The sequence below is a fragment of the Labrus mixtus genome, chromosome 2 (assembly GCF_963584025.1).
Source record: "Labrus mixtus chromosome 2, fLabMix1.1, whole genome shotgun sequence".
NCBI classification, from domain to species: Eukaryota; Metazoa; Chordata; class Actinopteri; order Labriformes; family Labridae; genus Labrus; species Labrus mixtus.
Genome location: NC_083613.1, coordinates 25,713,130 through 25,817,734, shown reverse-complemented (window position 1 = coordinate 25,817,734; position 104,605 = coordinate 25,713,130). Strand labels below are relative to the sequence as shown.

At 40.0% G+C, this 104,605-nt stretch overlaps 2 protein-coding genes across 2 annotated transcripts; one reads left to right on the top strand and one right to left on the bottom strand.

Annotated features, from left to right (window-relative positions):
- The first annotated feature begins 17,771 nt into the window (after positions 1-17,771).
- On the top strand, positions 17,772-35,241 carry smox (spermine oxidase). The gene is made up of 7 exons (XM_061058698.1): positions 17,772-17,917; positions 25,067-25,301; positions 26,908-27,134; positions 28,657-28,830; positions 31,250-31,994; positions 33,562-33,722; positions 34,694-35,241. Exons 2-7 carry the CDS (start codon positions 25,094-25,096, stop codon positions 34,844-34,846), a joined length of 1,668 nt encoding a protein of 555 aa, XP_060914681.1. The 5' UTR covers positions 17,772-17,917; positions 25,067-25,093; the 3' UTR covers positions 34,847-35,241.
- A 3,245-nt stretch (positions 35,242-38,486) lies between these two features.
- fbxo41 (F-box protein 41) lies at positions 38,487-74,536 on the bottom strand. Its single transcript, XM_061058684.1, has 13 exons — positions 73,746-74,536; positions 72,312-72,541; positions 57,105-57,312; positions 52,692-52,765; positions 48,931-49,319; positions 46,336-46,571; positions 46,127-46,242; positions 45,372-45,524; positions 45,140-45,235; positions 44,901-45,019; positions 44,471-44,629; positions 44,052-44,167; positions 38,487-42,488 (listed from the first exon to the last, which is right to left on the bottom strand). The coding sequence occupies exons 1-13, from the start codon at positions 74,292-74,294 to the stop codon at positions 42,426-42,428; spliced, it is 2,508 nt and encodes an 835-aa protein (XP_060914667.1). The 5' UTR covers positions 74,295-74,536; the 3' UTR covers positions 38,487-42,425.
- Positions 74,537-104,605: the final 30,069 nt, after the last annotated feature.

Below are 104,605 nucleotides of genomic sequence, written 5' to 3'. Positions count from 1 at the left end.
CAGCAGCGAGGAGGGCTAATCATTAATAAATGCTAAGAATTCTTGTGCTTTACTTTTTAGGATCTAGAAAGACTAACAACATTTAAGTAAGATTAAACATTGCTGCTGTTTATTTTTGCAGCTGCTTCTACTGTAAGAAGCCGTCAAACAGAAATAATTACCACAATTTCTGGCATCATCAGGACTGCATTGATTAGTAACAGTTCTACTTACTTTTCAAAGAGCATTTTCAGAGAGTTTCCCAACACTGCATAATCAATATGTGGACAAAAATATTCCAGACACGGTGTCTGTCATGTGTACAGGGACGTTAATGTTATCAGTTGCAGAGGTCAGAAGTTAAACAAATTTGAACTTTTGATACAGGCCATCATACTCAGCATGTGTCCAACTCAAGCCAATCAAGAAAGATGTGTTCAACCAATTCATACATATTACATCCACAATCTTTAGACCCAGGGCTAAAAGGGCAGTCGTTAAATAATGTAATTGAGAGTATTCTGCAAATAGTTGCTTATTATCATTATGACTGATGTGAGAAAGACATTGTATGTGACCTTGCCTTTCATAATAAGGATTGTTGGAAGAAAAACAACATTGGGAAAAAAACAGTTCTGCATGGTTTAGACCAGTGGTTCCCAAAGTGGGGGTCGGGATCCCAAGGTGGGTCGCCAGCCACCAAGAGGGGGGGGTCGCGAGATGCCTTCCATAAAAAAATTAAAAGTGCATAAATATATCTTTTTACCATTTTTGTAAATATACAAAAAGTAGTCCAATGTCATATAAGACAGTATCATTAAGTGAAATTAATTTTTTTATTATTTTAGGTTGTTGTATTATTTTGTGTTACTAGTTTTTGGATAGGTTTATTAGTGTGTGCGTGGCTGTCGCTATGTTATACACCTAACTAACCACCTTAAAGACCAGTGGGGGGGTCCCCAGTTTCTGTCACCCTTATTTTGGGGGTCACGACCTGAAAAGTTTGGGAACCCCTGGTTTAGACAACGCTACTTTCTTACCGTGAAGCATTTAATCAAATTGGCATCCACAAGCTCTAATTTACTCGAAATGACTACTTATTATTCTGCATAAATATCTGCACTGCTGCCAGCCAAAACCCTCTCTGAGGATTAGTGTTTTTTTTTGTTTTTTTTTAGCTCATGCGTGTTACAGACAACACAATGCTGCCAGTGTTGACGGAAACACAAGAGGAAAGCCCTACTGTTTACCCACCACGCTGTTTTCACAATAGGCACCACTGTGAATAGTGAAGTGGGTTTTTTAGGTTTAACGTGGTGCTCAGTTGATTTCACTGTGAAGCTCCGACCGACATGAAAACAATAACAAGCGAAATAAAAATTAAAAAAAAGGACACAGCTGAGCCAGACACCTTATGCACAATTTTACTGACTGCTGTGCTTTTTTTTTTTTTTTTTTTTTTACAAATTGTTATCTACTTTAAAAAAGGACACCTTGCAGCTAAAGTTGATATAAATTCCCGAGTGGGTGTAAGCACCGTGCCGTGTGGGTTATGACTGGGCGTGGGCTCGCTAGCTAGCAGCGTAAATGGCTAACCCTAGAAATAAAAAGTCACTCAACGTTACCCGAGAGCATCCACATAGGTAATTCAAGGTAGTGTTAAGTCAATTAATACACATGCGTATGAATGCATTCATCTAAAAAAAAAAAAAAAAATGCCAGCACACACGCTGAACAATGAACTGGCATGCTGGTGTTTTAACATGAATTGCGACGGCATCGATCCATGTTGCCAAGCACGTACGAAATAACATTTAACCACAAGCAGCTGCAGTGAAGGGGTTAAAAACCATCACAATTCACTTACCAGCGACACCCCCCGTAGTATGTCCTTCTGTTTGTGTGTTTCTTCTCTAACTCGGGATGCTTGGGAAAAAAATTGATCTAAACTTGCAGCGAAGACTGTCCTGGCTACAAAAAAAAAAAAAAAGAAAATCGTCTTTTGTCTTTAACCTAAGTTGACCAACCCGCTGCTGCTGCTGCTGCTGCTGCTGCAGGGCGCCCTCATCACTCAGCACCCCGCCTCAGATTTACCACGGGTCGCTGCTGTGGTTTGACGGGGGACTTCGCTGGGTCTGACTGGGAAACGGACTACAACAAAAAAAAATATTGGTGGCTATATGAGTGTTGTTTGGCAGGGAGGGTTGTTCTCGTCGTGGCGTCGTGGCGTCGTGACTTTCCCCCCCCCAACAAACAAAAAAATCCGTCGCTGTGCTGGCGGAGGGAATCGTGGTTGGCAGTCTGCTGCACGGTCCGCACGTAAATGTTTCCTAACCCACTACCACCAGTAGCTAGGTCCCACCTCCTCCTCCTCTTCCTCCTCCTCCTCCTCCCTGTCGGCTCAGCACACACAGACCGATGCGGGTAATGCCGCGGGAGGTTTTGAGGACAGCGTGTACGAACGGGATGATGCTGGCGTGTGTGTGTGTGTGAGAGAGAGAGAGGGAGGGAGGGGATGCTGCACATGTTCACCTTTAAAATATGTGTAGGCTACATGTTTGGACCAATAGGCTACTGGTTATTTAATGGTGGCGATGCTAAAGGTTAAACTTAAAGGAAACCTTTATACCTCTATGACAGGGATGGGCCACATTCATTTAACTCTCACTGCCAGGGGGGGGGCAAATTGTAGTTTCCAAAAACGATTGAAATCAATTATGTCTCAAATTTAACTCAACATATACCAGTGATCAAATATTATTATGGACATACTTCTGGTTTTCATGATTTCATGGCAGATTTTGTCATGTTTTCTTCATGATTCCAATTATTTGATATGTCAAAATTTAACTTTTGAGGGCCACATTGAGGGTTGACGGGGGCCGCATGTGGCCAGTTGCCCACCCCTGCTCTATGAAATAACCCAGATTAAAATGGATGAAAATCAACCGAGATTTAACCTCAAAAGTAACTACAGCTTTCAAATACATTACTGAAAAGTATAGTAAAATTACAATGTCTCCCTTTGAATTACAGTGGAAGTATTGAATAGCCTATGAATTATTTATATATATTTTTTTATATTTATATTATTTATAATTTAGGCCAAGGTAAAGTTGACTACAAGAAACTCAGAAATAACTTCAGTAGCCCAGGTACAAATGTAGGCTAGGTATAATTACAGGTGGATACTTTTTGAGAAAAGTAGGACTAAGCCATGCAGTTCTTATTAGTTGTTTAAAATGAAACGTGAAAAGCAAGTGGTCATCATAGCCATTCACTAATCCATGAGTTAGCTTCAACGCCCTAACTGAATGTAAATCATACTAGGTTTGGTATGATTAAAACAGTTTGTGTGAAGTATCATTAAGATTTAAAAAAAACTATCCTGATAAGTGCTATTTTTTACACATGAAGTACAAAAAGTCTGCATTCTAATTTTGTTTCAAATGTGTTCATTTTCTCTCTATAGGAACCATGACTGGGTCTAAACAGAACCTTTATTTTTAAATAGTTGTTGCAATAGCAACAAGCAGTGTTTGTTCATGTCTGCCTGCTGTAGTGAACTGTAAGCTGTTTGTCTCTCTCAATGAAGACGATGGTGATTCCTGCCTCTTCAAGTAAAGGGATCAGGCTGATAAAGAGTCACTCATGGCACTACTGAGTCAGAACCTCCTCATCATGCGTTTTTGGAAGTCAGTGCAATTTTTTTCTTCACATTAATTTATAATTTACTGTATGAGAAAAGGCAGGGTTGGTTTGTTCCAAAACATGTCATGCTTCTGTGTCTTTATGAAGATGGATCTATACATATTACAAAAAATATAGCCTGTATATGTCTCCAGTTTGAAAATGATCTGTGAAGTATATTGTTGACAATCAGCTCTTAATACTCCTATATTTCTAAGGTGTAGACAAGGTTTTTTGAATAGCCATTATTAGGGTGTAATTTGATCCTTTACCAGCTAGGTGTTAGCTATGAAAAAAATCTATTTGGCCCCAAGTTTTGATAAGAACCTGATCATGTTGAATTATGTAGGCTACATCACTGCAACCCACGTAGACTGACAAATGTGCACACTGTCATTCTTCAGTTCACAGATGACAAGATCCTCACAACAGGGAAGTTAGCAACTTCCCCTCCAAGAGCAGCACCCACCTGGATCAACGCATCGATCGACGCGTCAATCTCCAGAAGTAGGTTCAACAAGATATTTTAGAGCCAAACTATGATTGCTCCGAAGTGCTTTATTGCATTGACCCTCCCTTGATAGCTTTAGTGGCTATTAGTCTTTGTGATCTCGAACACCTTAAACTATTTAGGAATCTCTATAAAAGACATTCACGCATGCAGCATTGCACTGCTCTTAGATGTTTCTCAACTTGAACTCCATTCTCGCTGCCGGTATTACGAGAGCCGAATGCATGGAAATGGAAGTCTTTGCTGAAAGTCTTTAACTCTAACCGCAAGGACGCCAAACGCCCCAAAAAAGTTGGCCATTGCTTGCATAGACCATGTTGTTATGAGACGCTGGGTGATGGGCTCAACATTTGAAGATATAAAATAAATACAGAACCAAGCCAGATTTTTTCCCCCTTGTCCTTTACACTATTATTGTTCCATCTCTTTTTGTTAAAGGCAATTGTTTTCACATGAAGGCCTAGAATCAACGATTAGTATGACTTTTCCATGGTAACATAGTCAGTCGTCCTTTACATTTCCCGTGGTAACTGACAGTTAAAGGTGTAGGAGGTTGGTGTTACACATTTGCTGAACAACTCTGCCCCCCCCCCCCCCCCACACACACACACACACACACACACACACACACACACACACACACACACACACACACTTAAACACACTTTCAGAACTTCCTCTTAAGAAATATGAATACCAGTATCCAGGAAGCTACCCTTTGGCCACCCAACTTCATTTCCTTTGAAAGTAGAGGAGGAACACGACCATTCCCCAATGCACATCACTATGAGAGCATGTCAATGAGGTGCCAATGACAGGGCTGCATTGTGAGATGGGTCGAGAGTGGGAGTGCCATGTGACACTCCTGAATGGGCTGCCGGGGGTTGGCCGGAGGGGAAGGATGGCAGCGTCCACAAAGGCCCATTGAAGGCCTGCAGACGAGGTACAAGTCTGGCAACGGTACTCCTTCCCTTCCATGGAAGGGCAGGAGGAGGCTGCTGCTTGGTACTGACTGAATGGAGGGATTATTTCACAAGAGTTGGAGAGAGGAGGTTTATTATCATCGTGTTACACTTTCTTCAGTTTGTTGATGGCCATTATCTCCACTTCTACTCATTCACTACTGTCTCCTATGATTTACACTGGGCTGAGAATAGACTGTTGTGTTATCAGCTGCACAGAAACACTGTACAATGGTACAAAATGTGAGTGTGGGAAACTTGATTACTGTAATTGTATTCAATTATTACAATTAATAGCCGGAAGAAGTAAAACCCCTGACAACCTTTTCTAATATATTTCACCTCTCAAGAGATGATTGCTGATTCAGAACAATTAATGATGGACAAATAAAGCAGGCTATTAGTGGGATCAAACATAATGTAAAAGTTAATAACAGTGGTCTCGTTTTTCTTAGTTATTTAAGAGACAATATCAGATTTTCAAAAATGTGTGCTGACATTATGCACAAGTCCAAAACCTAGAAGAGTATGACTCGATAAAGGCTGTGAAATGTATTAGACTGGCTATTGGAATAAATGCAGTTCCCCCAATTTCAGCCAAAATGACACTTAACACAGTTTTGGTACAGGATGACTTTGTTAAATTGGATTTAATCTCAAAAGCATCAGGACGGTGTACAGTGGTAGCACTTACTCTAACAACATTATAACTCCATCAGTGTGGGTTGTTACTGCACTCAAGCTGATTATACACCGTACATTAACTAATGTACATTCCGTTTGGTAGCCTCCCTTTTGAGTTTACTGTATGTTAATTTGTATTTCGATGTAAGATTCTTGCTGCTCAGTTGACTTTATTTTAAGCCTTTACCTACTCTATTGCATGTCAATAGGACACGTGCTCTGATGGAGGACATTTACAACACTCGTTTGTATTTGCTACCCTCTACTGGCATTAATTGTGCATTACATGTTTTGATTTTTTCTTCAAATTCTAATTGATTTGTCCAACTTAACATTTAAATTTAAATTGGACAATGTGAAGGTGCACAGCCTTAAACTTGCACACCACATTAAAATGTGTTATACAGATAAAACAAACCTGAGGCAGAAATGCTATTTATGGCCATATAAGATGACTTAATCTCTATTTTATTTGTGTGCTGGGGGGTGTTCTGCATGATATTGAAAGCACAAGAGGAGAAAAATATTGACAAAACTTACAAAACAGTTGTAATAAAGTTCAATATTAAAGTTGTACTTTTATATTTGCATGCAAAGTAATTATATCAATAAGGTATTTCTTATCTTCAAATCAGCTCATGAACATATTTTTCAAGTCTTTTATTTTTTATACGTATCCTCTTCTGTTTTTTGTTTGCCATATATTTATATGGATGAGACCATGTGGGCAAAGACACACTTCATATGAATTTATTTCAAATCTAGTCTGCAGCCTGATTTCCATGGACTTACAGAGGAGCTCAGCTGGCCAATAGAGGGCAGAATGGAGCTTTTTTTTTAGTGTACCACGGAGTCTTTGCATGTAACTGAGACCTCATCAAATACAGTTACTGTGGAACAGCTATCATGATTATGTTGTTAAAACGTTTTTTAAAGGTTTATTTTTGGGATTTTTACCACTTTATTGTCGGGACAGGAGAGTAGATAGAGTCGGAAATCAGGGAGAGAGAGGGTGCAGGAAAGGAGCCACAGGTCAGACTCGAACACGTGTCGAGTTCTTCAGCCTTTGTACATTGGGTGCATCATGCTCTAACCACTAGGCCATTGACGCCCCAACTTGATCAGTTTTGAGTGGCATTCGAACAGTGCTTATAGAAATTAAAAAATCGGAAAAAGAAAGCAGAGCACATTACTCCAGTTCACTGAACTGCTAAGTGTTAAAGGATGATTTTGTCATGATTATTTCCACACACACAAAAAAACACAAAATCCATCTTGAAATTATCCAAATTAAAACGCTTTATAAGATGCAGCTTTCATGTATGGGACCTTCTGTGTATGAAGTGTTAAGAACATGAAAATCACAGTACTTCATTTGTTGCAAATGTGTCGCGCTAATTTGGCAAAGCAGATAGAGTCTTATTGCAGTTTATGTAAATAATCTAAGGGGATCCAATCAGTTATCAACTTAATCATTTGTGGCCTTGAATTAAACAAAAGCAAGTTCAGGACAGTGTTACCCACCCCTTCTAAAGTGTATGATATGATATTTTCATAATCCAACATGTCATTGTTTTACACCACAGTAAAACAACCTCACAGTGATCACTAACTAACTTCAACAAACAGGCCTGTAGGAGCCTGCATTCCTTCCACTACAAGTGGTGCTGCTGTAGTTACAGATCAGTCACAGACAAGTTGATTTTGTTCAATGTTTACAAGTCTGTCAACATGGATTGAAAATTAGACAAACGTCCTCCATGTATGTGATAGACTCAGTATCTTCTTGCGGTCTGTGTGACATTTAGAATCAGCAAGGTTGTGTGTCTGCAGTGTATGTTTTGTAACAGGAGAGGTCCACGGTCACATAACTCCCCCAGCTTTCCCACTGAGAAACACATAGCAGGGTGGCCTGTAACGAGGCAGCGAGTCCAGTGACAAACACAGGCAAGATGGAATCAAGTGGGGGTTCTCTGACCTCACGTGGAGCAAAGCTAGGAGGAGTGTTGCTAGCAGGCAGTGCAAAACTAGCAATCATCAGCAACAAGGAGAATTATTTGCAGAACAGTTGCAAATGTATCTCAAAGGCAGCACTGCTGTAGCTCCTGCATTGAGTCAGGGAATTGCTATTGGCAATTGTGAAGGAAACTTAAATTCCAGCACAATGTCATAACCTGAATCCTGTAAAAACATTTATCATTAGTAATACTAAACAAACAACAAAACATATTTTCAGACCCCATTTCTGACATTTAATGTATATGTACATCTTATATTTATCCATATTTTACACTAAGAATGGATCAGATCATGTGCAATAAAAGCAATTGCCAACTGAAAATTGTCACTCCACTGTGCACATCAGTTTTATATGTGAAATGTATAGTTTTTTAGCTTATTGTTTTGGTTTTACTGTACTGTTTGGGGGCTGCACAGTGGTGGAGTGTTGCCTTACAGTAAGAATGTTCCTGGTTGTAATCCCTGTCGGACAGGGGCCATCTTCCTCCCACGGTCCAAAGACATGCATCAAGATATTTCAGTCAGGAGATACTTAATTAATAATGACCAATTATTTATTTGAACAATTTTGGAAATAAATTTGCAAAATCTTTGGGGATTAGACTCCTTCATGATGATCGGAGGGATAATGAGGACGACAGCAGGATAGGATACCCCCTTATGGAGTCTAGACACTGGTGGTGGTGGTGGTGATAGAAGAATGCAGGATGTGATGAGGAGTGGGTTTCTAAGGCTGTATTTGAACTCTACTGAGCAGGAATGGAGGTGACTTGGGCGGAGGAGGGTCGCAGCGATCGCACTGAAATGACAAGCTGACTGCGGAAGAGAGGGAACAGGTTTAAAAGTTTGACCGCAGCAGGATGATTGGTTGAGAGAGTTTGTGGCAGAATCGGGTTGGATTATGACTTAAAGAGTAAACACCCCAAAGAAGAAATCGAATAAATGATGACTCTAAGGTTTGTAGGTATTCATTTGAGAATAAGTGGTTGGTTGTCTCTTTATGTCAGCCATGTGATGGACTGGGATCAGCTCTATGGTATAATGGATGAATGGATGGTTGGATATTTGGATGGATGGATGGATGGATGTTTGGTTCGGACTCATCAGTAGTGATTTTGGTTGCAGCAGTTGGCTTTTTTCAACAAATCAGTTTTTGGTAACCCGAGTTTGTGAACATGGCCCATAGATACCTCATGGGGGTCTTGTACATGAAATCAGCTTTAAGAACACTTCTGCTCGGTAAAACACTTGCTAGCACACAAGACGTCATGCCTGAAATGAAAAGACATGGTAGCGGAGAGAATTAATTAGGTATGTGGAATTTCTTCTTTTTCTTCACGCATGTTAGAAATGACAGAGAAAGAACTCTTCTACAATTATTATATACTGTATCAACCCCTAAAATTGAACATCTATAGCCTCTGCCATTTTGGAAAATGACTAAATGCATCTCACAATTCATGTTTGTGATAAGGAATGCTTCTTAAGATAAGTTCTTCAGTTCTTATACTGACCTTTGATCTGAAGCATCTTGTTTTTTACAAACCTTTCTCTCTGGTGTCTGGTTCCTTGTGATTTAAAGAGGTATTCATAGCTGAAGGACATAGAAATCAGGGCGCTGGTCTCTCATCCCTTTCCTGGACTTCTAAAATAAACTCCACATGTGTACAGGTCAGGTCAGAGGGTTATCACTCACTTCCCATTCATGTCCTCACTGAAGGACCACCGGATGAGACACAGTAAAGAACCCAGACAATAATTCAATTATCATACATCCTTTTTCTTTTCTTCAGGCCAAAGATAAGGAAGGAAGCTATATTTATAACCTGCCCCTCCCTCTTTATGTCTCGCGCTGTCTGCTTCTTCTTCCTTTGCAGAATGTATTTGAAGTCCCAAATCGTCATACCCAGTCAGTCAAGGTTATCAAGAATGGAGATTGTGGACCATCAACACTTTTTGCAGATAGCTTTTTGTCATAAATAAATAGAACTAGCTGTTTTCCAATTTTGTTGAGGACTTGTCATCACTATGACATTAACATGCATCCATTGGAGACCCCTGGACTACTGTTTAGTTTTTATGAACAAATACAATAATATTCAAGTTGTGTTGGGAGGGGCTTTGTGTTCCTCTGAACAGTTGCCAAGCTGTATTCCCCTGTTCCCATTGTTTGTGCTAAGCTAAGCTTGCAGATTGTTAGTTGTTGTATTTTTCACACTGACAGGGTATCAGTCTTCTAATCTTTTCAGCAGTTCTGTTATATTTCCTAAAAAACATCAGAAGAGGGTTCCAATTTGTTGACTGGAATAAAAAACCAAAAAGACTTGAAGTGTCTCCTCTTTCTAAAAGCTTATTACTTATATCTGTCCTGTTTGTGAATGTGTTTCCTTCATTGAACCGGAGAGCATAATCGTAAGAAAAGGTCAAAGTTGATAGTCGCATGTTCAGATGATTCAGAAAGAGAAATGGAAACGATACGAGGAATTGAATATGCTGAGTATGGCAAACATTCAGACAAACAAAATAAGATTTGACCCGGACAAAATCAAGCCAGAGTTTATAACAATATACAACAGAAAGAAAACACACGAAACAGCAATGAAGTGGGAACCAAAAATTAAGTTAAACGCCTTTTCAATTAAACTAGCAAAGACACACATCAGAGAAGAAAATCAGATTATCAGCATCAAACAATGGCAACTGAGCTGTGAAGTTTACAGCTCCTGGTACCACGTTATCCAGACATCAATGTATTTTTGACATACCAGTTTTTTCATCAACTACATTGGAAAAGAGTTAAAGGAGCTCGAGAAATATGTTTCTCATTTAAATTGATTTTTTCAAAATGAAAGCTTGACGAGACTATTATATACCTCTGGACGGGATGAACAGTTGGCTAAATGAGGAGTCCATTTGCCAGCTCATCGTGGGAAAGGTGAAGGGCTTTGCAAGAAGGCTTTGAATATCTTCTTGGTCGTCCTGTATGCCATGAGTCCTGACTGTCCAGTTACTAATCCACCACAGAGCTGAAGAGGTATGCTTGGGTGGCTATGGGCCTGATGGGACCCAGTTAGTGGTCAACGTATTCCAAGATATCGTATGATACATTAGTGCAGTCTGATACTATGGGTCTTTGAGGAATAAGTAGAATTGTCAGGGGTGTGGGTTGTCTGGTGTGAAAAGGTATTTTTTCTGCTTGACTGTTTGGGACACGTCTAAGGGAAGATGAGTAAAATTTCACTACCTGGATGTTTTGAAATTGTCTGGATTTTATGGGTTAAAGGGGCTTCTGAAGAATTTCTCATAATGAATTCATGAAAGCGATTAACGTTGGCGCTGTATAATCCTCCAATTATAATGCCTTGTTAAATCATTTTGTGCATTTATAACTCCATGACTGTAGTACAATTGCAGAAGTTGAGAACTTAATTTTGTTGATTACAAAGTATGAGAAGCCGGTTCAGCCTAATGTCAAAATGGAGGTCGATAACACACCTTGCTTTTACCTTGAACATAATAACATCGGGTCACTAAGCAGTCTGAATGTCAAGGAAGTGTGGCAAAAGATTGATTCACATATCATCTTGTCACTGCCGATATTTATTCTAACTTAACAAGAGGACAAATCTTACTTTTGGATCATGCAGAAATTCCATATGGTAACAGGCATTGTCAACGTAAATAAATCGTACAAGGGAGCTGAACTAAAACAGACTTGTGTTGTTTGTATTGTCATCATGCCAAAAACAAAAGCCTTCATTCTGGACCGTTTTACAGATAGCAGAATATTTCAGAGTGAGGAGGATATGTTATAATACTACTGTGTATACACATTGTTTACACGACTCAGCTTGACTGAAGCAGCTTAGTTAACATGTGGGGGAGGGGGAGGCCAGCATTAGTTTCAGTGAGGGGGGGATGGATTTTGCCAAAACACTTGTGACAGGGCTCCTTGTTACACTATAACAACAGAAAACTAAGACCTCCGGCCAAGACCTGTTGCGCAACCGGTGGTGTAACAGTGTTCACAAAAGGGAGGGAAATAGAGTAAGGGGCAACAGAGATGGTTCCTGGAAGTAAATGTGAATCCCCCCCCCAACATTTGAATTTGAGCCATTTTCATTCAACAGCAGAAAAGGCAGAGTTTATTTCCTCTCTGTTTTTTTGGACTTTTAGCAACATGGTATAAGGGGCTAAATTTAACAAAAAAAAGTACATATATATAGTAGGTATATACTGATTGCTTACAACAACCCAAACATTTTGAAGTAAAAGTGAAAAAAAAACACAAAAAGATTTCCATATTTCCCAAATCGATGTTACTCCTGATAATAAAGAGGTTTTTATTTTCTAATAGTATATAGATTTTAGAAATAAAGAAAAGGTACTAAAACTATTTGAAAAGCTGGCTGAGCAGATTAAGAACATATAAATCTAAATTAAGATAATTTCTTATCACTTTTTTGACTGAATATTGATGAAAGCCCATCTGAGTAACTGGACCTTTGATGAGCATGCTTGAAATTGATTGGATATCTTGCGAACAAGAGGACTACAAACAATAGTGACATCAGTGTTATCTCCAAATTCAAACTAAAAAAAAAAGATTCATCAAACCAATTCAGATTCAATATAATCAAAATCTTTATTGAAAAAGGAAATCAAATGACCATGTGGACGATGTGATTAGTAAAAATGTGGTCAATCTCAGTGATGAATGTGCAAATAAATTCTTGTAAGCTGTTTTCAAAGATACAGAAAATCCAGGCTCTGAAATCTTCTTATTCACACATGTCCCTCACATAGCGTGAATTTTCCCTGTCTGTCTCAGGAGGCAAATGTAGAAATCTAAGACGGTAGATGAAGCGACCGACCAACACTATCATAACAGCTTTTTGCCTTCATATCAATGCTATGTGAAATTGAACATAGTCACAGTATCAACATGGATAACTTGGACTTGCATGAAGAACACTCCTGTCGTATGATATAAACATGATCAACCCCTCCCACTTGCTTAGTGAATTGTGCTTATAATTTCCTGCTGAATTTACACGTATGCTAACCCTGGCTTAACATGGACATTTGACGAGAAAATATGTCAGGACATTTTCAGGACTGTATAGTGCAGGTGTGAAAACACCAATATAAATCTGCAGCATTCCCTTTCATTTGACTTTTGACTTTTCCAGCCAACCTTGTGAACAGGTCGTTGAGTTAGCTAGTTAGCTTGCTTCAACTGACAACCGTAATGGGGGGATAGAGGCTTAGCAAGTGATCAATAGGACTTGATTACCTTGACTAACTGGGTATGACGATTTGGGATTTCAAATAAAATCTGCAAAGGAAGAAGAAGCAGACAGAGATGAAGAGGGAGGGGCAGGTTATAAATATATTTTCCTTATTTCTCATTCTTAAATCATGGATACAGCATTGTTGATGAACTGTTCTCAGGCTGTTAAATGAAAAAAAAAAGTTTACCAACTTGAAATTCAACTTGAAAAGGTTTCATTTGCTTCAAATGGCGTATATATCTCTGTAACAGCCTGCTTACTGTCCAACATGTCCTTTATTGAACTCTGGGACTTATAGAGGATCTTGAAGTCTAACCAAGGTGAGTTACATCCCAACAATAACTTTCCGTTAAGGATTGCACTTTGATTGGTCCTCCTGCTTAGTCGGAGGTAATGAGTCACTTTGTAGCATTCATGCAGGTTGCTGGTTGCTGGGTAAAGGCTCAGGATCATGAAAGGCAGTTGTAGCCAGCTGACAGACTCCCCTCTTCACTGAGTTCCTGTGCATGCTCCAACTGACCCAATCAATGAAAAGAGACTTTCTTCCCCCTCGCTGGTGCATGGCTGTGCAGGAGAGTGAGAGGGAGTTGAGAAAACGATGGACAATACAGTAACCCAACGCTGGCCAGACTCACAATGTGAGGTCTCTGTGCCCCTTGTGGACCCACAAACAGAGAGGTCTTTCTCATGGTCCAACCGCTCGACCAATCCCACGCCAGCATTCCTCTGCACATTAATTATGCAGCAAACACATGCATATTCAAGTGTTAATCATGTTAACTTGGACAGGGCACCCTGAAAAGTAATTAAGATGTCACATGATCCCAGTGAGTGAACTAATGCATGGAAAGGACATCAGTGTCTTTGTTGTTTTATCAAGTAGGTGGACATTCATCGGGTTAATTTTTATTCAAACTCATCAAGTCAAATTTAAAAATTACATGATTTAATTCATCTCCTTCTTTAGAGTTAAAAACCAGTATACTGGTTTTAACCGGTATACTGGTTTTAATTGTTGTTTGGAAGTTGACGTTACAATGACATTTGCAACAGACAAGAGTTTAGTAAGTCTTTGTTCTTCCTTGGAACTGTAACCTGTCAAACTGGAATTAATTACACATCCTCACGCACTTATTAATCATCAATCCTTGACACTTTTAACTCTGTACTTGTACAAGTCTGTAAAAAAGTTTTAAATTTATTTAAATTTTCATTTATATTATCTATAAATTGTATTTCTCTGATTGATAAAATTGAGATTGATCTTTGAAATTCTCCAGCAAGCTTAGGACGCCATTTTGTTACAAAATGCTTAATCACAGTATTTTATATTAATTGAAAAAAAAAGTCTATTTAACGCAAGTTATTTTTATTCATCTGTTTTTATTGTGAACGGTAACAGTATGCTGATGTTATACTCCAAAATTTCGCCGTTTCTGTGATTTTTGGTTTGCAATAACACACTGTGGACATGATGTCTTTGTGAACAACTCTGGAGACTCTTTATCTGCATTTTATTTAACGCCGATAGAATTATTAAATTAAAACTATGCTACTTTGGCTGTGCAGTAGGTGTGTCTTTCCCTCTGGGTTTTTTTTTCACAAACAACTCTGCCTCAACTTATATTCCACCCACAAATAAAACCATCTGTTTGGCAAGACGTTACAAGTTTAATAGCCAATCAACACTGAAGCCTGGTTACCACTGACTGCCAGTAGTCTCCGGTTGAGTATTTAAACAAAGTCCTGATGTGGATTTTGTAATATTCCAAATTCTTAATTTTGTTGGAAAGATTTCCATTTTCTACTGTTATTGCAAATCAGTTCCAAATATCGGTTATCGGTCTCATGAACTACTAGTAATCTGTATCTGTATCGGCCCTAAAAAAACAATATCGGTTGACCCTGTCACTATATGCTACCAATAACCTCACTTCTCAATCGATGCTCAAATGTACACTTAGAAATGGAGTCTGCTTTGGACAAACATCATAACAAAAAGTTTGATATAAAAAAAAGGTTTTATAGTGAAGCCTGGCTTGCCAAACAAAATTATGAACTAAGTTGGAAGGAGACTATCTAACAAAATCAGGGCTTATTTGGTCATAACATTGGTTAACTAGGTAAACTGTGGTCATTTTCTGCTGATTATTCAATGATTCTGAGACAAACTTCCTCCTTTTAACAAAACGCAGACAAAGCACAGAACAGAGCAGGAAGGGAGGCAACATGCAAGATGAAGCTGAGAGATTATTGGCACATACAAAGACAAATGCTGATGACATCCGAGAGGTGCGCCTCACCATTGAGACATCCACATGACTTCCTGTTGAAATGTGTTTAGACCTGTAGACAAAACAGCTCAAGATGGCCGAGAAGGTAAAGGGTCAATCCCTCCAAGCAAACAGCGCCTGTGGGATTTCCTGCTCAACAACGTGAAAAAAATCTTCCACGGTTACATCAACATTTAAAATAATGTGTCTTGATTTTTTTATTGAGTGGACAACCACCAAATTCCATTTATTGACGGATGACACTTTTATATTAACCACTTTACAAGTACAATTATTGAAAAGCTACTTTTAAAGATGTCCAGAGAAATCTTTATAATTAAGGCTTGTACTTAATACCAAAAACATTAAAATATTGTGCTTCCCGAGGTCAAAGAGATGGTTACTAGATTCTTACTCCTAACAGTGAGGGGATCCAATATTTCATGTGTGTGATGTCCCGAAACCAAATGTGCTGATATCTACGTTACTGTATCAAGTGTCATTTCTAAGATCAACAAGCAACAAGCTTGTTACTGTTCTCCAAAATGAAAACCAGTCTGTCACTGTTCTCCCTAGGTTGAAAGTTTTTTTCAAACCACTGGCCACATTTAGATGGCTCTGTTGGGTTTAAAGTCACGTTTAACTGTGAAGTCACAGAGTCAGGAGGAATAGTTACCCTAAAAAAAGGAAAACAGATTTTCCGGAGAGGTAGTCGTCACTCTATCCTGAATTACTTTTTAATTTGATACTTAACCCATTGACTGTACACTTGACCTTAATTCCCTTCGATTGAAACCATTTCAGTATTACAATCTGCTTTATTAGCAAGGTACAAGATTTTTGTCCCTCTTTATTTGTGTTTTTTCTTACAAATAAGTTCAAGATGATTTTTTCAGAAGACAGAAAATGAAAGCTCAAAAAAAGGACAACAAAGGTCAGTGGAAAAAAATAGCAGAATATACTGTATAAATATCTATAAAAAGAAACAATGGACATCAACATACACTGTTTGTTTATACAAGTCATGTTGTAAACAGTAATACAATAGTGCATTTGTGCAGCTTGAAAAGAACAGTGTGTGAAGGCATCATTTGTGGAAGCACTCAGATATTTTACTTCAATAAAAGAAGAGAAACCATTTGGTATTAATGACTCCTTTAAAGTAAAGACCAACATTTAAATATTTATGGGCATCACAGATTACAGATACGTGCATCAGAAAATACCAAAAGTCAAGAATTTATTCTGCTGAATTGCCAATTTAAATTTGGATTTGCACGAGTGTATTCTGTAGATTATTGCCTTCAATAAGTAATTAGAGACGTCAGATACATTTAGCAGGACTGCAACTACAAGATAATTCAAATGATTTGTTGCTACACATGCCAAAACTCAAACCCTCTTCTGATTTAGGACTATTGCTACTTGGCTCTAGGTAACTTGATGACCATTCTTTAACAATTCTATTTTGTTATATTAACTGATAGTCTACATAATTGAATCCTAAAGATACATTTTAATCACAGATGAATAAGAGGTTTACTTATGTTGCATAAACATCTTAATCAAAGCAGCTAATGTTAGCATTCAAACAATCCCTGATTATATTTTTTTATTTGCTGATTATACCTGAAATTGTGATATTTTTGGATTCACTACAAGTTATTAAAATTGCACCTGGAACAGAGAAGTTTGATGTTATGACAATATTAATATTAGCATCACAGGAAACTGACCGCCGTGTGATAGAAAGTCAGTGGTATAAATGGAAAATACTCAAGTGCATGTAACTTTTAATTGTTTTTATATATGGTACAAGTACGGAAGAGGATTAGGGCCACACATAAAAAAAATAGAGTTCTGACTTTAAAGTCAGAATTCTGACTTTATTCTCAGAGTTCTGACTTTAAAGTCGGAATTCTGAATTTAAAGTCAGAAATCTGAATTTAAAGTCAGAATTCTGAATTTAAAGTCAGAAATCTGAATTTAAAGTCAGAATTCTGGGAATAAAGTCAGAATTTTGAGTTAAAATCAGAAATCTGAGTTTAAAGTCAGGTTTCTGAATTTAAAGTCAGAATTCTGAGAATAAAGTCAGAAATCTGAGTTTAAAGTCAGAATTCTGAATTTAAAGTCAGAACTCTATTTTTTTTTTATGTGTGGCCCTAATGCTCTTCCGTATACAAGACCTAAGTACATGTAAAAATCCATTCCCACCACTAGCATGTGCACATGTCTATCACATAAATGTATGAATGTAAAACACACAGGATTATGCGCGTGTGTGTTTGTGCATTGCACGGTGACAGCAGGCTGACTCAGTCAGGGGGGCCGGTCTTTGTCGTCATCTCTGCTCATATTTAATTAATGAGGAGGCAGCGGCCACGGGAGAAACTGGCTGCTTCTGGTTTCCAGGCATAAATACAAAGCGGAGCCGGTCTGAGGGAAAAACGGCACAAAGAAAGCGGAGCACACTAAGGATTTAAAGCTGAAGACCAAGAGAGTCAGGTAACCAGCCGCTAAAAACTGCTAACACCGTATTTAACAGAAGTACAAGCTTATTCAACAGTGACGCGTTGATGGTGAATTCAGTGATTTAAATGAGGACCAGAATAACAACCTCTGTCAGTAGGTTTCACTGAAAAATACTGCGAGAACAGCGTATTTACTGTAGTTGTCAGGGCTGCTGGCGATGGTTTCTATGTAAATGTCAGATGTGTGTGTTAATAGGAGAAAGTGTTGCTCGAAAACAACCTTTGAAAACACACCGCCGGCAGATTAGATCAAATGTTAGTTCCACTGATGTATCGTAGGTCGCTGTGTGTGTGTGTGTGTGTGTGTGTTTTTTGTTGTTGTTGTTTTTTGACGGGACAAGCTGCTCTGACAAGAACAGAGTGGATTTGTTTTCTTGGTTTTTTTTCTAAATTTTCCCACTTTGAAAATGTGGCCTGCTCGTGTCTCGCACAGACGATCAGTAAGTCAGTGAGGTTGTTTGAAACTGCTGCCACTTTGGCATCTCAGTTTATACGTGGCAGCAGCTCTTCCTCGACAGTTCAGTCTATCAGTCAGATAGCACAATACTTTGGACACAGAGAGTAGATAAGGTTCTACGTTTTCTTATCTTCAGTCTGATTATTCTCATATATTCTCCCTTTGGCCCCAATTTGAAGTAAGCTACATTGGTGTAATCTTATATGGCTTAATGCGTTAAATATCTCTTATAATAATTCAGAAAAGGTCAGTTTATATGCTTAACTGGTGTTTACCCTTACTCTGGCAATGGATTTTGACCTTTCTAATGCGTTGTCACTTAAGTTATTAGTAAGGGTTTTAATATATCAATCCCGCAGGACTACAAAAGAGTTGGTCGGGTAGCTACAGTTTGTTCATCCTACAGCCTACAACCCAAAAGTTGCTCCAAACTCGCTCATTACAGATCTCATAGGCACGAGTAAACAAGTTCTTAGCTCTCATGAATAAAGTTTACAAAAGATGAGAAGTGGTACTCACCCACAGGGATTTAAAAAAAAAAGGAGAAATATGCATTTTGATTCTTTATTATTTACTGTTTATTATCTGATTTTCCATTGCGCACTGATATTGATTCTTCTCTGTTGTAACTTGTGTGTATCTTTTGTAAGACTGCAAGATTGTGTCAGGGCACTCTCCTCTTTATCTACACTTGGAGAACATTGAGTGGTGTACAGTAGCTCAGCAGCCGTGTGTGTGCGCGCGTGTCTGTGTTTGTGTGTGGCACGTCCACTCCCAATATCCCAGCTCGGGAAAATCTCGGCTGGAGTGTGGAATGTCTGGCCTTTGGCACAAGGCCCCCCCCCCCCCAACCACACCACAATTTCTCTTTTCTTTATGTAGGGATGTTAGGAGGCATGCTAATACTCACTTGAGACTGATCAAGGAAATGCAGATGTGTGTGTGTGTGGACACAGCTGGGCAAGCAGTGAAGTCAAAAGGCCGAGGCTCAGATACAGCAATCAAAAGAAAGGCCTATGCCTGCTTTTAAAAAGGCCACCATCGGATGCACTGAACTGTAGATTGCCATTTCTAGGTCAGTGGTAGCCCCCTCCCTCACTCCCTTTTCTCTCTCAACCCCACCCTGAGCCACCCATCTACCCAAGGCCAGCCCACACAATAATCTGTGGTGTTGGTGTAGAGCGTGGAGCGATGGCATGTGGCAAGTGTATTAACCAGCAGTGGAATTAAAAAAGCGAGTAGGGGGGGGGGGGGGGGATGCACAATCTGTCAGTGAGGCCGGAGTGTGAAGTGATCGATCGCTGTCTGTCCAACAAGTTCGCTTCCCATTTAAGGAATCAAGACATTTTTTGAAATTAGATTTTATTTTATATTTCAAAAAAAATCCAGATCTACTGTAAGTTAATCTTGAACTCAATCTCCATCATACATTCGTCTGAAGAGAGGGTGCAGAGACATTATGTTTAAGGGTTGTTTTCTGCATTACAGGTAAGTGACTATTGACTGGACTTATTTGACCTTTTTAACAGTTGAACAACTTCTTAATCCTGTAAGTAGAGTATAGGGGGCATCGAAGGACACGGGATATACTGCAGTCTAACGAGGTCTCCAGCATGGCGTGCAGTATGAACAACACAGTACAGCGAGTCTTTAGATTATCCCCGCGTCGCTGGGGCTTTGATCCCTTTCTCTGAATCTGTTTTCCAAATATCATTCGTGTATTGATTTTCACGCCCCTAAAAACACCACATGAACAAAGTAAAAAGGGGTCCGTAACAATTCAGACCTTGTCACCAACAGTGCCTGCTAAGTTTGTTGAACTGCACAGAAATGGTTTAGCCATTTGTACCAATAAATAAGCACAATATGTGGTAACTATCTTAGGTGTTGAAGTAGAAGCATCTGAGTCAAACCAATAGCTGCAGGCTCTCCTGGCAACACTATGGCTACCAAATATATAATTATTTATTTGCCATGTGCACTTAAGGAACACAATGTTTCGAGGCTCACCTGGCTAAGGTGCTGTACAAGAAACAGGTTCAGGAGTAATTTAGTATAATCAAGGAGTCCCACCCATGGGTGTGGATATGAAACTAGGGCAACCTTGTCTTGCACCAGGAACCAGGAACATTAATCAAAATGTGGATATTAGAAAACATCTAAGTATGTACAACAAATATATACAGAAAATATAGACAAGTAAGCACAATATATTACATATCAAGGGCCCTAAGAAGCACCTGAGTGTTCTTTTCAGAGAAAGTGTGTTGTCTCACCTGAAGCAAAAACCACAACAACAAAACATTCAGACTCAAAATAAACAAATGAATTCATAAGCTATACTTAATTGGAGCCGAGAAAGACTACCGAATAGAATGGGTAATTCAACCAGAAGAAAAAACATGGCCTATGGAAAAGTCAGTCAAATAAATGCCCTCATTTTATGTGTTGATGTATCTCAACTGGACATATTTTAAGTGACATGAAAGGCTTAATAGAAAAGTCTTCTTCAGTCCGTAGGGAGATTTGTTTTAAATTGGTAAATCCCAAGAAGTTCTCGTTGTAGGAGACGTCTTCCTGTGTCACCTTTTCTTCTTTTGTGGGAGGACAGGTTCAATGCCCGTTTAGCAAAGAGAGGCGACAGGTTGGTTCAGTTCATTAAAGTCACAGTTTTTTTTAATGAAGGCGGTCGGTAACTGTCTGTTCCCAATAAAGAGTTTTGGGTTTCTTGTTGATGTCTGTGTGGATTTTGTTGTGATCTTTCTTGATGGTTACGTCCAGGAAGTTTCTCTCCTTTTTTTCGTATTCCATTGGGAATTTGAGATGTTCGTTCTTTGTGTTCAGCCGTGGATGCAATTCCAGTAGTGACTGTTCATCCCCTGACCACGGACAGATGACGTCATCCATTTCCTGGCAGGAAACATTTTGACGCTTCCTGGTGGCCCTTTGTATCTAATATTACCTATTTAACTATGTGTGTAATACCTATGTAATTGTTGGGTTACAGATGTATGCTGTGTTTTGACTTCACACATTGCCTTTCCTCTGATGTGATTTGATTACCTTCAGGTTATAAAACCAATATTTACCTAGAATAATAAATGACATACAGTCTAAAGGCATCTGGGCCTCTTCAACCTTTTGAATTTACACACAACCTGCTGCCAGTATAAACACGTTTATGTGTATAATGATATTCACATTCATGTAAAAATACAATACTCTTGCATGGGGATTTAAAGATCAATCGTAAAAACGGGATAAATTGATTCAGAGGTGTCACATCGGTACTCTGAAAAATGAATCGCAATAATATAGTGAGCGTCAGCAGCTGTAGAGCAGAGGCGGTTGGCAGCTGTAGAGCAAGATCTTGAAATTTAGGGCGCACCACTGTCTTTTTATATCGGAGGTGTGGAAGCATTTTTACTTCCCCAAAGACAGAAAATGAATGAGGTGAGAAAATAACAGACAAGACAAAAACTGTAAGAAGACAGGGAACTGAACAAACAGCACAACCAACATGATGCAGCATTTAATCGACACCACAACAACGAGAAGCTCCAATCACCTCTCCTTATTGAGAGAAACCACACTGACAAGTGGATATGCAGCCCCTAAAGGAATCTTTTTCAATCATAAATTGTCTGCAGTCTCATTTTGTAAAATAAACCGTGAGAGAATCGTATCATGAGTTGAGTGAATCGTTACATCCCTACTTTTGCAGAAAGTTGTTAGTCACGAGCTGTTTTTATTGAAAAAGGGTGAACACCCATTAAAATCTCTCTGAAAAACCAAGAACCGAAACATATCGGCTTCCTTCTGCTGTTGTGCTCCATTAAAGATGTAAAAAAAAAAAAACATGTTTACAAGTGCTGTGGACTTTATCCGCCCTTTATGTAAACAAACAAACACTAACTCTTATATCGTTTGCTCACTGTGCAGTGTGTTGACAGCTACAAGGAAAAAAACTCCCCAACAGAATAAAACACTGCTGCAAACAACAAACGTTTCACTGCATCCTCATGTTGTCATGTTGTGTTGTGGGCCACAAAGCAGCGTCCTCTGTGACCCTCCTCTCTACCAGCAGTGGAGGATAAAAGAGCAGCAGTCATAGTGCAGAGAGTACTGAAAACACTAAAGAGAAAGCACAATTAAATACATCTATTCTCTATCTAACTGCACATGGAAGCAAACACTTAAACCTCAAATCAAAACCAAAAGTTCAATAACATGTACCACGTGAAGTCACACAAGGGCCATTTGTTGGAGGTGTGTGTGACATCAAGTAATCCATACAAAGTCTTTCATTTGAGGTGAATCTGCTACCGTAGTTTGATTGTTACGAAACTAAAAGTTGAACCACTGTCACCTTTTTACTTTTCTGTGAGGCCTTTTAAGAATGGGCCCATTCATGTTCATGTTGCGTCATCGTTCCAGGTCAGCTTCTGTTGGTCCAAGTGATGATTAATGTTTCTTTGTTTTCTATGAAAACTATTTTCAGAAATAGAACTGAAACTGAACCATGGCTTTATTGGGTACTAACAGACAAGGATGTATTTCAGTGTTGGGAACGTGAAGTGCCTAGCGTTTTTCTCCTATGTTATACGGAAAAATCAATTTTCAAACTTTGATGAAAATCAAAAAAAAAAGTTCAATCAGTTATGCACATGAAATCAACCCCAAAAAACATTACCTCAAATCAGTCAGGCTCATTGATATCATGAGAAAATCGCAATAAACAGTTTATAAAACAACATAAATCCTGACCCACATATGTGTTGGAGGTCAGGGTTAAACCAAGACTGTGTTGGACTTTGAATCAGGAAGTTATAGAGAATTACAGAAATCCCTGATCTGTTGAGTTCTTGTTCTCACCCCACCATATGTTCCTCTCACACATCTATTCTTGCAGTGTCATCTGGTGGTTTCCTCTCTGATCCTCTTTGTCAGCCCTTATTGATCATGTGAGTCGTCCAGCTGAACTGTCGGAATTGACAACATGCTTAGAAAAACAGTTTCTGAGAGGTCAAAGAGGAGGCCAGGTTCAAAACAAGTCCTTTGTCACTGTGAACCGTGTTTGGTGTTTATGTAATTGCTGCCCTCAGAGAAGGATGAATGACCTCATGTCATTTGAATTCAGCAGGGCTCATGTGTAGCACAAATATGAGTTTGTTGTGTGAATTCTCTCGGGGTTTGTTCCCTCAACCTGAGAGGGAAACGGTGCTTATTTTCTACACTGTACTATATGCACTGCGTCCACTGATGCTGTGGTAACAAACCATGTACTCTACTGTACATGTGTGTGTGAGTGTGTGTGTGTGTGTGTGTTGTGTAACAACGGGATGTTCTCGTCTTACCTTAGAGGACTTGACATTTTTTCTCATACTGAAACAAAACAGACACGTTTATATTACAGTTTTAACTGTAGACATCCTCAGAGTGCTGCCTCTAACTGTTGGTACTTTGTATTTTGTGTTAGCAGAAATGTTCTCAGAAAAGTCTCCCACTGTGTTATTCTCACATGCAGCTGTCCATACATTCACAACAAGCAGCATTCTGAACAGGGAAAAAAAACAAGGTGGCTTTTGTGTTCATCACTCTAAATGTTTGTGTCCTTGAGCAGTTACTAGAGCTCAATGAAATCATTTGATTTAGTTTTTACTTTGTCCGGGGTTGTGTCAGGACTTATAAAGTGATTACACGGTGGGTAGGCTGGATTATGTAATCATTCCAAGAAGAAGAAAAAAACTCTGTATTAATTAGTCTGTTAGAAATACAGCAATATGTTATAATGAAGAGGATGCCTTTAAATTACACCTATCTTCTATGAAAGAGGTGTGTGTAGACAGCAATGAATTACACACACACACAAGACATCATACTGTAGCTCCAAAGAGGCCAAATTATCTCTGATAGAAGTCCCTTTTTTTTTTATCATAGGACAAAAACTCAAGGTGCATTGGTCAGTTTTGGTCATTTTTTTTGAAGGGTCGGTTCATACTTCTTTGCGCCAAAATATTTAAATCTATTGTGTGCAAAGGATAATGAGTTTGTTTGCATGACCCGTTTTCTTGTGCCTGTATGGTACAGCCTTTGTTTGCACAGGATACGTTGTTTTTTTTTTTTGTACTCAAATGTTGGATCCTGACGTGTGTTCTAAAAACATGTTTGTATTTGTTTCATCATGCTTTAACAGGTTAGCTCTTGTGGTTTGCAAAGAATATTTTTTGGGAAAAAGGGTTCCCACACGGCTTCTGAACATATTTCTATTTATTTTCTTTAATCTTTTGGGGTTTTTTTTAAATTGAGATTTGAGATTTAGATTATCTTTAAATCTTGACTGCATATGCCAACAACTGCATCGACAGAGAGGTCAGTGATCAGTAGCTGAAAATACCCAACGGAGACATGATATAGGAGTACATAGGCGGTAACATATTGCTAACTGGTATGCAACCCTGTATGACCCACCTGACCAACTATGTTTACAGTCATGCAAAATCTATTTCACAGTACATTTTGTTTTCCCCAAGTAATGTTATGCATTATGTAACACACAATATAATAAAAGTCCTAAACTGTGTTGGCTTTTCTGTCTCTTGCTCACTTCTGTGCTCAGTGTTATAATGACGCCATCCTCTCTCGCTCTCTGTCTTTTGTCCGCAGACTCCATTGAAGAAGAGCTTGGACGGCATGCAAAGTTGTGAAATTTCCTCAGACAGCACTGATGATCCTCTTAGTAGCGGCCTACGCACTCATCGGCAGCCTCGAATAGTAGTGATCGGTGCTGGCTTGGCCGGCCTTGCTGCAACTAGAGTCCTACTGAAAAACGGCTTCACGGATGTCACAGTCCTAGAGGCGTCAGACCACATCGGAGGGAGAGTTCAGAGTGTTCAGCACGGTGAGAGGCAGGCTGACTGATTAGTTTTTGGCAATCAAGGTTAAACTATCCCCTTTTTACAATGTCAGAAACTGTTAACACCCAATCGTAATCACAGTCACATACTGACAACAGATGAGTGCAACAGATCTTTTTGGTTGAATACCACTGTATGTGAATGCATTACAAAGACCCATTCTTTGTAGATCAACTGCACTGTAAATGATCTCTCTTTTGCCTTTTTATTTTTTCTAAACATAGGCAAGAATAAACAGTTTTATGGATCTGCATCTTTAACCATCCCATATCCAACTGTCAACCACTGGAACTAACAGCATTATTGCAGATCACATGTCAAAACAATTAGCCAGCACATCCTGATTAAACAGCACTTTGATACCTCTGTGAAAGCTAAAAGAATACTAGAAACGATTAGAGGGCTTACCTACATGCCTACCTGTACACTACTCTGACCTTGCGCTCTTTGCACTTGAACACAGACATCAACAAGCTAAAACAGGCAAGCGGAGGGAGGTTGTTAGGAGACCACCAGAGATGACAAGGATGCTCTTTGCTCCTCTTCCCAATGCCAATCCTCCCAATTCTTTGACATTTCCTGAAGCCTTCTTTGCTGCTACAGTTGCTTTACCAAACCAGCCCGGACATGTACGGTCATAAACTCACGCCAGATTTTCAAACTCTGGTATACTTCAAAATAAGTGAGAGATTATTGTGAGGGCGTATTAGGCTTTTGAGTGTTCTTCTTCTTCTTCTGTGATCATTAAATGACATTGCTTTACCAAACCAGCCCAGACATGTACGGTCGTAAACTCACGCCAGATTTTCAAACTCTGATATACTTCAAAATAAGTGAGAGATTATTGTGAGGGCGTATCAGGCTTTTGAGTGTTCTTCTTCTTCTTCTGTGATCATTAAATGACATTCATATTTACTGTATCTAATCAGCCTGTGGTGTAACAGTGCAATCAGCTTTGTTAGCCTTAATAACCAGAGTAAACACTTTATCACATACACGTCCACTTTAAAAAAAAAAAAATTAACAGTGCTTCTTACTTGATATGCTTGAATGAAGCTGGTATAATTTTCCACAAATTATGCCAGGGAAAGTTGCCTGCCTCTAATTTCCATCATGACAAATTATCTTTGGTTGGAATATAGAAGAAGGGAACAGCATCTGCCTGTGGCGCTCATAAAAGAGGTCACATACTGTAGAAACCCACCTTGAGGTCAGCACATGTATATCTGCCTGTTATGTAAATGCATTTTTATGTGCGAAGACATTATGTTTCATGAAGCATACTGTATGTTGCAGTTTCCGCATCGGCCCATTTTTATTCTATAAACCAGTGTAGAAACATACAGTGTGATGCCATCATACTCAGAAAAAATATTACATTGATGGTATCCCAGTTGGCTTCTACAAGTGCAGTACGTCAATTGAGATGGCCCCATTTTAAGCCATCCAATAATCTAGACCCCAATGTGAATATGCCTTTAAGAAGCAGTTTAAATTCTGTTTCATTCAAAGCCATGCAGGTTTGCAGGCGAGTCATGCTCTCACTGATCTGTGTTGCTTTTCTTCTTCTTCTCCTTTTTTTATTTCCAGGAACAGCAACTTTGGAGCTTGGAGCCACTTGGATTCATGGCGCCAATGGGAACCCAGTGTACCACCTGGCAGAGGAGAACGGGCTGCTGGAGCACACCACGGATGGGGAGAGGAGCGAGGGACGCATCAGCCTGTACACAAAAAATGGTGTGGCTCATTACCAGACCAACGCGGGGAAGCGGATCCCCAAGGACCTGGTGGAGGAGTTCAGTGACCTGTACAACGAGGTGAGGGGAGGCATGAGTGCACTTTAACATGCAGAAATGAACGTAAGCGTGCAAGAAGAACACAGAGACTCGTACTGCTCTCTGAATAACACCACAGTATGTATATGTAAATTATGCACCAGTGACCAGTTGTGACCCCCCTGAACACAATGAATGCTCCAAATACTGCTAAGATCAGAACAAAAACATGTTTTAAATTCTAGTGGTAATCCAAAACATTCCATAGATAGGAAAAATGTTGAGCACCGTGCAGCTTAAATAAAGAAAATAGTCTGTGAAAATATAAATGATGTCGTGTGATTTGAATGACCTTTGAGCTACTGAGCAGGGAGATAAAAAGGGGAACTGAAAGGACATATGGAGTTTTCTCTGTGCCATGCACCAGGCCACTGCTAACGTCATACATAGATATATCCATAAATCATCATACCAAAAAAAAATCCTCCATTGCATGCGGAATTTAACAAGGAAAGGAAATATTGAAGTCCAGCTTTCCTGCTCTGTGCTCTGCAGCAGCCCCTGTTAGAGAGCATCATGGTGTAAGTAGGTCATGTCTGCAAAAGCGTTTACAGAGAGAAGGTATAGAACACGCAGAAGGCATGTTGTTTTCATTAACTCTACGTCGTCTGGGTTTTCTGTGTGACCTCAGGGTTCACAATAACCCATTCCATGCCGTGTCCTGGTGATAAATCGTCTTAATGGAATTTCACACCTCTACAGACATGGTGGTACTTTCAGCATCCTGAGGACTGGAAATATTTTTTGCCTTTGCGACATTTAGCATCTTTTTACAGCCATCATCAACAGCCCTTTATTCCACATTCCTCCTGTTTTCTTTCAGCTACAGGACTGTTCCATGATGCTTTCTTTGCATGTTGAATAAGTTCAATAGCTCTGAATGTGGGCTTTATTTTAGTTTTTTTAAACCTAACATTAAATCCTGCAGGGGAGATTTTTCAATAGTTGGTAATACAAAAAACAGGCCATGCTCCGGGGTCACCTCAGCTTGATCGCTCTCTGTGATGCCATGCGACACGTGTGGATTATCTGCATGATAAGCATCATAGAAAGATGGGTCGTGATACTCTTGGCTCTAATCTTTGTTGTCTTCTTTCCAGTTGAAGGAGTGAAACTTGACAGATAACCTGATGTCCATAACTATTGTCTGCTTCTGCCTCTAGCCCAGTGTTGCCTTCTCTTACACTCTCCATACTCAGGATAATGATAAGATTGCAAAAATAAGACTATCTTAGTTTCTTGTTTTCATACCTCCATTGTTTTGTATTTGGGAATTTGTTAAATTTAAATATACAGACTACATATTAACACATGTGATTTGTATCATCTGTGGTCTTGTAGCCTAAATCCTGTGAAGTGTTCAAGTGCTGACCTGATCAGCCCTGAACTCAACTGAACTCAACTGGTTTCTTCTTCTTCTTCTTCTTCTCTTTCAACTTCATCTGCTTTCTTTAAATCCTTCCTCATTCTACTTCCTCCGTCTCTGGACTTTACCCTGATTTAGGTGTACGAGCTGACTCAGGAGTTCTTCCAGAACGGGAAGCCCGTTTGTGCCGAGAGTCAGAACAGCGTCGGCGTCTTTACACGAGACGTGGTGCGCAAGAGGATCATGTTGGATCCTGATGACTCCGAGAGCACCAAGAAAGTCAAACTGTCCATGCTTCAACAGTACCTCAAGGTGTGTGTCTGCGTGTCTGTGTGTCAATGTCTACCTGTGACTCACTGACACTGAGCAATGTTTCAGAATGTTTTCTCAAAAATACAGTCAAAAATGTGTACCGTAAAAACCTTTTGATTTGTGCACCAACAAACCTTTCTCAAAAGAAGCATCATAAAAAAGTGATTGAGTCACAGTTTGACATTCTACATTGAAAGCCATTCAAGCCCAGAAGGGGTAGAACCCTATTGTGTTTTTTTATTTATTAATTATTATTTGTCTTGTTGCGGCTCAAATTCCTGTCAGATGAAACCCATGTAAATACAAAAGATATATGAAGCCAATCAGCCAGATGGTGGCGCTGTAATTAAAGAAACAAAACTCGATTTTTTTAAAGGCCACACCACTCACAACATAAGTCGAAACTACTTGAAATTTGACACACAGGTCCAGCTCATTCAGCTCTACAAAAAAAGCCTCTGAGACAATCAATGTCCGCCATGATGGATCTTCTGCTATTTGGAATTTTATGAACGTCACATTTTTGTCTTCCTCCTAAACCGTAGGTCCAATTGGTTCCAAATTTGCTGTGGATTCTCATCGGATGAAGCTAATTAGATATTTTATAAAGGTTGTTGATATATTGTGAAGTTTTCAAGATTACGACCAATAAACTTCGACAGAGGCAAAGCCTTTCTGAGCAATGGCCGTAACTCATGAACAATTCGTCCAATCGTCATACATTGTGGTACAAATGTTCAGGGCGTGTCTAGAAATGGGTCTACCAAAGCATTTTGAGCCTGACCTATAGAGGTGCCAAAATACCTTAAATGTGTACCCCAAAATCAGGTAGGCAGATTTCACCAAAAGTGGTGTGCATGCTCTGAAGGTGAGTATTAATCAAAATCTCTAGTGTCATATTGGGTGATGAAAATGGGCACGGCCTATCACATATTTGCTCATAACTCAATCTCGCCTTTAATCAATCCTGATGAAACTTCCTGGAGACATATTTGGCTATTTCCTGAACATACACCTTGTTTTGTTAAAAGTACGGAAAACAAATTCTTCTGGGGAAAAACTTCCATTAAGGAGAAAGGAAAGAGGAGGCTGCAACCCCTATCCAGCAGGGGCAGCAGGGATTCAGAAGGCTGTGGTGCCACTGTGATTGTGGCTCGAGGAAGAGCCACAAAGCAGCACTCAGAAACAGCAGCTAATTAACAAACGCACAGCATCTGCACAGATTCTCTGCATCTCAGCAAACACACAAACAAGGAGGAGGAGTCAAGTCCAAACCTCAAAACGTCACCAAAATGACACTGCTGATATGAGATGGACCCATTCATTTTGATTCAAGTTTGATGTTTGAGTTTGGAATGCTGTTTATGTAGTTATGTGTTAACGCACACCAGTCAGCCTATACTGTTTAATTCATTAGATTTATTAAAGGCTGAGATTTGATTGGATTGACCTTGTTTAGAATTAGAATGCACGTGTTGAGTTAAATGCTGCCGACACTAAATGTAATGTTCATTAATATAAGGTACTGTCAAGGTTTAATTAAAAATATAATCCTTTATTAGAAGTCTTAATTTGAAGAGTTTGTGTCTTTAATTTGAAGGTAATGATATTTTGTGTATTTCCTTTTCTTTCTTTGAAGGCTATCAACCTAAAACAACTCTTAGTTTTTTGATGTCCCCTGAAACAAAGTGGACTGTTATCTGTTGAACAAAACAAGATTAAGTGGATTGAAAATAAAAAAACAGTGAGTTGTCCCGTGCATCATTTTAAGCTGGAGCAGGCCTTTTTTCAAGTTTGGGCAGGGGTTGAAAAGTCTCACATAACTTTACACACACACTTTTCTACACATGGTGGATCATTGAGTGAGCAAATATTATACTGAAAGTTTAATGATGACGAAACTATCGCGTGACTGAACCTCCTTAGTCACAGAATTAAACCGTCAACTTGTTGAGCCTTGAAACCTGTTGGTCACTGGTTGTGGTATAAAGGGGCTTGGAGCTTTTTGGCAATTCTATTCTTCACTTTGAAGTTTGTTTGTTTATCTGGAAGGAATGTCAGTATTGTTTAAAATGCTTTCATGTGTTTCTATATCTGTGCTATATCCCTTTGAGAGCTCCTCTGTACACTCCCGCCCACACACAAACACAGGAACAGAACATGTTGTGAAATGCACCAGGTAACCTCCACCATACTGTCTTGAAGAAGTGGTAGCATATTTTTCACTTTTGAATAACAAACCATCAGTAGGTTAAGGTTTCCACTAAATAAACACGTGTCCCCAATTTGTTTACAAGATTCTAGGAGTGTGTTGGTAAAAGTCATCCAAAAGTTGTCTTTGGGTCAAACAGCCAGTTCATGAAGCAGCTGGTCATGCACGTTTAATCACGGCTGACTCTGTGTTGATTTCTTGTTTCAGGTGGAGAGCTGTGAAAGCAGCTCTCCCAGTATGGACGAGGTGTCACTGAGCGAGTTTGGCGAGTGGACGGAGATCCCCGGTGCGCATTACGTCATTCCTGAAGGTTTCATGAAGATCGTGGAGCTCCTGGCCCAGGACATCCCGTCCTGCACCACCTGCCTTAGCAAACCAGTCCGCCGTATCCACTGGAATTACTCCGCCCAGCACCAGGAGGTGATTGCCAAGCCCAGCAACAACAACGCAGACAACAACCATAACGAAAACCACCATGGCTGCCAACCGCTAGATGACCCTCTGATCCTGGGTCGCCCCATCTACGTGGAGTGCGAGGATGAGGAGTGGATCGCAGCAGACCACGTGATCGTCACGGCCTCTCTGGGAGTCCTGAAGCAGAACCACGACATCATGTTCTCGCCCTCTCTGCCCGAGGACAAAGTGCTCGCCATCAATAAGCTGGGCATCAGCACCACCGACAAGATCTTCTTAGAGTACGAGGAGCCTTTCTGGAGCCCTGAGTGCAACAGCATCCAGTTTGTGTGGGAGGACGAGGCTCAGCTAGAACAGCTGGTCTACCCAGAAGAGCTGTGGTACAAGAAGATCTGCAGTTTCGACGTCCTCTACCCGCCAGAGCGCTACGGCCACATGCTGAGTGGCTGGATCTGTGGGCAGGAGGCGCTGCACATGGAGCGATGCGATGACGAAACTGTGGCTGAGACCTGCACTGAGCTGCTCAGGCGCTTTACAGGTGAGGACACAGAGCTGCATTGTGGGTAAAAGTTATCCATTATACATTCCAATTCCACATAGTCTTTCCAGGATAGCATGTTGTCCTGCAATGATCATTCCTTATCCTAGAAGGTAATGTGTCATTTGTCTGTCTTAGATCTTTTGGGGCGAGTACACAAACTCTATTTTTATCTCTGTGGTTCTGGATGATCTAATCTGTGCAAAGATTGTAGGCCAATCAGCTGAGAAACTCAGCTTTGAATCATGAAATATCATAAAATAAAACCATATAAAGCTCGCCAACAAAATGATTTCCAACCCCAGACAAGTGGATCCAAATTCTAACCACCAAACTTTCACTGCAGGGCTCAATATTTTAATAAAGTCACCCTTTTGTACACCAGTCAGTCCCATAATTAAATATAGAGCCTTATCCACAATCAAAAGTACTTTGAAGGGCAAGAATACTTTGTGCTGTAGTTGAAATATTACATAGAATATAAGTTTCTTTTGTATCATGTCCTGCTGCAAATGGAGCTTCTCTGATAAAATGCCAGAACGTGTCTGGTTATAAAATGTCATCAGTTAATCATGTTAATGAATTAACACTGTTACTATCAAGGAAGCTTTTGTAACAGTTCAAGGTTAAAATCATGTTAGGATTTCTAAGTGACTCAATAATCCCTTTTTATTAATAAAGAAAATACAATGCATCCAAATATAAAAAGACTAGATTTCCTTCCTCATCAACTATAGATACCCTTTGTTTTAGAGTCGGTAATCTTCAACCAACACAGTAGTCTTGTAAGGCTGACCCTGTGTGCTGTGTGCTCACACAAACTGACGTTGGGTCATTGCGTTTCATACAAAGGAAATGACATAAGCTTCAACTGTGACGTCAATAGTTTTTTTTTTTTTCATGGCAGCACAACAAAACACTGAGCGTTAATAATGTGTTAGATAACGAGGTGCAGAGGTCTTCAACTGTGACACAAACATTCAAATGATGTGAGTGATATATGTGTTTCTCTATTTTCTCAGAAGTTACCTGAGAGGAGGATTTGAATTTGAACCTGAATACAAATATATATATTGCAGCAGCATACATTGTAAAATCGGAGGTCTGTAAAATATGACGGCGTTTGGCCGCAGATTAGGAGCGAGCGGATAGAAAAGGCTCAGATTATTACTTGGTAAAGTGATTGCCTCAGAAATGGGTCACAGTGTGAGTACAGAAACAGTGACTGTCACTTCATGATGAGGTCAGTGGACGTCCTATAGATGTAGACTGAGAAACCACACACACAAACATACGCTTTGCTCATTTAGGTCAGAGCAGTTTATCCCCTCAGCTGTTGCTTAATTACATATAGACTCACTGGAGCCTTACAGAGGGTCGCCAGTTGATTGCTGTTGGCAGATTGGAAACCCCAGTTTAATAATACCCCTCTTCAAAGTAATTTGAACTGGTCTGATTCAGTAATTTACTGGATTTTCTATCACAAACTCTGCATGATTGTAATTAAGTTTCTCTTTTTTTTCCATCTGCGCTGACGTTGCGTCTCTGTCCCTCCATCTGTCCATAGGAAACCCCGACATTCCAAAGCCCTGGCGCATCCTACGCTCCTCGTGGGGCAGTAACCCGTTCATCCGAGGCTCCTACTCCTTCACCAGGGTGGGCTCCAGTGGGGGCGACTGTGAGAGGCTGGCCATGCCGCTGCCTTACGCCAACAGCACCAAGGCCCCGGTAAGACAACCACATCAAAATACTAAATATCTACCATATAGTCCAACTCAGTAGAGATACACAAGATGATGTTGGTAGACTTTTTTTTGTTATTCCTCCCCCCATGTTCAGTAAATGGCTGAAAGATCTGCAGAATGCTATATTTTTAGCATTTTTTGTAGCATTATTGAAAGTTTAAAAATCGCTGTTGACTTTCAGGCATGCTCAATTAAACAATATGTTCATTTTTTTAATTTAAATTACCTTTTATTTATATGACTAACAGAGTCTCTGCTTGTGTAAACAGATATTCTGAATCAATGAATGGAAGATTACCAGATGAAAATAATCTGTTTCCTCCATTTATTCAGTCCAATGGCATTGTTCTTCTTTGAGACTTTTAGATGAATGTGCAGTTCCATATCCTTGCTATGAAGTGTTATTTATCTAAAATGAGTTACAGCGCTCTCAGTTCTGTAGAAATTGTGAGCTGTAACTTCCTTCGCAGCTGTACTGTACTTTTGGTTGTTTACAATCCCTGTCCACTCTGAGAGCATCTGGCTAATGCGGCCATGTCATCACGACCATGTTACATGACAGCACACAGAGCAAATACAGCTGGTGTGTGTGTGTGTGTGTGTGTGTGTGTGTGTGTGTGTGTGTGTGTGTGTGTGTGTGTGTGTGGGAGGGGGGTTGTGAGAGCTGAGTCTTGGCTGAAAGTCTAGACCATGAAACCTGAGGCGTTCAGGGTGAAGCTGGTAAGGGAGGGGTGGGTTCGTGTGGTCACTTGACACTGCTGGAGGAATGACATGACCCCAACACTGAAGTCCTTCAGAGGTGTCAGACTGAAACCTTCAGCCTTAGGTTACTGTAGCCTTTAAATGCACAGTGCTAACAAGGAAATCAGAAATCAGAGACATAAATATGTCAAGATTACTTTTTTTTTTATACCTTTTCATCTCTGCTCATTTTCCCTTTCTTCCTTTCCTCAGCCTCTTCAGGTCCTGTTCGCCGGAGAGGCCACCCACAGAAAATACTATTCCACTACCCATGGTGCTTTGCTGTCAGGACAGAGAGAGGCCACTCGCCTGACAGAGATGTACCAGGACTTACACAGAGCAGACACCACAAAGCCTAATCTGTAAAATAAACCGAACCTCTGACTAGTGAAAAAAACAAACTGTTGAGTTTGACACTTTTTATCTTGATGATTAAGTTATACTTAGAAGCACAGCTTGGGCATTATTACACTTGATAACACATGTGTATTGTTTCTATCCTATTGTAGATTTAAACCATGCTAAATTTTATTTGAGATGTACTGTTTAAGAAAGTTGCCAATGGTGCTGTCATTTCTCGTCGTTATCATTCTGTCATGTTTTTTTTAAATCAGTAATTTAATGTTTATAACAGCAGCATCTGTAATTTAACTTGTTTTTTTGTAAGTGCCTTCTGTTCATCATGTCATTTCAAATTAATGAAAATACTAAATAAAAAGTGATAAAGTTTGAACAAAATAAAAAGTTATATCATGATCTAACTAGAATGGGCTAGTCTTTATAATACTCTGGATTCACTTTTGTCTTCCTGGATGTTTTCCAGGAAAGTTTAACAACCGAAGCTGTTTCCATGCTTTCATCTTTTTTAAGCGGTTTGAAGTCTAGAAGAGGAAGGCAGACAGTAAGTGAAGAGAAGATACAAAGTTTGAGAGACACTGTGCTGTGCCAAAGTGACAGATGGTGTAGAACAGTCCTCAACCCACTCCTCATTTCTGTAGAATCAAAGTTATAATCCTCGTTTAGGTGACTCCACAATCAGGCTGAAAAGAAGTCAATGGGAAAGGTTTAATTAGCAACAAATTAAAAAGTTCTAAAATGCTCCATTGCCTTTTATCTGCTGGAGCTGCAGGAAGCTTTTAATTTGTCCTGCTTTAAAAAGTACATTAAGGTCAAGGACCTGTGTTGGTGTTTTAAGGAAACAGGGACAGAGAAAGATAAGGTTTGTAACCAGCACTAAGGAGCTGTAAAGCTGTCAAGTGACCAAACGATTCAGTGCCAAGGACACAGCAGTGAAACTTTCTCTGGATATTAACTTGTTGCCAACTATAAATATCAAGGAGCATCAGATGGTGAGAAGGAACAAAAAGAGCAACGTTTTAGTGTGAGAACAACAAGTTTGCAAAGATTTTACAAGCCAGACATTTACAGACAGTGCCAGAACAGTGGATGTATCTCAGCCTCTGATAAAGGGACAGTTTTTTTTTTTGGAAAGAAAGGTCCTTTGCTCACTCAAGGTTCACTGACACTGCCGTTCTGTTTTACCAGCCTGATTAGACGTGTCCTCGGGTTTGTGTGTTTGTGCACACCTGGATTGATTTCTGAATAAAAGGACATCTTCAGTCTGCTCACACCTAGAAAAACTTTGAATTTATTTTTTGGTATTAAAAGAACCAAAGAAGGCGAACAGAAGACGTAAACTGTAGGACAAACCTTTTGCATTCTGTAAATGAACTGTCACACATTGTGTAACATTTTCTGTCAGTATATAGTTGCAGTGATATCTTGTAATTTTAATTCTAAAACAGTATAGGAAGCAAACTTTAATGTATTATTCTCCTTTTCAACAAGTTTAAATAAGCTCCTCCTTCTTGTTAAAAATCCACTCCGATCCTGTATTTTATCACACCTATTTAAACCCCTGCATTGTGATGATTTATACAAACTTTAAAAGTAAGACGTGTTTTCTGAGGATAGTGTCGTCCTCCTCCTCCTCCTCCTACTCCTCCTCTTCCTCCTCCTCCTCCTCCTCCTCCTCTTCCTCCTGGTTCAGACAGAGAGAGAAACTCTGGCCCGGTCAAGCTGGGGAACCCTCTGAAGACGAAGAGGCTCCAGAGGCCTTAACCATTCAGCTAAGGCCGAGCTGTTTGTTGTTTAACTGTTTGGGTGAAACAGGCAGATTAACACTGAGGGAACATTTATGCCTCCTGTAAAATCAGGACTTGATGTTCTCTCAGGTGGCCCTGAATGACATATCCCACAGTTTATATGAAGTCCATGACAGAGTTTCAAAAGACATTTTATGAAGATTTTTTAATTATTTAAAAAATAGATAAAATTTGTTGTTTTTTCACTAGCAACTTTGAAATGATTCATAGTATCTAGTAGACTAATTAGATAAACACATTGACTAATAATTAGCAAAGAACGTTTTCTAGGCTATTCGTTTCTCAATACAAATCTTATTACCTCCATATTAAACCAAAACGTTGCTAATTGTTTTTCTTAATATCAGTTTTCAACATCTTGACTACCACACAACATATGTGTTTATTAATATTCATCTAAACATTCAGTTTATTATTTCACAATGTGCTGCTGGTTACTCCATTACACATTAGAGGAGGTTATTGAGCAGCTAAAGGCTTACATTGTAGCTCTGTGGGCCTTGTGACTTTGCACACACAGCTCAGCTCCTTCTTTCCTTTAATATAATTTATGCACAGTTCCCTGAACATGCTGCCAAGCCACACCAACAGCCCACAGACAACAGGTCAGCGTTGTGTCACCTTGTCGGCTCGGTGTTTTGCTTCACTGCACTTACATTAGGCTCTTTCAGCCCTGCTTCCTATTAGTCTATTTTTCCTTTTCAGTTTTTTTTTTTAAAGCCGCCCTCTAATCAAACACAAGCCCAAACCAGTCTGACTGTAAAACGAACCAAATGATTTGAATATTCACTAAGTTTACATTACATTTAAATGTAAAGTATACGTAAAGACCTTTTATGACAAGCCCAAATTATTTTTTTTATTTTATTTCTCCATTTATCAATGTATTGATGAAGCTGTATTTATCTGTTGGGTCCACTAGGGGGCAGACCGACATAACAAGCCCATAGACTACAGTCTATGAACAAGCCAAAGGCAGCCAGCCACATGTTTCAGTTGTCTAACATGTTAAATCTTACTAAAGCATCCAACACTATAAAGACCTTTTAGTAGATCTTTCTAATCTGATAAATTTATTTCAGAATCGTTTCTCCTTTAGCCTTTCAGCTTATGAGAAGAAAATATATGTCATAGTCCCCCTTTGGTTGCCAACTTTTGTGCTAGCCATTTGTGCATAGCAGCTAGCATATCTGAATATCAGAGCTTTTTGGACAGCTGCCCTCTGTGGTTGATGAAAGCCTTGAAAAGATTAAGACCTTTTCCACAGCAGACATTAGGCGATAGCTTTTCAAAGCAGGAAAAGTAATTGAAAACATTAAAAAAAAAAAAAAAAAAACTATCCGGCTGAGCTAATCTGAGGAGTTTTTGCTGGCTCACTACAAGCCCAACTAGCTTAATTTGTTTTGCCTGTGCTTTTCTAAGTGTCATAGAAAAAGGGAGTAGGCCTAAACATGCCGATGTAAAATTAAAATTCTTTAAAAGGAGGCTGTAGTAACATGCTAAAATTATCCCTGTTGTGGTTTGTCAGGCTTATCTGCCAGATAGGCTACTTATTATTCTGTTTTAGCTTCTCCAAATAAGCTAGTGTTAGGTTAATTATATTTGTGTGCATCCAACTTAGGCTATTATTTGACTTTCCCATAAACTGTCAATATTAAGGACTTTCTTGAGAACTTGATAATGATGATAATATAAACTCATCTAGCCTACACTTCTTAGGCTATAATTTTAAAACATGTTGGGAGATTAGCCTACATGGAAATACAATTTCAAACTTTTTAAAAACTGGGTTGTGGGCCTATAACATTCTCAGATATTGCAGTGACCGCAGTAAGCTGAGCATCTTTTGGGAAAGTTTTATTCAGCAACAGAATTCATTTTGTCGTAGTAACATGGATGATGATGGATCAATTGGCGTTCACTGGTCAATGGCAGTCAAAAAAAATGAAAAAGTACAAAGACAGACTGCACACTTAATTGCCCAGATAAGTGTTGAGGTAATGTGTAAAATACTATTCAGATGGATGGGCAGAGTACAATCATTCATACATAAATTATGTACAGAGAGGTACATGGACACTCCGACACTTTTTTTTAAATGCACAGTATGACACGTGGCTTTAACTGCAAAAGAGGAGGATAAATTTAAGACATAAAACAACAGAATACAGGAATCAGGAAGCACCCTGATTCATCAATGATGCTTCAGTTTCTGGATGTAATTAAATAAATTATTCTGCTTTATATCCAGAGAGGCAGAGGATGGAGACGTAAACCAGGAAGGACTCTGGCGTACTTGGCATCTCTTGTCTGCAGCTTCAGAGGCTCTGCGACATCTTCAGCAGGTCCATTTTCACAATAAAGCAAATGTACTGTTGGTATGAATCTACAGTATTAAGACAAGAGAAAAACAAAGGCAGATACAAATGGGAGCATAAGGTCATTTGGCAATGAACATAAAAAGCACTTGAATGTGGCTTAATCATTCTCTAACTTCATGACCGATGAGATTTGACAGATGATAAACGAGAAAAGAGGCCAACCGCACGTCTGTTCAGTCACTAAAGTTCACATGTGTTTCGGAAAAATCTTCTTTTACCATGAAACCGAACATGTGTGGGTATTATACACAAAACTCTGCCAGGCCCCCCCAGCTGACGGACAGACGGGCTGATAAAAGTGTTTAGGAAAAAAGTGCATCATATTTTGTCAAATACTGAGAAAGAGCTGAACATTAAAAACAACACTCTTATAATAAACATCTGAAATATCTTTTTTTTTTCTCACTAGTGCAACAACAGACTGAATGAAATAAAAGAGAAAACATTATTAACCTGCAGGCAATCAAAGCTCTTTAAACACCGAATAATTTTCTCGTCACAGTAGCAGAACAGTTAAGAAGGCAACTTAATGATTGATGCTTGAACACAAACATGCCAACATTATACACACCGCTCTTTTTTTATAGAAATAAATAGCTGAGTTATCAACTCTATCCTCTTCTTAAATAATTTCCATCTCTATATGACTCTGATGCACATTTAATATAAAGTATCTAATACACAACTGCAATTTCAACACTACTGTTATACATAATATAGTTCTCTATGTTTATCGTTCATTCAACTTTGGAGAGAAAATGCTTACTGGTTCAACACCTGTAAACTCCACTGCTTCCACTCAGAAGTATGACCTTATAATATTATATCACATCAAATGTTCCTCCTTTTTTTTCTTGTTTTTTTTTTGTCATATATATTTTTTTAACAAACATTATATACAGAATAGCTCATAGCGAAGGCAGGATTGTCTAAAACTTAAAATCGACAAGTGCTTTGTGTTTTTCCCTATTAAGTCAGCAACCTTTGACACCTTTCCTTCCAAACATCCGAGCAGACAACCAGTACCAGTGTAGGAGAATAATAATAATAATGATAATATGCAGTACTGGAAGAACATGAAGAAATGGACATCCACATTATGACTTGGAACATCACCACTACAATATGCAGCTAAACAGGTCCCCAGAAACCACTTTGACTGTGAAGCAGAGAGCAAAAACAGCAAATTCCTCATCTATGTGTTTGTGAAATCTTAAAGGGCTATCATGACAGACGCCTTTTTCCAGGAGATGTCACCTTGCTCTGTTGCTCATGAATTTTAAGATAATGTATAGTAGACAGAGAACTTGTTGATGTGTGACATATAAGGGTATCCAGGTTAAAGTGAACAACTTGTTTAGCGCGCTGCTGTAAACCTTTGGCAGGGACCGATGATCACAAGATGTTGTGCCTGATGTGTGGATCATTTATCAACCTGTTAAAATACACAGTGCAAAGTGAATGTAAGCATCTATAAGGGGGGTTTTGTGATTTAGTATTGCACTTTTATAATGTTCAGGGAACTTTAAAGAGACTGTTTTAAGACAAACAAAGCAGCAACTGCATCAAATCCTGATTTTTGGTCCCTATATATAGCTTCAACAATTCTGGATCATTTCACTCTCTAAATAGTCTTTTCTTTAGACCCTTGAGGTCTTGTAAACACATATTCCAAAATGTTCAAACTACATGCCACCTGCTTTATTGTCGGTTTCTGTGCGGTAGATTTGTGTCCAAGCCCGTACAGCTTTATGGACATCTAGAGGGCTATCTTCTTAGACCTGACCAATCTCCTTCAGAGCCGCAGAAGAACCTGAACAACTCTATTCACAGGCTTAGTCATTATTATTATTATTATTAAATATTGTTTAACGTTGGATCTTATCTCTTCGTTCTCTGCAGCACAGAGGAAGTATCACTGCTGTAAGTATTGCTACTCATACCTCTTGAGAAAAACCTACTTGTAGCCATAAATTGCACCAAATTAACGTTTTAATTCTAAGGAAATGCAGAAGACCTGATCCTTTAGAACGAGCTCTGCAAAACAGTAAAGGTGACTGCAGAGTACAGTAAAATGTTTAAGTGCTTGTGGAAAACCAGCAGAGGGAGCCAGAGGACGTCAGCTGAAAAACAGACACATCAGTTAAAAGAGGGCTTTAGCCATAATGAGCACTATTAAAAAGGAATGGCACGGTCTAGTTTGGTTATGATATGAAAGACACATGACGTATAAACACTGTGACATCCGTTTACAGCTGGAGACCATGCTGCAACTTTCTAATGTTCAGTACAAGCTGCTTAAATAAAATGACAATAGGTTAATTTGAATGTAAAAAAAAAAAAAGATTGAAACACCTGCCTGACATGGTCCCTCTCCCCTCATTAATGGCACATTGGAGAAAACGCTCACTGGAATGAGGACAGACACAAATGGCACCAGTTTATGTAGAAATGCGTTATGGATCATCCTCCAATCCTTCCTCTCAGTAAGAAACTATCAGATACTGCATCCTGTTCTCGAAGATGAACAAATGTAAAGATACTACAACCATGGAAAAAGTCTGAGTCTGTGTTGACATGTGGAAGGAGGAAGGGGGTAGAAGGGGCTAAATGCATATCTGCCATGCTGTGGCTAGAAGACTGTAAAGGTCTGTTTGTTACAGAGAGCTCTGTCCTCGCTCTCTCCACTCCGCCTGGAGCTTGTGCAGCATGTTTCTGTTCTGGGTGGAAGCGGTAAGTGTTGAACGATGCCCGGCATACATTAATGCAGGGCAGGCAGGTTGAAAACTGTTTATTCAAGTCTCAGCTGAAAGCATTCGCACAAACAGAAAGCTCCAGCCTCGAGACTCTTAACCTTGTACTTCTGTTGGAAATTGTATATGCTTTAAAAAGTGCTCCCGCCCACCAGCTACTGGTGTTGCAGGTAGCCTCGAGTAAATGTTAAGCATAATGGAGACGCAGACAGTTAAATACTGTGCTGTCACCTGGCTTCAGGCGCTTCAACAGAGAGATCTGGCTTTGTGCAGCGACATTTTCCATTTTAAGGTGAAAGCAAAAGAGACGGAGAGAGAGGAACCAGACAGCTTTGTCAGATTTTTTAAGCCTGTGGAGTTAAGAACAGGCCCTTCATGAAATAGATAGTACCATGGTTAGTCCAAACACTAACCTCCTGATTGGGTCGTCAATCTTAGCCAACATGTAGGAGATATTGACTCTCCATTAAGGGAAAATTGAAAGAGTTTTTCCAGTGTGAAGTTTGCACACCGTCCTGGTCTTGGTTCTTCATGGCGTTCTTCTGTCGGTGCTGCAGACGTATTCATCCACATGGGGTGGGCTCAAAAACAGCTGGGTCTTTTTGATTGACAGGAGCCAAGCTGGCGTCTCTCCAAGATAAAGGTGTTAGCAGAGACTGTCTGCTTTCACATGAAGGATTTTGGAGAAGCCGGGTCTCTTCTTCAGAGCCTGAAAGCAAGAAGTGAAAAAAAGTAAGGAAGTCTCTTTTTCTCTTAGTGAACATCAGACTGATTTTTTTTTTTTTACATTTGCAATCACAACACTCATTTTCCCTGTCACCTTCCTTCCTTTATGTATTCTTGCATTACGAGAAAATCTGTACAGTGACTCATGTATGACAGAAAGCTATAAAAAAAACTGTCAAGGACCGAGCTGCGGCAGGTTAAGGATGACTCGTCACCTCTGCAGAACTGCCATTAAAAAAACAAATGATTTAACAAGAAAGGGGAGTCTTGGCATTTCTTTTCACAGCAAATATAAAGAAGGGAGGGATAAAAATAAACCATAAATGTTTTGCAGCTTTTGCAAAAGTTACCTAACTGCTGTGAGCAACACCACCATCATGAGAGTAATATCCAGGAAGCACACACAGCAAACTGACTCATAAAACCAAAACATAAATAAATCCTGGGATTTTACAGCGCTTATGTGTGTGTGTGTGTGTGTGTGTGTGTGTGTGTGTGTGTGTGTGTGTGTGTGTGTGTGTGTGTGTGTGTGTGTGAGTGTGTGTGTGTGTCAGGTGGCAGAATGACCCGAAGCCTCTCACAGTGAGTTTAGCCACATAGCGTCCACAAACAGCCATCACAGAGACTCGGAGGATTGAGTCATGGTTTAAAAAGTGTGTGGTCGTGATAAAAATAGACGCTTCTTATCCTCCGAACAACTATTGGCCGAGCTGTTAGTCATGTGCATACAGTGGTGAAAAACTCCAAGGACACAATGGCTGTAAATAGAGAGTCCGACGGACAGCAGACTTATGTTAACAGAACTTACTCTTCTCTTAGCCATACTCCTTACTAAATCAACACTGTACTGATGGGATGGAGTAGTAGTTGTAGTAAATGTGTGGCACCAAAGATGGCTCTGAGGGAAGATTAATGATCAAAATCAGTAAGTTTTCTTGTCGGGAGTCTAAACGTGCAAAAAAGAACCATCGATCTGCTAATTTACAGATTTAAATGTCATCCTAATTGTGTTGTTGGATGCAAGGACATGGGCTTTGAAGGTTTCTACCTCATCCAAAACTGTAATGTGAGGGAGCGCCTTGGCTCCTTTTCTGCATGTCGTTCCCCACTCTCTGTGTCCCTCATTTCCGACTCTATCCACTGTCCTATCTCTACAATAAAGGCATAAAAAGCCCCAAAAATAAATCTTTAAAATTGTTATCTGAGAAGCTTTTTTTATGTACATAAATAAATGTTATTGAGTTTGAATTCAATTTTGAGTTCTGTTATTGTTGGCATAGTCATCGCATGTATTTATTTCGAGTGTGTTTGGGTGTACTGGTAGTCATTGGCCACTGGAGACTGTTTGTGAAATAAACAATTCTCTCCATTGTAGTGAATAAAGTGGAAGTTTAAAACTAGCTGTTGCGCTGTGTTTTCTAGTAGAAAAACTTCAGTATGCAACAGTTTTATTTTTCATTTGTTACCTGGCATGTGATGTGACGTACTGTATGTCAAACTGTTGATGTTCTATGCTAGGTGTGATGTGACACTCTGGTGTTATTACCTGCAGCTTGTTAACCATTTCGTCAAATAATTTCCTAGCTTCAGGGCTGTTGGGGTCCTCAAAGTAGTCCTCTATACCGATCTGGACCACGATGGATTTCAAGTTGCGACAAACACCTGGATCAGAGGAAGGAAGATTTAGGCAGACTTTATCTGTCAGTTGAAAATTAGAATGACCATAGTTTTATTTTATAAAATAACAGTCAATGTAACCTTTAACTGTAATGCTTTAGTAGGCTAAGTAACACCACAGTCTTGAATAGAACCTGTCTAATTTTATTAATACCTCCAATCTTTGTGTGACCACCTTTGAGTATCACACACAGCTACAATATAATCATTTAAAATGATGTGTAATGTTCATAAGAGAATATTAAACAGTAGGACTACTGTAGTCACTGCATCATTATTCAAACTCACTGTTGAAGTGGAGCAGGGCTTTTGGGGTGACCGGTGTGGAGGTGAGAACCAGCATCTCCAGTCCCTTCAGTCCCTCTCGGCAAACCTCTGCTGCCACCTCCTGGTTGATCTCGCTCACGTGATCCAACTCCAGCACCTGCAGACGCATGCAATTCCTCGCTAGTGGGATGAGGAGGAGATGCAGAGATGGGGAAGATTCATTCGTGAGAGTCAAGATAACACAACATAAAGAACTGTGCCATCCCAGTTTATGTCCCAAGAAGAAAATTATTTTTTCCATCATTTTACCACGTGACATTCTGCCCGTGCAGTCATTATTAAGTACTTCACAAATTAAGTACTGCACAAATATCTTGAATGATGAACTTCTGTTTTTTTTCGCTCAATCACTAAAATGAATCTACAAACATTTGTTAGCAGTAATCTTTACCTAAAGAGGCCAGCCCCTGAATGCCACATCCAGCCCCGCCCACACCTAGAGCTCTGAGGTGTGGCCAACATCTTCCAATAGTCTGCAAGCATCGGTTACTGAAACGAGCGGGCTGTTGGCTGAAGGACAAAAAAAAGAAGTAAATTCATTAATTTAAGAAAGCCTAACCTTGATTTGACAACAGATAGCCTTATTGTGAATTCATCAGAAGTTAGAGAGGTACAGTAAATGTCTAGTACCATGGGTGTAGTGGCGCCACCTGTAGGGAGATGATGTCTCTGCAACCTGCACCGAGGGCCCAGATCACCTCCTGGCCGACTGGATCTGTGGCACTCCTTGAACACAATATTATGTTTAGATAACATACAGACACTGTATGTCTACAGCATACAGCTTAGCGTCTTGTTGACTCTTTAGAGCACCGTATTTATATTTATATATTTGTAAGGAGAGACGGGTGGACTGGTTTACCTGTAGGTAACAGCCTGTAAAGCTCGGCAGTAACAGCTGGCCAGCCAGAGAGAGCGATCAGTCAGCAGGTTGGGGCAGTGAGAAATCTTCAGAATCAGAAGGTTACTTCCTGTGGCCTTTAACAACGCCTCCAGACCTTCCTCCAGACAACCACTTAGACGGAAAGTGAAGAGAGATCAGCAGACAGTCAGAGCAGAGGAAGTAACTCTCTCTCTCAACTCAGCTGTATTTATAGAGCAGCTTTGCATACCTTTCATATAGTTTTGCTGGACTAACAAAGGCAACAACAAAGCCATATACAAATAAACAAATAAAATATATAATCAGTATGAAAGTAAATTCCCAAAAATAGTTTGGAAAAACAAAAATTATGATTCATTAAAGAAGGCTGTCAATTCTGTGTCTCAATGTTTCTTTATCTCTTAAAAGAAAGCTATGCAGGAAGCAGAACATCTATGCATTTGCAGTATAAACTAAAAGCAACCTTCAGCTGCACATAAAAAGCTAAACTTTTATTTCCACTTGTCATGTATCAGGAACTAACAATGGTTTAATGGTAATCAAATGGCACAGTGTTGTGCAAATATGTTTCTCTTGTCTACGTCCTCTCATCACTCACTCTCTGAGGAGTCGTTTAGGCTGTAGCTCAGTTTAAGAGTTTGCATCACATGGAGATCATAAAGCGTCACTGATACTCCATGCAGTGGTAGTACATTCAGTAATTATTTTTGTCTGTCTCTGCATGTGTGTCTTACCGTGTGCTTTTAAGGTAGTCCTCTTTTGTTTCCTTCTTGCCTCGCTGTCTTGGTTTGAGGTTTTGCAGGATGAGCGAGTGTGTCTGAGTGCACCACTGAGCCAATATGCTCAGGAACTAAAGGCAAAAAAAAAAAAAATCAAATCAGTGAAACCCATATTAAATCAGAGCAAAAGATAATGCTCCGGCATGCAGTCTCTGAATATTGACCTTGGAGGAAATGCGAGCGTTCTCCAGCAGCACTCTGGTCCACACAGCAGGGTGTCGAGCCACAAACTTCCAGTCTCTGCAGACCTCAGCGGCTCTCAGCAGGGTTTTAGTGTCCAGGTATGTGAAGATACAGAAGAGAGCCGCACGCATCTTCAGGATCTCCGGACTGATCACCTCGTTGGATTTGGACGGGCTCTTTTCATGGCGACATGGCTTGTAGACACCATCAGGCCGTCCTGAAGGAAGAAGAGAAAAAAAAACAGTCTTTAACCCTTTAATCAAAGGGATCATTTTTAATAATCGTGATTGGTTTAAACTTCAAAGCTTATCATGGCAAGTTCTATCTTAAAATCCCAATTGCAGTTCAGACAAAGTTACAACATACATACAACATGTTATATATTCTCCTCTTCGGCCTGCTGCAGTGGTCTTACTAGCATGCATCAGAAAAAAAAAAGTGCATTCTCCATATTTTGCAGAATGCAGCAGCTTCTTAGAAGTCAGACTCAACAAAAATAAGAAAAGTGAACATATAAAAATCACTCTTCTATTAAATTCCTAAACTGGATTCCTAAGTGCTTCAGTCTAGAGTTGAGGGTCTTACTTAATACTTTTGGAATTTCATTGCATCTCAACAGATTATATCTCTGAGTAACTTTCTCATTCATCATGCTGCAATTATTCTGAGGTCCTCAGACAGGAATGTGAGGTCCCTGAGTGTTTTTCTTGGTATTTGATTTGATTGCCACTGTATGCTTGATTTGTCTTTTTAAGTTGTGTAAAGCATTTAGTCTTTTTTTTTTTTTTTTTTTTTTAAGATTTTCAAGAGTTTTTTTCAATATTTTTTTTTTAGACTTTTTTCAATAAAATTTTGAAATCTTTAATTGATAGGGCAGTGGATAGAGTCAGAAACCGGGGAGAGAGCGAGAGAGAGAGAGTGGGGAATGACATGCGGGAAAGGAGCCACAGGTCAGATTTGAACCTGGGCCGCCCACTACAGCCTCTGCACATAGGGCGTTCACACTAACCACAAGGCTACCGGTAAATCATTTTATTTCTGTTATCAAATACATTGACTAAAAAAGCACCACTGGAGACATGTTACATTTTCTATCACATGGTGGCGCCAACCTTCAGCAAGACACTAAAATAGATTACGAGTTTTTTTCCCCTTATGTTCATCTTTTTATTCTCTCTATAGAAATCTATTAGCTGGTACTGTGTGTCCAATCCAAGCCTGTCTTCTAGCTCACACAGAGATTGCTCCTACATGACTCATTACATGTTTGGCCTTCGAAGGAGTCTGCTTGAAACCATCAGGGCTATGAACCAGAACGTACACTCTTGCCCTCTCTTTCTTTTTCCTTCTCTCTCTCTCTCTCTTTCACACGCACCGTCTACACTCAAAACTGCCAAATGAACTAAAAAAAACAAAAAAAAACTGAGCTGTGTGTTATATGCTGAGAAAATACAAGTGAGCTTGTAGATATACAGTGTACCATCTGATGAAAGCTGGCAGAGACTCTCTCCCAATAAGGAGAACTACGTCAGAGCAGCAGCATGCCAAGAACATGTTGAGTGTTACGTGAGAGATATCTCTGAGTTAATGGGGCAGTCAGAGCAGTTTGTACACATTTGTCACACGGCTCTGGCCCAGTTTTACTCCCTCACTTGACGGCCTCAGTCCACCTGTTTTATAGTAGAAACCCGACAGCAGGAGGAGAGAGATGGGGGGCAGCAGCAGCAGCAGTGTGAGTTTGAGGATCTTGGCAGGGTGGGGAGGGAACAGAGAGATGTACAATCTGTGGTGGATCAGGAGAAATGTGCGGGCATGATTGACTGTCTGACTTGGCTCACTCGTAGATACAAAGGACTGAGATGCTACAACAAGCACAGCCGAGAAGACAAACTAAACAAAACAGCCCGGGCCCCTCGCAAAAATGGCTTTATACACAACATTGACGGGACATTTTGTTGACAAATGGGGCCTAGCATTGGTCACACATATCAGTATCAGGTTAAAGAACTTATAATGCATGCACTATGTATTGCTTGGTGTCATCTAGAAATGGTGCAATCACAAAGTGATGTTGCATCATTTCCGTGAACATTACTCTCACACACATGTGGCAGAGCATCACAGCCAAGCAGAGCAAGAGCTGCCAAGAATGATTGGATGTGTTAGAGTGTTGAGTTATTGGTGTAAGAAAGTAGATATCTGGCTGCCTATTCATAGTCATATATGTGCATAACTATTGCTTTTTAGCTTAGAGACGTTATATTAAAAAACTCATCTTTGTAAGAACTGCTTTTACCATTTACAGGCTTTTCTGCATCTATCACTCTCAGTGAATGCAACCCTGACTGAGTTACTACAGAGTTCAAGTCATTATTCATGAAACGTTGACATTGCTGTGTCTACACTCTTCTTAAGCAATCAGGTGAGACAGCTCCACCAACATAACAGCAACTGTTACTCACGCTGACCCAGATCCCATCAATCCCTGGTCTCGTAGGACCATTTGAGACCAAATCATGGCCCCACTGTGTCTGAGATTGAAATGAGTGTGTGTAAGCTCTAAGAATAAAACATACCTGTATTTGGACGATATCCTGCCCTGCCCTGCTGAGGATATGGAGCTGCAGACTGCTGCACTTCAGCCACAGCTCTCCTGTCCTGCTCCCACATCTCCACCTCGGACTCAGTGGTCCTGGAGCCCACGTCCGACACGTCTCCCTCCTCTCCTTCGGTGCTGTTCCTGTAAGGTCGCCGCTGCCAGTTCTGGATAGCCTGTTTACGAAGGCCCCAGTTCCTTGATCCGCCCCCGCCACATCCTGGGGAGCGTTCGTACCCCGCCTCACCCAGCCGGCACTGCATGTGGTAGTACTGAGCCTCAGGACACTCCTCCATGGGATGCATCTCCACGCTGTCACTGTCATATCCTCCAGAACCCTGTGAGACTGACTTGATCCTCCCTGAGGCTCTGCAGCAAAACAGAAAGATAGCAGATATGATGATGGTGTTATAAATGTATTAAATACAAAATGTTTTCGAGGAGTTACATGAGAAGATCCACACCCATTGTATGTCTGTTTGTTGAAAATGAGGCTAAAGCAGGTAACCTTAGCTTAGCACAGAGACTAGAAACTGAAGAGAAGAGCTAACTTGAGCTAGCTAGCTCTGACCAAACCCAGCTATTTAAAAGGCTGATCAGCATCCAGCTGAGACTCCACGAAATAGTGCAGGCAAATCCACAACCATCTTTACTCTTGTGTTTTCACTTATTCCCTTTTTTATGGATCAAACAGAATAAAAGAGGACAAAAGTGATCTTCTTTGTACATTGTTGGGGCTGGCTGCCTCCAAAGTCACACAAACACCAATCCAAAAAAGCCCTTTTATAAAGCAGAAATAATCATGTTTACAGCCTTGTAAAAAAAAAGAAGAACAAATGTTCTGAATAGTGTATGTCTTTATTGGCAAACACGTGGACACTACAGGGACTGATTTTTTCTTAATAACTCATCGGTTCTTGAGAGCTATTCACAAAAAGGGGGCGTGGCTGATATGACTGATGGTCAGGCTCGTTGTAGCCGGTCCCCGAGAGGCCTAATGCTTACCTCAGCTTCGGCTCTTTGCCTATTTCTAGCTTGAAAGTTAGTTTGAGACAGCTTTTCCAATAAGGCGAACGCCATCAAATGGGCTTCAAAACTCTGCTATAGAAACCACCTGGTGACGTCACTGAGGCTGCGTCCATGTTTATACAGTCAATGGTAGCCTCATGGTATTGTTCAGAAATATTCTTGCTCTAAATCCTCCAGTGAACCATTCCCTTGTTTTTTTTGTCTGATTATTTGTTTCTCTAGAGACATCAGTCTCTTCAGCAGAAAAAACATCTTTTTTAAGGTCCACTTAAAAAAACAGCAGTACTACATGTCTATTAAATTTGATTTAAGTTGAAGTACTTTAATAGTTGTGAATTGAATGACCCACAACAAACTGCGGCATTACAGAGAGTGTATCACAGAACTAAGGCAGCGTTTGTACATCTGTATTGCTACTGTACTTAAAAATAACCTCCCAGTTACAAATATCTGCCTCTCATAAACTAGGGCATTTTTCTTTCCTGTTCTCCGTTTCTTCCTCATCAGCTCTCCCTCCTCTTTCTCCCAAAGTAACATGAAGAGTGGAAGCGTTTGCATTCATCACGTAAAGAAATAAAAGTCTCACAGGCAGTGCTGCTGCAGGTACCATTTATCATTGCTTAGCAGGGGAAGGGATACACAGAGGATGAGATGCAGGTTATGCAGCGTGGTGTATATGAAATGAGATTATGGGAAACAAAAACAGGCCTGAGTGGTTTTTTTTAATCATCTAAACTAGGTCACGGAGAAAACTGCGACTCTGTACAGTGTAATGAACTGCTTGTAAAGCAGTAACCTACTGAACCTGCTTTAATGTTTGTCATCATTAAATCACTGACAACATGTAATTATATGATTTGATTCACATCATAGGAGAAGAGCTAATTATAAACCGTTTAGCTGATTAGTGATTCAGTGAAGAGTGAGAATGTAGAGTAGCTTGAGAGAGTAAATAAAACAACACAGTGTTTGGTAGGAGTTCCCTAAAGTGCGAGTCAGAATCAACATTTGGCTTAACATTGTTTGTCCTCATTCTTGTTCAACTGTGAACAACAATTTGCAGGTTTTCTATCGATGTAAGGCAGCACAGGAGCCTAATCAAGACCGATTTATAAATGTTAAGAGAACAATTAGCACACATTTTGAGGATATCCAGACAATTTAAAACTGCTCAAATTAATTTTGCATAAAAAATGTCTCATCTGTAAAATGTGTGATCTTTATAGAGACAAACATGAAAATAAAGAGCAGCCTGTTTGAGGTGTTTTTTTGGGGGGGAAACTGGATTGTAATTGTCAATTATTATAAATCACTCAGTCTTTTGCACACTTGAGATTATGACCTCAACAACATATTATTGTTTAAATATGTTGATCCCTGATGGAGAGCTATCAATAACTAAAAGACAGATGGCTCGAAAGGTCACAAATTTGTGCATTGCCATCTGTGATTCAACAGGGAAGGCCTGACAGGTTTTTTTGTGACGTCATGTTAGGAAACACATTCGCATGCCAACTGGATGTGACGGCGAGGTTAATCAGAGTTTGATGGCTCATCTGTGTGTCTGAACTCTCCAACAGAGACCCAGAAATAGTTCAATCACACCTCATGAGGAAACTCACTGCTGCTGCTGCTGCTATAAGAGTCTGACTAAAAACTGGGATCTATTCCATTACATGTCTCAGTTTCCCACACTGCAATGCATATGAATATCTTGATGTGGATGTCAAAGTATGGAGCAGTGTTTAAGGAGAAACAACGTACTACTCTCAGGTTTAACTTCAAGCAGGACATCTTTTATTGTGTAAGTATTTCAGGGCTGCAACTAACGATTATTTACTTATTTACTTATAAGCTAAACCCCAAGTTGATCCGGCTGCTTTTTAAGTGTCGTATTAATGTGTATGAATGGGATTAGTTACTTCTGATGGTCACTTTACATAGCAACCACTACCATCAGTGTGTGAATGTGTATGTGTGACCTGCAGTGTAAAAGCGCTTTGAGTAGTCAGAAGACTAGAAAAGCGCTATAAACCCTCAAGTCCATTTACCATCTTGTGTAAAGTGAATATTTCACTGTGTATTCTCAGCTAACCTATGACTTGCAACACAACAAAAAAATGCCATAAGTCAAACAGGGAGGGGGGGGGGGGGGGGGGGGAGTGGTACCATGACCCTTTCATCTATTTTTATTGTGTTTTCTACGGGGCTGTAACCAAACGATCAACAAAAAATGAAGAGGAATGTTTAGACCTGCTCTTTTTGTGAAGTGTCTTGAGATAACATCTGCTAGGATTTGGCGGCGCTATACAAATGAAGATTGATGATGATGATGATGATGATGATGATGATGAAAAGCACACAGGCTGGAGGCAGAGAGCTCAGGGAGGCTCTGATTTAAAGTATTTTCACATAACAGACAGAGTTTGTGTTTACTACAAATACCGCCCCCCCCCCCCCCCCCCCCCCCCAGCTTTCTATCCAAGTAAAGAACAGAGGAAAGACCTTCTCCTAACAAGTAAAGGATTCCTAATCAAACCTCATGTACTGTGGCAGTTATGAGCTGGTAAAATCTTCTCTTTCTTTCTGGGAAGTACCACCTGTACCATAAACCGCTTTACGACACGTTGGTGGTCTGGATGTATTCTGTAATGTATTATAAGTTGTGAAACCGTTTGTGCACGCTAAAGAGGAGAGAGTGTGTTAACTCACCCTGTGCTGGGGGACGACCGTCGCTCTGACACTTGGTACATGCCTCTGGTGCTCCCAGAGAGGCTGGAGTTTCTCTGGACAGACACACAAAAAAAGAAGAAGTTACTAAGTGCCCCAAAGATTCATTAAACACAAATGAAGCTCCTTTTGTGCTCCTATTATATTCATTATGTGAGATTGTGTTTTCACGAGTAAGCTCCTGAAGAGTCATATGAGACATATTAAAAAGAATACGCTCTAAACTGCAGCATGAGATTCATAGTTTTTCCAGTGTCACACTAAGTTAGCTCTGCTATAAAAATGAAATGGGTACAGAAGGCTGCTAAACGAGTCCCCCACTGAACACACAGTAAACTCAAAGAGTAAATCAAAAGCTAGTCTGCTGTGTTCTTCTCTATGCAGTACGCTTACCTATGCGGGTTTCAAAACCAGCTGTGAAAACTGACATGTTTATCAAATAATCAAGAGAGAAAACAACACAAATGATCCTCAATTCAAACACGTTTTCTGTTTTGGTTTTTAGAACGTTTTTACTGCAGTAGAGATGCGGTGGTCTAGACTGAACTTTAACACTGATGTTGAAGAGAGTATCCCTTTCAAGGTTAAATTGGTGCAAAAGCAAAGCATCAATCACAAAGATACGGTACAGTGTAATCTTTCCAATGCATTGTTTATTTAAGAAAATCATTTCTGTTATAGTAAAGTATGAACCCGTGTATGTAAATATAAATGCATGTCCACACGCTGCTATGGAGTGGATTGAAGTCCATCCATCCATCCATCCATCCAGATTCACCTTAAAATTACAAGTTTAATTATTCAGAAAATCAGGAAATCATTAAAACAAGAGTTGATCTAAAACTCTATTCATTTCATTTCATTTCAGGGTGAAGCCTTTAGGTCACAAATAGTCTTTCTGATGCCACAACAATTTCATAGAAATCTTGTCCTAACAAATCAGAGAGAGTCATTGACTTCCTCCAAAACTGCGATGTTGATATAGTTTAATATTGTGTTGTGTTGTCAGATTTTTTATCTTTGTTTTCATATATTTTTCTCTGATGTTGCCCTTGTATGTGTTAATGGATGATGGATTGGCATACTGTTTTTATACAGGTGAAATCTTTTGGCTAATAGAGATGCTCCAGCTGTATTAGGAATCATCCTCCTGGGGACAAATATATCAATGACAAACTTCCTGGAAACATTTTATGCCCTCACTCTGAAACCCCCAAACCCTTATCCTATTTTCTACTACCTAGCATATTTGATTGTATCGCTGAAAGCAGGTGAGCATTTTCTCGTGTACTCGGTTATGATTGTGCAGCCTGCTCCTCTCTCTCGCTCTCTCTCTCTCTCTGTTCGCCTGAGAGCAAAATCCCAGAGTCACTCTTTTATATAACACTCAAAGCTGCCTGTGCACTCAAGTATGCTGTGTGTAGTGTTTGTAAGAGTGTGTCCAAATCCATGTGTGTGTGTGTGTGTGTGTGTGTGTGTGTGTGTGTGTGTGTGTGTGTGTGTGTGAAGCAGAGCCAGATGGGACTCTGTGTACAAGACTGGCAACGTGCCATAGAGGGAAAATTTGCATAAACACAGGCACTGTCACTCCACTCCCTCTCTCTGTGTGTGTGTTTTGCTTCTCCTCACACTGCTGGTTTCTGGCCCAGTGCCAGAGGAAATAGAACTAGCCGACATCAAACATGCACTCCTGAAAATTTCAGCACAGTCTGACCCCTGCCATTTTCCAAAGTTGTTATCCACACTCGGCCCTCACAGCATTAAGTTTTCCCTATCAGACGGGGGACGTGGGGGGGGGGGGGGGGGGGGGGGCAGCACATGACATGAAAAGGACACTGTGGTTGAAATGTTTACAAGACATCCAAGATGGCAAGCGAGGTAGACTGTGGCGCTATAATGAAAGTTTTTGCCTCTATATCAATAATGTGTGTTATTTGACGTATCCACAGCATCGACTTAAGAGTGGAGATGAACATACAGGTGAGCAGAAAGGAGTATAAAACTGTTTCATTACGTACAGACGATCACATCTGTCGCTCACTAATCGCGTGGTAAATGTCATCAGCAGTTCGACCTGCTGTGAATTTTTTAGGACTTTTACCTGCAAGCGTTAACACTTCAGCTCACCCAGACTTCACTCGGAAATTTAAGTCAGGGGACATGCAGGAAAGACTCCGGGTGAAGTCGACCGTTTGTGTTCACTCGTGCAGCTCACCAGAAAATGATGGGAAGTTTTCAGGAGATTTGGGCATGATTGAAAACACCATCGTCTCTCAATGCTGGTCAAGCTGCAGTTAAAGTGGAACAGAGGCAAATCCCCCCAGAAATGGAAAGAACCAGATGCATTCAAGAGCTGGTAAATCTCCACTTTTGTGACCTGAGTTTGGCCTTAGACGAACCTGAGTAATTCTCCTATTCTCCCTCTTGTCGTCTCTCTGTTAAAATCCCAAAACTTTATGCCCCACTGTGATGGAAATAAAGCTATCTTCACCTTGCACTCCCTGCGTAGAAATGCATTAGACTCAGCTGTGATTGAACTAGAGTGTGAGCAGGAAATAAGTCATCCATCCTTCCCCTCACTGTCAGTCCTAAAATACCTCTGCGGCTCTGAAACCCGTCTCCTAGGAGACGAGGGCGACCTCTCTGATGCAGGGACAGAGAGACGGAGAAAGGGAGGTCGCGAGGGCGTGTGCTTGGACGGGTGATATCTCTGGGCTTCCCTTGACAGTGTAAGAAGGTGCCAACCAGTCTGTTACTCCACACATGTACTTGTCAAGTAGATTATTCACAGCGCTGCACACAAACATGAAACTCTCTGACGGTTGGATCCAGAGAGAGGACGTCTAAAATAAGGCAGCAGGTCAATCTCAGGCCAAACAGCCCTGTAATGTAGCTAAAGAAAAGAGAAACACTGTGTTCCTTATCATTTGACTGTGAATCAGGCATATTGCAGCATTACAAACGAGCGCTTAAATCAAACACTGTACTGTAAGACTACATAAATGGACTAAGTCGAATATACCAACGATCTCTCTGACTTTGAGGTAGTGATCTGAGGAAGACAGAAACGTTGAAAACCTCAAAAATAAGTCAGAAAAATGGAAACAGCTCATTTATCTGAGGCAGAAGTGTTTCATTTTGGAGCAAGAACCGGTTACCATGGCAGCACAAAAATGTGTGCAACTAAACAGGTTGCCTTTTTTTTTTTTTTTAGAGAGGTGTTTGATCATTTGAATAAGGGACATTTTTAAGAGAAGAAAGTGTCTGATTATACAGGGTTTTTTTTTTATGTTGTGTAAAAATGAAAACGCAGGGTGAGAAAAAGCAACAATGAGAGCTGCAGAGAGCCGAATACAAAGAGCCGGTCTCCTGCAGGAGCTTTGATGCTAAAAGCAAAGCAGACAAGCTATATGTTAAGTCATAACTCTAACAGATTATGAGATCATATCAACTGATTGTATTTAAATAAGTATGTAGTCAATATGTTTTAAATACTTATGGTCAGGGGCTTGTTTTGGAGCACATTGAGGTAAATGTTAAATGACACACTACAGCTTGAGCGTGTTTGGGAGAGACTCTTCATTTCTAAGCAGTTTTTCTACTCAAAGTTTGGTCTTATAAGTAGAGGTTATCTGAGGTGTTGGTAAAGAAAAAATAGGCTTGCAAGAAGCCTGTCAGCACCTGTGTGTCCGTTCGGAGTTAAAGCTGTTCATTTGCACTAAGTGACTTTGTTTGCTCCTCTCTAGATCCTTGCTTGTGTCCTTACTCTCTGAAGTTCTTCGCTTTGGACAAAAGCATCTGTCCTTCCAGCTAATGTTTTGTAGAATTGTCAATCATCATCTTTACATTTTGAAGTCATTCCTGTTAACTGAAGTATTTCTGTGACACATAACGGTAATGTCTGTGAAAGTTAATGAACTTCAGCCGGCTTGAGAGGAGCAGACTTGTTGTCTCAGGGCTCTTTAAGTACATTAAGGGGTTGACCCGCGGTGCTTTACAGGAACAGGACTCAACAGAATCAATGCTTATGCACTATTCAGAAGCTGAGAGCTGCCATGCAAAGGACTGTCAGAAAGCTGGACGGTTTGTCTCAGAGTGGAATCATGTGTGGTGAAATAACACTTCAACTAATAATGTGATAAAATTGTCATACACAAACACATTTATAAGTTTTGTTTTGACAAATAAATATGTAACAAGTTAAGATCTGATAAGTATTTGAAATGTGGTCAGGATCAATTCAAGTATTTGTATAAGAATGGATATCTTTATGTTATTAGAGAGATTATTATTTTGTTGTTGTCCTGACAATCTGAAAAGTGGAAATGTCTTGATTATTATCAACAAAGTCAAGTGGAATCATATATGACACATTGCATTTGACTGTATCCTAACCTGGCGCCCGTTCCCCTTGGTGGCCTGGAGGCTGCAGCGACCCAGGCTGCCGTTGGGTGTGGTGCCACAGCTGCTGATGATCTGCAGCTGTTTTTCTGCACGGTCCGCTCGGTCCAGCAGCTCTTCAATGAACTGCTGCAGACGCACCTTGGCATTGGCCTCACGTGCCGCTGTCTCCTGGAGGAACTGGTCGATCTGTGCCACTTCCCTGAGGACACAGAGGGGAATGACGATGTTAAATCTGCAGGAAATACCGTCGCATAGCTCTATGTAAATCTGTTTGATCAGGAGGGAATACTACAGAGGTACTGCAACCTGCTCCTGGCTGGCACTTGAAACTTAAACTGCTGTGCAACTAAGAAACGGTCTGCAGGAGGACACCCTCTCTCTACAACACCAGCTGCCCTCCTGCCCTCTATGCACAGAGACTACGCACACTGACCGCTTTCTGACACAGATAAATATACTTCACAAACAGAGAGAGAGAGAGAGAGCAGCTGGATACTTTAACCGCCTCAGGGCCATCAGGACCAAGTTTAAGAGGACAGTGTCTTACTCATATACAGAAGAAAACATACCAGGGAGTCAGACAGTGTTAGCATGGTGTGTATTTGTAGCCTTTGCTGCCTGCAGAATACATAATCTATTATACATGGTCTATTATGGTCTGATGGAAAAAAAATAGTTTAATTGCAATCTGTTAAATCACATCAACTTGAGTTTAACTGTAAATTACATAATGAGCAGCCTCTGCAGTGATAGGAAATGGCCTTCTCTTAGTGTTGTAAACTAAATGATCATGCAATGTAAGCTTAATGACACTAGCCGCATTGAAAAACCCCAACAAGGCAAAAAAAGATATAATGCAGAGATGACTAGGCCACCTGTTTCTTCATACAACCTGCATTATTCAAACCTGCAATAACAGATTTCTTTTCATCCACTTGGGGGCAGCAGAAACAATTTATGAACACATTTCATGTTTTAGTCATGAACATGTGTACATACCAGCTTTTAAGTTGTTATGCTGATCTTGTCAGCACACACTAGTCATTCATGAAGAGTTATGTACAGTGTGCAGAGGGTTTGAATGAGCTGACCAGAGCAGTGAGAGGAAAGCTAAACAATGAGTTGAGACTTACTATAAGAACATTTCTTATAGCTGCCTAATATCAAAGTCACGAGGAAAATCATAAAACCACAGAAAACTCTACAATAACGTGATTTTATATTCCCTACTTACCTCCCCTCATCAGGAACACATAAAGCACCTATGACTTTAAAGATAAAGGACTTTAAAATCAATTTAAGCACCTGCTTTTTTACTAAGTTACCAGAGCCTTATATCTATTGCACGTCCGTGCACATTTGTTGTTATTTTGAATGCACATCTTTTTGCACATTATCTTTAGTATTTTTATAATTCTATACTCTCTGCCCCTTGGCTCGGAGAGAAACTTATTTTTATGTTTCTGTTTGTCCAGTATCTTATCTTCAGGCATACATACCGTATGGCAACATTGACATAAAGTTGACTTTGACTAATGGAACTTTCAATGCTGCAATTTACAATCATTTTCATCATGGATAAGTCTTCTGTTTTATTTTAAAATGAACCATGAGTCATTAAGATGTAAAAAGTCAGTGAGATAATCAGTGAGAATGAACCAAAACAAGCGGCAGGCCATAATCATCATGAGGCTAAAATACATTTTTAGAACTGCCTCATGTCAGAAAAGAGTGAAAAATGATCCATCATTATCTGAGTCCTAGGTCACATCCTCAGCAGCTTCAACATCTGCATTCGCGGTCCAACCAACAGTCCAAAATCCCCAAATATGCATGGAATTACATGCAATGTGTTAAAGCAGCAGAACCCAGTTTTTGCTTGATGCAGATGATAAAACTCGATCTATCTTTATTCTCATTGTTGATCATTTTCTTCAAACCAACAAATATGAAGAGTCTATTTATCTTGCCACCACCAACTCAAACAACACACATTCCAGGTCTCCTTCTGCTGAACTTTCCTTTTCCTTTTCAAGCCCTTTAATGTGTATCTGTCTCCATTTGGGACTCCTTCAGTCCCCAGAGCGTGTTTGTCTTAGCGTGTGTCCTTCTAAACAGCCCGAGCCTCGACTGTCCAAACAATACAGCCAGGATAACGCAGACACCTGACCTTGACAAAGGAACAATTCAAAGGTACAGACTGACAACAGCAGACAGGACATGGAGACATCACATCTGAGTCCCTTCAGCTGAAATAGGTTTCTGCTCATGAATACAAAAAAACAAGCAGCTCAACCAGAATGGACACCTGTTTGTCCAACTTAAGTCAAAAATCAACTTCAACTACTAACCAGAATACAAAGTTGTTCAGAAACAGTAACAGCACACACAGAGTGGATTCTTGAAATTGGGACACTCAGAGATAAGAATAGTTCAGAGTCTGACATAGTTCACTTGTCTTATCTTCAGGCAAAAGATGACAAAAATATGAGTCCAGAATTAGTCCGGGGCTTTGACCTTTAGAGAGAAATGAAAACACACGAGCGATTCGATCTGTGAGTAAACAGCCAATGGATTTCTAAATGAATCCAAGTGACCACAACTTATCTTATGTAACTAGTCCTACATGATTTGGCTCTTGCTATTTGTTCTTAATGTGAATTCATGTCATATCTTCTTTCTTTCTTGATGAGATGTGGTGTATTAAGAGATTGAACGATTAAAAAACAGGGTATTTCTGTACACTGTCTGCACAGCAGGGGACAATGTTTCTTACCATGGAAATTAAGAGTGTAAACATAAAGAAGTTGTGTGTTTGTGTCAGCTCCCACATCAACTAACCATCTCATCCTCATCAAACGACAGACTCTCCTCTGTTATATCTGAAGAGACATGAGAGATTCCAGCATCCATAAACACTGCAGAAAGATGGTTTCAGCTCACAGACAAAGTGTGTGTTTGGACAGGAGGCAGCGTCTGATTTCAACCACATTTAGGGAGAGACATTACGAGTTGAATCAATCAAGTTTTTATTCGATCATTTTTTACCCTAATTTAAACTGTTTTTCTACAATTTTTTTACGTAGATGCTTTTGTCAAAAGTAACGTACATCAGAGAGTTAGAACAACATACGCAAGAATCTAGAGAGGAGGAAACAACGTCACAGTTATGTGTGTGTGTTTTTAAAGTTAATGTTTCATCATTAACAACTAGGCTACATCAACAGCTGCTCTTGGGAGTTATAATCAGCATCAAAACCATCCTAAATGCTCAGCTTTTTCTTGAAGGTGCAAAGGGACTCTGCAGATCAGATGAAGTTTGGTAGCTTCTTCCACCACCTCCGACAGAGGAGAAGAGTCTCGCTAGAGACTATGGGCCCTGTTGTGAAGGTTCGATCAGATGCCTTTCATTGGCAGAGCATAGTGGGGGGGGGGGGGGGGGGGACATAGACCTGGTTTTTCACTTGTTGACCCGTTACCGACAAAACTATATAACTATCAAACCACAGTGCTTAACCTTTAAAGTAAGAGAAGAAAAAAGGAAGAGCTGTTTGGTTATTAACTAGAATTCAGTTACAACCATCAGGTAAATGCAGTAATCTTTTTTTAAGTGGGGAAGCTGCGGAAACTATAACATACTTCAGAAGGACTTCAGTTAGAATCCTAACATCAGCTACCTTTAATTCTTGACCGTTGTTTCGTTCTCTGAGTCTGACTGAGGCTTCAAAATTCTTTAACAGCTTTTACACCCACTGCAGCGAAACCAGCTGTGAACAAAAAAACCACAATATCACCACCGTGTTGAATTGCAAGAGCAAACTTATTAGCCAAGAGCTGCCTATTTCCACATTCAGCACACAGCGCAACAAAGGCATGACTTTAGTAACATTTTTTCACACTAGTTCTCTGTCTACTGTAGAGGCGGCTAAATGTGTGCAGCGCTCGGTCCCATCACACATTTTCCCACAATTAAGTGAATCTAATTGGATCTTATTAGGTTTCTTGTATTTTGCATTCAATTTAGTTTTTAATAGTATTAACCTCTTCATTATACAATTGTTACTGTCTTTAATGTTAGTACTTTCTGTGTGTGTGTGTGTGTGTGTGTGTGTGTGTGTGTGTGTTTGTGAGTTTTCTGTGTGCTTGTTTGTCCTCTCTGTTTATGTAACTATAATATACTGCCCTTATTTTTTAGATATGCTTTATACATTCATTTTATTAATGGTTCACATCTATTCCAGTGTTTCCCCTACCATTATATTAGGGGAGTGGCCCGCCCCCCCCAACGGCCCCTCCCCGCCCCCCTTGAAGGTCAAGTTGTTTTTGGGCTTTTTGTGCCTTTATTGTAGGGATATGATAGTGGATAGAGTCCTTAATCAGGGAATTAAGTCATTTAAGGATACCTTTCCGATAGAAAAGGACATCTGTCATTAAAAGTAACCCATGGACACCAAGTGTTTGTGTTTGTGTTTGTGTTTGTGTCGGCGTGTCCCCCCACCCCCCTCAACGCTGTAAACCTAGGGGAAACACTGTATTCTCTATCTCTCTAAAAACTCCTGAGGTACATATCATCCTCCCAGCAGCCAAAATTGATGACGTTTGAAATGGGCTGAAAACTCACCATAAGTATAAAACTCAGGATTGAAGGGATCAAAAACGTCCTTCTCGTCAATCATGCATAGATATATGAATACGAAGGAGGACAGATGCTGGACTGAAATGCTCTTGTCAAAATGACATGCATTAACAAACATGCTGGGCAGATCAAATCACTGAGTCATCCTACTGTAACAAACGCATCTCATTACTGTGCACAATTAATGAGCCCAAGTATCGTTTATTTGGATTAAACGAGTGGAGCTGTACCCAATGCTATGAATTAGCCTCAAGCTAAAGTTTAGCTCTCATTATTCAACACGACAGAACAATGACTGAGCACTGTTTTAACTTCAGCCTCCAGTAATAATGATATACTCTCACAGCTGCTTTAACAGAGTGCGATGCAGCGTGCATGGAAGTGAATTTGCATTTTTGCATCCAAATTGTAATGCACATCTGTAATTTGTCTTTGTACATTTTTCATCTGTATCAGACTTTTTGTTGTTACTGGAGACAGATACATCAATCCCATGAGGAGGAATGTGCTGAAAGCAGCACATGAAGACTTTTCTTTTTTTTCTTCTGGAGGCGCACCGATGCACCAGAGCGCCTGGTAAGCTTACCATACTTCCTCAAGGAAGGGAATCAAGAGTTTGATTGGAAGACCTGAGGTCGATGCTGGAGGGGGGTTAGGGAGGGGGAAAAGAAAAAAAAAAAAGCTTTGCCAAATCCCAAGGGGCATGCAAGGAGAAAGGGAAAGACCAGAGATGAAGAGATGAAGAGGAGAGAGGGAAACAGAGGACTGAGGCTGATAAAAAAAATGGAGATGAGAAAATAGGCACAAAGGCTGTGTGGAGAAAACACTGCAGAGGCTAGAGCAACAGCTAGCAAACAGAAATCTGCAGTCATGTGGAAGCAGAAAGCACAGGAGGTTTGACAGTGGAGGGGGGGTGGGGGGGGGGAGAGAAATGGGATGTGGCTGCTTCCTATTGTCAATCCTAATTTTAACACACGTACACACCTCTCTCCAACAGCATGACTCACTCCACTCTTCGACACCTCGGAAATAAAGCCTCAAGGTGACAAACACGCCTGCATGTTTATCCAGACTCAAGGAGGGAGCTGGGGGAAAAAAAAAAAATGCACAGCACCATCTTTTTCTGAGTGAGGAACATGCAGGCCATTAGTCTGGAGCATGACTCAGAGAAAATGACTCGGTGGTGGGTCCACGCTGGGTTCACACAGTCCTCAGAACACAGAGCGGGGAAGTACAGTATGTGACCCTGGTGATCAGTATTTACTGATGGTGGCACAGAGGTTTATCTCCTCTCTGTCTTTGTTTCTAGCTCAAACACATCCACTCTTAAATACATGCATAAACATTCTGTGAGCACACAGCACACAAATTAAACTTCCTTGTAACGACAAATAACTGATAGTAATAATTCAACAATTTTGGTCAAACTTCTTTAGTGCAGAGAGTTATTAGAGAAGACTGATATCACTCTTACATCTGTGCATTGAATATACATTTAGATAGGTGGTGGTTGTAAGAGGGATTTAATAAAAAAAAATAAGGATTTAGCGGTTCATTTCTCACTCGTGATTTGTTTTTAATTACGGACCAGTTTAGAAAGAAGTAGCCAATCGCAAACATGACTTTACCCTCAGTGATTGAGGCTCCTATTGAAGGCTAAAGGGATTTTGCAAGTTGTCATTTATATTGTTCATATTCAATAATCAAAATCATTCAGTGATCTGAACACATATATAACATATACACTACCAGTCAAATGTTTGGACACACCTGATTGAAATGAATGTTAATATCTGAAATACATTTTGATCTAAAGGTTTTTGTTATCAGTGTTTATACTTTGTTACTTATGTCTCAAGATGGCTCATAAATGTGTTCTTTCAGGCACAGGGTTAAATATAAATGTAGTTCTGTCATTATATCCTAAAGAGATCACCATTCAGGGGTTTCCATCCTCCGCCTGCTGACTTCACTTCATCCCCACCACTATATCTACACTCAGGGGGATCCTGATCTCTTATCTTCATATTGTTATACACTTCCTATTGATGTTCTGTATTGAATTATACACAAGAGTTTAGCTCTGATGCAAACAATGTGCCTCATTTCATCCTCCCATGAACACTAACATCTGAGATACGATCAATAGCACTGAGAATTAAACGGTAAAAGATCTTCTTTTATTTTAACCACACATTCCCCCTCAGTGCACATAGAACAAACACTGCTCCTGCTCTCTGCTGCTCTCTGTGGTTTCTTCAATGAGGAGCTCATTTTTTGCTTAGTATACATACATCTACTATCTGATGCCTTTGTGTCCCTTTACGCCCTTGGAATTAGAAAATGCTGAATTTGCTCTTTCACTGACAAAATGAATGCTTCTCCAGCTTGCAAACATCATTCTTTTTTTTTATCATACAAAAGAAAATGGGCTTTGAAGACCTCAATTAAAGCCCAATGCTTCTGCACACGCTCAGAGAAATAATGAATAGCTAAATCGACCATATTAAATTTCCTTTCCCCTTAAACAAGCATAACAAATGGTCGAGAATAAGACATCCAGCTGCACCGAGGCTGATGAATAAGGAATGATCTCCTCAAGGATTCTGCTTAAATGTTAATTATAATCACTGGTCAGTCTCCTTTCACAGTTGTCATCAACTCTGTCCATTAATTCAAAATGATGCCTCATTAATAGCTAGAGAGCAGAGATGAGTGACTGAAAGGCCGACGCCGTGAAGACGAGGATGTAGCATGAACACGAGCTTTCTCCGCAGGGACAAAGGACACATCTTCTTGTGTGTCTTCTGTTTTGACACTTGGATCAAATAGTGATTTTTTTTTATTTTTTTTAAGGGGGCTACATCGTGTTGTTATTTCATAGTGTCATTTGTAGGCATTACACACACACACACACACAGGAAAACACAAAAGGCAGGAGGAGATGTGTTGGGAGTATGGCTACATGAGAGGAGATGTGACACAGGTGAGGATGAAAGCACGAGAGAGAGCATGATGAAAGAGACACGCTGAAGTCAAAAGCTTCTGAGAGAAAGACGTGACTGGGATCCCCAAGAAATCACTACAGCAGGTATGCCTCTGATCGCTTGGGGGAAACGCCTTATTTTGGCCTAACCAGTAATACAAAACTGTTCAAAAATCTCAAATGTCAGATTTTCAAGAGAAACAGCAAAGACAGAAATAGAGCATTACAATATATATGATACCAAGAAAACACAGTATTCACATTGCGGCCTCAGGGTTGCTCAGGGTGGGCCATTTAAAATAATCTTATGATGGTTTTTTTTTTTTCTTTTAAGTCCTATTAATGCTGGGAACCTGGTAATTATTATTATTCTTATGATATGACACAATTTTGATTGGCAGCCATGTAAAGTTCTATAACATCATAACTGATAAACCCATTAGCTTCAAATAGAAAACAGTTCACATCAAAGTTCAACCACTTCATCGCTAACATTTCTATTAGCAAGGACTTACAGCCTTTCCAATTGTATCGTGTTACACTATCAAACAGTAATGTAAAAATTCCGCCACTTGCCAGCTAACAGTGATATAAGTTAGAAAAAGTGGAGATTCTAGAGTCTGTTGGGGCCCCAGGCAAGAAATAATGACCATTGTCCAAACGATTATTCCTGTTCCTCTTTTTTCCTGTTCCTGTTTTCTCTCCTATAAACAGATAATTCCTCTTAATTTTTCTAGGTTGACTTTCATTGACACACACTTAGGTTTCCTCAGCTATAATGCATGCACCGCTTAGCAAGGCACAGGAGTGAGTGATGTCAGATGGGGCTGCGGTTTAAAGTTTGGGGGCCCGTGTTCTGGGGCACCAAGCAGTTGCCTGCCTGGCATTTTGACAAGCAGCGCCTCCGGCTAGAAAGACGGTAAAGGTTACGTTCACTGTGTCTGATTGCAGCTCGTTGTTTGTCAAATATGCTTTCTAATCTGTGATATAGCTGCTGTCCTGTTTTTCTATTGTTCTTTTTCTGTTCAGCTGCTGGCAATCTGAAAGCTATCAGCGGACAATGATTTCTTAGGTTTTGACTTAGAACCGAAAACACAGTAAGACGCGATAACCACGTTGAGCCTTCCTACAGAGTCACGCTCGGGGTGAGAAATAAATCATGACAACATTGTCTCAATATCAGGCTTCATCTGAAGAAGCAAACACATCCTGACACTAAACCCCACTGCATCTTCCGAGCCTCATACACTTCGATAATCAGAGTGGATCTAGACATAGCGGTTACATCAACCTTTTATGTCAGATTTAACAAAAATGAGAGAGAGGAGATGTGTCTGGCTACAGCGTCCTTCCTGTTTCCCTTTTGTGCTGGGCTCAAACGAGACAACATGTCCAATTTTATGCTGCTCTAACTGAAGGCTAACCGTCCACTGGATTGTCCACACACTCCAATCTGGGTTATCCAAATTCATGCAGAACACCTTCTTCCAATAACAAACTTGATATCAATAATAGAAATCTGAATTCCCTCTAAGCAGCTCTGTATTCTACATTACAGCCTTAATATCTCACTGCAGAAATCCAATCCTACCTAATGAGCTCTAAATGTTTCTCACAATGCTGATCGCACATGTGAGCCAGTAACTGTGCAGAATACAAGGACATTTCCTAATAACAAAGAATTCCCACAGTGCATTGCATGAATCATGTTCCCATTTTATTGCATAAAAGAGTCTGGCAAATGCAGCACTGCATTTTTTTTTTTTTTTCTGTCATCCAAACAATTTACAACCGTACATGACATCTGTTTCTGCAGGGTCTGGCCAAATATTTCTCTTCTGTCCTGTGCTCTGACATATTCTGACATGAACAGCACTTTAACACCAATGTCATAAGAAAGACTCCTGATTACATCTATCATTACGGCAGGTGTCAAGCTCATTTTCCAGTCCAGGGCCTCCACATTCTTACATGTCCTTGCAGGGATCACGTTATTCCTCTGATTTCTTTTCATTAAAAAGCCTTCAGATGTCCTGCCATGCTAACACTACTCGCTCCTCTCAGTGAGACTCTGTCGGTAATGAGGCGAGTTAGCTGAGCCCCTCACAGCTTCACTTTGCATTCAAAACAGCTGCTCAGTGAGAAAAACCAGCTTGTTTTTTGAAGGGAGAACAGTGACGGAAATAAGAAAGAATCCTCCAATGTTCTGTGATGCGCTCAGAGCCGTCAGCTTTCTGACGATGCATGGGAAACTCTTTATCATAGCTGCTTATAGGAATAAATCAAGCTTCTGTGTTCAGGTTTACTGCAGCAACTGTGTGTGCTGAATATGATATGAAAACCTCACAGGACTTCTCTCTGCACTGCTCTCCCCTCTTTTCAGATCATGTTCACTTAGAAAATGAAAAGGCACCAACTGCAATACTGCAACATTAAGTCCTTCTCTTGTTTGTCGAGCAAATGAGGGCGGAGCAGCAGTAATTACATTGTAAAGAAAAGCCACACAGCAATGCCAAAATGTGCAAGCACAAAATGACTTTAATAATTACCTTTTAACACAAATCCCAACCAAAAAAATGTTGTTGTAGGGCTACAACTAACAATTATCCAAAACACTAATCATCTCGACAGTCACTTTTTTTTGTTTTTTTCTGTTTTATTTCAGAAATTAGGAATTAGCAATCATCAAAATATCCTAAAGCCAAAGATTATGTCTTCAAACATCAGACAGCAGTTCATTTGTTGAGCTTGTACAGAAAGAGAATAAAATGGAACAGTTTTTGACCTTTGCAGGTTTTCATCAGGGATCAGGGTATACATGGCTAACACAAACCCTTTGGTACATTTATACTGGGGTGAGTACTTACCGAGCAATAAAAATGTAGAAGAAGAAACAAAACAATACTTTTGAAACATAAATAAAGGGTAAAAATGGTCACGGTCTCAATTCTAAAAAACACTTTTTTGTTGCGAGTCTGCTTTGCATAATTCAATTTGTGTCAAATGATGCAGTAGAAAGATTTAAATAAACCCATTAAATGCCAATAAAGAATCCACAACTGAATGTGCCAAGCAGTCTTCAGTTCAACAAAGATAAAAATTAAAATACTGTCTTTGATCCGAAGAAGAATGCTTTAAAGTCAGTGCTCAGCTTGAATCGCATAACTCAAACACCGGAAATTAGAAAAGCCTTTTCCATATAAACAGATTGATCAACGAGTCGAGCGCTTTAGCACTTCCACAAGGGCTGGAGTACTGGACTGGTAGGATAGCACAGGTCTTAATGATACTGTATCATCCCCCTATTCATCTCACACAAACGTTTCCCAGGAGATGAGACACAATTAAGCATAAAAAGAAGCGTCTGATAACGTGACTGCCTCTGAAAGACACAGCAGCATAACGTCCTTCTGCAGGAGCATCCAGTGAGGCCGGACCATCATTAAAACAGATCACAAACTGTGCTGTATTAAATGTTACAGACAAGATCACAGTTAATTAGAAAGCACTTCAAAATAATCTACTGGAACAATAATAAGGCAATTGGCCTGTTAGTGACTGTAATAAAATATCCTTGCGACTTAATGAACCTTGCTGCATATCTTCGAGACATCCGTAATGTGCGGGACATTTCTGACAAATATTCAAAGCATTTCCTTGACAGAGACAGAATTAGGCTGTTTCACTAATGTGGGAGAATCTGCAGCCCGCTGAAATGATGGAGATAACCGCCCCACCATTTCTCATTCCTCCTCCGGCTGCAGTTTCTGCTGATTACAGCTGCTCCCGTTTCTTCCAGCTGCCACAGAACCACTTAACAGCCACGCTCCAGGGACTCTGTTAATCATTCAACTTAGATGCTATACAGTGTAGTGTGATGTTTATCACAATGCATTTGTTTTGTGACTGTCTCCGAGCAGGCAGTGTGTTTTTTTCTGTGCGTATTGTTGCTTGTGAATGAATTTTTCTGCAAACTAAACTGCACATTTAAGATTATTCTGAAGACTTACTGCACCTGAGGCATTCTGCATGCTTGTTTACAGGGTTTCTGTGCGCTGAATAAATTATTGTGTCGTGTCATATTTTTATGCATACTGATGCTCGCCTCAAAAGATGGTCGTAGGAGTTTCCTGTGGTTGCATAGCAACTCAGAGGGAGGTGACTCACATTTTTAGCATTTGACACCATGGATGTACAAACATGAGGCACATCTTCTGAAATGAGTTTCACAGACTCCCCAAAGCCACTTGTAAGCTTCAACAGTTTAAAAAAAAAAAAAAAAAGTCAGCTGGGTGTATTAGCCAGACGTGTTTGAGCCAATAAGCTGCTCTGTGTCTGTTAACTACTGCTTAGTCATCAACCCTGCTGAACATTCACCGACCGTGATGCTCTTTTTCCACCTCAGACCCAACTCTGCAGTTTAGAGTCTGAATGAGCTTTCTGTTCGACTGCCAGCTTCTCCTCGGAGACACAGAGGCAGAAAAACGGTGTGAGAGCGAGAAAAGAGGGAGAGACTGCGCTACTGGAACAACCAGGAGGCAAACAGGAACGTCAGAGAATGACCTTCCCGGCCTGAAGCCGCCAGGTTTTGGAAACAGGAGCACAGACATGATGACCTTTACAGCAAAGGGAGCTGGACACAAAGAAGAAAGGAACACGACTCGCAGTACAGGCCACATGGAGCAAACCCCATTTAGTCTATGGTACACACAGAGTTTTTTTTTTTTTTTTGGGGGGGGGGGGGGGGCAAAGGGACGACGTGCCATGATACATGTTCAACCCTTATGCAGGTTTAATGACATTGATAATGATCATTCGCTACACGACACATATTAAGGCTTACATTTAATACCCAGAGGCCATTACACTTATATATACTTTAGTTATTGTTATATTTACTAAGATTCAGGAAAGAGCTCATTCACACACATGCACATACATACATACAATTCAGTAATATGGCCAATTTGTATTTCAGATGAGATAAGACGCCTAGCGCTTTTCTGTCTCTGACCTGTTGACACTCAGCCCTGATAAAAAAAAAACTGAGAGGAAGTGATAAAAGCAGAGGGGAGATAGAGAGAAGAGGTTGGCTGTCCTGTCAGATAAAAACACAACACAGATACCAGATGACTTCAATATGAGCCTCGAATGACACTTCCTGAAATGAACGCTTGTGTTTGTGGTTGCAGAGGTCACGGAAGTGCCACAACCATATCCACAAAAGTGGACAATAACTCTTTTTTTTTAAATAAATGGTTTAATAAGAACTTAATACAATGCTTCAACTCCCTTTGTTCTTATGATGAACAATGCCATGACATACATCATAAATAAAGCGGATCACTGAGAGAGGACACATGAAAAATATTGTGTAAAATATACAGAAAGGAACGCATTCATTGGATTTATTACGATACGTTTTTTGTTGTGTGCAATGCCTCTAGACTGTCAAACTAAAAATAGCATGAATGTTCTGAGCATCAAATTAATTACTGTGGGATTCATATCAACAATAAACCCTGCCTTACTCACTCTTCATGCCATGCTGTGGGAGAACTGCAAATCATGTTCATCAGATTCAGAGCCAGCAATAACTTGCATCCCCACGCTGTGATTTACATCCAAGCACTCCTTCTATTTACAGCAGCCTGCTTTCTAACTACCTCGTGTAGCAGCACGGCAGCTCTACGGAGGTACTGGTCTGAGAGAGAGGGAGACAACTGGAGGAGGGTAACTAGACATCTCTGGGGCACTCCCACCTGCTCATTTCCAACTTTTCATTCAGCCCGGGTAGCTAACCGGCGCTGCAGGGCACAGGTATATGGAGACAGCAGCTGGACAGATGCTCACCACATCTGGCGGGGGGATATGACTGAGAATTACTCCATAAACAGAGGGCCAGAGGTGAAGGAGAAAAGGTGAGTGTGTGTGTGTGTGTGTGTGTGTGTGTGTGTGTGTGTGTGTGTGTGTGAGGGTTTGTATGCATGACAATGTGTTTTATATGGGAATATATATGAGAGCTGTCTGTATTGAGGTCAAGCGTAAAGTAGTATTCAAGGGTGTTCATTTTGCACTTTATTCCTTCTTTGATTCTATCACAGGCTAATGTGGACGGACGAAAACTATTGTGAAAACAAGTATGGTGGATAGATTGATCACACAACTAATCGACATCACTGCCACCAATGACAAGTTAGCACAGCGGCGTGTGAGATAGAACTACTTTTACATGTGATGAAAATAAGAGCTGTAAGTAAGAACTAACTTTATCCATGATCAGAGGGAATTCTTAAAATGACTTGTCTTGAATGACAAATGGTCCAAAATCCAGCAAATATTACATTTAAGAAACAGATGGCAATAATATTTAAAGGGCTGCACCTATGCCTTATTTGTATTGTAAATACATGACAATTACATTTTCTTAGTCCATTTCAAACATGACTACGGAAAGTTTCCAGACACTCAGTAAGTATGTGTACATGCAGAGTTAAGCTGAGCTGCAGTTATAGCTCGATTAGGTCATTTAATTGGTCTACTGTCCTTGTCCCAGTATACAAGCACCGGGGGAAAATAGATTTATTCATGGAAGTATGTCCGACACTGCTATGGTAGGTGGCAATATGCACGCTTTCAGATACTTTTGGACCTTCTTCTGATTGACAGCAAACTGTTTTTATGTCGTACAGTGAAAACATGGACAATACAGATCTGTACATTTCAGACATACTCTACACTTTACTTTTGGTATGAATGCAATGAACACTCTTTCTAGGTTATGGTGATATCTGAAGGCAGCGACAGCGATACTGCTGTATTAGTGCTGTTTGACCTCCAGGTCCAAGCCCGACGTAGGAACTGTGCAGCACTCGCATAACTAGTCCAGTTTGGGTCCGATGGAGGCAAATACATTCAACAGTATCTATCCCCAACAATACTATCTGGTCGTGTTTGCCCGATTTTGAGAAATTCGACTTCAGTTGGACTAACGTGTGTTTTAAAAGTCAAGTTTCAGTCGGACTAACGCAATAAATTGGACTTTTTCTGACTGCATGTAAACGTGATTGTTTGAGTGAAGTGGTCCAGCCCGTTCACCCGCTGACTTCATTCAGACTTTTCCTGTCAGCCACCTAGTAAAAGCCAGCATGAGCAGATGTGTGAACACAGCGGGTAATAGTCTAGAATATTATTAATGAGTGAGCGGGTTGGGTGATGATGTTGTTAACATTGACATTTACACATGATATAGTGATATTGACCCAGAAACAGGCACTATTACTGAAGACTCCTCCTCCTCCTCCTGCACGTTCTACACACACTACACACACCCCACACCAAACAAAACATTTTGAGTTGTAGAGCACGGCTGACAGTGACAACTTGTCTATGTGAAGCGCATGTATCATGTATGAAAGGCACTTCTGGAAGATATCAGAGTCTGAATGTCCTCAAATTGTCTAGACGATTTCAGATGTTTATGTGAGAAGGTCTCTTGGTTTTTTTTTACATGAAAGCATCATCACACCAGCAGCTGTACACTCACGCTGAGTCAAACAATAAATAAATCACTTACTGTTGTTTGTGAGTGAGCTCCTCCTCCTTGTTCACCAGGTCCTGTTTCAGGTTTGCTAACATTTCCACGGAGACGTCCACCTGACGGGAGAGCTCCGAGGCCTTGTCCTCCAGGTCCTGCTTCTCCTGGCTCAGCCGCTCGCTCTCCTGCTTGGCTCGCTCCAGCTCCGAGCTCTTCCTCTCCAGCTCCGCCTGAAGACGACCTACGCGGGCCGCTATTTTCTGCTCCACCTACAGGGCAAAAGGCACGTGAGCTACATGATGAGCCAACATTATCACCACACTGTATAAAATGCAACTAGTTTTTGCAAATGAGAAAAGTAAGTAGGACAATTATCACATTCATGAACAAAGATTTAGGTCAGCAAACAACTTCACAATACCAGGTTTTGCATTTCACATTGTGCATCTTTAATTAAAAAAAAAGTGAAAATTAAAAACAGAATAGTGCTCAATGCCTATTTGGCATTGGGAAATTATGAAATGGCTTGCTCTGTTTAAAAATTGCTGTGCCTATAGACTATCTAAGAACTTGAACAATGTGATAAATACTATATAATAAATAAATATATTATTCTTTATGTAGTCATTGTGACCAGTAGAGAACTTCCTGATTACTTTTCTTTGCTGCTAAGCTTCTAACAGGAAGCATGTTGTTCCCAGTTTCCATTCTTCATTTGTTACTGATAAAATGTAGGACTCATCAGGTTCAGCTCATGCCTGTGACAAGCTCATTAATTTCCTCTCTGTTGCTAAGTTCAAGGATTCTAAAAGCGGACTGAGAGTGTCGACACGATCGCTGCTGGTAGCTTGAGGTCTGAAAATGAAAAAAAAGGCGTTGAGTTTTTGTCTTCTGTGGAAAAATCCAACAGCATGTAATCAAACCAGCAAAGAGGAGCAAGGTACAGGCTGCAAGGCGTTTGCTCTGTAATTCTATCTAAGCAAAAAAGATGGAATCATCAATACTTTATAGACATTATTTTATTACAACCCCATGGTTTGAATGATTTCTCCTTTGTTTTGAATGTTCTTCTGGTGTTATTAGGTTTATTTTTCTCAATTTTCGTAGCAACTATTCTCCAAAAATGGTCTGGTTGATCAAATTTATTTTCAATCAAATTTAATTTGCCTGTAGACAAACTTCAGCATTACTCTTCTTATCCGTGTCATTTTGACTGGATTGCTTGAGTGAAGAATTTCAATATATATTCAATCAACAATTTGGAAGTGCTAAAGTTTAAATTCTGTCCATCTATCTTTTCAAAGCCACATTAATGTATCACTATCCTGTAAATTCATTCAAAAAGTAACAATGTAACCAGTATCATATAAAGAGCTGCAGACTATGTGTAATTTCTGAATGAACAACTCGGTTAATGTGTGTTTAGCTTGTTTGCTTCAATTAGCTATCTATTAATACAATGCTCCCTTGTACCTCTTCAGAAAGCTTCTCCAGCCTCTCATCCAGCTCCAGCCGCTCAAACGCCCGAGCCTTCAGCCTGGCCAGGCCTTCCTCATAGGCGGCCTCCACAGCGCTGGCCGCTACATTAGCTGCAACCGCTACAGCCGTGCTGGGGTTTCCATGGGGACCAGGGTCTGCGGATGTCATGGCTTTCTTCATGAAAATCTCCCCCAGGGGAAACTCGACATTGGGAATGTACCTGGCCGCAGTGTTGGAGTTAGCCGGGGTCAGACTCAGGTCGTCGGCACAGGGAAGCTCACGGCAGGGAAAGCGGCGCTCCTTTAAAGCTGAAGGTCGCAGTGGCTCGAAGGGGTCGTTGTTATTGGCGGGCGCGAGGAGAGCTCCCTCGGCCACTAGGGGCAGCAGAGCGGCGGCGTCGCAAACACTGTTGGACTTGGAGAGGACGTAGAGGGTCTCGTACGTGTGGTTGTACTCCAGGTGGGCACGCAAGGACGACAGGCTTCGGAAGCGCTTGTGCTCCCCGCAGCGAGGACAGCGGTATGGCAGGTCCAGAGAGGCCATTCCTCGCAGAGGCTGCTGGAGGAGGCGCTCACGCGGCACAACAGCGGTGCCAGTATGAGGGCACGGAGGTCGAGCACCTGACAGATCCTCTCATGGTGAAAACAACAGGGTAACTACAGCAAGTCAGGCGGAGGAAGAGAGATCCCATGTGCAATGAAGGAGCCCAGCTCAGTCATAGAACCAGACATGATATCAACATTTCACTGGTCGTCTCACTTCACCCTTCATGGTTCCCGGCCTGAGGTCCTACAAACAGAGCAAGACAGAACTGTGAATTCTGATGTCACATCAGATTAAAATCAATTGAACAAATGAGACATAATCAAGGTTTATTAATTCCTCACAGAAGGTGATGACAAAGGAAACTGAAAACTGGTGAATATGTGTGTCCGTTTCTTTTTCTACATATATATTTTACATTTCTCTGCAACACTGCCAATTAAACAGTGTTGTCCTGTTCATTCATTTCAAATTCATTAATCCCTCTTGGGGCAACTGGTATGGAGCAGCTTAGATTTAAAAAAAAAAAAAAAAAAACACAAATACAGTGACGTACAGACAATAAACTATACGAAAGAGATACAAAATATGAAACATGACCTAAATGAGATACCAATGGTTAACAGACCGACTAGTGAACAACCAGACTCAAGAAAATCAATAAACAGTTCAGTGATAAAAGGTTAAAAAAAAAAACCTGATCTGTGGTAGTAAAAGGATAAAATTCAGTAAAAATATAAAACCTAATGGGCGCCGGTGGGCGAGTGGTTAGATTGCGTGCCCCACGTACAGAGGCTGTAGTCCTCAAAGCGGGTGGCACGGGTCGACAACTGTGATCCCTTCTCGCATGTCATTCCCTGCTCTCTCTCTTTCCACAATTTCCAACTGCCTCACCAATAAAGGCCCCAAAACATGTATATAAAACCTAAGGGGCATTTAGTACTCTGACTGCAGAGGGGATGAATGATAAAGAATAGCGGCACAAGCAACTGTCGGTCAACACACAACTGTCTGAATCTTTTTTTTTGGCACACAAAAAGGGGGGAAAAGAAAGACAATTACACACATTCACAAAATTCTATGCAACTATATCATCCGAAATCAATCAAAGGGAAATCCTTTGCAAGATGAACTATAAATTTTACTTTTAAGTTACTTCTATTGTAGCCTTGTGTGGGTTACTTGGAGTATTGCATTGAGATTGAAGAGATCTTCAGCAGTGCCATCCCTCAGTATGATCTACTACATCTCTCTGGACAGAAAGACATCCAAGCTGCCAGCCAGCTGTGTCTGAATAGTTTGTGTGGGATTATTGATTTGTTAGTTTGGCGGTCTAGAAACACGACAGCTGTATTTTAGTTCATGTTAAAAAGCCAACTCTTTTACGTGTTGCCTTTAGAGGAAGACGGGGGGGAAGTGTGGGGAAAAGGAAATGGCTCCATTAGTGAGAGTGCTTGTTAGCGGTAACATAATGTTGACGTCTGAAATCTACAAGATCAGCTGGACAAAACTTGTGAGTCCATTACGTGTTGGCTGTGGATCAGTGGTAGTGGTTAGTTAATACTGATGGACACTTTACATAGCAGCCTCTGCCATCACTGTGTGAATGTGTAGGTGTGACCCGCAGTGTTAAAAGCGCTTTGAGCAGTCAGAGGACTAGAAAAGCGATATAACAAGCTCAAGTCCATTTACCATTTACAAGAGGGTCCACTATCTGTTATCCTAGTGGGGTCAAGGGGGGGCTGGAGCCGATGTAAACCTTTTATGAAGCCTTAAAATATTACCAAAATAGAAAATGAAGAAAAGATGAGATGAAAACAAAAAACTATATACAGACAAACAACGTGTGCTAATCTCCAGCTCATTTCCAGAGACACGTCTGAGTATAGCAGGGAGCTTTGCATACTTAACACCACAGTCTGGCAAAAATACTTCAAAAATATTTGTAATCAATTTTTAATTTGATCATTTGAATCTAATACTTTGATGTTGAGATGAGTCAAGCCTGCTGCAAGAACATTGCTTGACTGTGTTTATCTGATTTCCAGCACTTGATGCCACTGGTGAAATAAATATTCAGCAGGACAGCCTCGGATGATTCCCCAGCTTCAGGTCCTCTAATTATTAAAGTCTCAATTCTCTGATCGAGCCACTAAACTGAAAAAGATTTTTGCAAGCTCTTCAGGTCAGCCTCAGAAAGTATTTCAGCGGAACTCATGAAAACATCACACGGTCTTGACGGTGGGGAAAAAAGGCAAAGATTGGTGCAGTTTTCACATAACCACAAGATAGTTTCAAAGCATTACCAACCAGATCTAAATACAGCAGGGTTATTCCTCTACTTAAGTTTCTTATTGATCGCAGAAACAATTATAGCACAAAGGTAAATCTTTTCCTATCATCAAAGTTTTTAAAGTCAGAAACACATCTCTTAAGTTAAAGCTTTTAATATTCTTTTAAAGGCAGGATATTATTTTTTTAAATATATATATATATATATATATATATATATAGCTTTTAGACTACGTTTAGATGACATACTGTGTTTTTGTAAAAGAGCCAAATCATAACATGTAACCTGGAAAATGTTCACCATTGAGGGTATTTCACATTAGACCACCACCCCCCCCCCCCCCCCCCCCCCGCTGGTCTGTGTAAAATAGATCCAAGCCCGAGTACACTTGTGTATGTACACATTCGTATACAGCAGGTGGCAGTATGCACATAGTTAGTTTGCAAATCCAACAAAGAGCAGAAAGAAGAAGAGGCAACCATGGCAACAACTCGCAGGCTATGTCCATACTGTGATCTGTGGATTTTTTTTTTTTTTTTTTTTTTATGAGACGCCACCAACGACCCTCCTCCTACACACACATCCACCGTGCAGCTCAGAGGATGAAATGGGCCCTTGAATTGTAGAATTACATCATGAAGCGGTCCACTTCCTGGTTTGAGCACGGATACGTTCACATCTCCCTTGGACCAAAAATGGAAGTACACATCAACCATGCCCGGGACCATCTCTTCAAGCAGACTCAGGCACAGTACCCGAGTACGGTACGTCTGTGTTCACACCTGATCCAATGAACCGGACTTTGGGGTCAAGCGCACTCATATCCGGGCCTGGGTCCCTAATGTGAAACCACCCTAATAGTTTGTTCATGCAGTTTTGCTGGACTCATCCTCCTTCATGTTTCATGTTGCACAGCTCAATGACATGTCTGTTATGTGCCCTTTCCAAATAAGAACAACCACCTTGTACTTGTTTATCATTAAATAATTGTTTGACCAATAGTAACCTTTTACTCATATCTTACGAAAGAACCAAGAAAACAGTAAATCCAATCTGCCCACTCCCTCTGATACACCAATCACTGATGGATGATCGACACTATTTGGGATTTATTTCCTGGAATGTCTAGCCATCACTTGTTCATAACATTAAACAGTAAAATTCAGCAAAATATAGATACTTAACAGGCATTAATGTGACTCTGAGCCTGAGCTTGCACTGATTTAAGTATTCTAGTGCAGCTGGTAAAGCATGGGGACAGTCTGTATTTACAAATGGACTATTTGGACTCTAAGAGTCGGTAGAAACAGTGTTGGACACCATACCAAGACTGAATCTTAAACTAGATCAGAACCCCCTCTCAGAATTTTCTAGAGCAGCCATTCATGTCAGAAGCAGTACAGGCACGGACATGTGGCGCTGTAATCCCAGATCACAGATGCAGGCCGGTCCTCACAGAGAGCTTCTTTACACTGGAAATTCCCACAAGTCACTGAGACTGTTATTAGACGTCTGGGAGGCTGGAACAAGGAATGAACTGGCAGGACGTGCCCACTTATTAAAAGAGGAGGATCTCACAGATGCAGTCACTACACTGCAGACAGCAGGCGCTCCCATCTGCTTCTGCTTAAAATTACTGAGTGAAGCAGGAAATGGAAGGAAGTGGGGCTGTTTGGTAGCCACATGTCACATCCTGCCAGTAAAGCTCAGCTGAGAGATCCCAGGCGAGCGCCTTTAACGTTTGATTGTTCAATTAGTAAAAAAGTGGGCATGTGTGTAAAACAGAAGACTCGCAGGCCACCATGGCATTCAGCTTCGCTCTTTCTACCAGCACAAAAGAGTGCCCGTTGATTTTTATTTATGTCAAGCTGAAGTTTAAAAAATTCATGTGAAAACAGTTCAAAAGTACCATCTGCAGTGAAACTAGTCAACACTGTGATTTTATAATAATGTAAATAAACTAAACATACTTTACATAGAGAGATGCAATATGAAACATGAGCAAGCACTGAGTAAGAGTGGCCACGAAAATCGTCCTTTTACCAGACAGAAACTTTTAGAGAACCAGAGTCATTGGTGTAAAGCCATCTGCCTCGACCTGGTGGGCCAAGAAAGTGGTACAGAAGGAGGTGCAGAAAGACATCAAGGACGCATTCTGTATAAAACAGAGCTTTTGGGTTTTCCCATGTTGTGTGTTTACGAAAAGGAAAGGTTTTCTGAGTAACTTTCACCACGAGAGGAAACTGAACCATTGGATCAAATTCACAAGATGAACTAGGATTGACCCAATTATTTACTTTATCAATATATCTAATGATTTATATTTAACTTGATCGATTTATCTCCTGGTCTTCGAAAGTCAAAGCCATAAAGTGTATAAAGCCAAATACAACAAAAGTGGCCTCTGGTAATGTCTATTTTTGTCTGAGCAAATGTCTGAAACCTTAAGCATCTACAGTCATTTACCATTGGTGTTTTAACACACCGCTTTTTTATCCCCGCTTCATCCAAAACATTTTTTTTCTGGTTAGCCTCCTAATAACATTTCTGTGTGAACTCAGGGTGAGCTTATGTGTGAGTGCAATCCTACATTTGAGAGGCTGGAAAATGAGCAATGGTCCGAATTGTCAGAAAGTAATTCATAGTATAAACCGTTTAGACTTCAGATTTAATCTCAGCTTTACTATGACATTACAACATCTTTACATTTAGGCGACGGGGTAAACACATACGAAAAGAAAAATCTAACCACAGAGTTGTAAAGAATCAATAGAATAAACAATAAATAATACAATTATAAAATAATTCTATATATCGAGATCCAAAGTATCCAAATTAGAAATGTACATTTTAAGTTAGTGATAAAGGATGGCAGATCAGACAATGTCCAGTAGTATCATACACAACAAATAAAATCTTGATTTAAAAACCTGAGGAACACAAAATGCGACTAAAACCTATTAAAAAACTGTCTTTTTCTGTAAAAATATATAACAATTACACAACCTTCACCAAACCATCACTACATCAGCACTTTTTAACTGCCAACCTCCAAGCTGTGTGACCTCTGATCACACAGACAAGAGGACCTTTAAGTAAAGGCTGAAACAGGAATCTCTCTGTTTCTGTTTTTATCACTGCACTGATCAGAAGCACATCTGCTACAATCACACGGCCAAATTTGATGTTTTTGGACTATTTTGGGACACCGACATGCACAGATTGGCTGAATAATAATGTTTCTCCAGAGCAGCCACCTGGTGCTGTGACAAAATATCACAGAGCGTTGTGCAGTTTACGATTATTGATATTAGATATTATTTCTAATAATCTTTGTTTCTGTTTTTTCCTTAAATATTATTACTTTATTAATCCAGAAGGAAATTGAACTTTACACTCTGTTATTGAATGTATACAACACACACACACAGGCCATGTGTATGTGTGTAAACTATACATACACAAAAGCTTGAAAGCACATACAGTGGATAGGCATAATGCTCGTATATGAAGAGATGTCAGAGGAGGCACAGGGACTGGCACCCCGAGCAGACAGGGATTCAGTGCCTTGCTCAATGGCTCTTCGGCAGTGCTCAGAAAGTCAACAGGCATCTATCCTTTACCAGTCCCAATTCTATACTTATTCCATACCAGGACTTAAACCAGTGACCCTCCAGTTCCCAAACAAAGTCCCTCCAGACTGAGCTTCTGCTGCTCCAAACCTGGATGCACTAAAAAGTATGTTTGATGTATATTTAGAATACTTGTCTCTGACTTATGTAAGTCCAGGGCTGATGGGAATCCACAATCATTAGTAAAGATTTGAGTATTGTTGCTGCTGTGGGCATCATTCATAACTGTCATGGCAGGCCATTAAAAATCCTAATTGGATGTTTTCTTTCTGTTTCTTGAGTAACCCGACAGAACATTGGAAATCTATGTTTAAAGGGCTCTGTGCTTGGAAACGCTAATTATCTCGTTTTTATTGTCTGTCAATCCCATGTTAGCTTTCAAACAAGGTATTAAAGTTAGTACAACAGAGAATCATAACCTGACTTCAGTTTGCTTATTTCCAACGAGGTCAATAGAGAGAATGAAGACTTGGTATCTATCATCTGCAGTTAACAACAGCAGTCACATAAAGTCGATGGATGTTTTTAAAATAGGAAGCAAATTCCCACAGTCTGTTTCTTAAAAAAACGTTTCTGAGCATCAAGTCAGGTAGGAGTCAAAGGTGAACATTGTCAAACAGAAAAAGGAAATAAACACACAGAAAAGTGATAATGAAGAGTAAGGGTGGAGAGGTAGACAGGAGGTAGAGCAGATGTGTAGGCGTGAGAAAGCTGACTCACATTGAGGGTGTACAATACTGCAAGAGCTTCACTAATCTTAGAGAAGTAATCGAAGCTCAGCACAGCAAAGCTACTAAAGTGAAAGTGAGAAGTGAACTGAACAGTGATCCTTGTACTTTTAATTAGGAGACAGCTTTCAATCATTGGATCAGTCTTTTTTTTCATGTACATCTGTGCACTGCACGGACAGTTTAACACTCTTTCACTGATCCTTAGATCACAGCATTAGTGCGTGGGGAAGTTTAGACATGCATTAATAAAGGCAAGGCAGAAACTGCTGAAAGGCAGTCGAACAGTGAATGTTAATGATGAGTTTCATTATTTTCCCAAAACAAACTGCCATTACACATGTTTTATGAGGAAGTAAATCCTTACTGCTTTATAGGACTCAAGCAAACACACAATGCATTCTTTAGGTATCAATGATTGTAAACGTAACGTAAGGACACAGTCCTAAAATGTTATCAATTTTTCAACAATCCTGTTACCTAAAAAAAAAAGATTTTGCTTTGAAGGTAACAAAGTAAGCCACTAAGGTCAACCACGCTGTTCCATTTTGAAGGAAATAAATATATTTATATGTTTTTAAAATAACTCATAGTCCACTACATTTTATTTTGACTTTGTTCCTGCATCAGAGTCAGAGGAAAGAGCAAGAAAGAAATCTCAAATGTATGCCAGGGCAGCAAAATCAAATTCTCATTCTAACCCTCTCCGTGTAAAAATGCATCTCTCAGTTGACATACTCCATGCATGTAAGCTTGGCAGTCAGGTACACAGCAGTATCTAAGCTGTTTTATAAGTGAGGTGTACTGTACAGTAGATAGAGACAGAGGCTAGCAACAGTTGCATTTGTATTACACCGCAGGCTTTGCAGATCCACATTAATATTTTAAAAGCCACTCACTGCAACTCAACTATCCCAGAGGGCGATCCGTGTCTGCCTCGGCCCAAGGTCACTCTGGTTTTTGAGTCTCTCTCCTTGAAGTTCAATCTTAAGTCATTTGTGGTTTTTTATTACGCCTGTGGTTAAAAAGTGAAAAGTATACACTCTATGTTTTTAAATATTTAATCATTTGGGATTCAGAAAAACAGGTTTTCCATTCTCTGTAACATCTGATACAGACTTGTGTTAGAAGGCCATAGCAAATAGCTGTCTACAAAGTAACAGCAGTAAAAACTGAATGAGTGCAAGATCAAGGACTCTGACATCAGGGTTTAAGGAGGGTTCATAGTTTCTTGAACTGAAGACCATAACAGACACCGATGTGACAGACCTGAGGATATATGATGTTACTGGTACTAAATGAAAGCATAGTATGTGTTCACTGAAGACGCACTCCAAGTAGCACTCAAATTAGCTCATTAGAATCAGCTGCTACATTAATGTTTCACAATGACTGGCTTACTCACAGCTGTGTGGCCATCAGCTGACTAACATACAGTCATATATATATATATATATATATGCATGTGTATACTAGTGGTGGGGGGTCACCAGAGGCATGATAATGGGATATTATCATGAAACTTTCCAAAACTTTGACTGTGATTTTAACATTATGTAGCATGTCAAGTTTTGTGATAACAAAATACCGCAACATATGACCTTTTTGAAAACTGTATCTTATTGGGACAGTGTCAGAAAAAAGCTGCATTGATGCTGCAGACACCTGACAAACTGAGCTTGTATAACAGTTTCTCAACTCAAGTGAGGAAATGAAAATGTGTGCACACTACACTGTACTGTTGTGGAGGGAGCAACACACCTCGGAGGGAGTACATCACTGTCACATTTTTAAAAAGCTAAATTCTTAAATTCTTATAATAACCTAAAAGAGCGCTACGTTGTGTCTTTGTACTGTTGCAATGTGCCATACAAGTCACAATATTACGCTGTATTGATTTTAACCCCCATCCCCGGTGTACACGTTATGCTATGAACTTATAATGTTCTTAAATCCTCATCACAAGACTGACAACAGCTTCCCATCCAGCTCCAACTTTCTTAATGAGGTCTTTGCATTGAAGATTTACTACCAATTAATGTGTTTATAAAAGGGGGATTAGAGGGATTAAAATCCTTAATTTTCATGTGAGTCTTTGATCTTTTAAGCAATGTCTACAAACTACATCACCCTTTTTTTTAATATATATTCCTTTTTGTAAAAGTCTGACCAAACAACACCAGGATGAGCAGACAGAACCAGAGGCCAAGAGGCACAATAACCCTGGTTATTAATAAATTATTTATTCAAAATCCTTACGTTATCCGTGCGATGATAAAGCGGGATATGTTGCAGCTACTGCAACACATTTCTTCAACTCTGCACCATGTGCATAAAACATCAGCTGACCCTCAGGCTACACTTCTGCCACGAGTCACGACTGTTAAAAGTTCAGCTTTAACACAGACTGATCAAATTGATTTTGAATTCATTTATAAATGATAAAAGTCACAAGCTTAAACATGAATGCAACTCGGCTCACTCACTGGACTGTCTCTGGAGCTCAATCTCACAGTCAGGTGATTTATCTCTCTGTGCGCTCTGATGAAGATTTGTTTAGCTCGGAGGTGTGAGAAGCAGAGTGAGTCAGGGTGTATCACAGCAGCCCTGCCAGTACTCCATACAAACCTCGACCTAGCAGTTAGCAGTACGCTTCCTGTACATAATGCTGGAGGTGCCAAGACTGTGTGAGAGCTGTGACACGAGCATCGGCCTACGCTTTAACAATGGAGCTGTTATCACTGCTGGTATTTCTCGTGTATTTCATGTTCTTTTCTCACACCTAAATCATTATTTTCAGAGTCAATTCTATGATCTCAAAGCCAAAACGGTGTGGTGAAAGAATGCCCTCATCCTCAAAGAAATGTGTCGCTTAGACTTCAAGCATTGGTTAAAGAAACCTATCCGAGTATGTTCTCTCAGTACAGGCTGGATTATTATAGACTACCTTAAACTTAACTAGAGGTTTAGTGAAAGCTCCTGATGCCTCCTAGGCTCTTCATGTCACAGTGAGTTAGACCTCGGTAAGCCACGGGACCTTTATGACAGGACAATCTCACCACCTGGGGCTCCTCACATGACAGCAGGCGGGAAAACTAAACACTTATGTTGAAAAAATCTGCTACACTTACTTTAGTCTTTGGAAGAATATAAAATGAGAGAAATGCATTTTATAAGAGGGTATTACTCATGAACTTCCTTCTTTATCAACCCTGTTTAGCCCATTCTTTGTCGGGCTTATCATCGTTAATCTTAATAAAACATCCAAACATTTCCTCTATGTTAGTTTTAAAATATCTTCACACAAAATCGACTCAGTTGTAAATCCTATGGCATTGTAACTTAGCTAACATGAACATTTTGTGGAAACAGTTTCCCCTCATACCCACTTTGAATGACTTTGAAGCACAAAAGGTGATTCCTGTGTCTTCTGGCCTTGTTGGGACCGGTCTATCGCAGACCAAACATGATGTTAGCGTGTTGAAACCTGCTAGCCGAGCAATATTTAAGCTAAAAACAACCAATGATGCAACTCTGGGGCTGGAAGTAATAGTAATTGTGAATCAACATTATTCACAAAAACAACGTTTCTGCAGGCAATGTGAAAAGAATGAGTCAACATGAAAGGAATGATTCGATATAGAATAATAATAACCTATATGTCTGAATCTCCCCACGGCTTTAAGTAGCGTTATAGTGACCTTTAGCTCCTGGTTTAGCAGTCAATCCCACAGCGTTTTATTCACCTTCATCGATCTCACAGCTTCTTTTTTTTTTGTTAAAGCAAGCAGCTTTTTGATCCAAACAGCTCAAAATCCAATGTATACTTACAGCCTACATTGTACACATCTAGCACCAACCAGTTGACAGACAGTTGATAATAAAGAAGCTTTTATCAGCTAAAGAACTTGATATTAAACTGAGAAGTTTAAAGAGACCAAAAACAGACATAAAAGAGAATAAATATTGGACAAAAACGAAAACGGATTCAAATGTTGCTCTGTAATTGCTGAATTTGAAAAAAAAAACCAAAAAAAAACTGTCAACTAGCAAGTTCAACATATCAATTTAGAACAGGGGCTCACTCTCTAGCCAAAACAAAATACAATGATCTCTCTATTTGATAAGTAAGACTAGTTATTACATAAAAAGAGTCACCGTATAATCCTACAATAAAGGGTTTTGCTTATTTTTTTCAACTTTGTCTCCATAAAAGACGATAATGCTACTTTACTGATATCTGTTAAAACTTACCAATGTATGCTAACTGTCTGCCTTTTAGCCATTACTTCATTATGACACGGACAGAGGAACTATGTAAATGCTTTTAAATGTCTTATGGCATAACCCCAGCCTGTACCTATTGAAGAGGCATTAACAGTCAGTTGATACAGGACATGAAAAAAAAAGAAGGCCAAAGCTGCAGAGCAATCACTGCACTGACACCGTATGAGCGTCATTATGTGAGCTGAGGTTCAGGACAGGGCTGAGAGAGAGAGTTCGAGATGAAATGACTCTCACAAATGTGAGTCGACGGACAGACATATGTACCCGCCTCAACCCTGTCTGCTATTGATCCAAATGTCTGATAACTAAAACGATTATCCTCACCATACGTAGATAAACAATACATGTCAGGAGGATGTTGTTGAAGAATAACAGCGATGGATTTTAGCTATGATGCTAGCACGCATTGGCAGTATTCAATATTTAAGACATGCAGGGAGATCTGTTTGTATTCAGCTTGTTTATTTTTGCACAAGGAAGGGGGAATCTCATTTATAAAGGACTATAAGTCACGCCTGGTATAGGAAGCCAATTCATATAAGCTAGCACATCCATCACCTCCAACAATGTTTTCCACACTATCTTATCCAATCAGAGCAGGACATCCTGCATATAATATCTTCTCTAAAGGACATGTATGTTCTTCTGTGTGCGTACATCAAGATCCCTGTGCTAGCCAAAATAAAAGTGGGGGACGTCCTAGCTGCTTTAGAGGACGTCTGTGGGAAATGATGCAGGAAATGGCCTCAGTGATTTGCGGCTGCATTTGGACTGTCTCAGAGGTCCTTTTATACTCATTAATCCCGAGCCTGCGTTGGCATGATATCCAAGTTACTGTTAGAGAAGTGAGAAAATTGGGTGCAGATTAAATATTTCATGTTTCAACTGGGCATGAAAGTGGTGTTCTTTCTAACAAGAAAGGGATGCTTTAAATGAGGGAGCATTTCTAAAAAAAAAAAATCTGATATCATTTCAATGATAGTGTGTGTGTTCTCCTAGATTCAGCCTTTTGCTGTCCCGAGCTGATGGAAAAGTTTAAGGAATCAGGAGCCTTGATCTCTAAGTCATGGTTAGATGAACACTATCTTACAGACAGCTACAATGAAAACAGAACTGCCCAGAGAGGCCTGAGCCTCCTGAGCACAGGCACAAAAACAGTACTGTCATAATAGATGTGAATACTAAGGCGGCATTATAAATTAATGACTAGCTAAAGGGAAACAGTCTGATCACAACTGAAAGGACGTTTAATAAATCAAAATAGATCAAACTGAAATAACAAGTTTCAGATGAGACACAAAACTGTAAACAGGCCTTCATGTGTTAGAGGAAAGAGAGCTTTTGTTTTGAAGGCGATGTCTTTTTTCTTTAAGGCTCAAATTACTAATTAATTCACAAAAAAGATATTAGTAACTATCTTGATGCTTAAGTAATTGTTAAATTCCCTTTTTTTTTAGGAGAAAAACTTCATACATTCTCTTGGCCCAATCTCTTTAGTGGAGGACTTTGTTGATTCAATCTGTTTTATGCAGAGCTACTGTTGTATTTTGGATGATGAAATTACAAATTAAGAGATTCATTTACAAAATAATAAATCAGTCAATGGAGAAACTAATCAATAGATTTGGAACAAATAGAACTAATTCGATTTTACAGGTACATTTTCTGTGTTCTCACTAAAAAGTATTGATCGTGTATCCAATGGCGGATTTTAGATATGCACTTTGCTACAGAACCCCTTTTTAGGAAATGCCTGCAATACACACAGAATAAAAAAACACTAACACAAAGTAACAAAACCAGTAACACACACTTTAGGAATATCCAATGAATCGACTGCAAACTAACCAGTGCAATATTCTTCATCGTGACGTCCTGCCTCACATGTGATCACTGGGAAACCATCTGTCTGCAGTAACATTTACATGACTGTAAACTGCAGGTACTGAACCGTGAATATAGCTTATCTTATAAGAAGTAAATTCTAATCTCAGTCTGCAAAAATCGCATCAAACATGTTCATACTCTGCACCTTTTCTTGTAATAATTCCTCCTCTTGTCAGCTTGTCAGCATGACTGCTCCAACTTTTCGTCAGTTCATGTTTCTACAACCACAGCAGCTTTTGGGCTTTAAGGCCCACTAACTGACTGACTGAGTTTTACTTCTCATGCACTGTATAGTCACATGGCAGGTTCCCTAACTCCAGCATGCTTCCTCCTCAGCTGAGGCATACCAGGAGAGTTTAATTCATCCCATGGGAAGATTCTCCTGGGAGTGTATAGAAACTACAGAGTTATGATTGTTTTGCATACATTCCTCTTCAACCCAAATGTGCTCCTCAACATTTGCATGTGAGCACGACTGCAAGAAGATACTAAATTATTGAATGCAATGCTGCAATTATGTCTCTGCATGCAAACGTTTGGAAACAAATAGATCACAGCTGCTTGTCCTCTATGTGAGCAGAGAGAGTCATCTTGTTGCAGAGCACATCTCAATATTTCTAAACAGCAGGTAGCCTACACTCCTCACACATCCAGGCCAAGCAGGCCGGTCAAAATATCCTGTATGCTGATTCGGGCATTCGACTGACAACCCCTTATCGATCTGATACAGTCAACATTGGGTCTTAAAAGCGCAGAAAGAATCAATGATTATCATATCTGCACTGCACACATGGATCAATCACACGCAGCGTATAATGTGGGTGTGGACGAGCGGCACTACCAAATGTCATCATGGAGAAATGAAACTGAAGGAGAAAACTAGAAAGCTCTGCATGCACAGACAGGCCTGGTCATGTTAATTCACACCGATAGTGATGGCAGGAAAGGGGCGACAGCCTGGCATGTAGCCGCTTTTCCCCTGTTTTCTCAGCAGCACTGGCTCATCGCTGGACTTGGCGTTGCATAAATTTGTTGCACCGGATCAGCAGCGGCGTCAATGAAGAGATAATTGTAAACATACGCAGCGCAAGTACACACACAGACACACACACACACACACACACACACACGGCGAGACAAATGTGCTGTGGAGAGTGAGGGTTTAAAAAACGAAAAGAAATGTGCGTCTCACTTACCTCGCAATCTTCTCCCCATTTTTTTTTTCTTCCGCTCCAACCAAGGAACCGCTCCAGCCTCCACTGACGTCACGCAGCCTCTCTCTGCAGCAGAGAGCAGCAGGCCTGCAGAGGACGAGCAGGGAGGAGAGAGGGAGAGAGGAGAAGAGGAAGGAGAGAAGCAGGGAGAGAAAGGGAGGGAGAGGGAGAGAGAGAGAGAGGGAGAGAGAATGCTTAAACAGATGCAAACACATGAATCATATCAAACACATCCCTCCCATCTTCTGATTATGGAGACGATAGTGTACCTGTGAGTCTGTGGGTGTGGACGGACGGACACGTGCCACACTCTCACAGCACTGCATTTAATCCATTTAGCCCTGCTAGCTTCTCTTATTTTTGCCTTGTTAATCTATCAATTAAATGTTGAGGTTGAAACTACATGCATGACTTTCACTATCCAGCATCCTGTTAGTCGTCAAACCAAAATGTTTCTTGAGTGACACCTGAAGTGGATGCTGATTGTAGTAAATGTTGGACTGTGTTTTTTTGCAGTTGTTTTTTTTTTCAATTTGCATTTCATTAGTTAAAATAAAAAGCACAAAACAATATTTACTGTGCTTGTGTTGCACATGTTATCATTCATTATAACTCCTATATCTAAAGGTCAATCCTGTTGTTCTGTTCTTTTGTATGTACAAAATCCTAGCCTCCTAAAATTCATGAAGAAACATATTTTTGTTCTAATTTATTTGACACGATGCCTTTTTCTAAGTGAAATAAAGTGAGCAGGGTCCAGGTAGTGTTTGCTCTCAGGAGTATTGGTTAGTCTCTGTGCACAACATAAGAAAACTACAATCTAAAATGTCATTTTTTCAGTGTCCTTGAGGGGAAAACTTGGAGGCATTAAGAGTCCAAATGCTTGTTTTTACAGAGATTTATACAGCCATGGTTTTTGCATAATAGTAATGTGTGGCCATTTGCTCACTTTTCCGACTTTTACCTTGTAGTTGTTTGAACAGCAAGCATGTATCATATAGTGTGTGTGTGTGTGGGGGGGGGGGGGGGGGGTCATAAACTTGGAACTAATTCTACATTTTGTAACATGTGGTGAGAGAAAAGAGAAAAAAACACAGAAATCCACCCCTAGTAATTCTTTATTCAGCTGATGTGTGCTTCTCGGCTGTGGACTAGGTTCTGTATCAGTTATTATAAAAAGCTGTTTATTTACAGCTTAAATATGATGTCATAGTGTATGATACACATTTAATCAGTGTTATTGACTGTATAGTTCTCTAACAAAACAAGACGCTGCTGAAATGATAAAATGTTGAGATGTAAAGCGACAGGTGTCTGAATCAAGGACCGTGCATTTATTTATTCTTACCTTAAGACATTTTAAATTGGACACCATTTTTAATTACTCTTCCATACAATACCAGTGGCATAGAACAAAGTTCAATTTTAGATCTAATTGTAATTCCTACTTGCTTATCTACGTGGAATAGGTGCCACAATCTCTTTTGATTTCTACGCAGTCGACACACCGATAAACGTTACTTTTAGACAAGCAAAAAGTCATTCACACGTAAACAAACTAGCCCTCTCTCCCCTACAACTAGTTCAGAATGCAGCAGCTACTTCTCACAGCTTTTAACAACTGACATCAAATCACCCCAATCATTGCTCCTTTTTTGATTTGTAACCTCTTTGATTTTACTGATCACTTTTAAAGCATGTCTGGGTCTGGCCCCAAGCTAAAAAGCAGAAACATCCTCACTGCATGAGTCATCTGCCACAGATCCTCAGTGAGGAGGCGCTTCAGGTCGTTCTTAAGTCGAGGTTTAAATGTAAAAGGGGTTTGTGCTCTCCCTTCAGGGCCCCTCAGTTGAGGACAGTTTATTCCAAATGTTCTGTTACTGTTATTTTTAAAGTCTGTCTGTCTTCTCTCTGCATGGCTCTGATCTTTTTTGTGCTGTAGGTCTACACTTAAATGTAAATTGACTCTCTCCAGATCATGTATATGCCATCCTTTGTAAATGACCCTTCAGATGACAAAAAAAGACGGTCAATATGTTGTGGTCACAATTGATCTTAACGTTTATTAAATCAGTTGGAATATTTTTGTATTTTTTTTTGCAACCTTTTATTTTGAAGGCATATTTTACCTTATCTTTGCCGTAAAACCGGAATGAGGAAACTGCCTCTGGATCTGCATTATTTGAGTGCAAGCTTTTGGTAACACTTCTTCATGGCTCTGCATCAAACTCTCTTAGTTGGAAGGTGTTTCAAAGTACAGCTAATCAATAATGTGTGTGTGTTTGTGAAATATGTATCAGTTCAAAGAATAATACAACTTCATAGACCATCATGGTGTTGATCATTGCTATGGCTGGGGATGCCACAGGGCCCTGTTTGGGTTTCTGTGGTTGTGTTGCCTTCTGAGCACCCTGAATTTGATTTGTTTGTCAAATTTCATTACCAACTCTTGTTTTAATGTTAGTACATAAACAATGATGCTGTTAATATGTTTTATAATTTAGGTAGCTTGGGCTCCTATGAGTTAACACATCACCACCCAAAGATGTGAAATAGTCCACTTTAATCTCACTGCACAGGTTTTTGATAAGCCCATCTTATTTGAAGAGGATAAATGAGACATTTACACTTTCTTATAACAGCTTAGCAAGACGGGTGTGAAATGTGAATTACTAAGAAAGGTCATTTCACCTTAACTGCTGGATGTCTTCATAAAGTGTTCATGTCATAATAAATATTGGCTTAATTGAGACACTAAATAACTTGTTGAGCTTTTACAGAATGGAGCAGAAGACCATAAGAGTAAATGCAAAGTCTACATTCTGATTTTTATTGTCACTTTTTACCCATGTTTCAACTACAGTTGTATGTGTGTGTGTGTGTGTGTGTGTGTGTGTGTGTGTTTATTCACCTGGTTTTGTGTGCGTGTGTTTCTGGGTGAAAAGTGAGAGAAAGTTGCAGGATACCATTTAGGAGCTTAGGCACCACTTACTGGTCAAAGACAAGAAGTACACCATGTGCAGGCTGCCATATGAAAATGTTGAAACAAATCACATATAACCTCGTATAAAACCGCATAGATGAAGTCATATCTTTCCATACGACCACCATAACTACTGAAAACGAAGGTTATCAACAAAGCACCCCCACCTCTGAGGGTGATTGGATTTATTTAGCTGTGTACAGTATGTATGTATGTATGTGTGTGTGTGTGTGTGGGTGGGTGGGTGGGTGTGTGTGTGTGTGTGGGTGGGTGTGTGTGTGTGTGTGTGTGTGTGTGTGCCTCAAAATACACGCATAGACTTGCATGGATGTAGAGATGTCAGGGCGCTGCACACAGGGGGCGCACTAGAGCAGTCACGGGGGGTTCCTTGTTGTTGCACCTCAACAGCAAACGGTCAATTTTTTTTGGTCCATACCAGGACTTGAACCAGCACCCAACCCAAGTCCTTATATAGACCAAGCTACTGCTGCTCCCCAGTCATGACATACAGTACATGAGACATTTAAAGCCTCTGCATCATTTACCACTGTGAAACATGACAGAAATAGTTTTTAACGTAAATTGACACAAAAAGAAGAATACAAGCTGTCAACAAACAATAACCATATGATTTGTGGAAATCTACGACAGAACGCCAAATGATCCAATGGAATCAGTACAATGAAGCAGTGTATGTAATCTGAAGTCCTTATTCCACTGTGATGTTTAATATGCACATAACCTGGCCCTAAATGTGAAGCAGCAATTAAAAAGTCTGAGCGCCTTAGTCTTTTGTTTTTTTTTTCCCCCTGAGAATTCATTTAGTCTGCTCTCCTTTTAAACGATCATTTTTTAGATCATTCTGAGAAAGTACACAGAACATTAAGATGTCAAATGGGCCATAATTCATCACACTCCTGACACTCTGAAATTACTCATGCCCAATGTCAACTTTTTCGACACTCATTTCCTCAGTAAAACTTGTGTAAGATTAAAGATGCACTGAATTCTTCATGGCCAAGCTGAATTCATTTGAAAACTTTTCTTAATGTGGTAAATCTTATTCAACACATCGTCAGACAGCATTAACGGCATGTTGAGTGTTACTAGCTGATGTTATAGCAAGAATATTCTAAAGGGATTTATTGACGTCCTTAAATGTTTCAATGAGTAGAAAACGTTCATATTCTCAAATCTGATTTGTGTTGTGTTGTTGCTATGGTAACTATCAGACAATTTCTTGTTTGTCATTGTGAAAATCAACAGTAATATCTGTCAACAATCAATGAAGGAAGTCTTATTGATTCATTTCTGTGATGAAGCTGCCATCTGTTCGTCTGATTTGTCATTTATTTTATACTTATATAATTTTAATAGACCAATCAACGCTGGGTCAATATAGCCGATTGAAGATGTTTTACAGTAGGTTGATTATTTGATACAACCCTTTAGAGCCAGGAAACGTGGAGAAAATGAGTGGAGATGCCACGCACCAAATAGGACCTGCAGGGGATCCGGTGACACAGTGTGACGAGGACTAAAGTCTCGTAGATGGGGCGCCCGATCTACCAACTGAGCTAAACCAGCGCCCCTGAATTCTACAATAACCCCTGTTTAGCTAACACGCAAGGTCAACACTGCCAATGACGTGAAAACAATTTCATTATCAATGACGTGACCAGAATATTAGGTTCCTCATAGTTACATGTGCGCTCTGATTTGTACCCGCTCTTATAAAAACCAAGACATGCTATCAAGAAGTGAAAAGTAAGTAAGGATTCTTTTCAGCCGATACTTATGACCAATGCTTCTCATGGCTTATGGAGGTAAGATAATCAATAACTTCATAGCTCTGTTTCCTTTAACAAGGCTAAGATGAAGTAAGCAGAGACAGATAATCTATTATTCCATACAGTTCAGAACCCTTATAGAAAATATACAGCATACTGTAATCATCTTGTCTATTTGTGATGACAGCACGTAGATGATTGCATCCTTCTGGTGGCTCCATTTCTTGTTTACTCAGCATCTTTATTTTGCACCATGGTGTGTTGGTTAACTCGAATATAAGTTTTCATATGAGTGCATGTTTTAAATAAATATAAGCTGATACTGATATATACTGATATGAGTATGTCAGGCTGCAGGATTGTCGCGATACCAGGTTTTTAAAAAACAAAATCAATACCTGTTTCGATACCATGGCAACTAAAATAGAATCCTAGGCACTTGGTAATTTCTTAAAATAGCACCAATACATTGGCAACACAATTTGTTGCAATTCATCCCATGCCCTCTCTCTTTTGCTTGTAGCAGCTCTTGGTTATAGATATGACTGATCTGATCTGATAATATGATCTGAGGTTGTTTTTTTTTTTTCAAAGCTTTTGTCCTTTTCAATATCCATCATTTCAAAAACGATATTGTTTTGTTTCAAGACATGTGATATTGAAAAGAACGTATTGCATATTTTGGAAACCTTATTAGGCTGATATTATCACCCTCATAGATATCACACAGACATACTGATAATAGCACGAAAACGATTCTTCAGTCATCTTTTTGGTCATTTGACATGTAATTGTAGTAACAGTGACGATGATCAGTCTCATTTACGTGATATTCAGACGAGTGTTTTGGATGTAAAGGCAAATATGCAGCAGTATAAGTGGTCAACTAAACAACATCAAATCCAAGGTGTATCTGCCCCTTCTTATGTAGCTATACTGTCTGCCATATCCTTGAGTCTGTCATACACTTCACAGTAACAGCTGACACCTTCAGGCTGTTTTTTTTTTTTTTGTTTTTTTAATCACCCTTTTCATCAGTCCAAAAAAAGTAAAAACCCAAACCTGTTACATCAATCTCTACCCCTCTACGCCCTCGACGTACCACACTCATCCAGTCATGACAGGGAAAGACTGACACACAAAAGCTTAAAAACTCTCTGCTTCGGGACATTTTGATAGGATGAATATGATGCCGGGCCGTTTCCTCGCTCTCACGTCAAAAATGGTGGCAAATTTAGAGCGAACACCTTTATCCATCCCCCCTTATTCATATTTATGAGAAGTGAGTGACAAACTCATTGTGTGGTAATTACAGTGTGGTGAACCTTCATTGTCTTTAGATTGGTGGAGACTGAGACACGCTGTGCTTTGGCTTGCTGCACTAATGCAAACCTCTTCCATGTAGATATTATTAGTCACTGTTTGCTTAGCAACCACAACACATGTCTGACATTCTTGTACAATAAAAATGTTTAGCCCAGAGTTTATTTTGGCTGCAGGGATTTAAAAAAAAAAAAAAAGTGTACAAGAAGAAGAAACAGGCAATGTCTTATAAAAAAAAAGATTAATAGGTTGGATGCTCAACATTGCATTATGCTAAAGCGATGTTGCACTTTTATCTTAAATGGTGTCAACATCAAATGTTAAATATAAAGAAGACATAAATTAGAAGTGAATATGTGTCACATGTTTAATTCATCATAAAGGAAGATTAAAGTTGTATTTTCTGGACCATACATATTCCAGCCAATGTGCTTATTGTTGTATTCTCAACAGAAATTAGCCTGTTCACCTGACCTCAAGATCCATTCAGTTCAATAGGTCACGCTGGGCTTAATAACCCACGACTAAACGCATCAATAAGCCGTGGCTGAATGGTGAAGTAGCAGCAATAAGTCGACATAAAAAGGGAAGAGAGAAAGCAGTTACAGCTTTGAACAGAAGGGGGCACCAGTAATATACAAGCATGAACATTAAAGAGAGTCACTGAAAGAATATGACAGTGCTTTTTATTCATCTTTTTATACATCAGACGAAGATCCAATCAGATTTTTGGAAAACGTCTGTAATTGTTTGCAGAGCAGCAAGGCTTTAAAATCTTCAGCTATATCCATTTTTAATCATGTAGGATTTGTAGCTTTACATTTCATAAAGCTCTATGTTCTGCCTGATCAGAGACCACACACAGTGAAAAAAAAAAGAAAAAGAGAGAGATCCAAGGTGGCTAGCATCCTCAAAGCAGGAGGAATTCCTGCTACCTCAGTAAGTCCAACAGGATTTCACTGTCTGTTTACACTCAGGGTGACACAAAAGAACCACATACAGGCCTGTGGGAGCTCAGCTCATATCAATATATCACCTCAAGTGCCAATATATACTCACTAAAGGGAAGCAAAGATATGAAACTTGAGGCTTACAGCTTGAGAATCATTATCACAGTCACTGTTCAACAATGTAACTCAATCATAGGGGTTTGGTTTATTTTAAAACAGTCCAGCAACTATGAAGAAGTGTGCGTGTGTGTGTGTGTGTGTGTGTGCAAGACGGCCATAAAACAGGGTACTATAAAACATCTGAAAACCACATTGAGATGTTTTGAAGTGTTGTTGGCAAACAGTGCTGCTTCTGACACCTGGAGCTGGATACATTGATGTGTTTTCTGCAGAAATGCTACAACCACTAATCCAACTAACGGGGAATAATAAGCTAATTTCTGCATTTACATGAATGTATCTTTTAAATGGCTTTTTAAATAGTGCGATTGCAGTAAGTGCCAGCATTCACTTTGACTTTTATCCCCACACTGGAAATAGATGCTTTTATTATCTGACCTTGTGAATTTGAAAGTGAACTTTAATGCAACATCAACATGAGAAAAGCAAAATGTATTCAGTGCGCTATGGAGTGTTTACCATGTTGTAAACAGACTATGCATAGTTTTTAATACAACATTTTAAAGAAAAACTCTTGCAAAAAGTACACGCATAGAAAAAAAGCATCCCTCACAATTTTACATTCAAATAACTAATTTAATTTCTGCAGAAATCCAAAAAAAAAAAAAAAACTGAGACCGCAATAGATTTAGAAATATTCCAGGTTTTCTCAACCCACCATGTTTATCCTTATCTTAATTTGCATAATGCACAGCTCATATTTGCATAGGGATAAGTATGTACTTTCTTTAAAATAAAGATATGATGGATAGAGCATTTTGTGTTGCATGCAGCTTAGAGTATTTATGTTCCCTGATTTCTGAATGGAATCAGATCCTGCTGACTACAAAGGCATTAATGTCCCGATGTAGTAAAACACAGGTCTTCTAGCAAAAAAGAAAAGCACACGTGTCACAATGACAACGATTATCCACATCTCTGCATTCTTAGCTTGAGCCATGGATGTTGCCATAGTAACACGAGTATGTCTTATCAAGTACGGCCCTTGTGATTTTTTTTTTTTTCCCCCTGCAACTTATTTAGGCTGTTCACTGTAGGTATGACAACAGGCTGTTGAGTTGTTGCATTCATTTCCATGTTAATGTGTTAGCTTAACCTTTGATCCTGCCTCGTCAAACTGTTGTCAGCTAATATTAAATTAGGCCGGTAATTGTGGCTTTTTATGTAAATGATGTAAAAAATGCTTCAAATCTATAAATAGGTGTTATTCCCCTGAGAGCTAATAGGATGGTCTCTGTGATATCGAAACATTTCTGCAGCGTTTTAGTGATACCGTTTGTGCTTCTAGGTGCTGAAGTTGATCTTTTTTTTTTTCTTTCTGGATTTGATACAATGATTGCTCAGCATGCATGATGCAGATTTAAGCTTGCTGAGGATTTTCACTAGATTTTATGTCAATATGACTAAAAACAGGGACTTTAAGCCCCATGTCACCAGTCTGCAGAAACCCTTACATTTCTGCAGCATTTTGCTTGCATAGCAGAACTACAAAGTGCAGATTTTATTTGAACTTGGTAGTCACTTTGTAGCTCAAACTGGTCACATACTTGCGCTTCCTCCCTGGATGAAAATAATGAGGCTGTTTGATGTGAGACCACTACGGGCCGTAATGAGAGGAGTAGACTGTTCAGGACACATGAAAGCTCTTCAGTCCATTTGGACCACGAGCGGCCATTACAGTGTGGGACCGAGACACCACGGAGGTCTAGCTAGCTGACTCTATGAAGGGGGGGTACAGGATTTAATGATGAAGGTAACAGCTAAACCTGTCACCCTTTTAACTTCTCGTGGAAGGAGGGAGAGAAAAAAATCCAGAGGTGTTAAACACAGGGGGACCTGCGGCATTCAAGGGCGCAGTGAATGGGCCATAAGAACAGAAACACGGTCACATTTAAAACGACTGTGAAACATTCAGGTGCAGTGGGAGATCACAAATGAAGAGAATCTGCTACATAAATTAAAGTCCTTGATTGTACTGGCGCTGCGACTGTTTAAGTGATTGTTCAACTTCAATCATACTTCTCGATTCGTTCATAATGATAATTTCTTTGAGGGTTATTCTCGTTACAAAAAAAAAAAAAAAAAAATTCTGCTTAACAGCCTCCAAAGTGATGAGTCCATAAATTATCCTTTTCTCTCGTCCAGAGGCAGGAAGCAGCACGTCTAACTCTCATCATATCAATCTCTGCCTCCTTCACAAGACGCCACTGTCAGTAGTGCCAGCAGAGACACAAACACAGAGAGAGGATGAGTAGGAGGAAGGACGAGCTGATGGTGATGGAAGGATCAGCATCTCTTCATTTATCTGCAGGACGCTAGAGGAAGAGCCCCAGCTGAGAAGGGGTTAATATTTCTCCAGTCTAAGTTCTTGGGGACATTGTGATTTGTCTCCTTAGATGTAAGAAACACAAGTGACAAGAATCGAGTTAATGGTTAAACGCAGCATCCTGCCAAGGGGCACGAGTTTGGCTCCATGACAAAGGAAGGCCTGCCTCAGCCTCTTAGGACACTGTGGACGAGCGGGGGACCCGTCACTATCTGTCTCCCCAAAGATGGCAGTTCCTGATGGGTTAATCGTTAACAGACACGTTGATGCATCAATCCTGAGGGATGACATGGAGTGTAGATGCACAGACACACAGACGGTGGGAGCCCAATGCTGATGCTGTAAACATATCTTGTTAACAGGAAGCGGACCCTATGCCACCACAGCATTGAGTGACAGGATCACAGATGACTAACAACAACACAGCAGACTGCTTTTTTTTCCTCCTTCTCCTGTGTGTCCTCACTAAGCATTTAGGCTTCTCGTTTTTTTTTTTTTCAAAGCTGAATGAGGCATCATCACCTCTATTTATCTGTCATATAGGAAAATACTTAAGAACAAATTAAACAAGAACGTATGCATCCATGCAATTTTTTTTTAACCTGCCAAGAAGGCTTGCACATATAAGAAATTTGTCTTAATGTTTTGGGGGATTTACAGAAAATATAAACGCAGAATAAAATTAGGAAAACAAAGTGAGAAACAGTTCTACTGGCAACAAACTTAAATAAAACTAAATAAACACACAAAAGAATTTTGCATATAATCGGCTAAATAGATATTTTTGGAGAATGATACGAGCTTAAGAGGATGTAGAGGAATTTGCAAGATGTTACCAAAGCAGTGTGCAAAGTTGTTGTTGTTTTTTTTAAACAGAGGCAACAGACATAATAATCCACAGAATATGAGTTGATGTAATGCATAGAGTTTGATGTGGAGAATTAATACAAAAAATGAATACAGGAAAGCTGTTTATTATCAAATGAAATAAAGAAAGTATGTTAATGTCATCATGCCTGAATGGGAGGGTTGTGAGAGTGTGCATACATGACTTTATAAATGCTTTTTAAACATTTCTGTTGTCATTTAAATCCTTTTTAGTGTGCTTCAGTATAATACACCGTCTTAAGTCGTTCAGTTTCTCTATTTTTAACTGCCTGTGAAATCCTCTCCAAATCTTCCAAAGCAATTATAAAAACTACAACCTAAAGAACACCGGTAATTCACATGGTGATTGCTTACAACACAAGAGGAGAGGCTGTGGGGCCTGCAGTGAGAGATTTGATTTTTAAATGTGTACTGCTGATCTGACTCATGCATATGAAAGCCCCCATTTAAAGCGCCAAGAATCGCAGGAGGGGGACAAAACCTGTCTCTTTAGGTTTCCAACACTCTACAGGTTTGAGATCAGAGACGGCTTCAGCGTGATATACGGCTGCAGCTTTTCAGGCTTGGGAAACATACTGTAGTGTATACGCCCCTGTGTGACCCCAGCATGGCTCCTATACACTCAGACAGGGAGAGACGTCACTCTCTGTGCACTCCCCCTGTGAAAGTGACAGTCCATCAGCAGCTAAAAACCATTCGGGGGGCAGAGCCGGCCATTATGCACTACTGAGGGGGGACAGTGAGGAATAATGAGGGGAGGAGACTTTGTGACACTACAGCTTTGCAATGATGCTAACCAGAAAGTACAAGCAGGCCGTGAAGAAGAAGAAGAAGAAGAAGAATACAGTTGCATGTTTCCTCGAAAATAAATGATTGTATACATATTGCCACAGCTATAAAATTGCATCACATAGAATAAATGAATAGCCAAGAGGCTGATCACATCCTGTCACATCTGATGTCAGGGTCTAAAATCTGTATTTTGATTTAAACGTATAAAACATCATTCAGTTGACTCAAATTTGCACAACAGAAAAGAGCAGGAAATGAAACGACAGCAAAGAGCAGGATAAAAAAGAATAAATCAGAATAGAATAGAGTAGAACTGTATAGAACAGATCAGAGGAAAGTACAGTAGAAACAGAAAATAGAAAATACCACAGAATAGAAGCACAACTAATAGAACAAAGGAGAGTATGAAACATTGGACTGAACAGAACAGAACAGAGAAGAGCAAGATATTTCAAAAGAATGAGATCAAATGAAATAGAAAACAACAGAATAGAGCAAACAAACACAATGTACCATGAGAATAGAGAAGAGTCGATTTGAATGAAATAGAGTGTAAAAGAATAAAAACAGAATATGACATATAGTTGGGGAGAATGGATTGAAAACAACAGATCAGTGGGGAATAAAAAAAAAAGAAAAGAAAAGCATCAAAAAAAAGAAATAAAAGAAGAGAGAGTAGAATAAAACAGCTCTCCTTGTTTGAAAATCAAACAAAAAAACACACTTGTGATCTTAAACCTTTACAAACAGCCACTGTCTGATTCTCTCTGTGTGATTTAGGTCACTTCTGTTCGTGTCCAGAAAATAATGGGGCTCTGTGTTCTCTGTGATTCCTCACTAATGGCTCCAATTCACAACTATCAGAATTTGAGCGGGCATTAAAACAACTGTTGCGAGCAGCGAGAGGGAGAGCGGGCTGCTAATGCTGAAGTAGCTACATTTTGCATACATTTCATGGGGCTTCAAAGAGCCATGCTTGATTTGGCTTGTTAATTTAGATGCAGAATACATACTGTAGTTGGCGTTTGAGGCTGCTGTGCACATGCAAATCATCGCCCTGCTTGACGGCGAGGGGTGCACTGTATGAGCTGAGCATGTTCAGCCCACTCGTTTTTATACTACTAGTCTTTATGTCCCAGCACTGCCTCCTCTCCCAGGCTCTGATTCCATCTTGGCAATGACAGACATGCATATACACACACACACACACACACATACACATACACACACACACACAAACATACACACTAATACACTTCCTCCTTCACTCACTTCTTTCTCTGAGTGAAACACACATGCGCACAGTTTTCTTCAGACTTCAACACATTCTCTTTGCTTCTCTATGGGTGAGCCATCATTATCTAGAGAGAGTGCCAGTGTTTGGCCGCAGACAGCCTCCTTCCCAGCATTCAACTGAACAGGCGAGATATAGGCTGCTGCTAGTGACACAGCTGTCACAGACTCGCCTCATTACTGCTGTTGCAAATGTCAAAGCACAAAAGTAATCACTCATAGCCCGACTGGACACATCGTCATACTCGTATCACTGATTTGAAAGGAAAAAGGGCTATCAGTCAGTCGCGTTTTATAGATGAGTGGTTTTATTTGTAAGATTCCTGCATGCTAATGTGACAGCAGGTTTCTATGTGTTTGAAACAAGTAATAGCATGATGGACGTTTTTGGGTTTTTTTTCCACACAAGCACAAACTTTCTTCAGAGTCATTACTGTCAATCCACGATCCAGCAGGTTGCTGCTCACAGAGTTCATGATACACAGTATGAGCACCTAAAACTTATTCTAGAGGTGTTCCTGTATCATTTCACTCCTTCCCGGTACCGATTCAGGTACCTAAACTTGAGTCTTTTCCCATTTCATGTACCCCTCTGATTATAGTGCGCTCAGCATATTATACAAAGTAATCATTTCCCGGAAACCTGTTTATATTTCAGGGACTAACTGATACTGGTATGGGATTTGTGCATTGACTAGCATAGTGCTGCTGTTCCATTTTAGCCAGTATCTTTACAAACTAAGTATTTGTCTGTGCTATTTCATTGTTATCAGATTATCCTACATTTGTCAAACAACAAAGTCCGCCTCTGACTTGTGTCATGACTGATTTGACTGATCATTCAGCGTTAGAGGAAGCTGCACTCGACTCTACCACCAGCTGATCCAGTTAATGGTTAAACTTTCATCCCGTTGCCGCTAACAGCTGCTGTCACCGGCGTCCAAACTGTCCTGGACTGCAGTCAATGTTTGTGGCATTGTTATGCCTGGTTATATAAGTTTCCTTTTAGTGTCAAAGTAGTTATTCAAAGTTTCTGCTGTTTGAAAGTGATGGAGAGAAATGGTCACAAGTTTCTTTTCTGGCATACTTAACATCCTGAGCAATATGTCCTCCTCAAGAGGTCTATTTGTCCTCAGATCAGATCTGGTGTCCTGCTGTTGGCTGTGGGATCCTGACACTTCCACTCAGTCTTGGAAGAAGATGTAGATTTACATTTTGTTGTTTGGATGAGTTTAGAAAGAAGTGCATTTTATCCTCTACTGTCCGTTTTATTGCTATCTTAGAGACTGGATTTTCCTTGAAATGTCTTCTAGACACTGTAATAATAATCATTTGGAATATTGTAAATGTATAGCAGTTTTTAATATACAGCCACAAAGATACACTTGAAAACAGACTATGAAAATAGCCTTAAAACTAAAATTACAATTATATCACAGAAGAGACAAAAACAAAAGACGCTATTGAATTTACTGGGGAAGAAAAAGAGGTGACTGCTTAACAGAACTGTATAATGGAAACAAGTGAGAATAGTTTCCGGTGAAAAGGAAAGTCAGTAAAAGTGTACCTTGAGAAAAGCAAAAAACTGTCTCTGTAGGCCGAATACAAACAGGTACTCGGTTCCAGAGCTTATACCTGTAGGGACCAAACCAGCAAATGCGCGCTAACCCTTTGTCTCAAACCTGGACTATGAGACAGCCAACAGGGTGAGACCTGCAGATCTAAGAGACCAATTTTGGACAGTAAGTGGTAAGAGTGGTAGCTAAGGCTACATACAAGACATTTGAGATAGGTCATATTGTGTTTCTCTCAGCATATTAGAGCACTGTTTGTTTAATTTGGTTAATTTATATGCAATGTTTTTAAACCTGCATTAGCCACCTCTATTAGCTGCTTTCTTTGAGGGTTTTTTATGTTATTATAGGAACATGAGCATGTTGTTTTTAAAAGACAACATGTGACCACAGCTAATATCATCATCTTATAAAGCAGGGGTTCCCAAACTTTTTTCTGCCGGGCCCCCCTTTGGCTGATAAACATTATTTCAAGCCCTCCCCCTCCCCCAAACGGTGGGCATTGTTTTTGTTAAGCCTGGCCGAGCCCCCCCACTCCCCCCCCTGTCATATCATCAGGTTTATATACTACCCTAAAGCTGCCAACACACTACAATGTAGGTGCAACAGGTCAAAAAAAGTGATTTCTTGCTTTCAAGCAGAAATGATTTCTTCCATTGACTGTGTAGTGTCTTGAGTAAACACACAGAGCTGCTGCAGCATTTGAAGGTATAGAACCAGGTATGTTTCAAGGGCAGCTGGAAATTTCCCATACAGCTAGCTGTGGGTTTTAGATACAGCCTATGCCGTGAGTCTTTAGAAGTAGTTTCCATAGAGATGTTGTACCAAGGAAAAACGTGGTAGACTGGACTCCTTGACCCTCGAGTTGACCTGTAGTTTATGAGCAAGGAAAAAAGTTCTCCTCTCAGTCTTGATCAGAAATACAAATGGAGAATTTGGGCGCCTGAACAATGGAAAGAATTAGGCACTTTAAAATGTTTGCATAACGAGCTCCTTCTCGTCGCAGTGGTTCTCTTCTTTTTAATCACCTGCACTCTCCAGACCACCTACACCCTTCTTCATGATCAGATACAGGACCGGCGGGCTGATGTGTGATCCGAGGAATTAATCTGCTAAGCCTGATTGCCATTACCGCCATGCGATTATGCACCTTGATTACTGAGCCCACCCCAAGGACCATGACGCGCCCGGGTGCACATTTTAAAGGTGTGCATGAAATTATATGGTGATTACGCCACAATAGATCAATCCACCAGCGAATGAGACTGTGTGGCCATATGGACCGTCTCAAGTAGGACTGTGATTATTAATAGGTACTTGAGGTGACCCGATACCTGAAGCTTGAACCGCTGAGACTGCCTCCGATCCTTCATGTAAGCAAATAAATTCATTTTCATACATTCTGAAAGTCATTATTGGATTATTGTTGTAGAGGTAGCACTGTTTGGAGTTCAAGCATGGATAAAAGGAATGCTGGGCTCTTCAGAGGCGACTGGGGCTGCACTTGTCCCTCTTAAGATAGACTTCAACATTAAATGGAGGCACAAATGTGCATGAGCTTGACTCTACGGAGGGTGTCATAATCCAGTTTGCCGCCTATATAATATAGATTATCTGGAGGTCAGTATGAGCTTATCATATATGATGCAAAAGAAATATAGATTATGCAGAAAAAAAAACTTTTGTGTGCCAATAAGAGCAAAGAGAAAGCTTGTGCTTACAAGTAATGAATATGGAAGTACATATCATTCTGCAGTGACACTTATCCTCAGAATTTGGGGCCACCTAATCCTTCACTGTCAATTTCAAGATTTTTTTTATTTAATCCTGTGCCAAAGTATTCATTTGGGAAAGCAGATAAATAGTGCTATTGACTTACCCAGAAGCAATCCTACATCAAGCGATTAATTGGATGAGACAATAAGGAAGGGAAATCACATCTGTTCATGGTTTTATGTATGGAATATGTTAGTCACACAGAGACATAGCCTCGGATAAACCCCCCAATGTAACAGTCCTAATGTTAACGTATTTGCATTCGAAATCACCTGGCAAGGACTTAATGGACTTGATGTGCTACCATTCACAGCAGAGGTCCACATTCTGGGACAGCATGGTTCTCAGTGCCGGTCATGTGCCCTTCTTGCACAATTACTTAATGGCTTCAGCAA

Coding starts and splice junctions, on each gene's coding strand:
- smox (XM_061058698.1), top strand. CDS start 25,094: ATGCAAAGTTGTGAAATTTCCTCAGACAGCACTGATGATCCTCTTAGT. Junction 25,302..26,907: donor AGTTCAGAGTGTTCAGCACG/GTGAGAGGCAGG, acceptor TTTTATTTCCAG/GAACAGCAACTTTGGAGCTT. Junction 31,995..33,561: donor GCTGCTCAGGCGCTTTACAG/GTGAGGACACAG, acceptor ATCTGTCCATAG/GAAACCCCGACATTCCAAAG.
- fbxo41 (XM_061058684.1), bottom strand. CDS start 74,294: ATGGCCTCTCTGGACCTGCCATACCGCTGTCCTCGCTGCGGGGAGCAC. Junction 72,542..73,745: donor TGGAGAAGCTTTCTGAAGAG/GTACAAGGGAGC, acceptor TTTGCCCTGTAG/GTGGAGCAGAAAATAGCGGC. Junction 57,313..72,311: donor GAGCTCACTCACAAACAACA/GTAAGTGATTTA, acceptor CTGTGTCCTCAG/GGAAGTGGCACAGATCGACC.